Source organism: Diuraphis noxia, unplaced genomic scaffold (genome assembly GCF_037042655.1).
Source record: "Diuraphis noxia isolate RWA-SAM2 unplaced genomic scaffold, SU_Dnox_SAM2 contig0003, whole genome shotgun sequence".
In the NCBI taxonomy this organism is placed as follows: domain Eukaryota; kingdom Metazoa; phylum Arthropoda; class Insecta; order Hemiptera; family Aphididae; genus Diuraphis; species Diuraphis noxia.
Window position 1 is genome coordinate 57437393 of NW_028301713.1, and position 130916 is coordinate 57568308.

At 29.4% G+C, this 130916-nt stretch overlaps 8 protein-coding genes across 13 annotated transcripts; 3 read left to right on the top strand and 5 right to left on the bottom strand.

Annotated features, from left to right (window-relative positions):
- Window positions 1-2394: 2394 nt before the first annotated feature.
- On the bottom strand, window positions 2395-7612 carry CCT7 (chaperonin containing TCP1 subunit 7). Its single transcript, XM_015524677.2, has 7 exons — window positions 7452-7612; window positions 6300-6719; window positions 5981-6172; window positions 5251-5415; window positions 3447-3580; window positions 3073-3377; window positions 2395-2997 (listed from the first exon to the last, which is right to left on the bottom strand). Exons 1-7 carry the CDS (start codon window positions 7452-7454, stop codon window positions 2594-2596), a joined length of 1623 nt encoding a protein of 540 aa, XP_015380163.2. The 5' UTR covers window positions 7455-7612; the 3' UTR covers window positions 2395-2593.
- A 2657-nt stretch (window positions 7613-10269) lies between these two features.
- Window positions 10270-13061, bottom strand: mRpL13 (mitochondrial ribosomal protein L13). Its single transcript, XM_015509877.2, has 4 exons — window positions 12850-13061; window positions 12580-12703; window positions 11434-11588; window positions 10270-10585 (listed from the first exon to the last, which is right to left on the bottom strand). Exons 1-4 carry the CDS (start codon window positions 12871-12873, stop codon window positions 10346-10348), a joined length of 543 nt encoding a protein of 180 aa, XP_015365363.1. The 5' UTR covers window positions 12874-13061; the 3' UTR covers window positions 10270-10345.
- Window positions 13062-19109: 6048 nt separating this feature from the next.
- spen (spen family transcriptional repressor split ends) lies at window positions 19110-73987 on the bottom strand. 4 transcript variants are annotated; one of them, XM_015511388.2, is made up of 18 exons: window positions 73252-73987; window positions 45144-45392; window positions 33747-33935; window positions 31973-32155; window positions 31700-31870; window positions 31470-31615; window positions 31176-31401; window positions 30879-31005; window positions 30512-30814; window positions 23575-29749; window positions 23211-23503; window positions 22745-23130; window positions 21828-22581; window positions 21485-21704; window positions 21201-21421; window positions 20897-21088; window positions 20652-20810; window positions 19110-20560 (listed from the first exon to the last, which is right to left on the bottom strand). In XM_015511388.2, exons 1-18 carry the CDS (start codon window positions 73332-73334, stop codon window positions 20432-20434), a joined length of 10206 nt encoding a protein of 3401 aa, XP_015366874.2. In that variant the 5' UTR covers window positions 73335-73987; the 3' UTR covers window positions 19110-20431. The 4 variants fall into 4 exon arrangements, with proteins under 4 accessions (XP_015366874.2, XP_015366800.2, XP_089081108.1 ...); XM_015511314.2 differs by having other exon boundaries at window positions 31700-31879; window positions 73252-73986; XM_089224982.1 differs by lacking the exon at window positions 73252-73987 and adding an exon at window positions 45516-45532 and having other exon boundaries at window positions 31700-31879.
- Window positions 73988-90841: 16854 nt separating this feature from the next.
- On the bottom strand, window positions 90842-99972 carry Sfxn1-3 (Sideroflexin-1-3). Its single transcript, XM_015513991.2, has 9 exons — window positions 99807-99972; window positions 95554-95773; window positions 95304-95477; window positions 94349-94447; window positions 94150-94225; window positions 93399-93484; window positions 93201-93328; window positions 92877-93061; window positions 90842-91105 (listed from the first exon to the last, which is right to left on the bottom strand). Exons 2-9 carry the CDS (start codon window positions 95703-95705, stop codon window positions 91052-91054), a joined length of 954 nt encoding a protein of 317 aa, XP_015369477.1. The 5' UTR covers window positions 95706-95773; window positions 99807-99972; the 3' UTR covers window positions 90842-91051.
- A 1272-nt stretch (window positions 99973-101244) lies between these two features.
- On the top strand, window positions 101245-103209 carry Muted (biogenesis of lysosome-related organelles complex 1 subunit 5). Its single transcript, XM_015514210.2, has 4 exons — window positions 101245-101472; window positions 102400-102482; window positions 102566-102754; window positions 102822-103209. The coding sequence occupies exons 1-4, from the start codon at window positions 101454-101456 to the stop codon at window positions 102999-103001; spliced, it is 471 nt and encodes a 156-aa protein (XP_015369696.1). The 5' UTR covers window positions 101245-101453; the 3' UTR covers window positions 103002-103209.
- Window positions 103008-106558, top strand: LOC107165706 (uncharacterized). The gene is made up of 2 exons (XM_015514101.2): window positions 103008-103371; window positions 106197-106558. The coding sequence occupies exons 1-2, from the start codon at window positions 103008-103010 to the stop codon at window positions 106442-106444; spliced, it is 612 nt and encodes a 203-aa protein (XP_015369587.1). The 3' UTR covers window positions 106445-106558.
- A 2569-nt stretch (window positions 106559-109127) lies between these two features.
- On the top strand, window positions 109128-113766 carry LOC107174069 (protein cereblon-like). 2 transcript variants are annotated; one of them, XM_015524997.2, is made up of 12 exons: window positions 109128-109506; window positions 109575-109689; window positions 109779-109877; window positions 110412-110473; window positions 110572-110627; window positions 110828-111027; window positions 111096-111236; window positions 112278-112394; window positions 112467-112573; window positions 112827-112978; window positions 113036-113250; window positions 113327-113766. In XM_015524997.2, exons 2-12 carry the CDS (start codon window positions 109661-109663, stop codon window positions 113526-113528), a joined length of 1380 nt encoding a protein of 459 aa, XP_015380483.2. In that variant the 5' UTR covers window positions 109128-109506; window positions 109575-109660; the 3' UTR covers window positions 113529-113766. The 2 variants fall into 2 exon arrangements, with proteins under 2 accessions (XP_015380483.2, XP_015380406.2); XM_015524920.2 differs by having other exon boundaries at window positions 109594-109689.
- A 3069-nt stretch (window positions 113767-116835) lies between these two features.
- On the bottom strand, window positions 116836-129612 carry LOC107162223 (lipase 3-like). 2 transcript variants are annotated; one of them, XM_015509070.2, is made up of 8 exons: window positions 129410-129612; window positions 128261-128438; window positions 128062-128176; window positions 124488-124734; window positions 123649-123807; window positions 123048-123132; window positions 118674-118816; window positions 116836-117168 (listed from the first exon to the last, which is right to left on the bottom strand). In XM_015509070.2, exons 1-8 carry the CDS (start codon window positions 129503-129505, stop codon window positions 116974-116976), a joined length of 1218 nt encoding a protein of 405 aa, XP_015364556.1. In that variant the 5' UTR covers window positions 129506-129612; the 3' UTR covers window positions 116836-116973. The 2 variants fall into 2 exon arrangements, with proteins under 2 accessions (XP_015364556.1, XP_089078619.1); XM_089222493.1 differs by lacking the exon at window positions 129410-129612 and adding an exon at window positions 129243-129348.
- Between the last annotated feature and the right edge of the window lie 1304 nt (window positions 129613-130916).

Here is a 130916-nt window from a genome sequence, read left to right on the forward strand (position 1 = left end):
TATAATAGTTATAACCGTTTTTGGAAAATGACTTTTTATAATATAGGCATTCTGTGTTGATGTAAGACTCCCATAATTATTTAAAAACTACTTACGTTTTTGAAAACATTTTACAATTTTTTTATCACTATCATTTTTACACATTTTTTGCCAAAGACAACATGTATTTTAAATTCCTCATTACTAAAGCAGAATATTTGTTCTACTTGATCTGTGAAAGTCGAATTTTGGGCCATTATAGTTTATAAATCATAGGTAGGTATTTAATGATTTGATGTGCATATTGGAAATGATACATGGACACCGATAAAAACTTTTAAAACTTGTTAGCTAATAGTTATAACTTATAAGATATTATCAGACAAACTAATTGTCTGAAATTTTACTTTTATAGATCGAAATACTCCGGAAAATACTCTGCTTAGGAACATATAATGTAAATACTGTCAGATAGTAAAAAAATAAATTCATAATTTTAATCATAAACCTTATAAAAAGGACAGACTTAAACTAGTATAACATCTATGATTTTAACCCGTGGACTACTAATAACGGCTGATTATTATAAAAATAGGAGAATTGATACTCTTTTGCACGATCGACATTGCATTCCTGTATTTATACCATGAACTTATAAAATATAATATAATGTTGTGATGAAGGTGTAATAATACGCTGCTACCTATATATACGCTAACGTAAATCATATAAATATACAGCTAGGCGCGCCGCGTCGAATTTCTATCGATCAACTGAAAACTTGTTAATTTCAGCCCATTTGTCTAATAAATTAACTAAGCTATACACAGTTTCTACCTTTTCCTGGTCGACATTGGTGTACACTGGAAGTCGAAAAGTGTTTCTCTGGATTCCACTGGTAACAACGGCGAGCACACAGCCAACTACCGCCAGTGATCGAGCTATACCAAGGACACCATTACAAAGAAGTCGTATGTATCATCAAAACTTTTGCCGATCACCACTCCTCAAATACCTGCATCCACGCTACTCGTCACTCCAGCTGCAGTCCAGCCAAATTACCTACGCTCAATAAGCTTCATGACCTTCAAATTCTCGCCAAGCTCCCGTCCAACCACTACTCACCCTAAAACCCAGCCATCAACATAACAACGTGACTCGATCAGTAGATCGAGGACTTTACCACTCTGACCCAGAGCATCGTGTATAGAAAAACACAACCATCGGCCAAATCAAATACACCTATAAGTACCGGACAGCAACCAACGGGAACCGATTGCAAATCAGAGATTGCGAAGAACATCATAGCAGAACACACCGCACACGGAATCCAAAAACTATACGCCAATTCAATAATCAGTACCTGGTCAAGAAGCTCGTCCACATTCGCATAGAATCCTTTCTCGCTGGGCTAAGCTAAGAAACACAAAAATATTAAACATTTTCCATCAGAAAATATGCTAATGTTGAAAATGAGAGTACCAATTATTGCACCGAATGTTAATAACATCAGACAGAAAAAAACACCCGTCACATACCATTGAGAAAAGAATATATGTATCGCTAAAATAATGAAGAGAATGTATCTACAAAGCTAATTCATATTGTACCTACCTGGATAGAAAAGATGGTATAGTGTATCTATAAATCTATAATATAGAACAATATATTGTTTGTTGTAGTCCATCTAATAAAACGATATATAAGTCTAGAAGCTCATAACATCTTCTAATTACGAATAGTAATTGTAGGTTTTATTTTTATTTTGTGTGTGCCGGCCCAGCTAAGGCTTTTATCTAAATTAACTCCTAAGTATTTGGTTACATTTTGGATAGTAATTGGCAAATTATTGAGCAAAAGTTGTGGACATTCGTTTTTATTCAGAGAAAAATTTATTTGAACTGATTTGTTTTCGTTTATTTTAATTTTCCATTTTTGAACCCAATTGTAGATTAGATTTAAATGGTATTGTATATCGTGGGTGGCTATGTTTGGGTCTTAGTTTGATGCTAGTATAGCGTTATGCATATGTCGCTAGAGTTGTATGATTTGTTTTGGGGATATCTGATGTGTAGTTATTGTAGAGTATAGGTGATAAGTGACTTCCCTAGGGTATTCCTGCTTTGATTTTATGGAAGACAGAGTAAGAATTGTTATGTTTAACAATGAAATATCGGTATTCAAGATAAGATTTTAGAATGAGAAAATGTGGAGCCGGTAATAAATACATTTAAAAAAATACCCTTAGAAATAGCAACTTTAGATAACTATCAGGCTACCTATGCTTAAAATTATTTAGTGTACACAATTATAGATCATCAAAATCAAATTTAACACATCCATTACAGAAAATTAAAAATATCATCAATTAAAAGGAGCTTTTCTCAGGCAAAATAAAATAATTAAAACAATTACTTAATTAAAAATTGATTATTATTTTTTAGTACTTAACAATATTATAAATGAATGTTTGTGTAAGTTTAATATAAATAGAAAATCAAACAAGCATGGAGGAAAATTAGTTATCAGTGTGTAAGCATATGAAGTACAAAACTTATACAAAAAAAGTATTAATAATTATTATAAATTTAACTCTTGAATATACTTCAAATGGTTACATAGGTCTTCCACGTCCGCGTCCCTGTTGCTGTTCTTCACCACCACCAGACTTTGGATTTTTAATTGTTTGATCTACAGATAAAACTAAACAAGCAGCTTCAATAGCAGCTGCCAGAGCATTTTTTTTAATGATCACTGGCTCCCATACACAGTTTTCAAAATTATCTACGACATGTTCTCGATTGATATCCACACCAAATGCTTCACCTCCTTGAGCATGTTTTTGACGTAATTTGTTCAATATATTAGTAGCATCAAAACCAGCATTATCACACAATTGTCTTGGAATGATTTCCAATGATTTTGCTATAGCAGCTACGATCAATTGTTCTTTTCCAGCTATTGATCTAGAATAATCACGAAGTACTTTGCTTAATTCCATTTCAATAGCACCTCCACCTTTAAAAATTCAAGTAAAATTAATAAAAACTAGAATATACTCTGAATTAAAGAAATTATTCATTTATTTCTTACCAGCTACAATGGAGTCGTTTTTTACAGTTCTTCGGACAATCATAATAGCGTCATGTAAAGAACGTTCAGTTTCGTCTAATAAATGTTCACCACCACCACGTAGAATAATAGTACATGCTTTGGCATTAGGACATCCAGAGAATATATTGAATCTATCGCCTCCAATTTGCTTTTCTTCAAAAGACTCACATCTACCAAGTACAGAATCATTCAAGTCATATGTTGTAGCAACAATGACACCACCACATGCTTTCATTGTACGTTTTAAATCTTCATCAACAACACGACCAGCACAAAACATATCTCTAAAATAATAATTTAAAAAACAACCATTTATATAACACTGCATAGGAAAGTTGACAAATCCCGCATACCTGTCAGCAAAGTATTGAGTAGCAACATCGCCGATTGGCAGTTTGGACAATACTACTTGAGCTCCACTTTTATAGATATGTTCAAGTTTCTCATATAAAATATTCCATTCAGTATCAACAACTTTTTGAAATTCCTGTAATCATTAAACATACTTAAGATAAATCACTAAATGACAACACTGATACAGTCCACCACACTACTAACAAATGGCTCTTAGTATTCAGAGTTCAGAGCTAGAGGTAATGGTTTGTCCAAAAAACACATCACAATGTTTGATTTGAATCCATGAAAACTCTATGGTTTCAATACACCACTTCTAAACCACTACCCAGTTATCAGTTTATAATCTTGGTAACTCACATAAATCAATTCACAAATTGTATATTTGTGTGGTTAAAGAGTCAACAATATTTTAAACAATAGTATTAAAACATTTTAAGCATTTAGATAGCTTTAAAACATTTAACGAGAATATTATATAAAATTAATAGTTTAACCCTAAAATTCTTGTATTGTTTTAAAAAAAAACTCAAATGTCTGTCAAGATGTGATTTCTTCATACATACAAGATACAACAACAAAATATGTTGGTCTCTTATCTTTTATCCCTACCACACCTCTTCTAATGTGATTGATACTACAATAAAAATAATATAATTTATCTTTTCACATGTTAATAGTATATGTATAAAGAACAATTATTTTAATTGTATAGTTGTTGGAATATAATATAAATGGGAAATTATCAGTTCAGTATAAATCTTATGGTGGGGTAAGATGAATTTGGGCAATCACATAATCTTGGAAAAAAGCAAATCAAGTGCAAGGTCTGGACAACTGAGTAATGTATAATGGGCTGAATACTAACTAGTTGGCGAGGCCACTGCGATAGCTTCCAAACTCTAAATATGTCTATAACACACTTAAAAACTGAACTATTATAAAAACCCAACATACGAACAAAGATAATATTCATACCTTTAATTTTTATAAGAGGTCAAATTACTTTAATTTTTAAATTAACAGAGTTAAACAAGATTTGCAGAGCATAAATTTGTTATGTAATGCACTTATAAGACCTAGAAAACACATGCAGGTATGGTGTTCTCTTCAAGAATAAATCAGCTTCTTTCATACTAATATATTGTACTACAATTATTTTCTATTGCTAATGATAAGGTAATAATGTGAATAATAATAATGAATAATATGTCAGTAAATAATAATATTGTAGTATTTTACGAATACTACATATAAATTTTAAGTAGACCAAATGATTTTTAACTAAAAGTGATATCTAATAATTAGGAATCTTATATCTGTTTACAAATACCTCACTAATATAATCATTTTTGTAGGAACAATGAATTAACATAAAATGGCAATAAATATGTATGGCCTTTTAAAGAACTAAAAAACATTACCACATTCAGTATAGTACACTTCCCCACAAGACTTGACTGCTTATGGGTCACTAAAAAGTTATTTTCCTAGGCTAGTGCAAAATTCCAATTTGTTTCTAGCAATATAAAATAAGTTATTGTCATGCTATAACTTATAAGACAATCAGTATTCATGGTATCAATCAGTGGTAAGTATTCTAGGGTTAGATAAAATGTAATTTCAAAGATGAACACAACATAAATGGGAGTGGTATCCTCTTAAATAATACATAAAATTCCAAATTCAAGGTGATATTACATTTGATTATTTATAACAATTCAATCTCCAATTTAATTTACTTTCAAATCGTAGGATCTTAAAATAATAATATTAGTAAAATATGAAATATATTAAATTTACCTCAACAGTATTTACTCGCACTTCAGCATTAGAACGTTCAGCTTTCAATTCAAGCTCAATATTAAGTAATGCAATTTTTGGATTCTTATAATGTTTTGGCTGCATTTCAAAACCAGCATATGAAAATGTCTTCTTAAATGACACGCCAGTAATGAGTTGTGAATCCTGTTAACATGCATAAATAAATTAAAACAATAATAAATTGTGTATACAATTATTTTTCAACGAAAAGTTAAAAATTAATATAAACTAAAATAATCTTACGTCATAGTAATTTATTTTAAATATTAAGTTTATTGCAAAAAGATTATAGAGAAAAAATAAATAGTGCATTAAGATCATCTAAATAATTACCTATTTTTTTTGTAATAATTATTAATAAATGTGTAACATTGTAGTATTTCTTATTCAAGGTTTAGCCATTTATGACATTATGTCCTTTAACTACCTACCTACATTATTTTATAACATAAATTAACAAAATTAACCATCTAATGTTTTAGTTAATGGAGAAAAACAGTAACTTTATAAATCAAAACTTTACTTTTGACTGTGAAAAGTAATATAATTGATGTTATTTAATGTAAGATTATTAACTGAATACTGTAATTATTATTTTATTATTATATAATAAACAAGTAGCATTATTTTTAAATAATTTACCTAACATTGAACATTTCTTGAGCTAACATATTATTTTAATTGTATTAGCTTATGTTGAAAAAATTACCTGTAATCCACCACCTTGAACTTTTTTGATACCAATCATGTTTAATGGCAATAATTCATCTAATAATAATACTGCATCAACGGCAATCTTTGAAAAAAAATCTTTTTCTTGATGGATAAGCTTTGAATTAAGAGCAGTGGCAGCACACTTTTGAAGGAAAGTACGGTATTCTTCATCATTATTAAATTTCATCTGTAAAGATAATTATAGAATAAATAAATAAATTATAAAATATAAATAAAGACTTGATTAAGATTGTACACAATACAAATATTTATATACAAGTTATATATAATATACATGTATACCAGTTAATTACCTTATAAGCAATTTGATCAATTCTATCTTGTGCAATTTTTAAGCCTTTACGTAAAGCTTTAATGATAATTCTGGGATGAACTCCTTCTTCAACATAAGGTTTCACTTGTTTAAGAAACTCTCCTGCTAGTAAGACAACACTAGTGGTACCATCACCAACTTCAGCATCCTGTGATTTAGCAATATCAACAAGAATTTTTGCTGCTGGATGGATTATGTCCGATATTTTCATGATTGTAGCACCATCATTAGAAATAGTTGCTGTACCTCGACTATCCACTATCAACTTATCCATTCCACGTGGACCTAATGTAGTGCGAATAGCTTCAACAACTGCTTGACAAGCAGTGATATTAGATAATAGTTGAGATTTGCCTTGGCTATCTTCAGTTCCTTCTTTAAGCAATAAAATTGGGGGACGCTAGAAAAAAATTAAAAACATAAGTACCAACAAAATTGAAAGTATCATTCACAATAGATACCAATTTTACTTTCTAGAACGATAATTATGAATTTATATGTAAAAACAAGAATAATGGTATATTTTGTAAATAATTTCATTAAGGATCTATTTAATTTGATAGTTATAAGTACTCAAATATACCTACTGATTTCCCTATGTACCTACTGAGTACCTTATATAGCATAACTAACATTGAACAATAGATATTAAGGTATACGGATCACTGTTAAGAGTTTAAATATCTAATATCAAATTTTAATTGAAGAATGTTAATGAGAAGTCATCTAGTTTTAGATTTCATATGATAGTCAAATATTTCAGTTGTCACACAAAGCAGTTAAAGAATTTAAGCTTTGCTACACAGAAAAAAATGAGTAATTAAGATTAACTACAGGTTATTTGTACAAAAAACATTAATGAAAATTAGATATATGTTCAACCTATAATCCTTCAATAAATGTTAAATGGTAGATATTTTATTAGGAATTATCATTACGGGATGTTTTTTTCTATTTCAATTGAATTTCATTACAATTTCAATCAATATAAAGAAAAATATATCAAACGATCTTATATTTTGCACTCATGTGGTGAGAAAAATAGTATCAGGTCTATAATAGAAGACCTTTCATATATCATGTCATGAAATATTATTGTTTATTAAACGAATAATTATACAAGTACACTTACCATTTTGTGGAATTCTTAAACAATTTTAACACTTAAAAGGAAACAAATCGATAAAGTAAATAACACAATTCACAAACAGAGTTACTGATCAGTACAAAAACTTTGAGATTTGGGATTTAATTTTTTAATTTTTATAGTTTCTTACTAACCTATAATTTTGTATCCCAAATGCAAACTTCACACGACTGCAAAGAGGTTAGAGAACTGTTCGGTAAGGGTGGTATTAGTGATAACATCTACAATATTATACCAATTATGGTAACACGGCAAGTTAATATTATCAAAGAACAAAGTTCAAGGCACGGTCTTAGAAGACCGTGGTTGAAGGTGTACTTGCTTAAAATCACTAACCAGTAACAACTACGGTATCTTACCATAAAATATTAAATAGATAACATTTTTTAAATTGTAAAGATATTAAATAAACAATTAAAATAACTCTATAGTCTATACCTCTATACTAGTAATTCATGTGTAAATTAAAACATGACGATTCATATTTCGTTGTAATTCGTTAATGAATAATTTACAATAATTTTCAGTAGAATTTCTGTCCTTGCCTCAAAAAGCTAGAAAATTAAAAACAAGGATTCTCTTAAATAGTTCATATTGTAACTGAAAAATCTAAAAAGGATCACATAGTTTATTGATAGATTATATTTGATTCTGAACAAAGCGATGAATGTATTGATTTTACAATGATGTGTGTGTGTTGCTTTTTTGAATACCGTGAAAAATAACCCTAATTTTGGAAATTAATCTATATTTCATTGCGTAAAATAAATTACAAAATGTATAACATATTTATAATTGTAAAATACTTAAAAATATTAAATTTGGATTCAATCATCAATGATTTAGTATACCTGACACAGTCCTGCGTGTGTTAATTTCGCTGTAATCGGTACTGCTATCGTATATCTATATATTTTGCTGTGCATTTGTTTTAATTTCTGTTTAAATAGTTATGTTTTGTCTAAAAAATAAATTACGAAAATAAAAAACGAACTGTCGGCAGACCGAACAAAGCTTGCCCGGAAAAACGTTGGAAAATCCCAAACAAAATGCTCAAAATCGAAAACTGTTCAAAAAAGATTAAAAACCTTATATGAACGATTAAATACTAACCAAATTGGAGTGGATACATTTTTGAAAACAATTTACTTCGATTTAAGAAAACGTTTAAAAATAGGCTTTAATATAATATATATATATATATATATATATATATTTTTCACATATTATTATTATTATTTTAAATTATTATATTATTGAAATATTGTATTGCGTTACACATTTAATATTATATTATATATTTAAATATATATACTGAACACTTGTCATAACATAACCACTAAAATGTTTCTAATTTAATCTTTAATAATTTTGGGTGGTGGAGGGGGGGACCGGACTTCTTTGAGATATTTTTAAGCATGTTTAATTTTAGATTATTATTACTTATTAGTGTTTTATATTAATATCGATAAAAAAATTATCGCTCACTTAAAAAACTTAAAACCTTAATACCGCAGGGTTCCTCGTAAGTTGTTGTAAAAGAAAATTAAAAAAAAATTAAACGTAAATCCACAATAGTTTTTTTATGAGAGTCATCTAAATTTCAAATTGTGACAAAATACGTAAAAATCACATAAATTTGGAAATTACTTCAAGTTATAAAAAATAAAAAAATTTTTCTTTTTAAATTTAGGATTTGAAAATGTTAAGTAAGATTCCTCATAAGTTTTTCTATCGTAATCAATTCGAAAATGTCTACTGGAAAGTCAAATAAAATTATTGAAAGCGTTTGAAGTTCAAATTTTTACAACATTGGATAATCACATAAAACTATTTTCTTATTTTGCTATAATTTAAAAACGAATAACTGTTGATACTTGAAATTTAAACCAAATGTTTATTTTATCGTTTTCAATAGGTACCTTTTTACTTAAATACCGTATTTTCGAATACTTGACATTTTTTTTTTAACACCATGTCGGTACACAGATCTGAATACCAATGATAAGCACCTTTTTTTACTCAAAATTATTCAGAGCATTTTTTTTTCAAATTATGTATTTAAATTTTCAATCAATATTAGAATCAGTTTTAGGTTCCAAGTCATTAACATTATGTGTAAAAGACATTTATCATATTTAATAGAGAGAGGCTTAATTTTTTTAAGCATAACTACAAATTACAATATAGGTACATAATAATAGTTACCAGTAAATTTGTCAATCTCCACGCAACACCTCTCGCTAATCACTGACTCAATAACGAAATCCAACTTCCAATGACCAGTTCCACTTGTTAAGTCGTAAATGGTACAATAGTTTAACTGTGGCCACCGACCCCATTGTTCAATATCTCAAAATCCATCAATTCAGTAACTACAGACTAACACACGTCATAAACAAAACTTAATTCAGCCTTGAATAAGTGTTATTTAGTTACTAATTCTTCTGAATGTAAGCATACTAGTAGTATGAGTGAAATTACAATTATTATTAAGTACTTCAACAGTCTATACATACATCCACTCGTGTTCACCACGTTGGTCCTCTTTTTCCATTTTTTTTTTGTCTTAACTCAGAACATAAATATTATCAAAAAATAATTATGCTGTATAAATGGACAGTTCTGGCTGTGATGGTATAAAAAAAATAATAATATTGGGTTCTATTATTGGATAACCTGCCTCCTAATGTCATCATCATCTAATTAAGTTATTATGCCTTATTGTAATATTCTTTTTTTTTTTTTTTTAAATAATAAAAAAAAAATTATTGAGTAATGGTAAATAGGTAAACACGTAATAGTTAATTTTATCTTTACATTATATTATACTAATTATAATCTAATTTAAAATAATATTACAAAAGTAATATATAGATTTAATTTTTTGTTAAAATAAAATCTTCAGGATAATCTATAATCTTTGGGTATTTTTCAATTTCTTCTTTACTATAAGAACCCAGTGTTTTAGGTATAGATCTTAATGGTGGGATTTGGTTGGTAATATTCTCCATAACTTCTTCTGGTACGTTAGAGTCTGAGTAAATGTGTAAACGTTCCATAACTACTCTCCTGAATAAGTTTCCTTTCATATGATGATAAACAGCTTTTCTGAATATCTAGGAAACAAAAAAAAAAAGACGGTTATAAAAATTTTTACAGAACTTAAAAAAAGATTTATATAGATTTATACTGCTTTAAGATAAAATATTACAAAAAAGCTAATAAATATTTTATTTGAAACTTTTCTGTTAACACAGCTGCGGTAGCTAAGATATTTTGGTGATCACAACTACCATAAGAGTATCATGTGTCAGCATCATTAAATTTGTGAAGTCAAATTGGAAAACACATGTTGCATATTATGCAATTATCACATAACAATTATAGAAGAAAGGCAATCATACTCAAACCAGTTACCTGAATTAAAAGTTGGTAATTATTGACTAACCTAAACTATCTGCTTTATACGAAAAATTAGTTGTACCAGTTCAATTTATCTGCCAATGTAATTGGTTTGAGAAAAGTAATATACCAATTACTACAATTTTCTGATTATATTTTATTTGATATTAAAAATAATTCTTAGTTTTAAAAAAGTGGAAAAAAGTTTAAACAAATATGATAAATCTGTAATATATTAGAACAGTTATTTGAGAGACGTTTGTGTCATGTTAATTAAAAAAACTGTATTTTGGAGAAAAAGCCGGTCTAAGCAAAATTGTTGAAATAAACGAAAATGTGTGCAAGCGTAAAAATAATGTTGGAAGAATTCTTGTTTAAACATGAGGATAATTAAAAGACATATTATATAAAAGAAACAAAAAAAATATGTTTTATCGTAAAACAGTCACAAATAGGATAGCCTCAACTTAATAAAAAATAATATTAAATTCAATTAAATGAATATATAAAATCTTACAATAATTAAAAGCTATTAGTTTTGTAATAACTTTTATTATCATACCATAGTTGGATCTCTATCATGTAATTCCCAAGCTGGAGTCCACGTTGCTCCACCTGAATATCCTGTATGATGGAAATACACACGTCGACGCCATTCCTCGCCAGGAAATGCAATTTGTTTACTGTTTATAACTACAACGTGATCGCCACAATCAACTACAAGTAAAAATAATACATTTAATTATATAATTTATGTTTGGTTAATAATTTAAGTCTTATGAGGTATAGATATACTTATTAAATAAACAAAAAACCACTGGGTCAACGATAATATTTTACTAAAATAACTATTTATCAAAGTTGGTTTCATTCAATATAATATGATATATGGTAATATGTCCTGTTTCAATATTTCTATTTTTTTTTATAATTTATTAATATTTTCTTAAGCACTACAGTACATACAAAAATTATACGTAACAATACATAGAATCTGCCATTGAAACATAATGTTCTTTTGAGTAATCAATTCAATAAAAATATTTTAGATAATTTTATTTTTATAATTCTATACACATTAAAAATTACTTTATTTAAAAAAATAAAATAAACAGAAGAATAGAAGATGATTTCAACAAAATTAAATTATATATTTAAGCATTAAATTCAAATTATTCACCATGATTTATAATATAATAAAAAATAATTTATTAAATATTAAGAACGTATAGATTTTTTTAATTAATAAATATTTTGATATAGTAACAGTATATTATAAATTTATAAGTTAATGTATAATATGTTGTTATTATTAAATATTGGTATACAGGAACAGTATTAATTTAGTGCTACTATACACACAACAATTAAAACCTAAACACTCCTAAACTTGTTTTGTAAAACCATCTTGGGTAGGTCTCGCAGTTAAAACTAAATTGTTAAAAAACAAATGTACAACCAGTGAATATTATCAAGAATTGTCTATAGTCCACAGTTACTCATTGTGCAATATTTCAATACTTTAATAAAATTTAACTTAAAAAACCAAGCCTGGCGAACACATCTTGATAGTACCTTAATTTTTTTCATAAAAACCTTCATAAGAATTCATAAAAAAAATGAAAAACGCAATGAAGCTATAGTTATGCCTAGTATATCTAACATGTCTATCTTTTAGAATTTTAAAACATCACATATTAGTACTAACCTAAAGGATGATAAATTGGTTTAATGAGCCCTTTTAAATATTTTTCAATTGTTGGAGCACATTCCAAAGGATTTTGCCAAGCTGCGTCAAACAGATGCCAACAGCGAGCAAATGTGTTCCATTGCTGTAAAGATATACAAGAATTTCAAAATATAATATACAATACTACACATATAGTTATTTATAATCATCTATACACGCGCTACTTCATACTACATAGAGATGAATAGCATGATATAATTTTACCCACAACATATCAAAAGCACTCACTTTTACTCTCCCTAATTGTGACATTGAAATTTGTAAACAAAATATTTAATTTAATTTTAGATATAAAATATTATTTCAAACTTTTTCTTTTCTAGTTGTTAATGATATAAGATTTATTTTGTACTGAAATGAAATTATAAGTTGGAACATATCAAAACGTCATAAAAAACCACGAACTGAGATATCTTGGTTCGTGATAACAACTGAATAAATAATAGATAATACAGACCGTGCTACAGCTGAACATAGAGTAATATTACTCTATGCTACAGAATCACATAATATTCAAAGTATAAGTATGGTTTACACCATATCCATGGTTTTAATTGGTTTATACTGTGGTTATCGTACAAAGAGGAGATGACAACAGTGAGAAACAAGGTATCTGGTATAATTGACCATCTTTCAATTTTCTAATATTATATCTAAGATTTGATAATTTAATTCAAAATTTATCCTTACCATTGTTCCTCAATAGTAAGTTGTTCTTGTTATTAGCAATTTAAAAAAATAAGAGATTCGAAGGCACGATTTTTCATAATTATAAGTATTTAAAGCTCAAAATTTAACAAACTTCATCAAAATATTGAAAATTTGCAAATTACCTATTTTGTTGTTAAAATTTCTAAAATTTTCAGCTTTTATAACAATATAGGATTGAAAATTTAAAACGAGTTTTCTAATAAATAGTCCATACCTTAGGTCATATACAGTCACCTTAAAACCTCATAATTATTATTCTTATACCTAACATATAGACTGACTGACAGATCGTGTCTTCGCTCTGAATTGTTTTTCGTAAAAAATGATATAACATTGAATTCAAATTTAACACTTTCCGTTACAGTGACCCACATGACACCTAAATACCTAATGGACCTTTACTTATAAGCAGGGTTGGGCAAGATACACAAAAAGCAGTATCTCGATACTAGATACAAGATAGGTATACTTTGCTTTGGAGTATCGCGATACAAGACACTAGATACTTGGCTTTAGAGTACCGCGATACCATAGGCGTGCCCAGACTTTGACCGCAGGGGGCCCTTAAAAAGGTCCGAACTAAAGATTCTTGTGTGATGATAATTGATTAATTAATAAAATAATAACTTAATCACATTTATATTTTATTTACACTATTAGATTAAAACTGGCTTTACTTTTTTTTTGTAAAATCTAAAAATGTTCGCTGTCTAGTATAATTTACATATCTATGCATTTAATAAAGAAAAAGCCAGAGGCCGCAGGGGGGCCCACCCGTCGCCCCCTGCGCCCACGCCTATGCTCGATACTTGGCTTTGGAGTATCGCGATACTAAATACTCGATACATAAAAAAAAAATATATATATGTTTATTATTATGGGGATGACCACCTTCGTTAAATATGGCAAATAATGAAATAAAATAATAAAAATTGACACTTATTCAGTAATAATAAAACGAATCAATTACAATATAACGTAATCTCGTCGTCGTTAACGATGCAATAATAACCACAATACAATTACAGAACAATTAAATAATAATAATTATATCAATAATAATTCTACATTAAAAATTATATAAATACATAATAAAAATAATATTAGTAATAACATAATGCCTTAAATCCTAATATATAATAAATAATAGTTTATAATTTTATGATTTATCGGTACTGAAAAATAATTTTCAAGGGCAAGATACTAAAAAAGCAGTATCGAGATACTAGATACGAGATACTTTGCTTTGAAGTATCGCGGAATACAAGACACTCGATATTTCATATAATTGTATCGAGATACAAGATACAATTGTATCTAAGATACTTGTGTCGAAGATACTGCCCAGCCCTGCTTATAAGTTATGTAAAATAGGATTAAATAAAAAAATTCAAGACGCCATTAAATGTTTTTTGCAACCGGTCCATATAACAGCTGCCACTGCGGGCCAGGAGACTGTTAGAAGAGTTGTATAAGAGATTATGAAATTATCTACTATCTATATGGCAAACGACCATCGTCGTTATTCATTGGACACAATTAACGACTTTAATTATTTCAATCAGTCGTTAAGCAGTGCTTACCAATGATTTCGTTTTTTATACATTTTCTAGGTAATCCTTTAAGCAATGGCCATTGGGGATTGACTTTTGATTAATTTTTTCGTTTATTTTAATTTAAACAACAATACTTATTTCGTAGATCAAAATGTTCTGCAGTTACTATTTATGTTCCAGCTTCTTGTTTTCAGTATTATTTTTTTTCTTCTAAAAATATATTTGCCCTGTGTTCTCCTTCGAAATTTAATTTTTAAACTTATTCTTTTTCAACAAATTGTTTAAATGTTGAAAATTTAGTGCCTGGATTATTTTTATTTAAAAACAATTGCACCTGCTGGAGCAATCTAGGTAAAACAACTACAATTTTTAGTTTTCATTTATTAATCACTAGTTAATTTTATTTTTAAAACGTTTTTAAACATTGGCTAGGTATCTCAGAGACTAGTTTAAAGTAACACACTAATATGCACCATTGCACCTATTATATAGTATTATCTATAGTCTTTAGTGTCCTACTGTACGCATTTTCTAAATTTTTTTTCCTACTTGAAATGCATTTGACTGTGAGCACTCATGCTCGCCTCCTCGTTTTTTTTTCATTAATTTAATTCAAGATGATTTTTTTTTAAGAAACCTCTGAATATCGTTCTGTAAGAAGCTCACCAACTATATTGACTTATTCTATATTTTGTACTACAATATGTAGACTAATGGTAAAAAATAACTTCAATGTTTTTTTGTTTTGAAATTGGCTTTTTCAAATATCCCTTATAAGTTTTAACTTGTGCATATTTTAAGCTAGAAACTAGTTTGATACGAGTAATAATATGGATGAAAATATGAAACACAAAAAGCAAAAAGGTTCTATATATGTCTGAACAAACCTTAAAAATAAGATATTTTGACATAGAACATTTTTACTCTTAGCTCATGAATAGACTGCAGTCTTGATTACTATTTAAAGTATGTTTGCCTGCGGGATTTCATTCATTTATATAAATGTAGTCCAACATGCATTTTTAGCTGTACCTAATACCTGACTTCGCCTTTGAAAAACTGATAAAATTTAAAACATAGCGATACATAATATGGTATATCTTGGTTATAGTGTAACTCAGATCATGGGTGAACCTGCACCGTGGCCGTGAGTGGCCGGAGTTCTCTGCTTTGTGATCTATTTCAACCAAGATCGACAATTCGTCTGCGGTGGATTGGCTATTAAGTCTGACAAAAACGGTCAAGTAGTTTTTGGGTTTATAAACTACGAACGTAAATATTGTACTCTAATATTTTTTTCTGATATAATTTGAGACAATAAATTGCAGCGATTTAATACATATTTTTATTTCATCTGCCCGAGTAATCAATAGCAACTATTTATGTATAAAATAATAATAATTTCTACTAAAATTATATTCTATTATTTCTATTATCTGTGGCAATAATTTATAAACAAAAATAATTTCTATTTTCGTCGTAAATATCAAAACGGTGAGGTGTGGACATCTCTTGAAAATGCGAATTTAGTAAAATCCTTTCTTTGTATTCCCCTATATGGTGGTACAAATCGATTCCCCCTAATAATATCAAGTGCATCAAAATATTCCTCATTCAAAATTTCCCATTACAAATATCGTATGTTGAAAATATTCTCGTTAAAAATATCCCAATATTTAGAGAACTTTTATACAAAATATCCTCAGTAATATTATCCATTAAGACTTAAGAGGACGCTACACCTGCATATGTTGTCTCCGTCTTTCAAGTGCGTAACATAGCAAATTTTATGCTAAGCAGATCACGTTTAGCTCCGTTAGTTCAAAATTTAGAGTAAATTGACCTCTTACAAAAATTAAAGGTAACATTATTATTGAGGGCATCTCATAGGCTTTTTATTATATTTTAATTTTAAAGTGAGTTATGTGTATTTTAAAATTGTAAATTGTTTGTATATTTTAAAATACACATAACTCACTTTAAAATTAAAATATAATAAAAAGCCTACGAGATGCCCTCAATAATAATGTTACCTTTAATTTTTGTAAGAGGTCAATTTACTCTAAATTTTGAACTAACGGAGCTAAAAGTGATCTGCTGAGCATAAGATTTGCTACGTTACGCGTTTGTAAGACGAAGACAACATTGCGGGTGTAGCGTCCTCTTAATTCGTATATATATTTTTTAAATAATTTCATAAATTTTCATTGGATTGTTTTTGGCCATGTATAAGAATTAAATTCGAAATTTTTCGTTTTCGTTTTCACCGATAAGAAATGGCCAACACGCACTTAATGCCGTCACCTTAACGAAAATTTTAACGGTCAGTATTTGTCAACATATTTTAAAATTTTTATTATTTCAAAAAAATACAGTTATTCCGATTAAAATATAGTTCTAACAATAACTGATTAAGCAGCTTAATAATATACAGATAGCGAAAATGGGATAACGATAATAAATGACTATAAAAATAAATGAATTCTACATACTAAGTGTATTAACCTAGTTTACGAGAAGTTAAACAGTGGTTCTTAATTATGAACATTTTACTGTACTTACTATTTAAAAGGTATTGCGTGTAAATATTCATTTTCAAAAATCTGTTTTATGAATATTTCATTTAAAATAATAATGTAAATTTTAAGATAATACAGTAAGTTGAAATATACATTGCCAAAAACAGTACAAATTTATAGAAATTAAGGGATATTTTGTATTTAGGATACTTTTAATCGTGATATTTGTAACGGGGTATATTTTGATGCATGGAATATTTTGAGAGGGTGCACCGTACGAAGCTACCATGAAAAATTAAATTTCTAGGTATCATAATATTGAACAGTGCAGTAATAATGTATCTATTTTGCCTATACAATACGCCGGGTAACATTTTACGTTTGTGCGAAATAAGTAAAATCATTTTTGGAACGTAAATGAAACGATGATGGGCAATCCCCATGCAGTGGGCTAGATGGATTAACTATTATCTAAACCTCCCTAAAATTGTAAGAAGATAATGTTTTTTATATAAACCTCAATTGTGAATGTTGCTGCTATTATATTATGATACCTACTAATCAGCTGATGATTAGCTCTCACAGGAAACCTTTGATTATTAATAAACTACTAATTATTGTAAATATTTTTTTGGATTTAGGAATCTAGGGCTTACTGAATTCTGATATCTATGTGTCATGAAATTATTTTTTAGCACTACCACAGAATTATCGGAAACAAGCCCATAGTTTATTAATGTAGGTGTACTTAATAAAATAGTTCTTCATTTTCTTTCTTTTTTTGAACACCTATCCCATTGAAAATATCTGAGTAGGAAACTGCATAAAAATATTGTTGTAATATCTGTAATATAAATAAATTAGCTTAACGTCACAAATACACAACAAAAGTTATTGTTACTTTGTAATGATTGTTTTATAGATATTAAAATAATAACACTTAAATTTATTTCATTAAACGTAAAAATTAGATCTAATTTTTGATCAAAAGGAAACTTATGTCCAGATCATTGGACACAAATTAGGCATAAAGAAAATTGACCAATACAAAACTTGTTATCTGAGTAGGTATGTATATATACTTTGGATAGTTGAAGAGTAACTTGGTAATTTTTCGAAGTTACTTGTATCAATTTGGTATGTACACAATTATAAAACTGATTCACACATTTTTCAGGATTTAGCATGTATCCACTTTTCACTTACTAATAAACGAAAAGGGGAAATGCTTGTCTAGATTCAATATCCAAAGATTCTATAAATATAGGTACCATTGTAACAATATAGGACCTTATATAAAATAATGAAAAGTGTTACTTCAAACATCTGAATAAAAAGTTTATACTAGTAGCTTTGAATAATTAAATATTATTTAAAATTAAAAAGTAAAATAATCAAAACTATAAAAACTCACTTTCATATTTGTTAACGGGAAATAACAATGTATTTTTATTTATAGGTTAAATATACCATTATATACAAACAAGGTAGTAGTTATCAATTTGCAATATTTCTTCTAACAATATTTTGAATATTATATTACAAAAAAAAAACAGCAATAATATTCAAAGATAGTTTGAGACTTGTGTTTTTTTTTTTTTTTAGAAAAAACACTACATTACAAAAAAATTTGGATTTAAAAAATCAATGATAAGTACTTAACTATCATAAACTCATAACAAAACAAAAACTAAAAACAGTGTTTATTTTTCTAAACATTGTGTTTTCTTTATTATTCATTATTATTTAATATGCAATAATAATAACTAATAGAAATAAATTTAAAATACATACAGTATGCACTTGTTACATCAAAAAAAAAAAAAATTCTATAATACAATCAAATTATAACAGTGAACCTTAATGCAGAGATCACAGCCAAAGAACAAATTTTTTTCTTCTTTTTTTTCTTATTTTTATTTATTTTATAATTTTAACTGGGGAAGGGGTTCATATACAATGCAATTTTTAAGGTGAGTCTAAAATCTTAAAACAATATTCACACAAAAATAATATAAATAAAAATCATTAAAAAAAAAAATACTTAAAATATTCCTAATATTTAGGTTATATATTTATAAATACATAAATATATATACATGTATAGGTGTATATATAAATATATAGTTGTGCATATAAATGTATATATATATACATATATATGTAAAATGTATATATATATATATATATATACATATATATGTAAAATATATATATATATTATGTATATATCAATATTGACTGTTGTTAGAAATTAGTTGAGCAAAACACATTTAATAGTAGAATACTTTATGTACACTAGTGTTTGGGATTAATTTTTCGATTTATCATATTAATTAAATATATTAAATAATAATGTACTGTATAATATTTTCTTATTTTTATTTTTTTTTTCATTATTTTTTTTTTTTTTCAAGCATCTTTATATATTTATTTAAAATGTTAAGAATTGAAACTTACAAGAAACAATTTCCTACATAAGTACATAAAACATTTTACCAAATAATACTGTAAATTTTAAAATTATTCATTTAATTACAATAAACATGTATTAATTAACATTTGGCTGTTTAAATTATATTGACAATAAAAGTAAATATTTTAAGTCTACAGCTTATTACTACAAATAAATAATAAAAATAATAATAAAAAATTGAGATAAAAAAAAATTAGAATTTTTGAAAAATAAATAACAAAAATTTTTAAATAAAAAACAATTTTTTTCACTCCTAATTTGTACAGTGATTATTCGTCTTTACATTTTCTTAATTTAAATATGAAAACTTCTTAAATTATGGTAACCAATTTGAAATCATTAGCATTATATTCCAATAACAAATTGTTAATGCGTAAAAAAAAATAATAATAATAATAATAATTAATAATAATCGTAATAATAATAAAAACTGTTAACAATTACCATTAGGTTTATTTAATGAATTTTATCATTAACTATATAATATATATACTTTGTGCACCTAAAGTGCTAGAAGAAATATGAAATTTGTACTCATTATAGAATATTTACACGGTGGCTATGACAATAATTAGATGAGCCATAGATGCTATTTGCTTCACCATTGCAGGGTGAACTGTAGCTAGGACGCTATTTATATAATCACAAGGCGGGAACATGTGCACAATGTAGGCATTCTGAAACAAATGATAGAAAAGAATTTAGTTAAAATTGTTAGTTATTACTTATTTTATACTCATTTTTGTAATCATTTTAAAATTTAAATACCTGCGTGCTTCCAGGTGCAGTGATATTGATAATTCCTGCAGCTTGTTTTTGTTGTAAGTATGTTATAAAACCATTATGCAATGTGCAACTCTGTTGATTCCATTCTTCTTCACTCATACCAATTGGCACAGCAATTAACACACAACATTCATCTTCAATCTAAAAGAGATTGAATTCAGTGTTATTATTATTAAATTATTTAAGCATATATGTATAATATTTTTGAACAGGTTAACATTTCTTACCTGCATCTTGCGTGAAACGCCATCTAATTGCGTTTGTTCTAATCGCATACGTTGAGATAACTTCAGTTCACCATCAATATTACGCTGCAGTGAATGTTCAGCTACTGCTGCATTCCCAAACAAATAGTGCATTTCCACAAGCGCTTTATCATTCTTAAGTGCTAATGTTCCTTGCCAGTAAATAGGATAGTTCTAGAAAATAAAATATTATTATAGTTAATTAAAACTTATTAATGATGTTAAACTATCTAAAAACAGTAACATTAATCAAATATTATCTGAATGTTTTCAAAAAATTACATACCTTTAATATAGAATTGATGGGTCTATAACCATAGTTAATTGGTACAACTTGTCCATATGGAAGGCTACCAATTGGATGAGCAACTTGTTGTAAATTCATATATTGCTGGGTTCCACTAATATTATGTTGCAGTCTATCTGTAATACATTCATCGGGAAGCCTTTTGCGCAGTTCTAATGGTGGAATATTTTCTTCAATTTCTGGTACAACTTTTATGTTTCCTAAAAGATATATTATATTTTATTATCATTTTCAGAATAATATGAAATATATTTTAAACTTACTAGGTGGAATAAAGGCTCCCATTGAATCCCTGATGTAATGGGGATAAATAAGTTGTGGATGTAAGAAATGATGAGCTGGAACCATATTTATAGGAGCGGAGTCAATGCCTGCTTCAAATGACATTGGTTGGCCAGACAACACAAGTGGTGATGGACTCCTCATAACAATGCATCTTGAATTTTCCATTTTAGAAGGATCAAATCCTTTTGGACATATAATCTAAAAGAAAAAAAGAAATTGTATTTAAAATTAATAAAAGTAAATCACTACTTATATATGTACCTAATATAATATATAATATTATCATATATTTTGCATAAAAGAAAATAATATAGAACTTACATCAGGTACAGTTGATGAATTGTGTGCGGATGGGGTAGACTGACATGATGGGGGTACAACAGCTCTTGAAGGCGGACTCAACAATCCTCTTGACGGAGGGCTCAACACACTTCTTGATGGTGAGTTTAACACTCCTCTTAATGGAGGACTCATAACACTCGGGGTGTTTACTAACAATGGCTGTGAAGGTTGTGTTGTTGAAGGGGGGTGCAATACAGAATTCTGATTAACCGCTTCTATTGACTGTGATGTATATGCTTGTACAATGTGTCCTTTGGGTGATAATAATTTAGGTAATGGGGGAGTACGGCTAACGGCAGTTAAATGAGATTTCATTGGCGGTGGCATTGTAGAAATTGGAATAGTAGGTTTGCATATTGGTTGTTGACCAATTATATGATTAATTGGTTTATTCAAAACGTTTGGTTGTGTCTTAAGAAGTGGTGGTGAAGGAGACATGACGGCAGTTGACTTCACAATATTTGTGGGAGCTATCACAGAAGCTGTAATATTAGGCTTAACAAGTCCAATAGGTGCAGAGTTAGCAATTGTCATAACGCAAGGTGTCTTAGCCACATTGGACATTCCAGGGGTAACTGCATAAGTTGTAGTAGTTGCTGGAAGGATGTTATTTGGTGTAACAGCCAAAGCTGGAATAGTAGTACTATTTTTGGAAATGGCCATCGATGTAACAGGTACTTTATCAAGGCGAGCTCTCTTCTCAGGTGGTTCGTCTGACAATGATTTATTACTCCTATAACAATAAACATGTAATAAATAAAACATTTAAATATAAAAGTATTTTCATAAATTATTTGAAAAACAAATATAAAATTGTTCATTCTATATTAACTATAATATTATAAAGTAATATAAGCATATTTTATTTAAATTATTATTCAACTATTAACACTTACATATTATTATCTCCATCATCTATAGGCACATATTGTCCTTCTTCAGATTCTTGCATTGGAATAAGTAAGCCAGTAACAGGATCAATTAATGTGGTTGTCTCTGAGGTAGTTGAAGATGAAGAAGACGTTGATAACAAAGACACTGGATTTTTATCATCATCTTGATCATTAGACAATGGAGTTTCAATAATTTCTGGTTTGGATACTGGTTGTGGAGACTCAGCTTTTAATTTTTTCCCTATAATTTGTTTAGTTTTTCGTGGAGAAGTTTCTAAGCTAAGTAAAGGTATTGCTTGAGGCTTTGAACGTGTAGTGCGTCTAGTACATGGACCACGAGCAACTTCATCAATTGTTTCTTCTAAAGTACTTTTACTTCCATCTTTTTCCTAAACACAAATACACACAGGTATATTAATATTAATTATAACACAAAAATAACACTTATTAAATGAATAATAAAATTTACCTGAAGTCTTCTAGATTTTCTGGTCAATGGAGAGGTGCTTATTACCATAGCACCAGTCGGTGGAGATGATGAATTATTTGGGACAACACTTGTTACAGGAGGTTCTGGGGATTTGCTATACTTTTGCCCGACTTTTTCATCCTCATCCGTAAACTCATAAATGTCAGTTAAAGTATTTTGTGGAGTATTTGGTGTCACAATATTTTGCCGGGTTCTTCTTGGTGTCACTATAGTAGGAGCTCCCCGAGTTCCACGTCCTCTACCACCTCTTCGTCTGCCTCTAACTGAAGAATCTAATAAATTAATAAAACATTGATGTTAAAAGAAATTATTATATTACAAAAATGAAAAATTTTAATTTTACCTCGATCAACAGTTTTTGATGTATCTTTTATGAATTCGTCATCTTTCTTAATTCTAGCTGTATCCAATTCTTTGGGTTCACAGCTGCTTTCACCAGGACTAGCAAAAACTTCAGTTTTATCTTCGATTTTTGGTGTTAACGGGGCCACAACTAAATCTTCAGGCGACTCCATTTCAACTGTTTTGGATTTATTAACTTCTATTACATCTACTTTACAATCGGACCTGTTTTCATCTTTGTCTTTTGCAATCAGAGCCTTTTTCAAAGGCATCATTATAGGTTCTTTTGTCAAATTTAATGCAGTTTCACTAGCTTTAGCTCTCATTTTTTCATTTATCTGTTCAACAATACGTTCTAGGCCTTTCGCTTTTGGATGTTTAGGCATTGATTTATCTTCAGTTTCAACAGATGCAACAACTGGGTACAAAGATTCTTCATTTTGTACAACTGAAGATAAGATTTCTTTAGGCTCTAATTTTTCATCATGAATTATTGACTTTTTTGCAAACGTTATTGTGGCAGCTTGATTTGATGGCAATTCTTCAGAAAATTTTGGTTCATCGACAACCACTTCTTGTTCTACTATTTCTTCTGTTTTAGAATCAAAGTCAGGTTTTTTAATTTCAGGTAAAACAATTGGAGGTGAAACTATACAACTTTGAACAACTTGAGTATCTTTTGTGTGTTGTAAGACAGACGTTTGACTAAATTCTGGTTTAGGTAATGATATTGGTGCACATGATATAACAGACTTTTCTTGACAAATTACAGTTGGTGTTTGAGAAGTAGAAAATTTTACAACAGAAACATGATCTTCAGTCTTATCTTCAGGTTTTGAAATGCTTTCAACAATTATCTCTGGGATTTCTGGAGATGGTATTATGGGTGGTTTTACTTCTGTTAACGGTTTAGCATAACTAATATTTAATGATCTTATACTAGTTTGTTGAATGACCATTTGGGGTAATCTAAAGTTATGACTTAAAGGTGACTGCGGTTTTGTGTCTGAAGGTTCAGGTGTCGGCAATTCTTGTTGGAGTTCAGAAAATTTAGGTTTTTCTACTACAGACTTTGGATCCTCTTCTGTTTTATCAGATTCTTTTATTTTTTCAGCACTAACGACAGTTTCTTTTTTATCTGGTTTTGCGATTTCATCATCGGTTTTAGTTAAAGTAATTGTATTTTCAGAAGAATCTGGTATGTCATTCTTACATTCATCAATTATTGAATCTGTACTATCTTCATCATCTGTATCAATTCGAAGTTCACTATCTGACATTGGAGTGTCAGGTTTGGCAGATCTATCAGAGTAGGAAGAATCACAAAAATCTTGACCAAATGCTGCTTCAAGTAATGCTGCAACAGCTCCTTCAGTTTCTTCTTGAGAAATAACCGGAGTAGATTTTTCTTCAGGGGATGCCATTTCAACAGGATTAGCTTCTTCTATTAATGGCTCAGGTGTTTCAGAAATACTTTTTACAGCAGTCTCGTCATCCATGTGAGATCCAAAACCAATAATTTCTCTCTTAATAGGTTCAAATGTATTTATGGGTCTAAATAATAGTTCTTTTTTCTCATCTACTTTTCTAAACATTACTTCAGTCTTAACTGTATCGTCATCTCCTTTAAATATAGTAATTGTCTCATCTTCGGGACCTTTAGAGTCATCAAAATCAAAAAATGAAGAAAATACATCTCTATTTGGAGTAATTGTATTAACATTATTAGCGATGAATTCTTTTGGCTTCTTCTTTGATTCAATTATACTTTGAAGATTATCCATTACTTTTATTTCTTCATAATGTTTTGGTTCTCTTGGCACTTTTCTTTCTTCGTGTGCCGTATTTACTAATCTTTCGCTTTTCACTTCTTTTGGCACTTTTCTTTCTTCATGTGTTATATTTACTACTCTGTCACTTTTAACTTCTTTAGGTACTTTTCTTTCTTCATGTGTTATATTTACTAACCTTTCACTTTTTATTTCTTTTTTATCATTTTTCATTTCTTCTTTTCGTTCGTCTATAATTTCTATTTTTCGATCCTCTTTTCTTTCATCCTTACGTTCCTCTCTACGCTGTTCTTCTTTGCGATCTTCTTTTCGCTGTTCTTCTTTACGATCTTCCCTTCTTGGTTCATCTTTTCGATCTTCTTTTTTTGGTTCATCTTTTCGATCTTCCTTTTTAGGTTCATCTTTTCGATCTTCCTTTCTTGGTTCATCTTTTCGATCTTCTCTTAGTTCTTCTTTTCTATCATCTCTACGTTCTTCTTTACGATCTAGATGACATTCCCTTCGGTCTTCCCTGCGGTCATCTCTTCGTTCTTCTTTACGGTCATCTCTCCTTTCTTCTTTACGGTCATCCCTCCTTTCTTCTTTACGGTCATCTCTCCTTTCTTCTTTACGGTCTTCCCTTCGATCTTCTTTATTTCTTTCCTTATCCTTTTTCCGTTTCTTTTTCTTTCTAGCTATTTCATCCACATTATGTGACAGTGATTTTAATACATCTTTACCAAATTCATTGAACTTTTTAATTTCTAATTTTGGTTTATTTTCTTTACGTTCATGCTCTGTATCAGAATCGGTTCCAAAAACATCAGATACACTCCATTTGTTTACAATTGACTTTTCATTATCTTCATCTGTTAATGATCCGAAAATATCTTGCATTCGTTCATTTATATTAGATTTATGACTTATTGAATGTTTTTTCTTTTTCTCTTTGATTGGCCTATGATTATTATCTAAACCATTGATATCAATTGATTTTCTTGAATATTCACTTTTTTGTTTCTTTTGTTTCTTTTTCTTTTGGTGTCCATTAAATCCTTGAATACCATCATTTTGTATTCGATCAAAAGTAAATGAACTTTTCCGAACAAAATGATCATCACTATCACTACATTCAGATTGTATTCTAGATTTAAATTTGGATAATTGCTTGAACTTTTCATTTTCTGAAGAATCTGATACAACTCTAAGATTTTTTAATCTGTCATTTTCATAAGTATCAGATCCTCTTTGAGTTTTAACCTTATTACTTTCGTAAGAATCTGACACAGTTCGTTGAACTTTTGGTCTATCATTTTCTGATGAATCAGAAACAGGTCTTTGATTTTTTCGCCGGAAATAGTCATCATCGTCATCTGAGCTGGTAATGAGTAATTTAGATGAGCGTCGTAAACCGCGATCAGAATCTGAATCCCCATCATATGATGTAGATCTCTTTTTTTCTTCTCTTTTTGCTCTACTTTGCTTTAACTGACTAAATTTTTCTTTAAGTTTTTCTTGGCGTTTTTCTTCTTCTTGTTTTTGCATATTTTTGGTAGATCTGGCTTTTACTTTATCATACATTGAAACATAAGGTTCATCTAACACAACTTCAAATATAGAATGATTTTTTCTTCTTTCTCTAGCTTCTTCGTCTTCATCATCATCTTCTGATTCTGATTCATTTGGAGTTTTAATTACTTTTCTTTCTTCTTTTTTCTTATCCAACTTCTTTTCATGATGATCTTTTTTCTGTTCTTTGTTTTTACCATCTAAAATTTTTGATATGAATGATATATGTTTCTCATTAGTTTTCTTATGATTTTTATCTTTAGAATTTTTAGTATCTATTTTTGATCTTTTAGAATCATCAAGATTTTCTGAGCTATCACTCATTCTCCTTTTAGATGAACGCCCTGTAGAACTATTACTACTAATGCTGTTTCTATCCACTCGTTTGTCTTTTTTAGGATCTTTATCATCATTAAACTTTGCATCAAAATCAGGAGTGACTGTTTGATGTAATTTTTCTTCTTCTTTGCATTTATAATGTTCTTTTGATCTTTTACTACTGTTTTCGTGTTTATGCTTATTATTTTCATCTAAACTCTTTTTTCTTTCTTTGTGTTTAGGTTGATCCTTATCACGTTTGTCTTTCTTTTTCTCTTTTATTTTATCAACATCGTCCTTTTTATCAGTTTCTTTAACAAAATCTTTTTTCTTATCTTCTTTTTTAGTTTCTGATTTTTTGTCAAACTTGAGTACATCTTTTTTCTTTTCAACATCTTTTGTTTTACTGTTCATCAAAAGCTCTTCTTTTTTCTTGTTATTTATTCGGTTAATTTCAAACATATTAAACTCAAGTTCTTTACTTTTGCTGCTTTCACATTCTTTAGATTTAGAAACCAAGGCCTTTTTAGGTTCATGGTCTTTCTTGTCTTTGATTTTAGTGTGTTCAAAATCAATAGATTTCTTCCTTTCGTGTTCTTTCTTTTTTATTGATTCAATGTTAACTTCCTTCTTTTTTTCAGTATCTGAAAGCTTACTAACGGATTCATTCGAATTTGTTCTTTCAACTTTATTTCTAGTTTCTTCTGTTTCAGTCTTCCTATGCAAATTTTCAATAGAAGATAGTAGAATATTAGCGATAGTATTCTCATTGGTAATGAAGTCTATCTTATCTTCATCAATATTATTTATTGTTGGAGGTGGTTCAGGAGGTTTGATTTCTTCAGTTACTTGTTTTATTTCAACACGTTCTTCTCGTTTTGGGATTTCTTCAACTTTTTTATGTTCAGGAAGTTTTTTATGCTCAGTAAGTTTTTTAAGATCGTCAATATTTTTTTGTTTTTCTTGAACACTGACAAAGTATGGACTAGGATGAACTATGGTATCATTAGAACATTTTCGTTTTACAACAAATCCGTCTAAGAGTTTTTGTTTATTAATTTGTTCAATTTTTAACTTTTCTTCTTCTTCTTTTCTGAAGTCACTAAATCTTCGACGATCAAATGTATCAACTAACCTATAGGTTGGCTCATTATCTTTTCGGTCAAATGTATGCAACCAATTTTTGGTATACTCATCCCGAATTTTACTTCTATAAAATGCTTCAGGACCATCTTTTATTTCTGCATCTTTATGTATAGGATGTCGAGGATCCTTAGTATTAAGTATATCAGGAACATACCTATTATCGTTTATAGTACAGATATTTTGTTTTGTCAAAAACGATCCTCTTGAATCAGCTGATAATCTAGGATCAGCAACAGATAATCTCGGGTCAATTAATAACCTGGGATCAGTAGGTGGCAATCGAGGGTCTGATGGCGAAGTCCTGGAACTTTGTGTAATTATTATAGCCTGAGGATGACTTGGAAAAGAATATTGTGTTTTAACAGCTGCCGGAGAAGAAGCTGGGGGAGATTTAGATGAACCACTACTTGATGGCGTTAGTGGTGAAAATGAACCTAATTGTTGATGTCTGAAGTTTTGTAAATTAGGGCTTGTTCGAGATGGTACAAATTCTTTAGGTATATATTTATCAGAAAAATTTTCAAGTCTTTTAGTATCTTCATCAAAAACACTTGGTTTTGCAAGTACTGATTTAACAATATCTGAAGGTTCTAGTTTATCAACAGTATCTAACAACCTGTATCTTGAACGTAGACGAACTGAAGTATCAAGTTTTAGTACACTTGTTCTAGAGCCACTCCATTGTTCATATTTTTCATCAAGGCTTCTTAATCTCTCTTCAAGACCTGGTGCACCAGGATCGGAAGCTTGAGAATCATCAGAGTTTGATGATTGAGGTCTCCTAGGGGAGCTTAGAGGTGGGCTGAGCAGGGGATTAGAGACGTGCACAGCAAATCTGGGCAACGGCAACGAGATCGGTACATGAGATCTAGGAACTTGAGTCGGAGGTGTGAGACTCTCTGGGGGACGTTCATTACATAAAGGAGTGCCCGAGCGGCTTTTAACTTGCTGAGCTTTAGACGAATCATTCAGAAGTTCATCGCCAGAACTGTTGCAGTCCTCAAGCTGTTCCAGGAGAGAGACACGTTCCTTTTGCAAGTTATGCATATCTTGAGGGTTAGGAACAGAAATTGAACTACAACGTGGTTCATCAGGATTCCTTGGGTAACTTTTGTCACCAGCGGCACTACTACAAGAAGATGATGGAGTTTCAAAGCCTCGAATAGCAACACCATTGGTACTGCTAGGTGATAATTGTGCAGTACTATCGTGTTGTTGGCTGGTGGTAAACCTAGGACTAGATTCACTAGATGTCTTATCTAAGTGTTCATAGAATCCTTGTTGACACTCTCTTGATGCAAAATCAACTTGAAGTTTTCGACCTTTCATAATGGAACCACGCATTTGAGTAACAGCTAACTGTGCATGTGCAATCTAAAAATATTTAATAGATATTAGTTACTAATATTTTATGTTTGACACTTAATAAAGTAATAACATTTGTTTGAAGACAATTTAATTAATTGAAAATTTACATTTTTACTCTTTAAAAGAATACAATTTTGATAATTGTTTATTAAAATTACTCAAATCAGAAATAATTTATAATAATTTAACATAAAATATAAATAGTTTTTTTTATACCAGGATTGAAATATTTGAAAATTAAGGGGTGTAGCTAATAATTGAGTTTCAGAAATATTAGATACAAACAAGTTTTTTAAGCACATAGTCAGAGATTCCATCTAACAATGAATAAGAAAAAAATACTATATTATAAAATCCAAAATTTATCTTTATTTAAAAATGTTTTATATAAGTTTAATCACAAATTTTAAGTTCTATACATAATAATTTTCAATTTTTTCATTTTATTTCATTTAAAAAATTAAAACTTTTATAATTTTTAAAAATGTTATTGATAAAAATTAAATTATAAATGTATAATTAAATATGGAAAAATACTTTAACAAACTACCAAAGAACTGAATATCATATTATATGTATTAAAATTGTTCAAACAATGATTGTTATTTTCAAGATCAGTGAATAATCTAATACACATACTTAGCCTCCTAGTCTACTCTAGTCTACTATTATTTGAATGATAGAAAAGCCGAATACTAAATTTAGATTAAATCAAGTTTTTATTATTAATGAAAAATGTAAAAAAAATAATATCATAATAAAATTTACCTGTTGAAAAAACACCAAAGCATGTTCCCTTGTTCGGTCAATTACACAGTGAGTAACACTGCCAAACTGATTAAAATGAGAAGCCAAATATTTTTCACTGACAGATTCAGCAACACCGTCAATCCAAACACATGTAGTCGCTAGTGATTTTCCAAAACCTAAATTTATACGACTTCCTGCCAGAAATTCACCATCCATTGTACGCATAGCTTTTACAACACTGGATATATCAATGTACTGAACAAATGCATATGTGCCTGTTGTACTTCCATTGATGTTATTCCCCTTTTTAATATCAATTTCCTGCAATATTATTGTATTAAAAATTGTTCACTTATATTATTAAAAAATATATATATTCTCTTACAATAATTTCTCCAAATGTTTCAAAATTTTTCCTTAAATCAGCAGCTATTGTATTGCTGTTTAAGTTACCGATGAAGAGAGTTCTAGTTGCTTTTGAATGAAACTCATCCACATCTGTTTCGATCGGCCTTAAGTAAAATATTTAAAAATCAATTAATTTTACAGTAAGAATGTTATTTAAATATCATAGCCATTTTTTAATAAATATATTAATAGAATTAACCATAAAATCAAGCATTATAAACTAATGTCTAAAACAGAAATGAATAAGATATTATATTATAAATAAATACACTACCTGCTTTCATTGTCGTCCACATCTTTGTGTCCTTGGTATGAAGAAACTTCAATTTTAGAACCAAAAAATGACTTGTCGTGAGACACTTGCAAAGCTTTATCAACATCTTCAGTCTTTTTAAAGAACACCAAGGCGTACCTTTCGCACCCTTGGCCCACCACTTTAACACACGTCACTTTGCCGTGTCGTTTGTATTCATGATACAGACCATCTTTAAGACTGGTATCTACATAATTTTTTTAATTTTTATTACATTATGAACAAATTAATGTAATTAACTAATTATTAACTTACCACTAGATCTCAAAGGTAGATTTTTTATACAGATTGCATTATGCCTCTGTTGTTCAAGTGAAAGAGATGTTTGACTTTCTAAGTTTGGTGACTGTGCGCAAATGGTGTGGGACGGAACAGTACTGCTCTTCGAGCTACCATGAAGGCTAAAAAAAAATAATAATAATAAATGTAGGTAAAATATCAGTAAAAAATATATTGCATAGTTAAAATATAATAATCATTAATACCTATGATTTGAAGAAGACTTGTCGGATAACGCGGGACCTGGACTAGGGCTCCGTGGTAGCTGTGGAGTAGGGCTAGGTGATGAAGATGAACTACACGAACTACTTGCTCCTGAATGACTTGCAGCAGAACTGGAGCTCGAGGGTGAACCAGAACGATCCTCACTACAACCCCTAGACTCACTATTTAATTAATAATATAAATATTAGAAACAAAAATATATTTATTAAAAATATATCATAATAATTTAAAATAAATAATAATATTGAACATACCTAGGAGGTTTTAGGAGTTGTTTATTCCGGACGATTATTAAAGGTGTTTCCACCCGTCTATCTTCCGGGTATGTTAAGTCCGGTGAACTACAACTACTTAGGTGGTGATTGAACCTTGCAGGGTTGTTGGCTTCATAAGCCCAGCTACCTACTCGATGGTGACCTCTGCTAGAAGTAACAACGCTATAAAACAAACGAAAATATATTATCTTTCACCATTACAATATAGACCTGTTGCTAATGTTGCTATTTCACTATAAAAAAAATCTACCCACGAAACATGCATGGTTCACAGTTTTTATTGTGTATCATATTCACACGTTTATAAATCGTTTACAACCACATATATGTTGTATGCTTAAATAATAACAAAATGGAAATATTAAATAGGTGCACATACGATCACGAAATAATTTAAATATTTATAAATGTTTAAAATAGACGAATTTGAATGAAAATATCGGACTAATAGTCGAGAGTCGTTGCACGCACACACGACAACAGCGTTCAAAGAACCCCAGGGAACTGTTGGAATACTAATGGGGTTGCAAGAGCCAGGACTTTGCGCCCTTCCACCCCCACGCCCACTGTGCTCTATCGCTCGTGTCGTAAACACTAACAAATCAATACTGCTACACTACAGTGACAGTCGGCCGTCCATAAACGCTAGGAAAAATTGGATATCCACCATAATTATTGCATACGAAAATGACACTTGCATACTATTTCGATTATTGTTTATTATTTTAATATAGTTAAAAACGATAATATTTATATTAAACATTTATATATATTTATTTATTTAAGCATGCAATAAAAAATATTAGTTTTACTGAAAAATAAATGTAGTTTAATATAATATTTTTGTATTGTTATTTATACTGGTTGAAATCATTATGTTGTAAAATCGATACTAGAAATGATTCAACAAAATGTTCAAATAGTATAATATACAGCTTAACACAAAAAAAACTATCAGTAATTATTATCAAGCAATCATTTAAATAATTATAATTTAAGAACAATGTTACAGTATAAACACTAAAATAATACGAGTTAATGCAATCTGCATTTAAACCTAATTCATAACTTAAGTATCTATTTTCAAATAACATAATTTATAAAAATACTAATTTATCTAAATTGTACTGATTTAACGAAACCAACTCTCAACCTGGCATCTAAACGAGAATTTACAACAACTATAATATTAATAAATCACATACAATTTTATTTATATAATGAAGACACAATTAATTTAAAAAACAAAATAGCCACTCTTTAGGTTAGCAATATACGACACACGCTATGCTCGTATACTCGTGGTTCATAATTTATATAAATTAGGTGTTCCTTAATATTTACAAACTATACAAATATCCATGATTTATCCTTTGATAATATTTAATAATTTTCATATTGTAGTTATAAAATATTCTTTTTTCTATTTAGAATTTTACTCCATAAATATTTCATATTTGGTAAACCCTCAAACATAGCACAATAGACCGAAAACTATTTTCAAAATAAAGTCTTACTTTAAGAGGGCATGATGCCCACGTATGTTGTCTTGGCTTATACGTTAGGTATAATAGTGTTACCTTTTGTTAAACGCGGAATTGCAATATTTTTAATCAAAAACGTCCAAATATAATAACGAAAACATAGTCGAGATAACTCTCTTGTAAAAATTTAACACCTCACTATTAAGTCATATAACTAAAACTCGAGTACTCCTCTCTTCCCGAAGCTGATACACGAAAATGATAATTACCTTTCGTGTGGGTACGCCCTGAAAACGGTCCTCTCACGAGGTCGAGTTCGAAGCGGGTCTGGCGATCCTTGAATCGGCGATACAACGTGGTAGCCGGAGGCGGTCGGTCGTCCGCGGTAGCTAGCCTCTCGTTCACGATCGTAAAAATGACTAGAACGTTCAAAGCTGCTGAGTTCCTCTAAAGGAGACCTGTGAACAAAAAAGATAGAAGAACTCAAGTTATATGTACACCAGATACAACGGTTTTGACAAATATACAAATTTATTTTTTAAGGCAGTGAAAGTACCACTAGATAACTTTTGCATTTGGTAGGCTTGTTTAAGGATATTATTACCATGATAGGTAATAGGGATCAGTGGACGTTAATAAAATTTAAAAACATAATTGCACAAAAAGACGACCCTAGCTATATGTTTAGTCAGATGCTCTCTGATTTATCTCAGACACAACTATACTAATAAAGTAATATACTTAAAAAAAGATAGATTAAATCACAAAGCTGTGATATTATTATTTATTCTGTACACATAATGACCTAACCTAACGATTTACAAATAACGAATAGGTATATTATAATTTTTAAGTTATAACGCAGACAAATAGCACAGTAAGAAATTTAACTGCATGAATGCATGATTAAATGCAAGGTCAAGTTCATGTATCCTTTAAACTAATATAGAATGACACTACATTGTGATTTTTTAAAACTTCAAAACAAATTCATAACAGCTAATCGAAACACACGTATGATTACATTAAAGATATACGAATTAAAACTATTTAATAAAAATAAAACAATCTTTATTCATAAAATATATTAGGTATATGATAACAGAATTTAATATAAATAATTCTTAAAAATGTTCGTATTGATATAGATCATAGGGCGGAGCAATGGGCGTGGTTATCAGCTGCTGCACGCCCTAATCATTGATAAAAGGGCCGCTTTCAATTAGTTTTAAGGGCCACCGCTCATCAAATTAAAGCATTCTTGGGTAATTCGACAGTTTTTAGTAATTAATAGGAAGTATAAATAATATTATAACATACATAATATCACGAATATAAATGAATATAAGAAATAATACAATAGAATAGAATATTATCAGCGAAAAGGAGTTTGGAATTTGGATATCAAAAAAACATTAACATGAATTAGTTTAATGTAAATACAAGTTGTATCAAATTGTTTGATAAATGATTAAATGATACAACCAATACAAAACTAAAATATGGGAAAATAAAAACAGCCGGTGGTTAGCTAATTCAACAATACTTTATAGTTTTTACTATATTAGGTACCATAAATTACTTAATAATATATTATTATCTATGTAGATAGTGTTATTGAATACATAATATATCTATAAATCAAACCAGCACAAAAGTTATTTTTTAACATTGTAATTTTAAATATTGTTTCACATGATAATTCCATAAATTTAAGTCGATTAATAAATGAAAAAATATATAAAAAATTATAAAATAAATTAAGTGTTACAAAAATAATAGTATTTTGAAAAAATTCTCAAATCCGGGGTTGAAACAAGCAAGAAAGTTGTTTAACAACAATTTGTTTAAAAAATAAACATGAATTCAATCTATTTTCCTCTACAAATACGTAAATTTTCTAATAATTCTATCATATTTTCTAATATAAACTATAAATAGTCTATTACACCTACAGAACCCAGTATAAAGATTTTCCGTGTATAAATGCGTAGGATAGAAACAACACAAGGCGGTAAATCATCTTAATATAATTAAGTAGGGCTACGAATTTGTTATAATTAATTGAAAATAAATTTCACATATTTTTTTTAAATTTCAGTAGGTACCTGGCAAACTGTTTTTTCTTTATTATTTTTAACCACCTAAATAAATAAATAAAAATTATATGCTTTTAAACTTCACATAGACAAACATCTTTCTTTCCAGTAAAACAATACATTTTTAAATTTTGAGTTTTCATTCAATTTTTAAAAACGCTAAATACCCATAGTTATAATGTTAATATGTGATAAACATTAGTTATTTTGGATTTAATATCGATTTTCCAAGGTTTTATAGGTATTGAATTCACAAAAATCATGTTTCTAACTTGTATTTTCAATTTGAATGACAAGTGTTTTTCACATTTTCGTTTTCATAAATAATAGTGGGGTCATTTTTTGTTAATAATATATTAAGTTAGGAGTAGAAACAAAATGTGAACATTTTTAATATTTAAGGTAGCGTGAAGAAAAGTGGATGAGGACAAAATCTTACATGTTTAAAGGCCGATTAAGATTCTGCATACTCTGAACACAACTTTTATCTTTATGATACAGATCATAATTAACAAAAATAAATGAAACCGAATATTAAATAAAAGTATGGCACTTCAAAATACTAAATATCTAGGTGTCATATCATTATATTTACCTCCCAACTGAAAATAATAATGAATGGTTATTATTATACAAATCGCATCAACTGCAGAAACATTATCACGAACAATTTTAAGTCACTTGGTTGGGTAGTACTACTGGTGAGTGGTGGTACTACTACCTTCCATCTCTGTAATTTCCCAATATTTAAAAACTTATTAAAAAAATTACTATTATACAAACATTAATGTATATATACTGTATTTATTATTGCTTAATAATAATAAAAAATTACCAGGTTTAAGAGAGGAATTAACGAGTAACTACGACGTTGGAAACGGAATACAACATCATGACACGAATTGTCGTTGAGGAAACATTATAACATTAAGGACGAGGATAGCAAATTACTGGTGTTCTCTTACAATAAATAATATGTAATGGAGGTAAATTAAAAGTTTAAATATAATTATAAATGACAGCAAAAAATAATCCACAACAAACGTGAGCGGCCATAATGCACAACCTCGATTTGTATGATACATCAATAAGGAATCCGTCGATGTCTGTTGTGTCTCCGGTGTATCATGCACCCAAAGCACGTTATTGTGTTCAAGTAATTCGAGATAATCTAACATTATTTCAATACAATAAGGGGCAGGGCCAAAGAAAGACAATAATATGACATCGGTAAAATAATAATATCATCATAGTGTAGTGATATTTATTAAAAATCAGTAACCAAAACAAGTTGTGCGGGCAATCATACGGGGCCAAGCCAAGCTCATTTGATGCTTATACACCGAAACGGCAGGGCGTCTAATGTCTACCATAGAAATCATACGTCATGTCCGAGATGAGAGAAAAATTAAAAATATTATACAATTTGTGAAAAATACTTAATGTCTGCATAATAAATGGATAAGATTTTCTGTCTACATAAAAGAGTGGGTGTAATACTATAGGTTTAATAATATAATACACTGAGTAATGTAGGCATACGGGCTTGGTAAACTTTAAATTCAACAGTCACAAGACGAACAAAGAAAAAAAGGATTTTTTGGCGGAAAAAATAATGTTGACACATTATTTGTTCAAACCTAATGACAACTTCTAGTTTGCACAATATGCGTGCACCGTGCACACCCATTCAAAACGTATAGTTAAGACTCGAAATCATAATATTATAATTTATAGTAATAAACTAATAAGATTTAAATTGTAATTTATTAGTTAATTCAGGATCTAATGGTCGTATGAATGCAAATTAACGTGTATTCGATATAATTGTTGCATTAATTAGGTACATAATTGATAGGTATATCAAAATAAAAAACTTTGTTTTAACGATTAAAATAATAATTAATTTTTAAATCACATATACTTTTAACATTATTAGTTATCTATTCTAAACATACATTATTATTTTATAATATTATGTACTATTGAGCAGTAAGTTTATAAAATATATAAAATGCTTATAAAATTTTACATTATCATTAAGAATAAATTATAAAACTCAACGATATCAATATATTATGTAACTTATTCTATTAGTAGTACTTAAATTAGATTGATAATTTATGAAAATATTATGTATAAATAACATTAGTAATTCTAAATTTTAAATGATTAATTATCATATCAGAAAACCCAAACACGTATTATTCTATACATATTAATATTTATTATTATAATTATGGTTAATTTTGTAAATATTTTCAAAGTAAAAAATGGAGTATCAATATACTAAGTAAAAATTAATTTGGGTAGAATTAATTTTAGCTTATATTTAATTTATAAAATCTCAATATTATTAATTAATTAATTTGATATAACTACTTAATTGGTTCTTATACACTAATACGTTTATGATACTTTAATATTAATTAAACATTTTAATATTGTAGTATATTATTGTACTATAATCTTGTAATTTAATGGGGATAAAGTTAATTTTCTTATCCTAACTATTTCAACCAAGGATAAAAATGATTTTAATACACGAGTCTTAGTTGCCTAATTTTAGTATAAAATAGATAATTTTATATCTCATTTACGAACCAAATAGATTACGTTACAAATATCTATAGCACATTTCTTACAATTTACATACGTCATATATTGTACATAAATTAAAAATTAAATGTGAAATATTTAAGATAACCTTTAAGAAAATAACGATTGATAAATATGTATATGGATTCAATCATACCAAGATCCTCCTTTATTAAGTATTATGTATTATATAGGTAGCAACTACATATTATTTAGCAGTCATAAATTTCATAATTATATCATTAATAACTTGGAGATAAAAATCGTGTAGTTCTACATTACAAATAACAATTCTAATTTGGTATCGTACATAATAACATGTGTTTCAGGTGAATATAAACATTGACTATTTAGATCAATTGTAACAAGGTAAGCATCGTGAAATTATAATTTTTCAATTATCCAAAAGAAAATGGTTTGCCCTAATTTCAATACATATTATATAACTAGTGCCAAAAAAATATTAGCAATACGAGTGTCATACATGAAAAAATAAGACAATTAGAAATAACAAATCTATTAATAAAAATATTTGATGTGATACCTATTATATTATTTTTTATTACTTTTTATCACATTATAAATCTATTTATTTTTTTAAAGTTATATTTTTAAATATGTAATATCTATCATAGTAATCAAAAGACCTTATTTCAAAGCTCAACAACCTAATGAAATAATATATAAAAACAATTTAATGTTATGATTACAATATTACATAATGACATTATAAAATCATAGAAATCGTTTAGAATATATAAATATTATACAATAACTTTTAACGAAAACAACACAAATAATTTTCAGAATTTTACCTCTATTAGAATAATAATTTAAATCAAACAAATTATGTATGAGTATATAACATGATAAACCTGTCGCAGACACAAATATCATCAGATGGAACGCAATTTTGGAAAACTGTTCTATAAAATTTAATTGTTACACTAGATCAAACTCTGTAATAATTTAGGTTTGGAAACGACACATAAGGTTTAATAACCAGCTTGTTTACACAATTTAAAATATAATTTATAAAGCATAATCTACTAACGAATCATGTTTTCAAGTATTAAAGCTGTGATATTTTGTTTAGTAACAAAAACAATGCAATTAACTGTCGAAGAGTACTATAATTTTAACAATAAACTATTACAGTGCTACTACTTCAAAAACTACAACTAGTCCTAGTAGTACTACTACCACAACGACAATACCATTCTAGACAATACGCAGTTTTCTTTTTACATTTATCTGTATTTTTTTTTTTTTATTTAAATTTAAATTCGACAACGACGAAACATAAGACGTTAATTAGACCGCAGTAGTTACTCGGTACTGTAACATAGAACCGCACGAACAAAGAGCGAAAAAAATATTATTATACAGGTATCGTTTATTCGGGATCCAGAGAACTCGACGTCGGCAGCACAGACAAAAGCCGTTCGCCGTCCGGAATAATAAGAATAATAAGAGCCGAATCGGTGAGGAGAGGAGACGTGTTATTTTATACATGACGACGACGTTCGTCGCAACCGCGCATTGTATTCCATTATATAAATCGGTCAAACATAGTGGGAGACGAAAAGGAGGAGACAAGTAAGGGCGAGGCGTCATCGACGAATTTCCGCGGGGGAGAAGCATCGGCGGCAGCAGTTTCGCGGGCAACGAGTAATAAAAAACATTTTTAAAAAACACACAGCCGCCGCCGACACTGATTGCGGGCAACTCCAACGAGCCGCATCGACGGGTACGGAACCAGCGTCGGCAGCTTGCCCCCGCCGACGAAGGCTCGAGAGGTGAATGAATCTGGCAACAGTGGCAACGTTTGCGTCGCGGTGTTACCGCCGCCGCCGCCCGGTCACTTCGTAGTTCGTCAGCACTCAGCGTCAGCAGTCGCCGAGCCGCCGTCGTTCCGGAGGTACGCGCTTCGTCGCGCGCCGCTGCGGCAACTGACAAGTAACTCCTCAGTAACGTTACACACAGGACGAACGAACATTAAATCGTCTTCCCGCCATTTGCTCTACGGTATCATACCACATTACTGCGCGGATGTTTTTTTTTAATAATCGTCGTCGTTGGAGTTGTTGTTCCGTTGTTCTTCTTCGCCACTCTGATTTTGTACAGTCGTCGATCTGTCGATTTTTTTCTTAATATCGGAACGTGGACGCGCGCGCGCGCCTTCATCTCGCAAAACAAGAGGTGAAAGCGCTACGCAACGGCGGCGGTGGTATTGTGGTAACGTTGTTTTGCAATAGGGAAAGCTCTCCCGCGGGTTCACTGGACTCTTGTTCGCAAAACAAATAGACTGCCGATCGTAGTTCATCGAGATTTCGTTATTGTTGTTTGTTTTCTTTTTAATTTTTAATGCGTGTGGACAAGAATATCTCGAGTGTTTAATATCATATCAAGTTTTTCCGAGATTTTCACACTAGCCACCATTGTGCACACCGGAATTATCATAATTCATAATATTTGAGTTTTATTATGAACATTGTTATTATTTTTTTGTAAATAAGTATTTTCTAAAAATAAAACTGTTGGTCGAGAAAATGTTTATTACGAGATCAGACGAGTTTACCCGAAATACGCTTACTGTTCGTTCACGTTTAACGATATATCAGTTTATGGGAAAGAGGGTTGATTCGGAGACGTTTTACCAGAAAATATCAATTGGTATTAATAGATCCCATATTTTAATGTTCACCAATCAAAACGTAAATAAGTATAGCAAAATCGATAATATCTAAATAGATAATTAAACAAAAACATATAAACTAAAGATGTTGGCATTATGTGATAAAATTATAACATGCATAATAGTAGTATGAATATACTAATAAAGTAGCCAGTAGATGGTTGTTTTAAATGGTAATAATGTAATAGGTATCTTGCTAAATTTCAAATAACTTATATTATTTTTTATTTGAGCGGCATCCATAATTTCAGAATGCACTGAACACATTTTAATATTATTAGTTAACGCAAATTAATTAAAATAATCGTGTAATATAATAATATAATGAACAAGACAAAACACAAAAAATAGCTATTATGTTATAAGAGAAAATACAATTAATTATTTTGATTCATAACCCAACATTAATAAAAGCATCTAACAGGAGTAAACTAGTAGAATAGAGAAAAAAGTAATGATTGGAAAGATGTAATGGGCATAATGGCAGCAATGGAGATTCAGAACGGATAATAAAGTTACTAAAGAAAAATAAGAAAATAAGAATTTGATAGCAAATACTACTTTTGATGAATAATACAAATATAACTATAATTCACTGACACGAAAACGCACTATCGTCTATCGCACTTGACAATGATTAATATTTATCGTATAATATTTTGTTAATCATTTTTAAATACTTGAGGTTTTAGTCAATTTCTGTACAACTGAGATGCAGTGCACCATTACGTCTAGAAGCATAATTTATTCGTATGGCATCGGCACTCTTTTAAAATTTCAATAATCGTTAAATAAAACCAATTGAAGATGGGTGATATATTGTATTAGTACTTTATAGTTAGATATTTTAATACCAATGATTGTTTATCATGAATAAATTAGCAAGAAAATTATTGTTTTTACATCATGGATATAAATATAAAAACAATTTAAATTTTTTCATGATTGAACATCTTATAAATTGATAGTTTTTGAAACGTATACATTATTATGAAAAATAATTATGTTAAAATATTATACCTCGTTAAATAAAATTCTAATTATATCTAAATGGATTTATTAAAACAATAGTACGTTGATAATATTTTGTGTAATATTGAGAATGTAATAAAGTATATTATACCCAATATAATCAAACATAGTATTAATAAAGAAAAAAATATTTTACGTGAACGTCATTGGATCCATTAAAAATATTAAAGCTTGACACGAAAATAACAAGGTCATTATTATAATTTAAGCATAGCTATATCTTTTATGCATATGATAGTATCTTACTGTCTAATTAATTTATTGTAAGTACCCAACTAAAAATACAAATTTTATAATACTCACATTTTTCTATTTATTGAAATAAATTAAATGTTATCAATGAACTATAAAATATGAATAAAACAATATTTGTCAAATATAATAGAAACACCTGAAGCCAAAGCGGAATACAAAAATACAGCTACACAAGGACAAATAGTATAAACATAATAGCTAGGTATAGAAACTAAATATAATTTAATTTTAATACCTATATTGCGAATTAGTTTGGTAATCGCTAATTATACTGAGAACATGTCAACCATCTTCGCGCATTAAAATTATAATAATTAATTATTCAGTCAATAATATAATATATTACATAACTTTGAGAAAATCAATGTATTTATTTTTATTTTTAATATTGATTCAACAATTAATGGACATTATTATCACATTTAACTCAGATTTTACGTGACGAGAACCATTACATAAAGCACCCCCTTCATGTACAGAAGTTAAATATGTTTATGCATTTAAGAATATTTTGTCATAAGGAATAATATAATGAATGCCAAAAAAATAATCATATCGTAAAGTCGTTCACATAACAGATTTATAGGTATGGAATAAACAATGTTATCAAAACAAAATTTGATAATTTCCAAGATTGCAGAATATATCAATTGTTTGAAATAATTAAAATCATTTTGACTAGATCTGAATTTTAAATAACAGCCAGCAGCGACCACAACGTGTACACTTCTTAATGTATTTTATTAGATAATATACTAATCCACATATTCGTTAAAAACCCATGACCTTCAATTTCAGGTATTTAATATCATCAAGCAAATATAGTCTAAAATAATTGCATATAAAACGCAAAGATGTTACCATTGGGTAAATTTCTGAAATACATATACTGATTTATAAATACCAATTTAAAAAACCGAGTGCCAAAAATAAAAAATCATTAGGAAAACGAATTTGAAACCTTCTAGAAATAATAATAAATAGTAATAAACTAATAACTATGATGATTTAGAATACTCACGCATTGCACGTTTATGAACGAGAAAACATGTATTATTAATTATTACTATTTTATTTTTTCACTAAATTTTCGGCGCACACACAACTGAAACAACAACGACGATGAATGTGAAGCACAATATGATAATTATTAATAATAGTTTTCGTTTCCGCAAGCTCAGTGAGTAAATTGGTAAACGGGAGCTTACGATAACGTACTATAATAGAAACAACACACGCGTATTATAGTTACGGCGAGAATGGTAGTAGTTACGTCATAAACTCATAAAACTAAACATACATAATCATAATCTTATTATTAGTAATATAATAGTGACAAATGTTTTTATGCACTATCGATAATAATAATGATATTATAGTGAATTTCTTTCAAACCGACGATTGCGAATGGAGACATAATGATAATAATTATCGGGTCTATACAATTATTATAACTGTAAGGCTGACTTTACCGTCATAAATGTGTGTGTGTGTGTGCGTACTATTTATGCATTGTTTACACTTTAAACTGTTTTTATTGAATTTTATTTCATTACTAGCATATTATATCCTAAACATCTACATAAAATATATCATATTTTAAAAAGAAACAAATGATTTATGCTGTTTAAAATAATATACGTGATAAGCGCCCAATATGATGAGAAATGGGAAAACAGCCTCCGTAGATTTGCAATGGTTACAAATATACTAACATAAATTACGAATTAATGTTTTGTTTTTAAGACACGCCATAATGAAAGAACCTACTGAGCCAAATTGTACGTGGAAATGTATAGAATAAAACTTAGTAAAGGCCAGAAAAAAAATTAAGTTGTTTAAATGCAATAAAAAATAAAAATTATAATTATTTAATTTAAAGTAATAAGAAATGTGATTACTGATTATTATTATAATAGGCAATAAGGGTTGTTATTTGTTATTATAAAAAATTTTAATGCGTGTATTCATAAGATACTTCGGTACAAAGATTTAATACCTATCTTAATCTAGTATGTCAATAGACACCAACTAATCTTTTTTTGAAGGACCAAATAAGGAATCTTTTATTGGGCCATCAAAATTTCATACGATGGTAAAAACCATTAAACAAAAATAATAAACTACAACACCTGAACTTATAATATTATCGGTTTCAGCTTATTTTTTTCGACTGCAGGACAGATAAAATTTGTCCACGGTCCGCATTGGTGACCCCTGCCCTAAAGTTAAGTATTATGCAGTTAAAAATAAAAAATAAATTGTTTTACATTTTAAGATACTTATACACACTACCTAGATACATGAAATAAAATTAATTGGTCTACCTATTGTTATACCTAAATTTTTGACATATAGGTTCCTAGGTAAAATTTCAGTACAGTATTTACTATGCACATCAATTTTTTTATTTATATTATTTTTCTATTCGCCTAATTCTTCAGTTAAAATATGAATAATAGAGGCCAAAGCTAGTTTTACAACGACATTAATGGCTAATCCATAATAGTCAATCAAAATAACTTGTGTTAAAAAGCAACAAGGCGAAAACGAAGACATTTGAAGTGAGTTAATATGATTCACATAATATTATTATGTATTATTAAGAAAAACGACTCATGAAATAAATCAAAAATATGGGAAAATATAAAATATAACAAAAGAAAACATTATATATATATATAATTATAATCGATTCGATTTTAATTAGATAGGTGCCAGAGAGGTATACTGTCGGGCGGACGTCACATCTGGCGCAGTGTCAATTTTATTATACATTTACACAGCATATAAAGCTAGGCAATGTGCAAGTGTCCTCTCCAATACACGCACTCATTCACTCGCTCACTTTATCACTATAATCACCTATCTTCATCACTCGTTAGTGATGGACGAAAAATAGTTAACGATAAAATATATGATGTCATCTCGAATAAAAAATATACATCATCTAATAGACAACGGAATATAAAGACGAGACTCACCCGTGGATGTATGGCCTGGTGGGGGCCGGATACAGGTGTGGCGGCATGGTCGGGCTGGCCGACGGTATGGCGGCGGGCTCGTGGTACTCGGTGCTGAGAGACCTGTCGTCCAACTTTTGCTCGACGTTGTGAGCTTTCGAGGCGGACTTAATGTCCATGAACGACACGGTGGCGCACACGCCACTGGCACCCAAAACCACCTCTTCCTTCGATCTCGCCAGTATTTTAACGCTTTGCACGCGTCCATACCTGTGGCAAAAAACACGCGTCGATATTATTAACCATGTCCAAAACGAGCAACAAACGTCAGGACGACGACGAAGATAACACTTCTATATTATTTAATATTTGTATTGTATTTTAATTTTTTACATCGAAAATCAATAGCGGAAATGTAATTTTCTTTTTATGTATGATGAAAATACATTAAAACATTAAATGCATGATTTGTTATGACGTGGAATTACGAGCGGCGGCGAGTAGATGATGAACGGCGAATAACAACTACTACACTACTCGACTACCGGGCGGCGAACACAAGCGAGATGATGGTATTTTGCAGAGCGGAATCGGTCGGCCGGCCGGTCGGGCACGCGCAAAAACCCAGCGACACATTCACACACACAGGCGCGCGCGCGCGAGAGAGATAGAGAGAGAGAGAGAGAGCTGGACGACGACGGCGACAAGCGCGATTTAATGCACTCGACGAAACGCGCCGCCGCTCAAGTCGTGTTAGTAGTCACTCCGTCAATCAGTGTGGCGAATTTCCGGCGGAGGAGGATGTGCACGACAACGACGACAACTATACACATACACACCCCACGACAGCCTGCTCCAGGCTCTTCAAAACAATTATTATATTGATATATAAATTTCGGGTAAATATATAACTATAAGAGACACGGTGTGGTACCTACCCCGGAGGAAGTCAAAGGGGTAGCGGGAGAGAATAACCCCCCTGACCTGGAGAGAGGCTGTAGTATAAAAACCCCAAAAACACACGGTCGTCGCATCGCATCGATTTTAATCGAAATGACGCATGAGCGCGGGGCGTTTCTTATACCAAACGAGTGGAGTTTTTACTTTTTTTTATTTCCTCTTAGTTTTTCTCTCGCGAGCGACCAAAATATATTCGATTACTTAAAAATTATTGTAGGTCATAGGGAATATAAAATATTATTGTCTAATTTTTTTTTTCCTTTAAATGTTATTTACCGGTAGCTATTTCATTTCGCTACAGCGCATGCCACATACACACATACAGGAAAAACACTTTACGGCGTTTTTTACAATGTTTCTACGATAAAAATAATCAAATTTTAAAACTCAAATTCAACGACAATTAAATAAATGTGTTATAAAGAGAAAAATGAAAATCACATTTACGAGTCCAGGTTACACGCTATACGACATATAAACAAATGAGCAGGCTCGACGCGCGAATACGTTTAAAAAAAAAAACCTTGTAAAACAACGTTTTAATATTTATAAGCCGATCAAATTAAATAGGGTACTTCCTAGTTCATGTTTAACATTTTTCAAATATTTTCCTAACAGTGTGATATTGTAATAAGCTGTAGAACATAAACATTGTCAATAATGGTTTTACGACCAAACGAAATGTACTTATTTATATTCTCAAAATTATAATAAATATAAAATTAAGCGTCTTGCCCAGTAGGACTAACGTAACATAAATCAAGTGCATAATATAATAATCACAAATTAGTTTTTTTCTTCTATTTCTTACTAATTTTTCAATTATTAATCATTATAAATATACATTAAATAAGCTATGAAAACAATTTTATTTTTTTAAATAATTATTTAAGAAGTTATAATCTAGTTATAGATTATAGAAAATGTAACATTTTTATACGGTTATACCTGGATGATTTTGTTGGAATTTAGTAAGCATCTGCGACGCATATGGAGGGTAAGTAAACAGCTCCTAGCAAAAGTAAAAGTACTTTTACGACCGCCTCGTGGTTTTTACATGACCAAACTACGTCGACAAGAAAAGGTTTTCAGTTAACGACAATAGTTCTACAAACATTTTACACATCTTTTACATAATTTTCTCGTTTATTATTCTATAAATGGGTCCAAAAGATATATCGCTATTTTATTGTTTACTAAATTAAATTTTTTATATATAAACCGTTAATCTTCTTAATTTTCAACACTTGTTTTTAATCGTCCTTCAATAAATATTAATTAGAAAATATAACTTTTTATTTATATTAATATTGGTAGTAAAATGAAAACAGTTAATAAGCAAATATACCAAATTTAAATAAAAATAAATAGTACAAGCATTTATAACGTAAATATTACGTAAATGATTGAGTCGAATCGATGTCTACTAAGTTTTTGATCTAAGAACTGATAAAAATACAACAGAAGCGATAAGAAACACTATTAAGTAAACAAAAATAAAAACGTAAATTGGCTGTTGTTCTTAATCCTCCCTGACCTAAATTAGCTTGTTATGTTAGACTTCTAAGAACATTATAGCCAAGTTGAGAAGGTATGTATCAGTCCCTCGGCAACCCTCACATAAGATTCTTAATTGTATATAAATGGGTAAGATAATGATCATAGACTATTTTTATTACATTCTACGTATGCATGGCGTTCAAAAATAAAATATCCCAATTTAACTTTTTAATGAAACGATGTTAATAAATTGTTTTGTATAATTTTTGTAAGTTCGCATGAATAAAAAGGTAAACTTTTAGTAATAGCCAGATTTCAGTTTAGTCAAATTTACTTAGAGAAAATTAATCTTAGCAATAATATTTGTCATGCCTAGGCGCCTATAGCTTCGATACCTTAATTATTCTCAATTAATATTAATGACATATTCTCAAATAGAAAATAATAGTTTCTAGTTTTCCTAGTATGTTTAATAGGGTGACCATACGTCCTGTTTATAACGGGTTACCTCTTTCTGATTATCATGTTCCGCAGTCTTGACAAACATCAAAAAGGATGCTTTTTATCCCGTTTTAATCCCATTATCTTCATAGTATTACATAATTATGTGTAAAAAAATATATATTAAGCTTATTCAGCATTATTTAAAAAATAAAAATAAATTTAAAAATGATTGGGTTTATTTTTAAGTATCTATCTAAAACTATTAGTCCTGCTAATTTTTTCATAACACTAGTCGCCCTAAAGTATTAACATGTAAGAATATTTAAAAACTTAAGTACCAAGTCAACCATGTAATTTTCTGTCAATAAAATTGATACTCAGAGAATATATCTAATTAATTTTTGACAATCAAAAATATTGAGAAAATCAAGTTTTTTCAATCGAATTCAAATGATTCTAAGAAAATGAATGGAATTATTTATTATAAAGGTAATTTTGAGTATTCAGTAAATGAATGCAATAAAAATTTGACCATCTACAACTTGTAAGTATAAAAATACATGGATTAAGATTTAAATAGGTTCAGATGAAAAACAATTGGAAACGTTACATTACAGCACCTGACTAATTTAACATTAGTAATTAAATCAAGAATGTGGGATGAAATGTGATTACGACATTTTTAGTAGTTATTTAGAAATGGAAAAATTCAATAATCAAGAGTTAGTTTTGAACAACATTTTAGCAAATTTGGGGTAACAACCACAAATCATTTTTTTTTAATGCAAATATGTAATATGATTTAATATTACAAAAAAAAAATCATAATAATAATAATCATTTTTACATAGTTTATACGATATAACTAATTTTTTCATAAAACAATTAAGAAAAAAATTAGTTCAGCTTACCCTATAGCTAATAGAAAAACAAATTAAGCAATAGAAATATAGTATAGTAAAATATCTTTAGAAATATAGGCTAACGACTGCTCAAAATTGTTTTTGTATGCAATAGTATATCATTTAACACCATTATACCATTATATTCCAATGTATTGACCTACTCAATGACTATAAACACTAGGATCTGCTATACAGTAGTTTTAGCTATTGAGTTTATATATATATATATAATTGACATGTTGTTTCAATGAAAACATTCCCTATTTATTTTGTATTTCAGTATACGGTAGACTCTAACGCCTTATATAAATACACATTATTTAACTATTATTAAAATATTATATCAGCATTAAAAAGATATTTTTATAAATTGTATTCATAAATGTTTCTCTCTTTATATTTCCCCTACTACCACACTAACACAAAAATAATCTCTGCGCCATCACTCTCTACAATAACCAAAATATTTTGTTTATTAATAAATAAATATACCAAGTCAATAATAAAAAAATATTTTTGAAAATAGTTACAATATTAAACATTTAGCTAAATGTGTAAAACTATATTGGGATTGTGATTTTCACGAGATATCGAGATACAGTAAGAATACAGAGTGATATTTATCAGATATGATTTAAAATATATCACAAATTTCTGATCATTATAATGTATAGTAAAAATCTCCACATTGATAAAAATATTGTAATTATGTATAAAAAAGAAATATAAATACAAAACAATACCTAGTAATATGTTTGTACATGGTACATTGTACGGCATACGTCATAAATCATAATCTTCTTAAATCAATATTAAATAATATAATTTATCACGTTTCAAAATTTTTAGTGGTTTTAGATCGAATAAAAAGATTAAAACCTCAATAAAATTATTATTTGTTTAGCTAGACGTTTTTGCCTAACTACTATATTATTAAATCGGTAGAATTTTCTAACCTATTTTTTATCTATTTCACTGATGTCCAAATAAATATAATTTGGATTATTATCATTATTTCAGAACCTTATACTATTATGTAATAAATTTCAAATTGACTTTTTCTACAAATATTTGAATGTATTCCCATTTAACATTTCTACAAGGGGATTTTTTTCTACGATTATATTATTACAATTTCATATATTCATGTCTAAAATGAGAGAGTTAATGAAATATTCATTATTTTGGTACCATATTTATTAAAAGGACGGTAAACCTGCATGACGCGCAACATAGTAAACACCGTTTTTGCACTGATTATTTTTACTTCCTCTAAATTTGCTCTGTGACGTAACATTATTATTTTTATATAGCACTGATCAATAAAAATGTTAAATAATTAAATAAGCGGGTAAGTAAGCAGATGTAGCTCAACTGTACAATAGGTTACTGTACTGAGTGTACTGGATGGTATTAAATTTGAATTCAATGATATAATATCATGGTAGACGAAAAACGATTCTGATTAGAAACACGGTTTGTTAGTCTAGGATATTTTATACTTTATTAATTATATTGCTATTATTTCAAAAAAAAAATATATATATATGTATATACATAGATACATCTAAAATAAATTCCAAATTAATCAAATCAAATTCATTATGCACACGACTCACTCAGTCATTCATAGTAGGTATATAGAATATAAAGTACCCACGAATAATATTTTTAAATTACAATAACATAGCTAAAATTGTATTTTTTAGTTATTTAATATATAATTTAATCTAAATTTGAACTTAAAAATAACTATTAAAAGAAACTATGTTTGTATAGTTTTTAGATTTTTTTTGCTGTAGAATGAACTACTTATGTGGAACCTTGTTTTAAATTTTTAATTCTAAGCTATAAAAATTAACCGTTTAATACATTTTTAACAAAAAAAGGATTCATACATTTTTAATTAAATAAATTTTGTTAAATTTTGAATTTTAAAAGGTTATAAAAAAAAATAGAAAAGTTTTTGAGACCAATGAATAAAATTGCATTGACATTTATAGAATAAAAACTAAAAAAGCGGAAAATTTCAAATGTCTATAAATAACTTAAACGTGTGGTGTAAATTTAAAGTTCTATAGTTATTCGTTTTTGAATAACAACAAAATAATATATCAACGCAAGAGAAATTAAGTGATATCCAATGTTGTAATTCAAATGCTCATATAAGATTTAATTTGACTTTCCGATAGAAATTTTTTATCTTATAAGAGTAGACAAACTCATAACAAATCTTTTATTGAATTTTCAAACTTAGATTAAAAAAAAAAATTTATGAATTTTTAATTCAAAACAAAATAATATATACTATCCCTCATAAATTAAACCTACCTAACCTATCGAAAGAGAGAAATAAATAAAAGCAAGCTATGCGTGTCATTAATGGATGATTTATCTATGCAGTATACATGTTAATACATTACTGTAATTTAAGACTGTAGGTACTCAGAACACGCATTATACTTATTATTATGCCAACAGTATAGATTGTATATTTTCAAATAAAGAAAATAATAAATAAATATATTAAACATTTTCATGGTTTTTACGTTTTTTGTCAAAATTTGAACTTTCGACGCTTATTAAAAAAAAGTTGGTACTATGTATTTTTAATATTTTTAACTACCTATTATTGTAACAATAAATTAGGAGCCTTGTATTAAATTTTGAAGCTTTTTACCAAAAGAATTAAATTTTATTGTCATATATAAAAAACGGGTGTGGGTACCGCTCTGCTGTACATTAGGGGGTGGGGTGGACCTCTGACTATGGTAAGTTAAATTTGAATGCAATGATAAGTATCATTGTATACAAAAAACGATTCTGAACGGAGATGATTATTTGTCAGTCTAGGATATATTATATTTAAATATATTCTATTTTGAAACAAATATTTTATTTTTCAATTAGGATAGCATAGTGCATAAAGCATGGTTAATCCAATTTTCCAAAAACATTGCATGTAGTTATCATAATTCATAATACCTTGTATTATATCATAGATATACATATACCTGGTTTGAGGATAAATCGTTATCGTTACGCGATTTCATAAAAATTTAAAACTCAAACGCTCAAAAAATTTTTCTTACAATGACTTCAAATTTTCTTTATATCTATATGAAACAAAATTTATGGAAAACTTAGTGTTGAATTTTTTAACATTAATTATAAACACAAAAATTTTTTAGATTTTTTAACTTCAAAATTACTTGCAAATTTTCGCGTTTTCGACAGATTTCGTAAAAATTTGAACTATAAACGCTTATAAAAAAAATTGTAACTAACGATTTTTTATTTTTTTTAGCTACAATAAGAACAACTCAAAGGAACCTTGTATTAAATTTTCAATTTTTTTTGGTTATCCAAATTTTTTAACCGACACTTCAAAAAAAAATTCTCATAAAAATCGAAAATTTCAGTGGTCTATAAATAACTCAAAAACAGTCAAAATTGAACTGTATATAGATAACACTAACATAAACATATGGTGAAAATTTCAAGTATTTACAGTGATTAGTTTTTGAATTACAATCGTATAAAAAAATCGATTTGGTCGAAAACTGGTTTAGTATATAAATTCCCGTTTTACTGTCACTTTTTTCTTGTTTTTCTCGATTTTTTTGAAAACTGTAGGAAAATGTTAACTTTTTACCTCTACAATGCACCAAAGATATTCACATTTCCATCGGAAACCACCCCCCAAAGTTTGAAATTGAAGCATTATTTCCACTAGTTATGCTGTACACCGACACAAAAAAAACACACATTGTAAAATCAATACATTCATCACTCCATTCAGAATCTAAAAAAAAACTAAAGATTGAATATTTAAAATATCTATAAATAACTTAAAAAGATTTTAAATGCTAGTATAAACCTTCAGTAAAAATGTCATGTGTCTACGGTAATTTGTTTTAGATTTACACTTATATTTAAAACCGATTTTCTAAAAAAATTATTTAACGAAAAAATTCCAGTTATTCCTTAATATTATTTTTTGTTTTTCCCGGTGCTTTCGAAAACTACTTGAAATTTTAATTTGACCTCCTCAATGCAACAACTAAATTCACTTTCCAACCGGAAAAGCTACTAAAGTTGAAAATCAAAGCAATATTTCGATAACTTTTCGTGTACACACACACAAAAAAAAACTATATAAAAAACACGCATCATTGTAAAATCAATACATCGCTCCGCTCAGAATCTAAAATCTTATGTCCTCAAACTGATAACTAAAACTATATTTATGTCATCCAAATAATTAAAACGCTACGTCACAGATAAAAATCTTCTGTATACGTTGCGGAATTTTTGTAATTCGACTTTAAATACAGAGAGAATATAATACGCAAACGTCCACATAATTATTGTAAAATTGGGATTTTTAATCAAATAAGTTATATTAATTAAAAATCTTTTATATGTTAATTATTGAATTGTCTTATGCACGCAAAACATAATTTACGTATCATAACATTATATAATATATATATATATACCTTTTATTCATTTATGATTATCCATTATAGTATTATACGTCATACTGGTCAATAGTGATTTCTAGGTGCATGTTAAATCTTAAGTGCGAGTAATACATTCGGTTTTTTCGCGTATGTAAAAATAATAATACAAAAATTAGAGTTGTTTTCCCAGAGGGCATCATCTCGATTCTCGGGGGAAGAAATACGAGACCGTCTGAACGAACTTATGAAACCCCTTGACATCAGCTGTCACGTAAAGACAATCTACCAGTCACGCCTAAATAAATTAACATAAGAATAATAATTATAAAGAAATAGATGAATCCGGTTTTCTGAAGTTATTCGTTAACGTCACAATATAATATGTTAAATTTATAAATATAATAGTGTATACTAAGTGTTACATTATAATAACAGAGAATTACAATCTCTAGGTATTATATTATATTGACCTTAGGTCATAAAAATTGTTGGCTATTGGAACACATACATAAATAATAATATAATAAAATTTACATCTTCTCGCCGTTAATATTTCCGTCGGATCGACACGGAAAAAACTTAGCGCGTTTACATACGCACAAGGTGATACGTACACTACTACGTGTAAACGGTGATAATAATATTAAATAGCAAATTGAATAATCGAAAATTGAGGACAGAATACTTGTGACGATAGAGAAAATATTAACTACCTATAATATGACAATATAATATTATATAATATTAAAATATATTTCATATAACGATATATCTATATAAATAATTTTTACTAATAAATAAACTATACACAATTATAATGTATAACAGGCCGGATAAATATTTTATAAGTTCGTGCTATGCTGTAATTTCAGAACTGGGTAGACGATAATTTAATATATTATTATTATTGTTTTGAATTTTCGTATACATCTACGCAGTCTCGTGAGCCCAGGATACTGACGAACAACGCCACCGCGTTCCAGTCACGCAACGAAGGATCGGCCAGCCATGGAGCACGAAAAATCCTGCGATGACGACGGAATATAAAAAAACTCGACGTTCCCATTATGAAGCGATGAAAAAAATGAATAATCTTCAGAAAAATCGTCGAGAAAAAGAAAACTAAATATTCAGTCGGCTCGGTCGGCGGTTCGGATCCCGAGCATCACAAGCAGCCGGGCTCCCTACCTCCGCACACCGTACCACAACCACGGCGGCGGCCCGGCAGCGGAGTTCGCCCACCGACCTAACGATTCAAGCACGTCTCTGTGCGTGTGTGTCCAGGCTGGCCCCGCACGCCACGTTGCCAAACCATGCGTGCGCGCGCGCACGCACAGATACACCGCCGTACATTATAAAACTATGTGCTCCGGTGGCGGCCGGGCACGGCTTTCACATCGATACCAAACACCACCGCCGTCGTACCACACAACGACGACGACGACCGACCAATAACAACAACACTACTACTATCACAACCCTTGAAAGTCTCACAGTCATCAACACACGCACCCACCCACCCATTCAGCCCAAAAGTTATTCCGTTCGGATTTTATGTTATATTTACTAGTTTACTACTCCGATTGCAGACGTGCTTGCTTAACCAGTGTCTATTCTCGGTATCAAACGGGTTTTATGTGTTTATATTACAGCTCACATCGTTACCGCGGTAAAAATAAAAATAATATGATATCATTCATCGATAAATATATTCAAATTTTGTTCACGGTAATTGTAAGACCAGAAACAAATACTTACACGACGCATTTCGAGTGTGAAAATAGTATTAGGTTCCCAAACCATACTCATCATCCCTGACTGTGAATTGTTCGTTTTCAAAATGTGTTCGAAGATCGATTTTTAAAGAACAAGCAACACTGCACTGGCTATCACGCACGACACAACCGGTTTGACGGGATTTGTTAGATCTTTTCTTTACCGACCCCCATCGTATCCCTTAGCGACATACCACATTAGCCAATAAGGAAGACCCACTTCTCCCTCGTATTTCTCAAGAAAATGACCTATGCTGTACTCTGGTGTTTTTATGTAATACCTACTCCGAACACGACATCGCCGTCTCACGCACACGTTTATTTTAATCCAACAAATCGAACATTGGTGTTCGTTATTCTAGTGCACGTATAATATTGCATTGTGCTCGCTCGGGTAAAAGATGTTGCAAAATTTCACCTGAGCCAACACCGTTATTGCACGTGTGACATACATTCGTATTGGTTTCCTTCCACTGTGCCTGGTACATTTTCTTGATCACGCACACGCAACTACTGCAGTTATCGTACAAGATCAGGGAAGAGAACATTTTATCATATATTTTAATGGGATGAAAAATGATGATTGTATATATGCGTACCAAGAGTCGTGTCGTTACAATAAACGATCGTCGACGTTGTGTAGTAATGAAGTTCTATTACTACACAAACGAACGAAGAAAAAAATTAAAAGAGATGATGGTTGGGAAAAAAGAAAATGAATTGTTGTTAGAAAGAGAGAGAGAGAGAGATGAACTCTACAACTAGTAGTATAACAACAACTACTACTACTACCACCGGCTATGTGGACATTGTGTATGTGTGTGTGTGTGTGTGTGTGTGTGTGTGTGTGTGAAGAGCGTCATTGCGATGTTTGTGTGCATGTGTGTGCCGCTCCAGCAGCTTGGACGAAGGGAAAGAAAGAGAGAAACCGAGTACAACGACGACGACTACCACAGTAGTGCGGCGTTGCCATTTTGATATTTTGATCCGTGACGGTCGATCCTACGATACAAAAACACACGCTCGCTGCTATTATATTATTATTATTATATATAATAACTCGCTACTGCCGACACCTTCAACAACGTTCCTGCTGGGTTATTCACCCACAACTATTATTAATTTAGAACGAGAACGACAGATTATAAGGCTATATTCGCTATAACGTGTAATACATATATAAAATAAAAATGCTAGCCGAACAACCAACCGACAGAGCATTAAAAAAATATATAATAATCCAGAGGATTGAGAAACGCGTTCTCCTCCACGCCGCCGGGCAAGAGGGTGATTTTTTTCGCAATATAAATTTCGCCAAAGACAAAATGACTAAAAGACTAACACAACGTTACAATATACGTGTTATCACATCATTTTTTAGCACAACAACAACATACTTATTATTTCTGTTGGCACCGTAGCGCGTAGTAATAAAATAACCACGCCACCATCGATCTACAACAATCCCCAACACGAGTGTCGGAAAGAAGAACGACGGATAGCCGAAAGTAAATAGCGACGAGCGACGCCTAGGACGCCCACGACGACGTCGAAAACTTAATAATAATAACGTGACGAGCGCGCCAATACGAGACGGCGGCGGCGTTATGCGTACAGCATTTTCTCATTCCGTTAGCCGCGGCTGTCGATGCGGTATGTTCTTAAATCTCGAGCGCGCGCATAACAGTTTTCGGTTTATTACTGTTACATGTACATTGACCCACATTATAATAAGTGATTTTACCGCAATTCGTAATAATCTGTATAATGTAAATACAATAATATTAATAACTCATCCTACAAACGCGTTTAAACATCGTAGAAATAATATCACCATAATATTGAACCCGGTGTCACGCCACGCTCGCACAGAGACATGCCAATTAAACTCAATATTATAAATAACGTATCACCACGTTGGTGCGCGCCAAAAACCAACGACGAATTAATAGCGCGCGGCATACACAGCCACACGGGCAGCAATGATGTTTAGTAGGTGGTACTCGCGCTTTGTCCATTTCTTCGAAAACTCATTATCGACGTGCCTATTATATAGCACCAATATCCAAGGTAGTACCAATATCATACCACCGTCGCAGACTGGTGCTTTATAGAATTGTTGTTTTATATAATTTACAATAGCTGCTGCAGTTCACGTGTTGCACACAACTTGCGGTCCACAACAATATTGTTAAACATAGTGCACTACAGTATAAACTACGAAGGGAGCAGTGAAACACCAGAAATTCCGATAACGCTATCGCATTTTATTCCACTATATTGTGGGTTGGAGATAAAACATTATTATCGTTTACCGTTATCAATTATTTGTAAACATTGTCGAATCGACAAAAAAAATTTTACCGTTATAATAATATTTGAGGCTCGTAAAGCCATCATAGGTAGTTTGTGTGTATCGCCGTCAGGTGTCACGACACGACGACGATTGGGGGAACTGATTTTCCGGATTTATCAATATTTTATATTATAAATATTTTTTTCACCCGTCGTCAGACACGAAAAAGTTTTACCTGTCACACATCCAATATTATGGCGCAGCGGAGGCAACACATCGAATTGGGCGCGAACGTCATCGTTGCAGATTTGTATCGATTACGCTCAACCAAACGCGTATTTTTGAATATAACCCACCTAACTGCAGTGTTTTTTTTTTACATGCAGCACGAATTGCACGTTGTACATCATGACGTATCGTGTTCGGTACGCGTGAACCGTCTCGAAATAGTGCCCCGCATTAACCGCAAGAAAAATCACATATTATTTTGTTATATTACGTGTATTTGACGTCGTGGTGTGTGGTGACCGAAGAGAAAGTACGTCGTGTTACTTGGGAATATATTATTAATATAAAGGGGATTTGCGACGTTGTGGCGTACATGAAGCGTCTGAGTGGTGCGTATGTGAACGCGCGGCGCGTTTAAACCGTCGAACACATGCGCAATAATATCGCATCCTGATGGTTACGTAACGACGTGATTAATGCAGCCGCATACAGAATAATATTTGTCGAGTACAAACGTGAAAAATAAATAAAAAATATACAGAGTGATACACTCACCCCCATTGTTCCCTTTGCATAATGAATACATCCAAAATCTGATTTTGGAATATTTAAAGAGTGGTGTCATGTACCGGTGCGATACTAATAATAACTCTTTTGTTTCCAGTCAATTAAATAACATTTTCGAAAATTTTGATGTATCTGAATGGAAATCCGAAAGTGTAGGTAGTTTGTGAGTTGAGTGTAAAAATTCGATATTCAAATCTTAATAATTAAATTACAGTTTTATTTTACTTATTTTTAATTCCAAAACGTAAAGATTCCAGTTGCTTCGACGATCGATGAAATAGATAATGAATAAACAATACAGTTTTCGAACAATTTAATTTTTATCCCAAAAAATCACTATTATTGGTCATATTTTTTGAACACTGAAGGTAAGATTTGGGCAAAACTATGTTTTATAGATTAATTATAGACCTCTCGGTCATTTAGTTTGTATTTTTAAACCTTACATTTTACTGACTAAAATAACAACAACAATATGTATTGGCCATTGGGTATTATTTTATGATTCAAAATAAATAAATTAAAACGGCATAGTAATTATTCAGATTAAGTATCTAGGGGATATTTATTCGGGTAAACCAGCTGCTTCTATGACGGCCAGTTTGTTTTATTTTATATATAACAATAATTGTTTTCCGGTAGATTTTGGGTCAAAATTAGACGTTATTTAAACGTTTAGTTTAATTTCTATTTTGTCTTGTTCTTATTTTTTTACGCGGGTTGTTGTTTTCTCACCGGAAAACGACATCTGGTCGAATTCCAATTTCCTTGTCCATCAAATCCATCCGTTTCTGAAATAATGAGACGTAATAACCTTTCATTTTAGCGTTATTTTTGGAAACGCATATTTTTTTATTTTTTTTTATGACCGTTGGCAGTATCGTATAACAACATTTGAAGGCAGTTCAACGGTTACTATTGATTAGACAACAATGTATATATATTTGTACTTATAAGTTAAAACGTTAAAAGGAAACTTCAAGACACATAGGTAGTAATAACAAATTTTCTTTAGCTGCCATTGAGAGACGATAACAATTAACATTAGTATTTTTAGTTAGGTATACGTGTAATTTACAAAAAAATTATAAGACAACAGTTTACGCCACGTACGCAGGCACCAAACAAATCGAAACAATCGAATTCGAGTATTTGCTCTGTAGTTTTATTTATATCTCAATAACGTACTCGATGAGAGACCTTGATTCATAACGACACAAAATTATATAATTTAAGAACCCTAATAGAAACAGCCGTATTTTAATAAGATTAGTACACCACTCGAAACTCAAGAATAAGTGTTAGGTAATGTCTACAGATATTTGCAATACCAATATAATAAATAATTAACTATATTAAAAATTACATTAAATGCCTTTAATACCTAGATAAAAAAATAACATAGACGTAATACACGTTTAATACGCAGTACATTCGTTGTCAAATTATTTACGTACTATTGCGATTTGCTACCCTTCTCACATTTATCGTTCTACTACCATAAAATAAAATAACACTGTAATTTTCACCGTTTATCAACGCCGTCGTTGGTTTCTTGGAGGTCGAAAAAAAAATTAGAAAAAATAAAAGCAGCGTAAATAGCTAACACTACGAAGTAATAATTCATGACCGTAACAATAGTGAACACTGACTAATAATTGCTGTTTTTATTTGTTATATTTTGTTGGGCAAGATTTTAAAATACCTGCATAATAACGCACAGCGATGCGCACATAATACATTTTATGTAACTACATCAAACTTCCGATTAAATAAATAATTTATTATTATTAAACAACGTTTTTTTCCCGAATTTAACACTTTTAACACACTGTGACTATATTATATAAGCAATAGTCGATAATGAAAATATTCAGTTTCTTTTTCCAAATATATCAACACACGCAACACGCACGTATTAAAATTTTATACATTTTAAATTTCTATACTTCCAGTAATATGAGCGATTAACCCCAAGACCGTGATTGATTTTATTTTATTTTTGGTATAATTATCCAGACTATCCAGTACGATAAACAGTTAACACAACCCTAATAATAACGCGAAGAAAATAAACGAATGCAGATAACGGAATAAGTCGGCCACAAAAAAACTTTGACAAATCGCCCGAAAACCTTTCCTATAGAAAATCATGAGAAAGCCAAATGTATGGACTTGCATTGTCACCAAACGACCGTGATGTTGGTGACCTACTCTGCCGTGCTTGGCGGCGACAGAATTTCATTGAAATCGCGTACATCGTATTATTATATTCATTGTTTCGGGATCACATACAATTTACATATATAAACCGGGCTAGGCGGACGACATCGGTAGATTTTTTAAAGAATATTATTCATACAACGAGCGATACTGCACTGTGTAATCTCCGGCAGCTATTATACGTCAAACAAGTTCATTGCCCTGTCACATAATGAATCAAATTATGATGGTTTTAACCAACACAACTTTCTATGGCCCATTGCACATAATCCCAATAAAACTGCCCTATTTGATGTTTTGTTCCAATACAACCATTGATTTTGTTTCGTATTTTGAACGCGTATAACAAATAATGTAGGTAGAATAACAAAATTAAACATTACTTACATTTTATTTACGACATTCATTATTATAAAAATTAACAAGGCATTATCTTTGAAATTATTACAATATAATAGAATATTTTCCATAACCATACACAAATGCATTAGGTTAAATGACAAATAAATGAATAATAATACATTGTCAGTCACCCACACAGAAAGTCAGAAACATAACCAGTATGCCACTTATGAAAGATTTATTTTTTATACTACCTAATGCATCGTTTTGTAAATAAAAGTAATAATTGTCACAGTAGTAGAAGTTTCTCAAGGCATACTACCGACAATTCGAAAAAAATTTTGAACACGTTACCATAAAAAAATACACGTATATTTGAACCGGTTTAATTTATTTTTGAACCAGTTCGTGAATCAACCACTTATCGTGCAACTCGCGATTACGGTTGCAGCTTAATATCTACATTAAACTTCTAGAACACCTGTTAATGCTGAAAACCAAAAATAATGTTTGCTCTTCAGAAACCTATTATTATTATAAAATTTAAAAAAATATCCACAGATACTATAGAATATAGATGATATTATTTACAATGTTGCCGTTGGTCCGATAATAATAATGTAATAAATAATAATCGACAATTATCCTTCAATATAATTTCAGTTCAGCAATATAAATTACTTATACCTACAGCTATTCTATCATACCTTTAATTAAACATTCAAAATACCACGTGTAATAATGAAACATCGAAAAAAGATGAATTTTTTATATACACAGATACTAGTAAAATATATGTATATATGATCCAAAATTACAATATTATGATTTCTAGTATTTGTAATGAAATTTTATTATAGACATTTAATCATAAACTGTTCAAAAATACCGAAACCTGCAAGATCTTCAATAACCTTATCGCAATTAGCACACTAACCAGTGTCGCAATAAGTAAATTTTTCCACAGTGAAAACCTAAGCAATAAATTGTAAATAATAAGTCAATGTTTGTATCTAAACCTTTTTGCCTAAGTATAGTTGAAGTAAACCAAAAACCCAAGGATAGTTAAAGCTTAAAACCAAATAAAAAAAAATTCTGGTGTACCAATATTAAGAAAACAATTTTAACGATAACAACAAATTATTAGAAGCGATTATATAATATAGTGATGTCAATTAAACTAAAAAAAAGTATTATTTTAAATGTACTTATCCCTAATATCTTAATAACCCATCTATATTTTTTTTAACTTTAAAAATCATAGTTAGATAAGATACAAAATTTGAATTTATTAACATGAAATGAACATGTAAATTATATATTAAGCATAAAATATTAATACTTTCATATTACCTATGTATTTATTTGTATACCTAATAAATATTTTTTATTATTATATATTTATATCTACCAACACGAAATATAATTTATAAATACATAATATGAAGGTATTTTACACGGACTTTAAATGTTAATTTATATTTCAAAAAAGTACTGTAAATTTTCACTTCCTCAAATTCCATCAAATATTTTCTTTTTAGTGTTTTAGTGATACGGACCAACAATTAAAGAGGCGTACCTTTATTTTTCTGCGTCCCCGAGAAACACGTACCATCAGAAATCAGAATGGCTAATAATTAACAGAAAGCCGTGTACTACGTATAATATTTATAGTTTGGTAGGTATTTATAATCTAGATAAATTATATATTATATGTGTATTTTTTTAAATTAATTTATTAATTATTAATTATCAAAACTCAAAAGAATTTTTTCCAAATAATTGAGTAACTTTCTTAAAAAAAACACAAAACCTCAGTTGAAAAAATGAGTACCTACCACCCAAGTAAAAAAAAAAAAAAATATTAGTTTCATAAAAATCTAGATTCAATATAGAATTCTAATTCAAAAACAAACAACAATTATTTACAGTTTACGTAGATCACGTTGTCAGGATATTTTACAGAGCAAATGGATATTTAATATATTCAATTACACTGAACTTGATAAATAATATTAATTATTAATTAGTTATAAATTTATAATATATATTTTTATTTTGCTAAGTGTATTTGAAACTACATTACTACATAACCTATAAATTAATTTAGAATACATAAAGATATGTAAAAGTTATTAGAGAACATGACGTAGATATAGCAAAATATTATTGTTGATTTAAGATTGAACAGTAATGTATGGATAAGTGCTCCTTTAAAATATTTACAGTTGAACATTATACCAAATATACATAGTTTTTGCAGGGAATGAATAACAGTAGTTTACTCATTTGCTGAAATATAGAAAACATATTGAGTATCTCGATAACCCGTTTGCAAACATTATTTACAATTCGAAAAGGTCATTAACACTCAAAAATATTTTAATATAATACCTGTGTTTTCAATATTTTAAACCATTACTTTGGATCTGGCGAATTAGCAATTATATAATACCTAAGTGACCCAGTTTTAATCAAAGAAATAATTACAGTGAAATACAACTATAGTTATTAGTTATCAGAGAATTATATTCCTAACATTTTTTGATAAGATGTTAGAAATTTAACAAAAATTATATTACTTAACGAATAATATAATATATAAATTAATTTAGCAGATCAAAATCGATGAACTTAACGTAATTAAGCATATTATTATAAATTCAAAAATGTGATGTTGATATATTATGACAATAAATATAAAACATTTTGTACTTGTTTAACGTTTAAAATTTTTATGAACCTATAGTATTTAATTTTAGAAAAGAAAGTAATCAATATATTTTTTATATGTATTGACTTTGAATTTTGATTGGTGGTTAAAGGAACAGGTGCCTAAGTGATTTACGGGGTGATTTATTTATTATATATTAAGAGAGCGTTATGTATCCGTCTTATCTTATAAGTTATAACATATAAATAGGCTCGGAAGAATCCTTTATATTCTGATATTTATATTATTAGACTTAATTGACCTATTATAATTTTCATTAATTTTTAGCAAATAATTTACAAATATTAACAGTAATAAGGTATACCTTGTAACATGAAACATTACTCAGAAATATTGTAATAAAAAATGTATTATAACTATTTTGCAAACACAGTCAATTTAATGGGTTTTTTATTATTACCTTTATTTTTTTTTTTTTTTTTGAAATATACAATCTATAAAAAAATGCACGATAAACTTATAATCTAAGAATAGGTATAAACAATGAAAGGGGTTGTATAAGGAGTCGCCCATAGCGACACTTATTTGATAAATTATAATTTTATTTTTTTTTTGAATTTATCTAACTATAGCATTAAATATTAATATATTATTAAAAGGTATAGTGACACCACTTCCTTTTTAACCTACACCAAGGATTTCTTCATTCTTGGTTGTGCTAGGATGGAAAGATCTTTTATAAGAAAATTGGGATGAAATTGAAGTCACGTATAAAAAAAATGTGTGATCTTCATTAGTAGTTTTTATAATACAATTATTTTACTGTTGTAGTCATCAAAACGCTATATATTAAAACTTTTCGATTTTTAAGCAGTGCCTTAGAGCTATAATAGTATAGTCTATAAGTCTAAATAGGCTTAAGATTTTAATATTTAAATAAGTTATTTGATTTTCAGACAGATTCTATTATTTTTAGATTAAAGATGACGTATAGCATCATTCAGTCTTTTAATTTTACATCAGTTTCAAGTTAGTAAATTATCCAAATTGAGACTCGAGTACCAAACTGTATTAGATATAAGAATCTGAAAATTATTTAAGATACAGTTGATTATAATATAATCTATAGCATCGGTTTCCAATCTCTTGTGACACACCGAGCACCAATAATGTAAAAAAAAAACATTGAGACTCGCTAACTTAATATACAGGTATATAATATAAACACACACAAATTAGTCGATAGAAGAAATAAAGTCAATATAGATGACATGTTTAAAATTATATAAAAATCTCAATGTTCATTCTTATTAAAAATTTAAGACCCTTGACTAGTGTTTGCGGCCGAGCACCACATGACATTGCTCGCGGTACACAAGTGGGCCCCGGCCCATGGGTTGGGAACCACTGGCCTAAATGTACACCTTGTTTGAGTGGACGTGGAGTAGATTAATTTACTTTGATTTATTTTAATTCACCATTTGTTATACCACTCGGACATTGGATTAAAGATGGGATAAAGTTACAGGTTAAAATAAAACGAAATGATTACGTTGTCGTCGTCACAATCCGCTACAATAGTTTGCTACATAGTGGGATGATTATATAAATATAATTAATATTGAAAATGTATTAGGTATTGTTAGTTATAGGTACTCCAGATCAGACCAATTCTTAAAAGTAAAATTAGAATCTAACCGAAGTAAGATTACGAACAAGGTCAACTTCATAAGTATTATGAATGCAGTACACGAGAATACGTACAATACTTTCAAATCAAAAAAAAAAAAAAAAATGTAAAAATACACAAAAACACGTGATTTCTATAATCAATATATTAGCAAAAATGGAATATGGCAAAGTGTTTGTGTTAAAATGGTAAAAAAAATTGATAATTTTCTTACTCGACCTTCAACGTTTTAAACATCTTTTAAAAATATAATCTAGCTATTTGAATTTAAGCCCGAATTAAAATTTTAATAAATTGCATAAAAAATAAAAATAAGTAAAAAATAATTATTATTTAAGACTATTTCACACTTTTGTCAAATGTATTTATTACATTATGATATACACAGTTGATATAACTACTAATATTATTTTTAAGGTTTCTATTTTTATTCTTTCATCATAAAACTAACGGAAATACTTGAACAATTTCAACTTTGATAAGAAACTAAAAAAACACACCTAGAAAATACTTATAAGTTATAAAGTTATAATATACACAAATTTAGTGTTTAATGATTCGTTATTTTGTATCAAATACTCTGATGTATAGATGTTTTTAACAATGGCAGCAAAAAAAGCATATTTCACGTGCAAATCGGCTATCAACCCAGTATTTTGTGCGCAATAGAATGTCCTGCGATTTCACAAGGGGAAATACAAATAAATATACAAATGCAGACGGTACACGCGCCACAGGGGTTGGGTCGTCACTCCTACAATGGTTATATCATATAATATGTATTATATTTTACAAGGCCATATTTACCGAACGTAAATATATACACGACGTTGAATTTTCGCATCACGAAATGCGTGTGTTTAGATTGGAACGAGACCGAATAAACAACAACAACGGCGACAACACAAGCGAAATAAAAACTCATACCTAATATAATATTATTATTATATGGGAACCAACCGCAAAATCACAACAGTGTATCGCGAAATTCGTCTGCGGAACGACCGAAGGCTATACACGCGCATTCTTACGGAAATGTAAAATCATTCGATATTCATCGTATAACAATTGCCTGCATTCGTGTCGTCATTTGCGTGTACCAGTAAAGTAGGTATCTCACTAGTCGAAAATAATCATGCGGTTAATGAAAACCATAAAATGTATTTTATGATCCGTAATCTTATTTAATCGGATATTTATTTTATATTTTATTAATTTATTATACTAAAAACTGCTTATTTCATATACATTACATATTGATATCAAGAAAAGACTCATCAGTACACAATACACATGCCATGAATAGTATCGTAACATACCATATGGATGTGAAACACGGCCATACAGCAGGTCATAAACGATACCGAAAAGAAGAATTTATAAAAGCCTTTGAGAAGTGGTGTTTGAAATGCGTATGGAAAGGATAGAGAGAAAAACAAAAACTAAGAGGAATTTAGAACTGTAGAATAAAAATGTACTTATAGATGCCATTAAAACGAGGCGTTTGACTACATATTGTCCTAAGACACCTGGCAGTAGACTTGCATAATATAATATATATTATACATGGTAGATTGCCGGAAGGAGAGAATACTGCAGCAGGACACCCTCGAAACTCTTATATGAGATAAAATATTTAAAGTTATGCAACTATGCAAGAGTCAAAGCATTTAAGTAACTCAAAGTATATAGGCGAGCAATCGATCAGATTTGGATAGGATTGGAGTTTAAAACCTACAGGTTGAAAAAAAATAATATTTTTTGGTAGTATTAACATCATTATTATTATTATTTGAATAAACTAAACTATAACATTATATTGTTGGCCTGCATGGTGTCCAGGTCGCGCAGGCGCAGCAGTAAATGAAAGAGGGATTTAAAACACACAATACGTGACTATTACTATATACATATATATATTACATGAAGTCTCTCCGGGTATTTGTGCTGACGCAATATTAAATAGAGAACAGTCGCGAGGGGAATGTATTATTCTTTTATCTGCGTATAATAATATAATAGATGGGGTTGTCCCCCAAACGCTACCGCTCTGCTGCCGCGCCGCCGCTGGTAGAGGAGGCGCGAACACCACATTACACGTCCGTGCGTATAGGCACACGCACGCGCTTTATACCCGACAAATGTGCGCCCTTTTACGCAGCAATAGAAGCAGCTAGCAGCATTCTCTCTCTCGATCCTTCCCGACTCCCCTCACAACGACGCACAACATTCGGTTCGAGAAATCAATAGACGTTATCACTCGCCGTCGCCGTCGCCGCGCCACGTCGTTTCGACCTGTAAATTCCATGCCGTTCCGACACACGAGACGTGCAAATGCGACACAACAATCTCGCTTCTTATCCTCTATCCTATCATCACTATACACGATTCAATCACGTGTTTCTCTTCAAACAATAGTGCACATCAAATAATAACAATAATATTATAAAACGGCCGAACGGAATATTATGACGGGAGAAACTCACTCGTGTTGAGCTACAAATGCTACAATGCTACACAGTCAACATCGCGCGTTAGCAACGGATAAAGTCAATAAAAACGTACCCGGTGTCCCGGCGTACTGTTGTTTTATTACGAGGTTATATTATTATATAGTATACACTGAAATATTAATGTATTATTTTTTTTAACGAGTTGGGTCTTCGGACTGGCGTATAACAGTAGGTTAGGTTTTCATTTTCATATATTATAAAACAAAAACGACGGTTCTAAAAACCGGAAACAGACGGGAAAAAACGAGCGATGATGCACAAAAGACACGATACACATCACCTGCCCGAGAATAATATTATACTGTCTTATTATTAAATTAAAAAACATGCTAATAGGTCTGGAACAATTACCCCCCTGCAGTTATACTTAGGACGGACACTTTATACAAAAGAAAATTACCTCCTCTGTTTCATAAGTAGAGACACGCGGCATTATTCCGTCTGCCAGCCTTTATTTTCGTTCTCATCAACATTTTCACTGATATGAATAAAACTCAACTATTCTTAGTCTACTTTCATAATAGTCTTATTAATAAGACGATAATGACGTCAATACAACACAATTATTTGTGATTAGGTTTATTACTGATTAGTAATTAGGAACCCATCATAATTCTCCTATTAACCACCTCGTGGATAAGTGCATACTGGTATTTTTCATTAATATAATAATATCTGCTAACCTAACCTGCATAGATAGGCCGCAAGTCACTGCCGCGGTATATAATAATTCATAACCTCCGTCTTCAATGATCGTCTTGACCACGGGTAACTACAATAAAAAACAGACTAAGAAACAACGAATGAATCTGTCGCGTGTTTTTGTTTTCATTCCGGTATGAGGAGACAACCGTGGCCCTAGTCAGAGTAGTAGTATTTAATACGGTAAAAAATAAACCATTTATTCTTTTCAAAAACACAAAGTTAACACACCACAGTGTGTGTATGTGTGTGTAACTCGTATTTTTACCTACATTTTTGGCAACGATGTCATTGGCAAAGGGATACTGTGCCAGGTCGAGAGAACAAAAATTAATAACTACTCGTTAGCCGGACGCCCACCTTTGTTGCAGCCCGCGTCAACGCCACGGCCCGTTGGACGAGAACAATACTCATTACCCGCTAAAAAAATATGTAATATTATTATTGTTTTTCAGTACTAGCCGGTCGGTACGTCTAGGTATTTTTATCGAGAACGTTGCGCCGATTGTAGTAATATTTTTACAAATGACAAACATTGTCCTAAGTACAGATTGGAACGTTTTATTATTTTTTATTAAATATTATCAGGTGTAGGTGATACCTATTATTATGAATTATCATTTTTAAAGACCCGTAAGAGGGGGCGCCGGTCGGTCGTATTTCATAGGAACCGTCTGATTAGAAACATTTTCGATTGTTAAAATTCTAATAAGCTAGGCCCTGTGCTTAGCCCATGGACAGACCGGACGGTGTTTTAGCATTGAACACACGTTGAGTGTACGCCCGACGAATATACTATGATACCAGACATCGTCGAGAATACAACAAACGTCGAATAATAAATATAATACCTAAATAATAATATAATATTGTGATGATATTTATTTCGGGGATAAGAGACACGTACGTGTTTCACAATCGTCTTAACACACACACACACAAACACACAAACGCTCACACGTGATGATAATAATATTCGACTGTTCGGATACTTTGTTTTGGTTCTGACGGCACAAAAATAATGTAATATTATTTTCGATAGGAAAAAATAAATAAATCGTCTCGTTTTCTTCTCACATGCAGAAAAACACAAAACCTACAATACATTATTATTAATACTGGTTAGTTGGTGGATGGGTGGTTTAGTCATTTTTTACACGAACTACAGATTTTGTTACCTCATACCGTATCCCAAGAGCGAATTAATAAAATTTTCAACCGAAAATATCTGACTGATGAAGCGAAGAAGAGAGAGGAGAACCATTTGGCATTTCTAATCTACAAAATCAATTTTCGACAAGATTTCAAGCCAAGCAAACAGGTCGAAACCGCCGCGGTTTGAGCGCAAAAACGTTGTTAAAAGCACACACATTTAACGTCGTTCGTTCGTTTTTTTTTTTTTTTGGCTGCAGCTTTCATTTCGAAACTAAAATATATTTATGTTTTCATTGGGAAAGACTAATAATAATAAAAATAATTATTATAATAATAAAAGCATCGCGTTTCCGCAACGTCCTTGTCGGCAACGAATACACACGAAAGTACGAAACATAGTAAAATGAGTGCACGCACGCAATACCTTCGTCATATATCCAAACGGCGGCGCGTTTAAAATAATACGTAGTACATACGTCTGGCTAATAATAATTCGTTAATAGTAGGAGTCATGTGATGGCGCGGCGTCCGGCGCAGCCACTCGCCGACTCGCCTGACGGCAACAAACGCTTGCGCGCAGCACCGAACAAGTTAACCTCGCGCGCGATCGGACTACGGTCAACACTCAAGTACTCAACACAACACGCCGCTGTCGCACGCAGGGCCGTTTCGTCGTCAACGCCGACGACGACGATAATAATAATAATGAAAAACACATCCGAATTTTATGTAACAAAAAGTATAAAACATAATACATTGCAATAAAATAATATAGCGCAGAGAGAATGAGCCGCCCAAGACCCTACGGGTGGTTTCGTTTCCCGGGACGTTTGTGCGTGTTGTGGTGTTCCGGCGAAGGGACTAAAAATTATGTACCCCTCACGCGCGCATCCCCTCGTACCACCCGGAGAAAACGAGAGAAACGAGTCATGTTTTGTGTATAAACACAAAAGGGCCGAGAAAGAGAGAGGGAGAGTGCGCACACGCAACATTTCCTGAACTAGAGGCAGAGAATAAAACGTGTGCGTTTGATGCATGTCACACTAAAAAATATTTTCCGTGTTTGTTCGATGGGCGCGTAAGGAAAACGAATGAATGAGTGATCGATTGAGACTTGAATGAGTCGAGCGTGGCGATAGACGGAATAATATTATTTATATTTAGATTATTTACAATAACACAGAAAATATCTACATATTAGATTATAATACAGAACGTATGTAACGGGTAATTTTAATGCACTTCGATAATATCAATAAAATCAACAAACGTTATAGCCTTGTGCTTCGGCTAACGTGTGGGTCTTTCACATTAAACATGAAAAATCAACACTGATAATGTTATTATTAATGTTAGCTTATAGTTTGTCAGTAGTGAATGATGTTAAAAATTCTACTTATGTTCAATGAATGTCGATCTTCAAGTATTTTGTGCAATAATTCAAAGTATCATGCAATAATAAATTATAAAATATTGATGCTATATTTAAAATGGTTTAATAAATAATTTATAAAATAAGATACTCGAATTAATGTTGTATCTTGTAACTTATTATTTATGTTTGTATTATATTATTTTAGTTTTAAAGACATCCAAAAGTCCTAGGCTAATAACATTTTGTTATTTATTTGTTTATGCGTTAGAATTAACGCCAGTTGACTATTTTACAATATAACATTATATAAAATATACTTATTTTACCTAACGTAAATGCAAATATAAAATATAACAACAGTCTTATCTATATGCCTAGGTCTTAACTTAAAAAACTAAATATAATAAATAATAATCATTTTGAGTCATTTATAGGATGAAAAATCAAAAAAAAAAAAAAAAAAAAAAATGAGCACCTCCTCATTAAAGGTATTATTAAGTTCGCATAACACATCATTTTTGTGAGTGGGTCATGTTTTGTGCAGTTAGACTTATAGATAGCGGGATAAAAAGAACTTTGTGGCCTAATACAGCTAATACAACTAATGTTATCATTGGTCAACACATTAAAAAATATTTATAGCAACTAACGATAACATTTGGCTAATGCAGTATTATCCGGCTAATGTGTCAACATTATCCAGACGTTAAAATAATCTGTAACATCAAACATGTATATTTTATTGCACGTATAATTACGTAAGTACTGTATAATTATAGTACTATAGTACCTTTATTATATACATCCGTACGTGGATAGAAATACTAGCATGCACGTACACTCACTAGACAACTATTGCGGTATTTACTGTGGAAAACGGCGGCGACCTTGACATTTGAACGAGTTTTGTTGATTTTCAATAACAAAAAATTTACGTAAAAGTCCCCCCCCCCCCGGGAAAACAGTTCCCGCCCGTTCACACAGATGACCGATCGAACGGTATTCAAAATATCGGACGATGGTATAGTACCGATCGACTTCGACCGACAGTCAACGTCGTGGCGGAGAGGTGTCGACGAAAGCACTAAAGTAGTGACGATGGTTTTTGTTTTTGGCAAATACCATATTCAACGTCATCGGCGGGCAACGTGTGCAAAAGAGAAGTGGCACTCGTAACGTACGTAACAAATAGGATTTATTATCGTGTTTGAAAAATTCAAAATTAAATTCAAGACGAGTATTTATAATAATATTATTGTCGATTGATTTTTCTTTTAAATTGTCATTCGTGTAGTACTGTTGTTGTTATTGTTATTATTATCTTTACGCGGTGACCAGTTATTCATTTACGGATTGTATAATAGAATAATAATTTCAAATAATAAACGAGAACAAATTAAAGAAAAAAACTTATCGTTTCACAAATGCCAACCTTGAAATGGTTTATCAAATGGACACAATCGGGCCACTAACGTTTTCAGACCGAGTGCGAGACGACTGCATCGTACTCTATTCTATAATACAGAATTATAATACCGTGTCCGGAGACCCGACCGACTGCCTCCGCTGTTGCTATTATATTATAATACGTTGGATGGTTATACTATCATTATTATTGTTGTTGTTGTGTATGCACTTATTATATTACCAAATAGACGGTCGCATACACCCGAAAGCCACCTGAACAACAAAAGGTGAAATCCACAACAATATTCGATCACCAACCACTGCTCGTTCGCAGGTTAGGTTAAACCAACCGCTCGGGTAATAAATATACGACAAAGGCCGGATGCGCCACAGGAGCGAAGAGAACGATTTCGATTGCCCGCTGGAGCAAACACCCTTGTGAATTCAATAATAGTAACCACGTGACACACGACCCGGAAAACTCGGTGTCGTTGACCGTTGGAAGAAGTTGGGTAACCGGCACTCGTGTTGCTGCCGAGATGACCGCGTCACGAAAACGATGTTTGTCGCGATGTCGCGTGTACAAGCCGCACCTGATAACGCGCCTGACGTGCCACGAGGAAATGTTTACTCACCGGTAACCAGTAATTCCTTCTGGTTAGTGTGTGATGTTTGGGCGGGTAGCGCCCCGTCCGTACAAGTGTATAACAAACCTTATAAGACTTAACTCAAATGTTTGAGCCATATAATTGTTGTTGTTTTGTTGTTATTATGGTTATCAATAATATTACTACAATATTTACCTACCATTATCATTCCCACCAACCTGTACGTATCGATAAAAGTATCTAATGGCTAATATTATTATCATGAGGGTACACTGGGTACACACAACACGTCAACTCACCTCTTGAAGTGTTCGCGTATTTTCTCTTCGCGTATATTGTCCGGCAGGTTTCCGACCCAAAGATGGCGAGTCTCCCTAACCATTATGTCGCCAACTCTTCATCATTCGGGAACACGCCCAAACACACAGGTCGCGCACAACGATTCCACTGCGGTCCAACGGATTCCGGAATGAGAAAATCACACACTTGCTCACACGCACAAGCACGCCAGAGACGGCGGCGGCGGCGGAAACGAAAAACCGAGAGCTTTACGCAAACATCGCGGTCGAACCACACATACGCGCGCACCGCTACGACGACACGCTGTACGAAATCACACTCGCGCACTGTATTTCTCGCAACACACTCGAGACGAGACACTGGCCGTTTGTGCGAAGCAATGACTGTGACAATATGACGATTGTCGACGATAACCCGAACACAGAAAACACCGAACTAAACTGCACTGGGATATTAAATTATATTTTCACATCGGCACGTCCGTTTCGGGCGAATTTGAAAAAAGGAAAAAAAAATTAAATAAACAAAATAATATAAAAAACGCACACGCGGCGAACAACAATAAAATTACACGATCAAAATACGGATTTCGAACAACACACACCGGAGCTATATATTATTATTATTATATTTATGTACGATATATGCACATATTATATCGTTGAACGAGCCGAAACTGGTGTAGGATGAAATACGCAACACGCGTGCTCGTGTGTATCTCATCGGCGAATGCGGCCGTAAACGTAGGCACGTAGCTGCCACGGTTTGTTGACGGGTCCACTCCCCCACCAACCGTCACAGACGCCGCCGACGCCGCGGACGATGCCGCCGTGCGCCCCACTGTCGCGGTCGTGTGGTACGGTCGTTTGCCGCCGGGCGCTGACGTCACCGCGCGAACCCGTCGTCGACCGCCGCCGAATCGCTTGTTGGGTCGGCGGGCCGCGGGGGTGAGCCGACCCGCCGATCGAACACGCATCACGAAAACAACACACTCCTCCCACTTAACGACGCTCCGGGTCGGGCAAATCCATCGTAGCCGATCCGTGGGGTACGGGACCGTGTTCGGACACCGGTTTTTTGGACGTGACTCAATATCTACTAGGCCACCACATGGGTTTTTCTCGCTCGCTCCGCTCACGCTCCCGGGCCGACGTTCGGTCGGTCCGTCTCAGTCGCTCCACTCATAAGCGCATACGATGACAATAATAATAATAATAATAATAGCGACGTGTATAAAAGCGGCCGGTCTTCGTACTCTACCCCCGCCTCCACTAGTAGTACTTCCCAAACCGAACGGCCGCGGAAGCCACCACCGCCGCCGTTCTAACGATCGCGAGCTCGGGCCACCACTCGTCACGCCTAAAAAAGGACGCGAGGGGCGGGGACGGCGTCGAAGTGCGTTGCGCCGCCGGATGAGGCCGACGCTGCCGTCGTCTTCACCGGCCACGGCTCGTACTCGTAGTTCGTACTTGACGCGAACACTCCGTCGTCGTCCGTTGGGCGCCGGCACTCGACGTCTCAGTGACGGCGTTCCCGCACTCACACGCACAAACGTACGTTCCACGTACGCACGTCTTCACCGCCGTCGCCTTCTTCGTCCTACGACACAACAACGTTTGCGGTCACGCGCACGCACGTACGGGAGCGCGCTCGAACGCTCTGCCCGCGGTGCGCGCCGTTGTTATGTTGTTCTTGTTATGCGATTCGAGTCGAGTAGTCGACACCGACAACGGATTTTTCACACGCACCGGACGACAACATTACTACGGCGTTTTTTTTTCCTTTTAACTGTCCATGTTTTTTCGCATTCACATCATTGTAACATCCCAAAATGATTGTTTTTATATTTTCTCGTGTGTAATATTATTTAATATGTTATAACTTATAACAACATGTTTACAACTAAAATTATATCGTCCAATCGTGTCGTCGCCCGTTTTCAACACTCCGTCGTCCTCGTTCATGTCAACCACTATTATAGTATTATTTCTAATTTTTAAATACGGACTTGTACAACATTGATGGTGGTTTCCGCATGAATTTTAAGGGTGTCGAATAAAAACTACCCTCGTTTATCGATAATCTTCAACGTTACGACAATATGGCGTCGTGCACTTATCGTATCAGTGAAACAAACAAAACAGCGAAACTCCGATGTCGTGTGGTGTTGGCTCATTCTCACTTATTATTATTATTATTAATTTTTATTTAATATGAGGATCCAATGTTTGGGTTCGAGTTTTTGTGCGACAGGTTTTTTTCCCGAAGGCACCCCAAAATCGTGATCACCAGGACGCGGCGGCACATTCCAGCAGGTAAACCAAGAGGACAAACATTGTTTGAGGACTAAGGAGACAGCAAATGTTTTCGTGTCGGGTGTGTGGGCACGTGTATCGAGAAAAAAATGTATTATAATAATATTATGTTTGGGCACAGAGTGAGAGAGAGTGGCCTCGTAGTGAATACAACGCGATAATATACACTGAATATAATAATATGACATTATGACGTAGGTACCGCCTATGGCATTCAATGTTATAAGATGCGAAACAGACGAAAAGTTAATAATATATTTTTTTAAATCTGCTAATATTCGTCGTGTAGTTATGTAAATTTTAACGATGCCGGCTGCATTTCCGCCGCCATGACTCGTAAAGTGGTGTATTCGCATCGTTCGGAAAGACGTTTCGTGTTGGTAAGTAAATTATACACCGCAGTGTTCGGCGGGAGGAGTCTTACAAAAGAAATATATATATTTAATTTTCCGTTTTGGCAAATAATTATTAAAAATTGCAACGATGCGTGCACAGTGTTATCGTGGCTACATCTGTTTTTGCCGCATACCTACTATTATAACTTTTCCGCATCACAGAACAAAAACATAATATATAATAATAACAATATCTATATCGTCAGCGGTCACAGCTGTATCAAAACCCATGTTTGTCTTTTGATTTTTAAGTAATAACCATGGAATAGGATATTATCTTAGTCTGCGGAACTTAATAACTAATATTATTTAAAACTCGATATCCATCTGGTCATCCACAACAATTATTATTATATACCTGGACGCAGATAATGTTTAAGTGCCAAACGCTCGTACCAAAATAATTGAGGGCTAGCGAGGGTTTTGTTATGAAAACTACTCTGTGGTTATGGTGACCGACCGCTGATGATCACCAAGGCCTTAGCTTGATCTCTTGTTCAAACCACACCCTCCCCCCCCCCCACAACATGTTGCCACCCGAATATTTTGTTACCAGAAAAATCATGTCCATTTCTAGTGTTGACCACGAAATAATACCACATTCGCACGCCGATGTGTTTCAGAGATATTTACGATCTTCGTCATCGTAATTATTGTGTGTATTTACGACGTATACATTACAGTGACATACATGACTTGCCCACGCTATTACAGTTCTTCTAGTCGCGAGGAGAAATCGTCGTTTACAGTAACGTACGATTATTATTATTATACTTGTATAATAACGTCGAGTGTGTGTGTGTGCATGTTTTTTAGCATATAAAACATTTTATTAAATTAAATAAAAAGATAATGGTTATCGCAGTCGAGCTATGGACCGTTTCTCGTGGCGCTGACATGTATTGTATTATACACTATGATACACCTACAGCGTGAAAGTTGGCAGTTTCCATTCACGCTTTTTTAGCAAGGAAGATTTTGTTTATATACAAAATCGATTCGTTCAGCCGTAAACGTCAATGAAATCTACAACAACAATGTAATCAAATATTGTAACGCGTTAATAATTATTATTGTCACACCGACAACAGTGATGAACCGATGAATAATAATAATTATAAGACGATATATACGTGCATGCAGCCCATGCCTCCTAATAAGAATAATATTTTATTTAATGCACAGATAATTATAAATGGTACAACACTTTGATTCAACATAGGTATTTGTGTCGTTAACGTTATCATCGTTATGCACTAAATCCTTGACGATTGAGTACTTTGTAGTCGACCGATTGATATGCACTGTACTCACTGCAGTCTGCAATAACAAAAAAGTAATAAGTATACATATTATTATATACGCAAATAATTAAGTTATATAGGACTGCAGCTGATAATGAATGCTGAATGCACTACCTTGTTGGTTTCGAAAACTGTAAGTAGGTATATATTTTTATATTGTACGTACTTAGCATAAGACTTTTTTCATTCGAAATGGTTAGCGGTCACGCGAGTCGATCGATCTAACCACCGACTAAAAACTCTCGAGAAAAAGTATAAAACACACAAAGAATTGTGAAACCCGATTATTCAACATCAATAATATAACTTGATATACTTTGAGCTTAAACTGATATAAGCGTAACTATTCTGAATTCGTTGTTGACTAACTTATAGTATAGAGGTAGATAGATTGTCTAGGTGGCCGATAGGAGTTAATATCGTAATCGGGCTAATAAATATAAACAATATATTATCAACTGAAGTATAGCGTTTGATGTGAGTGTGTAGTACTGTACTGCCACTCTGGTGGTTTTAGTAATATTATAAATTACAGTACTTATTACGGATGTGCAACTCAAGTGTTCACGACAATAATAATTCACTAAATTTTACTGATAAATGATAAAATCGACGAACGTCATATGCTTCAGTTTAGTACCTACAATGGTTCCCAACCTCCACCACGGCGGCACATAATCATTAGTTATTACATAATTGAACTGTCTATTTTATTTTAATAAGTTATAACTTATAATAATAATAATACCTAACCACTAAAAGTCGACAGACGGCTAATGACAATTTCATCAATTTTACGTTTATTAAAAATATATTATTAAATCTTACAAATATGCATAGTGTGTAATAACTAATAATGTATGTTGTATTATAATATACACAATTATACATTAATTAAACAACACGCTATATATTATAACAGTATGATGTAAAATTGTATATGTAATAAACAATAATAATGCGACGACAATCTACATTGTAGATTCTTCAATAATATTAAGACTTCGTATTAATGTACGTATACTATTTATTCTAAAGATTGTAACCAAACGTACCTAAAATTAAGCTGTGACAAATAACAATTCATTGGCACCTAACCCTATATGTCCCTAGGTGTAGGCATGTAACGACCACTTACACATTATTAATTGTTGGTAAAAAATTACTAAAAAATATGGTACTTTTCGGTTATCGTACCCCAACGGTCGGCCGGCCGACTGCGGCGGCGGTCAGGATATACCGATTCCGCTATCGTACCCCATTATATTTATCTCAATGCTTCCATCATAAAAATATTTTTTATTTATAATAATTTTTTTGGCATTCATATTGCATTGGTATTAATACTTTATTATAATTTTTTTTGTATTGATGTTTTATTATACTTTATTATATTGGTATTCATATTTTATTATAATTTCTTTGTACTCATATAATTTCATATTATATTATTTTATTAAAATAAATTATATTTTTGGCAATTATTTATTTATTCGTATGGCAATGAAACTTGACAATATTGAGATAAATATAATGGGGTACGATAGCGGAATCGGTATATCCCGACCGTCGCCGCAGTCGGCCGGCCGACCGTTGGGGTACGATAACCGAAAAGTACCAAAAATATTTAGAATATATTCCGCTTAACTATAATACGTCCAATGATAGATGATATATAACAGATCAAATGATCTCCAGATGCAAATGGCTCGTGAATATTGTTGAAGGATTGAATAATGAGATGGGGAGGGGTGAAAAAAAGGTATAAAATAGATACGTCAATAATATGTAAAAAGTATTATAACATATTTATATTAATTATTAATCTTGTAACAATCTATATTAAAAGTTATGCATTATTACAAATAATATTATAAAATATTACATTTAGATATAGGTAATAGATCAAAAATGAATAACTCTATTTTTTTGGTTATGGTGAGGGTTGAACCCCCTAAAAACCCCCTTGCGCAAAAGCCTATCGTGAGCTACACAATATGATGATATGATAAATCACATAAATCGATTGTAAACAACACATAAAATTTAGTCTTAAGTCTTCTACGTAATGCAGTGTTGAAAAGGAGAACGGATTTTGAAACAATTTTTTTAGGAACAAAACTTGAAAATTTCTTTATTTAAGAGTAAAAAAAAAAGAAAATGAACCACTTCTTTATTTAAGGAACGTAAACGAAAGCCAAAATGTCTTTATATTTTAAAAACATATTATAATATTAAATTGTGATAATAGTTTTCTATGTTTTTACGCATTGTGAATGTATTTTTAATTAATCGTTGTCCATCCATATCATTATAAATTAAAAAAGTATTATTCTAAAACAGCAATTTTTTAATAACTTGGTTAAAAAACTTACGGAAACTACTAGTTCTTTTTAGAGAAACTGGATTTGAAGCGAGTTCCATCTTTGAATAAGGAACAAGGATCTGAAATATGAGTCCATATTTTAAGAAATAAACGGAGAACGGAACAAGATCTTTTAAAAAAGAACTTTCCTAATACTGAAGTCATATTGATTATTAAAACAAAAATTTTGTATAATAGTCATTTATTGTTTTATATTCATCAATCATCACGTATAGACTATGGATGAGTTGAAGTTAATAAACTTGATATATATATGGTGAAGTTAATGGCAATTAAATTATGTTTGTGTTAAATAAGCTTTAATACGATTAAATTATTGGACTGAGTTTCACTTGATTCTAATAAAATAAAAATATTTTTTATTTATTTTGTATACACAATAATTTTTGCCGGTGGGTGAAAATATTGTATAACAACTTAGATGCAGAAGCCGCACAACCATGTGGAAAATAGTGGCAATATATTCCTATTTATTTATTTAAAATCTAAACATTTAAATAATAAAATGTATTGAAAAAAATTAAGGTGGGAGGAGGGTGGGGGTAGAGAAAATTATTTAGTAACAATTTTTTTGAGTGACATAATCTGAGCTCAGCCCCCTGACTCATATAACCCTCGGGAAATTGGTAACACGTTTTGACGAATTAGAAACGACGAGGATTGCAAATATATAACCTGCAAGACTTTCGCCGCACTATACGAGAAAACGGTGCGTACGGTATATGGAGAAAAAGATGCCGCGACGAACGCGTTTTACTGAATTTCACTAACCGACAACAGAAATGATTGTGGTTACCAATTCGGTCGAGGTAACCACCATCCATAATATAATATAGGTTTACGTTACTCGCGAATCGATATAGCAATGAAATTGTCAGTAGGTCTGCAGTTGACTGCAGTCTTTTATATACAGCCTTTAGAACTATGATAGTCATCGTTTTTCTCCAATTATCAACGGTTTTTAGTGTTGAATAGGGGAACGATAACATCCTGTCGAACATATTATATAGTTCCACATACGTATTTTTGTGAGTTTCATCACTTCCTCTACGGTGAAAAGCGTCACCCGTTTCCCGAGGATTACAAGGTGAAGACGGTATGGAAATGATATTACGCTTAACGCTTATCATAAACTATATTTATAGTACCTATTTAATGTGTTCATTATTCACAGATTCATCGACCATCGTTTTATATTATAATATATTGTAGTATAATATATAGGCACCTATATAAACTAATCTTATTTTAAATGTATTACGCCATGTCCTACGTGAATCCGACGAGTGCGACTCGTGCGAACGAATCCTATTCTGACTATGCTGTTCTGTCGCAATGCGATGCGTCCGATGCGACAAAATACAAACTGTTTTGTTTTTCGTCGCGTAGGTCGGATTCACGTAGGACACGGCATTATACTATTTATACTTGTACATGATATTATGCCTAGTGTGTTTTACAAACCTAAATAAAACTATGATCCAAAAGCAAGTAGCCGTCATCATTGTTAAGTTCTGTCCACAGTATCCGTTTTCATAGGACCATCGGTGACCGTATAGGCAAAAAAACGAATACCCACATTCGACAACTGTTTTGAATGTGACACATTGAATACATTTATATGAATTTAAATAATCACATTGCCACATTGGACTCCTATATAACTCTATAGGGTTTGGTAATACGCGTCCGGTATATATGCAACAATCTGTTGATCCATCATTCGGAGAAAATATTTAATTAAAAATGGTTCTATTGACTTAAGGTAAGTATTATAGGTAGGTAGATTTAAAAGTTTTAATTTAAAAAATTTAAAAGTTCCAAAAACCCAAACAAAAATAAATTTATAATGTCATATAATATAATCAAAGCAAATACAAATAATAAGATCAATATAATATATTATTATAACATACTAGACTCCGTCTCCGCTCAGACGCTCAGAATCGTTTTTCGTATACAATGATATAATATCATTGGATTCAAATTTAATTTCATCCATTACAGTAACCCATTTGTAACCTACTGTTCAGCAGAGCGTCGAATTTACCGCTTTTTTTTAGTTTTATTTTAACTGCTTATCATCGTACCCAAATCATTTTTTCAATAAGCTACTGCAGTAAGCTACCTATATACGTATAAATAGGTATGAACAATTTTACAACAATATTATAAGCAACACAAAATGCTACCGTCCGTCGGTCAGCTAGTCAGTTAATATACCTATATGTATAGACTTCATTCAGTTCATTCTAAGTAATTTAAGTAGGTACCTTTATGGCTCAGTGATTCATTTAAACCACGCTAGGTATACATTTGCATACTGAAAATACAATATTATTGTGATTTAGCTCATTTCTTAAATTGGTCGGCTTGAAAAATGAATAAATTCTGGACGGCCTATACATAAAAATTTGCATAACAAAAACAAATGAAATGCCACTGATATGGCTATATTATGTATTTTTAATAAACAATAAATGACCGATCTTCGTTATCTTGGTAAAAGCAAAAAAGGACGTAGAGAAGAAATTTTTACTATAGAAAATTTATGGGCACTATTTAATAACTTGATTTAAATGCTTGCAGGAATTAATGATTTTTTTAAATTTATTGCAGCTAAAATTTCACGAATTACGGCCAAGTGCCTGTATTCAAACATTCGTCAAACAGCCCAAAATCAATTAGGATCTGTTATAATAACACGTCATAAACTCATACTAATAGGCGATACCTATATAAAAATGAAAAATATTGTTATTTTGGTTTGTCACATTTGGTTGGTACATAATATAGCGTATTAGCGATATCAAATTTAACGGACTACTCCATATGTATAAGTATTGGATTGTTAAAACAAATATTATTATTTATCAATATCAATTTTTTTGTTAATGATTTATTCTAAAAAGTAAAAACATTTGACACCCTTGAAATTAAATATATGATAATACTTACGCACTTTTTTTTAATTATCATAAGAATAGAACCATTCAAATATTTATTAATTATTAAACATACACGAATAACAATTAACATTAAATATGCGTCGTATCAATGCTATATATATAATCATTAATAATATCATCCATATATTGCGTAGATTTACTGCAGTGGACATAGTTAATAAATAAGTACTAAATTATATTATTATTTATTTCATTTATACCAATACAATTAATACTATTAATAATCTGGGTACGATTTTAGTTTTTCAGCGAATAGACTCAACCTAATCTAACCTAATGTACAGGAAATTTAAAACTATTCGATAATTATTATTTTTTTTGCCCTTGAATTATAATAACGCAATACAAGATATATATGTTTATTTTATAAATAATATGTCTATATGTTCGTAATCATATTGACGTTTACTACTGCACTGCGTAGTATAAAAATTTCTGTTACATTATTCTTATGAGGTTCAGATTATTCCATAACAAATTGTTAAATCTTAAGACCCACGTGGTACAGTGTACAGATACGAAAAACATTGATATTATTATATTAATAATTATAAATATAATATAATATTACCTCAACAGAATATGAAATTAACGTTTTATATTGTTTGTTGGATTATATATATCATATATATGTATAACACATCCCACTTTGATAGCATATATAATAGGAAAAGGAAAGGATTTCCTTTATTTTACTCAATGTCATATATAATATTAGAATATGAATATTGATATAATGATATATATATATAGTTACGTTATAATATAATATGCTGATGATATACATAATATGAATATCTATCCGTTAATAGTGAGTCACGATCAATCAGTGGAGGTTATCTGTTATTAATATACGTTAATTTAGTTATTAGTTAGTACCTATATTTCATGAATCATGAGTCTATCTGTACGCGTATTAAGTTCTTTATATGTATGTATATAAGGATTAGCCATTAGTTAAGCATCGAACACAATTATGTATAATATTTTATAATAAGAGATGATCTATTTAATGTAATAAGACTACGCTCATTATATTTTCAGAATATCTAATTCATAGAATTTTAAGTTAGATGTTAATTTAAGAATACCATTTTTGGGGTAAAATCGTATTTTTCACTACTTTTTATTGATTGTATATCGAGTAGTGAACCACAACTTGGTGGGATACCTAATATACCTGCAATACCCACTGCACTAATTTAAGCGTATTATTATACTCATATTATAAACTATTTTCTAGAATTCAATTTTTATACATCAAAGTACTCCAAGAAATATTTTGCTCTAGAATAATCTTGCGTTAAAAATGTGCGTTATCATAAAAAAAAATGTAAAAACGATAACGATAAAATAAATAAAAAATGTAATTAGTTATTTGAATAATGAGTGTCTGTTACGGCCGGGTTTACGCTAGAACGAACATTGTGGCCGAACATGTAGAATATTTTACCTATAGTCTGTACGTGTTTCTTAACAAAATGAATCACCTGGCAATTTTTCATATAATTTAGTAGGTGTTAATTTTTACATTAGTAAATTTACAAGAATAAATAATTGTTCATGTCGATATTTATTGCCACTTGCCATAAAAAAAATGGTTTATAATTTTACCATCGACACTTTATATGGATAGGCATACCTAAGTGGCTAAGTATAATATATTTGATTTGAAATATTAGAGTTATGATTTATTATTATGACTAAATTTTGATCAAATGGTCATATCATTATTACCTATTCCGAGATGAACGACAGCCATCATAGATCAGGATCGGTCAGAGTAGATGAGAAAATATTAAAGATGGTCACTACTGTTGAAATGTGTTTATGTACAATTAATAAATAATCAATACCAAGAAATAAAGTCTTTATTGAAAATTAAATTAAAAATTATTGAGTATGTATTAAAATATAATCAAGAAATGTAGTATAATAGTATTTGGTGCAAGTCTTGTATTATAATTATTGTAAAATGTAAACGAAATAATATAAACTGCCTGCAAAATCATTAAGTGTATAAAATACTCGAGGAGAAGCAAGAGTCATCGTGCAAATGCAATAATTACTGTTTATTATCGAAATTTAGAACTGTACAGTCGTACTGTGTATATTCTAATTCTATACTTCTATATTGTACACCAAATAGAGGAAATAAGTGTTATAGGTATTACTGCAACGGCCAATGACTTAGTCATGCCTAATTGAAGCAAATTAATTGGCAAAGCGAATGTCAAAACGAAAACACTGAAATAGGAACATATCTATTTTAATAACTTACTCACATATATATTTGTTCAATCATGGCATATAGGTCATAATGACGTAGGCCTATTGTCATATATATATATTTAAATACCTATTATAAACGACTGGAACTTGCTATACATAAGCCACTTACTGAGTTATACACTCAATGATCTATTCACTAAACTATTAACTATATTAACTATTTAACTGTACAGTAAATGTAGAAGACAATAAAATATAACGACATTGTGTCGTATACAGAGTGATTCACCAAACTTGTTCACCCCTTTTTAATCTTCAATAATTTAGTTATTCAAAATCTGATTTTTGAATTTTTTTTAAAGTATACTAAAAGATTGTATTTTCAAATTCTTGAGGTTACTTTTACTACTACTAACAAATGTCTTTTGAAGATTGATAATTTCTATTATTTTTAAATTAAATCATATCCTTTTCTATTTTTCATTATTCGGCAGATATTTTTTCTGGAAATTGTGACATACCAAAATCAAAATTAACTAAAGAATAAACTATAAATCGTCTGCTAAACAATTTACAGTAAAAAAGGAGAGATCTCTTGGAAAAAAAAACAGAAGCTTATATCGCCTTAAGCTCAGTACATCAGAACAAAAAATACCGACTTTTTAAAAATATCGTCTTTAAGTAGTAAATATAATAATATTTAAGATTTCCAAAAATCATAATTTTGTGAATGAATTTGGTTTTAAACGAACAAGTGGGGGTGAGCATCATCTCGGTGAATCACCCTGTATAATGTATATTCCGATCATTTATACACCATTCAACCATACCTATAATAATATTATACACTCGCTCTAACATAGGTAGATACAGGCGATACAGCTAGCAGGCAATGTAGATACTCAGTAAACGGCAATACGACACTAATGTTCAAAACTGTATGGCGGCGGCTTTGAAAAAAGGAAACATCTGCACACGAGGGGTGTTGGATTTGGCGGGAAACCGAAACTGGTACACTATAGTATAATGCAGCAGTATGCACAACGAAATACGCATGTTTCTAATTTATATTGCCCATTTGCCCACGTGTGTGGCCAAACCAATCTCTCTGTACGACGAACACACTCGTACACAATGTTAAATGCGTATATGTTTGTATTCTATAGTAACATAAAATGTGCATAACCTAACCCAAATAATATTATTATTATTTTCATTTTATTCACGGTACAGCGTTAGCCACTAGGTTATTAGCTTACAACAAAATAAATAAAATATTATTACATTGCACAGAGTCACAGAGATGACAAAAGTAGAAGCGGCGTGAAGTGAGAAAAAATAAATAAATTCTCGTATTGTTTAAATATAGTGCGGTGTGTTGCGTTTAAAAAAAAAAAAAAAAAATATCATATAATAATTTATGTACAAATCGTTTAATATAGCAAACACGTGGTCGAAAAGGTTCAGTTTGATATCTATATATTCTATATGTATAAATATGAAATTTCTACCCAGTATTTTGTATGAGCTATTATAGGTAAGTTTATTTTATTGATAAAATCTAAATGGTTAAACTCAGCAAAATTTAAATCTACAAAGGCCAGAGTCATCTATACTTACTTACATAGTTACATATATGTCATACACCCATTTACGAGTACATACCGCAGAACCCTATACTGATTATCGTATTATTGCGTCGATCATTTTTTATTATTGTGTACAATCGCGTCCAATACGTCAGCACCTACGAATTATTTTACATAACTCGTACATAGAATTTCGAAAAATATTTACTTTTATAGTTATGAATTAATGATCAATACATCGTTGTATAGTATATTAAAAGTAAAGAGGGTAAAAATAAATTAATCTTCAAAATATACAGGTAGGTACTTGAAAAACCGCGCTTAAAAAAATTAGTTCGGGAGGACGAAAATTATCCGAAAGTTAAATGTAGGGGATATCCACAAAATATTCATGAAACCGCAATGAATAACGACAAAGTCATGAGCGATCATAACACAATCATACTGAATCGGACTGGCTAAAAGTTAAAAAATGCAACAGGTGACCGATTTGTGTTCGAGAAAAATCAATTTTACAGCCAAAGGGTATAGTTTATTAACATCCTCTGCTTAAACCTTCTCTGCAGTAGTTGAGCAGAATCCCACATAACATTACAGAAGGTTTTGAAAACTCGCAAATTGCGAATTAACTTTAAAAATAATAATAACAGTTTCTACGCGCCTTACACACAAAAAAAAAACAAGATATTTATTAGTTATAACTATAGTCGTCGCATGGTTACCGTGCTGACAAAAAAAAAATCAAAACATTTATGGTTTTTCATTTTACTAAGACCACGGACAACGTTCCATAGGTACCTACATGCAACCACAGACACAAGTCGCAGTTATTGAACTTCGCGCCGATAACAAACGGATATAAAATATATAAAACTGCATCTACGCTCGGTTGGCGGTTTTCATATTATATTTCACATTTATTTTTTGTCACGCCAACCGCGTTTTTTTACACAGATGTTCCTACGCATTAAACGCATCACACAGCTATTGATAAATATACATTGTCATATGTACATTTTTATAAAGTTATATATCTTATTTATATAATTAGTCATTAGTCATTATAATTTATAGACACCTATATGTATTAAACTAATTTACGTCCGCAGAACTATATTATGTTATAGACAAATTATTTGTATGATCGTTGAGAATCAAAATTTCAGTAATATTTCAATAGCCATAATTGTATATTTCATATCTCTGCAGTCTATACACGCATCATAGAAATCTGAGATCAAATTAACCACTAAAATTGTCAAAATTATTCACATTTGAACGTTGTTTCTAAGCTAAGCCTTGTCTGCGTACCTATACGATTCTACAGTACAATACACACTCCTTAGTCTGGTGACTTAGACGGCTTAGTGTAACATTATGTATAAATATTATATGTAATTGTATATGTAATATGTATATATTACAAAATCTTACTAAAACTGCGAAAGCTCGAAAAGTGACTATATCTACTATACATTTATGATTTACGTATATACCTCCAATTTTTGAGGTCTAATTTTAATACCAAACATTTTTTTTTTCAACAACCCTAATTTACAAAATCTTTAAAATTGACTGATTGAAAATTTTTTTTTTCAACAACCCTAACTTACAAAATCTTTAAAATTGACTGATTGAAAATTTTTTTAAATTTTGATTTATAAAATTCATATATTCCACTAACTATTATCACATTTATTAACAGTGTATATAGGAACTAATGATTTTATAAAATCCCTTGTCATTTATATGATTTGTTTGAGAATATAAGCACTTGTCTTATTATGTAGTATGAATCATACTATATATACATATATACATACATATATTATGGAAATTGTTGTACTTATAATAAAGAAAACTTGGGATTTTTCATGTGTGTGAGCGCGGGGCCTAAATGAGAAGCCCATAGCACGGGGCCCGGGGCGTGGGCCCCGCTCGCCCTTGCCTAGGGACCGCCCTGAGTATGATACGGTTATTCGTAAATAAACGGATAGCATTTCTGAAAACCCTTTTTATTTTGTCTTAAATGTATCTTATCACTAGTTTGCTAAACATTTTTTTACTTACGATGGCAATAAAATTTAACAAAAAAAATGAATAAGTTTTTAATATTCATGGTAAATTGCGTACAAATTCAGCAAGAACTATGTTCAACGATATACCCTACTGATTGATTGCAACGCATCTTTCAAAAATATAATAGTATGCACTATGCAATATTAAATCCTTTATATGCAGAAAAAATACCCTGAATCAAATTCAAAGTTATGCATTAGAAATATTTTAAGTGTCACTTCTATCGTGAAACACGATGTTTATTGAAAATCACCTAAAAATGCAATATAGGTACATATAATAAATTATAATATTCTTTAAATCGTGTTGTTTTATTTAGGACAACCAAAGTCGGGTAGGTTGTTGTAAATATATACATATAGACTACATAATTTCCTGTTGGTAAATATTATCCTATTGTGCAATACGCAGTGAATAACAAAATATATGATTATATGTAAATTTAATTGTACCTGCTATGCTTGTACCTATATGGCTATATATGTACGTGTATGAAGTATGTAATAGATATATAAAGTTGTAATGAAGCACTTTTAGCGTTGTCGTATCGTTTTGAGTGTATATATTCGTTGGTGTGTCTTGAATACATTTGTTAATACAATAATACTTAATATTCTTTCATTGGCGCGAAAATAAAATTGGTTGTTCGCGATGTAAGGCATCGAGTGTAACAACCAACAAGTTACCCCTAACGAACATCACTCGATGTCATTGAATATTGCGGAGTACGTTTCAATGAATATACTTAAGTATAGTTTATGAACATAATATATAGATAATGTAGGGCGAGTGGACAACTTCCTAAACCAAAGTTAAAATGCATTAAAGTTGCTCAATTTTTAAACAGCGTTTAACAAATTCACTTGATTCGAAATATTATGCTGTAGCAGTATTCTATGTTTCAGGGCTCGGTTCTTCTAGCATATTTTGCTTATTTTTTTTGCTCAACATAAAATCTAGCAATTAGCAGAGTGCTATGGAGACTCATATCATGTTACAATGATCTTAAATATGAATTTTGAAAGTGCTTTTTTTTGTTTATTTCGATTGTTTTTAAACAAATTGCTTTTTTTTCAAGTTTTTCTGGATATTTTTGCTTTTTTGCATATTTCTGCTTAATTATGACACGTAAACTTAGAGGTTTTAGTTAGTTTATATTTTTTTTCATGGTAAAGCTAGAATAAAAAATATTTTTTCTACTTTGTATCATATTTCCTAGTAATAAACACCAGGGCCCGCATTTGTTTGCTTATCTACTAATCGGTCCGATCGTCTCAGGCTCTTTGCAATAGGTATATCATTTTTACTATAGGAAAAACTATTTATAATTCGATTTACTATTTACTTCTAGATAAAAATAAACATTATTTTTCGATCGAGATGTGATCAACACATTACACAATAAGCTGAATAAGCATTCAGTGATTCAGTCTACTTTAGGTCACGCCATCACGTTGTTGTGTTCGTTAAAACTCGTAGTTAGTGTCCGCATTTATTATTATTATTTTTATAATGTCAAAAAAGAAGTTAAAGAAATACGTATCTGACTTTTCAACCGATGGTCATGTTCTGTAAAATGTGTGAAATTAAAATTAAATTTGAAAAAAGTATAATGTATCACAGCACATTAAAACGGATAAGCACCAAAAAAATATTAAACGTAAAAATGATCAAGCTCAGAGAAAAGTCCAACAACTTTTAACCAATCAAAATTCAGCGAAATCAGAGTTTATTATGGATTTATGTCAAGCAATGGTGTTTGCGAACATTCCATCAAATAAGCTTTCTATAACAATGTATTTCGAACATATTTAGAGGTGTATACTGGTAAAAGTATTCCAATGAAAGCGACATTAAAAAAAGGTTATATTGACGATATTTTTAATTCTACTTTGGACAATATGAACATTTTTTTTTAATAAAATTAATCAATTTTTCTTTTGTTATTCTTAAAACAAAAATTTATTTATTTTTCATAAAATCTTTAAGAAGTACCTAACCTACTCAAAAAGATTTGATATTAATAACATATTTTTTTTTTATTTAAATTGTTAAAATAATGTAATAAAGAAAAATTGCATTTATAGTTTTTGTCGTGATTTTTTAAAATTTTAAGTGCTTATAATCATGTTTTTAAGTGCATTTTCAAGCCTTTATTTTGATGATTTTAAGTGTTATAAGTCCCGTACCCTGTAAATAAATAAATTATAAGTTATAACTTAAAATAGAAGTTATGATAATATATTATATTCGAAACAGTGAATAATAATATATAATATGAAACAATGAACCTTTGGTAATATACTAATATTGAATCAAATTATAATTTGTAATAAATTTATTAAATACAGTTTCGTCATCTTTTTATCTATTAATCATATTGTATATAGTATTATATTATATTGTTTATTTTATAATTAGCATAATAGAATTTAAGCGGGAACATTATAAATAATATACATTACATAGACATAGAATAATAATAAAAATAATTCCACACTTCATAAAATATTATAAATATATCTATATACTAGAGTCCTTTATTGTAGTATCCAATTTTTGAATTGAACTTTTCTGCTGATTTCTGTAACATTAAGATACATTTAAGATATGATTAAACATAAGAATAATGATTAATCAACATAAATTAATAAAATAATAATAATACAGATCATTTATCTATATCGTAACATCACGTCATCACATGTTGTAGAAAATGTGGATCATTGCCCATATGTGAAAAAATATGACCCATTATGTATATTATATATATAATTCGATATTGCATCAATGTACTATATACTTATAAATATTGCCTATTGTAATTGATAGGAAATTATTATAGTATGTATATTATGCCATATTGGTTACAGTCTTCCAAAGGTGAATACTTTTATTGCGAATAATATTAATAATTTAATTAATTATTAGTATTATTACGTATATTTACTAGCAAAGTAGCAACCATAGTAATCGCATATATAATAAATAATAATATATATTTTAATTTACTGTGATGTATCAATTTTAAATTTTTTAAATTTAATTTAATTTAAATGATTTAATTAATTAAATTAGGTAGTTTTTAAAATGTTTAACTAGATACATAAAAATATATTTTAAAAGCACACATAATAATAATATATACAGCAGATATACTCCACAATCCACTACTCCAACTCACCCAATAAAAGGAACACAATTTTTAAACATTTCAAATTGATCAGTGGAAATCTTGGTCTTCAAACACAAACATTGAGCAAAATACAACGTTCGTCATTCCCTTGAATGTGGTCTACGGTCTACTCATATCAACACACAACCCGCCAATCACTGTAAAAGTGTAAACACTCCACTGACAGCACTGTCATCAGCGATCTCTTCTTGGAAATATTGTCTCAATAATACTCCAGTACTACACTCATATTTACACCTTTTTCGAATTGCTACTAAATAACTAATGAAGAATTTTTTTAATTTCCAATTGACAGTAAATTATAAAAAGCTATTTTATGTATTTAGTGAAAATGTTATGTGTCTACCTAGTACCTACTTTAATTTCTTTTTGAATAACAACAGAATAACACAATCAATTTTGTTAAAAGCTGGTTAGCATAAATATTTTAGTTTTCAGATGATTTTTCAATTAATTCTAATTTTCTTGAAAACTGTTAGATATTTTTATAGAACTAACTATCATATATGCCTTGAACGGCTTGAACCATTACCTCCACATCACTCCATTAAAAGTATGCTCCAAAATAGATACAATCATAAAAACACACATGCATTACACGAATTTCCAATAAATTTCCTCCACAAAAAATCTAAAATACATAAAATGACTAATGTATTGACTATTACATATGATTTTTAAGTTTATTTACTTGTTATGTTATGTTCTTTGTTATGCTTTGTTCTTTTCTTTATTTCTTTTTTAGCTTTTTACTTATATACTGTACACTATTATATTATATTATTATTATATTTAAACAGGTTTTAGTTATAATTTTGACAACTATGTATTTAAGTATAGAACTCTGTGTCTCCTTCACAAGCTTTGCTTTTTGGAGTCATCATCATTTCAAACTTTCATATTGTTATATATTTTTATTTTTCTCTTTGTATATTTGTGAAATGAAATTGAAATAAAATTTATTTATTTATTTATTTTTATTTATTTTTAAGGTACCTATATATATTTTAAATATTTTTAATGGTTCATATTGATTTAACTATGTAGCTATGTAAAACATATTTATGCATGTATAGTCATATAAGTATATATAGTTACTTAAACTTTCCATAGGTATACATGGTATATATGATATTGGTACCTAATTTTAATTCATTACCTGTAATTCAGGTTCGAGTTTGTCAATTGATATCGACGATATTTGTGGATATAATGCACAGCACATAGGAGTAGCAAAAGTCAAAAAGACTCCACAAAATGCAATTTGTAAGGGCGCTGGTGCCCATTTCATATTTTTTAAAAGGCCTCTACGTTCTATTGCTTCCATTAATACTGGCGTAATTACTAAAAATCAAACAATTGATGTACTTTGCAAGTACCTATACGCACGTAAACGAATAATATTTAAAATAAATATGATCATACCTATTCATAGTTACACCCATTTATAATAAAAATGATAGAATTATGTAGTCATCCTTACCCATTCCCGGAGTGGACATTAAAACGCGACTTAATACCACAGCCAAAATACCTTGACGAGCCGCTGACTTGGATTCACCTAAAAGATTTTTATTTTCGTCGTACACTTCAATTCCATTTTCCAGCTCTCTAATTTAAAGATAAGTTAAAAATGTTTTTAATAAAATTAAAAACCAAATAATGATAGTAGTTTTAATACTTTATTCTCATTAGAGGTATGTTAATAAAATTGGCTGCAGCAACAGCTGCAAACGGTACAAAACGGCCAGCAACAGTTGGTAATCTCTATAAAGAAGTAAAAATTGAAAGTTATGATTATTAATTATTGCCTTTATTTTTTAACATAACTGTATAATTTAAATTTTTAATATTTACATTGACATCACACCAGTGATTCTTAGTTCCTATATATACAACATTTTAAATGATTACTACTATAATTTTAATTTTATATTATTATCATCGAGATGAAGCGTTTTGACAACAATATAAAACAGTTTTTAAATAAGGTTTCAATGGTAGGTATGGGTATATATATATATATATATATATTATTGTACTTATAACGAAAAATAAAATAATGACATTGAAATTATATCTATTTTATTTTATTTCTAAATTAGGAATCTTCTATAATCATATAATGTTTTATACAGTTAAGAGGAATATTTTAATTTGACACAAATATACTATAAATATTAAATTATTAGTTAAATTAATGTTGGATCTTAGATAAAATATTAAAAGAAGTAATTCGCTGTAATAATTACATTAGAATTAAATATTAGAATGCCGGATTACTTATTTAAGTAAATATTACTCATATGATTTTTATGTAAATAATCATTATATTTCTCTAAAGATAAAGTTCTTCCCGAACAAACATATCTAACCCCCCCTACCAAAAAAAAAAAAAAAAATATAAAACTTTGCATAAAAATCTTACTTACTTTAACCAATTTATTCAAACTGAGTGCTGTAACTAAAGCGCCACTTGTAGCTAATACGTAAGATTTAGCCACTTGACTTAAAATATAAAATAATATAAAGTTAGAAATTGCATTTGAATTTTGAAATGCTTTATGTGTTGTTAAAAATGTAAACACAATTATTAGAAAAATAGATTTTCAAATAAATTCTCATACATACTCAAGAGGCATAGGTGAGGTACCACTCCGATTAGTGTAGTTGACTAAAGCATTAAATGATTGATTGAACCATTGCCAAAAAATAACTGCTGGTGTGGTTCTATTTGAAAATAATAACAAAAATTAAAAATTATTAACATAAAAAAATTAACTTTAGATTTTAGATTTAAAAAAATATTAAATTGTATATTGGTTTAACAGTTGTACACAGAAAACTTTACTCATTGTAAGCAATGTTTAAATATAATATATTATTATCATAATTTCCATTTACAAATTAGTAATTACTTAAAATTATCAACAGTATAATAATTATTGATTACATGTCACTATTTATATACCTACCTACTCTGGATGATACGGTATTAGGCATTGTTTTAACATTTTCAATGTATAGGTGGATTCTGTTTTTCTCAATCTATATTTTCACAATAAAAACAACTGAATCACAAAATAAATGTATCGGAAGTCCTCTTTATTAATGCAAATTTCACCTATGCAAATTTAAGAGTGGAATAGGTATCAATCCGATTTTCGAAAATAATACTGCTTGGTTAAAGATTTAATAGAAAGTATTATTTTTAATTGTTTGTTTTTAATTCAAATAAATTACTAAATAACTAAATATTCATTGATAATTATGCCAATTTCATTGTAAATAATTTTATTTACTATATTTTTATATATTTTTTTTATTTTTATAAGAAATTTACAATCTGTTCTTACCTAGAACAATAAGCAAATGTGCATAGGGTATTTACATATGAATTTTTTGAGGGAAGAAGCCGCCCATTGGTGACACTTCCTATTTTGTGTTCTTAAATTTTAAGTTAAGCTAATTTTAATTTTGAGACAGAAGGTCATATTTTTATAGTAAAAAAACTAAAATTTTACTGAATATTATTATCATATAAATTATTAGAATATCTATCCAGATAAATTAAAAATGTACTCACTTGTAAAACGTAACCATACATCCAGTAATAAGCATATTCATAGGCACTTGAGCAGACATCCTCCCAAAAATTATCATTTTATCTCCTGTTTCAGGATGGAACGCTGAGTCAACTATGTCTTTAGCCTTGTAAACATCGTCTAATGTCAAGCCATCGGGTATATTGTCGCCTTTTCTAAATAAATAACATATCAACTTTATTATAACTGGATTATAAAGTACCTATTATTATATGTATATTGTATACTTACTTATAATTGTTGACGATTTCTTTGCATTTCTCCAATTCCGAATTTGACTTCAAAATATTTAATGGGTTGGTAGTAGTTAAAAAGTACTTAACTCGGCCCCAATACTGAGTCTGATCCCAACGGGGAACGTCCAAATTCACTCTTTCAGTCATGTTTATAATGTATTAACAAAGTTGTAATAACCCGTGTAATGCAATACACAAATTACTAATCGTCCAGACTACAAAAATTTAACACTGTAATTTAACATATGCGTATAACTACTAACTAGTTTAAGTAGGAAACATAATATTGTATTATCTCCGAACTATAGTTTTACACTATTATAGTATATTGAAGAGGTCAATAGATCATATATAATTTAATTATTATCGTATTTTGATTACAAGCTATGATCTTATTTAGCACTTTGTATAAGTACATATTAAGCACAATACTGTACACTTTTACAAAATCACCGTAAATAAAATGAAACAACTTCCTATAAACATATCCATTTAGCAACCAATTAAGTAAATGTAAACACGTGAATGTGTATAAATGTGCATGTATATAATTGTAGCTGATTATCTGAATAAAATACTAATTCCATATGACCACATACATCGATAATTTTCACATTTAAATATTGTAAATAATTTACTACAATTTTACTGTAATATCCAAAATTCAATTAAAGATTATATGGAAATTCGATTTGACAGTAAATAGTTCATTATTTGTTATAATATTATAAAGTTATAACCAATAGGCAATAGCACCGATTTTAAGTTTTTATTATTATTTCCAAATGTACCTAATTGTTCCTTCGAGGGTGTTATAATCAATAAATAAAAAATTAATTGCAACCCCTAGGAGTCACCAAAAACTTAGAAGTATCTTCAAATGTCACTATCAATAAATAAACCATTTAAACTAAAAAAAAACCATTTTAAGACACTAAGTTTTTTATTATTTGACGCACATTTTTAATTCCAGGGGTTATTTTTTGGTTTAGTTTGAATGAACAAAAGTTAGAATGTTATATTATATTTTACCTATTGTAAATTTATAAATTTACATCATGATATCATAGCGATTTAATTAAAACATAAATATGTTAGATGAAATAATAATGCAAATCTTTAATTATTTGTATATATGTAAGTATATATAATACAAATTATCATGTAATTTTATAAAGAACTAATACTTAAAGTTTTAAATTAAAATGTTATATATGATATATAGCCTTGTTTTGTTTTTTTTTTTTAATTAATAGAATCAAGTCCGCGGCTACTATGGACATTGGACGAACTTGCCTTGTTTTTGGTACGTGTATAATATACCTATATGGCTATCTACAAAAAAGTATTATTTTCAACAAATGAATAATAATAAATATTAGAAAAATTACAAATTAGTTGAAACGCCTTAAAAATAATTTTATAGGCAAATTAAGTTGCATGCCTTTGTCGATTATAACATTATAATATAGGCCAGATAAGCAGATATTAATAGAAATTAATAAATTTCTTTGGTTTCAAAATTGGCTCATGTTTTTTAAAATTTTTAAATAATCATCCACCACATTTCGTAAGTATAATTTCAAAATTTTCTTATCACTTTATTTTATACTATGTAATATGTATCTAGGTACTAAAGTCTAAAAATAATATTGTATATTATAGTTAATATAGTTTGTAAAATATGATTTATAAACAGCAATATAGCATACAATATGCACATTATAGTATTATACTAAAGTTGAATGTATACAGTATAATTATGTGCAATATAAATCAAACTTTATAAACAACATGAATATTTTTATCCAACACTTGTGTAGTATGAACTATATGTCTATATTAATTGTAATAATTTTTAAATTTTCCAGTCATTTCTGGCATAATAATTGTAAAATATAGTGAATAAACGTAATAATTTTTTAACAAGTGTTTTGATTCAAATTTCAAGAAACCTTTATAAAAATTACTAAAAACAACTATATCTTATATATTATAATAAATCTCGAGTATAGGTCATTAATTACAATAATTTAACTCAAATTTGATTCCAATGATAAATAATTTTATAATGAAAAACGATTCTCGCGCTGAGACCTAACTTTTAATGATATCTTGTATCTTCTATTTTTCTATTGTTATAATTTATAAAGTGTGTAACACTAATTTATATCAAAAAAATTACATACCCCAACCCGAGCCAATGTTAGTACTATATTTAAATATAATGGTCATTGGTATTTATCTTATAACATTTTCAGAGCTAATGGATAAATGATATTGATAAGTAAAATCAATAATCTCGTAAAATGTAAGGTATAAATGTATAATGTTAACATTATTAACTATCATAATTGTTAATTATAAGCCGGCATATATATATATTATATGATACGTGTAATCATGGTTATTTTTCTATTAAATGCGTATTTAATTATGTTAGAATCTACATTTCATAACTATGTACCTATAAAAAAAAAATTGTGTATATTTTATTATTTTCTAATAATGGTATTAAAAAAAACTTATGATGAATCATTTCTTAGATTTGCAAGTCTCAGAAGTCAACCTAAAAAGTTCTAAGTTAGTAAAAACAGAAGTTTTTTTCAGATGATAATATGTTTTTTATTGTAAAAATTATAAACTAATAACCGTAGAGACTTGAAATATTCATAAGATAGTCATCAAATATTCATATTAACATTTAAAAGATGTGAATACATGATTCAAGTTTCAAAATCTATATTTTTAATCACAATTATATTATTTTATTTTAATAGACAGGAGACAACTTTACACAATAACATATTCAAAACATTTAGATTAATGTTAGCGTTGTTAAACTGTAGCCTATATACCACGAACATAATATTATGCACATTTCACACCGTTATACTCAAGATACCGTTAAAACAAGGCTATAATATTGAGCATATAGATATACGCATATATATCAGAACGAGTATTATTATACATTTTGTTAATTAATCAAAACAATTATACTTATATAATATAATATTAATTATTTGTACACCGTGATATTGCGGAATGAATGAATGAAAGATGACGATCGATAAAGTATAATGTATATATTATATAATGTATGCAATACCTACGTATAATATAAAACAATAAAATATAAATACATTATTTACTATTATGATAATTAATAATTTAGTAAATGCAAAGTTTAAAAAAAAGTCAATTCAATCTATCAATTACCATATATCTAATAATAAATTCATTTACGAATATAGCATTATAATATAGTAACATTTCCTTAGAAATATAGAGGACAATCATTTGTTCTTCATATGCAATGATTAAATAGTTTATCATTGAATTTTAATTGTACATATAATGTATTACAGTGACTTAATATTAATGACAAAACTTTCAGACCTATACTATAAAGAAGAGTGACTTCCTCGATTGTTTATAGTACCAACTATGAACTAGGTCCAATCGCTTACAGTTTACCGCAGAAACCACACTCAAAGTTGAAAATTAAAGGATTTTTACTGCACCAACGTGGTGACCATAGTTATGACGTTATGAGTGTTATAACAAAAAATAAAATAAAATACACACTCGTCATTGTAAAACCAATGAACGTTGTTCAAATGAGAAGTTAAAATAAGAACCTAAGTAAAATAACGGTCGGTTTACATTGATTCTAACTGTACTACTGTACGAGTGCATCATATATAATATGTATTACATGTAGGTATAAAAAAATAATTTTAACAATTTAATCATAGATAATTGATTGAAGAACCACCACCATAACTATTTAAATAATTTAGTTAATTTTTATTTTGTGTTTTTGATCGTTAAGTCAGTATTTCATTTATTTGAATTTGAATTATTTTTCGTGATTGTCATGAGTAAGTTAATCAATAGGTAAGTAATATATTACGTCAGGTACATGAACTTACAAACTAAGATGAATTAAAATGTACTTATCAGTAAATACTCTTTATTCTTCTTTTATTGGCGCGTTTAATATTATGTAAGTAACTATTATAATTTCATAAATTTATGTTTTTAAACAGGTTACAGCGCATAAGTTACTACGTTTTACTTTAAAATGTATCTAAATACCCATTACCCGCTTATTAATCAAAAAAAAAAATAAATTTAATAAAATATTGTAGAAAGTAGAAAATAAATAGGTATATTATTTTTTAAATTCAATCTATATTTTGCAATAAAATGCTAACGTTTAACTAAATATTTTATACTCACTTAATATAGTACGCACTACGAAATGTATAAATGCACTGACCACTGACCAACGAATAACGACTAAAATATTGTCAAATATCAATTTCAAATAATATGATATCAACGGTATCGCTAATATTGAGATAAATACAATAAATAATTGGAATAAAAACCAGTCTAGCTGGGAAACGATTTAATTTAACTTATTCCTCAATTTATTATAGGTAGATTAGTTCATCTAACACCATACACGACGTCCTTGGGTTTTTAGGTACTGAGAGCATAATATTACTTTCTCTGGTTTGTCAAGTATGGTTATTTTTATACCACTCAAGATTGTATAGGTACTTCTTATTAACTTCATTAATTAAATAATTTATACTCACCAAATTATATTGTTTAATATTATCTTATACCTGTATATGTATTAGGTATATAACTTGGATAATTTTTTTTTAAATAATAAAAATTCAATTCTATGTCTAAACCTAGTGGTTAGTGGGATGATAAAATTAAATTTTCCTCAAATCAGTCATTGCTCATCACTCATAATTCATACTAAAATTTTGTTATTACAATAGTGCAGAATTAATATATTTGAACAAAAGAAAATATTTCATTTTCGTTTTAGAAACGGTTAAGCATTTACATAACAATTTTGAGGTAGAAAAAAGTTATTGACTGGAGAATACACATTAATTTAAACTGTAAACTACCTAGGTGGCCAGATACCAACCTACATGGCTATAATATCGATTACTATTACCTTAAATTATAAGAAATATAATATGTTCTATTTTACTACTGTCTATCTAAGCACTTATATTTATAAAACCGTTCATATAAATATAAGCTATCAAGTATTCAAAGCAAAAAGTATCAATCAATAGAAATATAAATGTTGACTGTTGCCCATAATTATTACTTAGGTTATAGACAAATTCAAATTCAAATTAGTTAAATCTACATTACCTAATACCTATTCCATTCTAAGTGTAAATTTTCTATTTGTGCTAGTTTAATGTAAATAAAACTTAATTAATATTTAATATTAACACAAAATGCCGCTGTATAATAATATAACCTGTGGTCATGGCCAGTAAATTTAGACGCAAGCATAGTTAAATTATATTTGTAGAGAATATAATATTATAGTAACTAGTAAGTACTACATAAGTACAATTTACTGTCTAATGCTGTTGACTGTTGTTCGGTGATACTTTTTGTACCATAAGGCATGATAGACTATTCTCAATCAGACAACCATAGACTTATAATATACAGCCGCGGCATAGACCAATAATAATAATAATTCAAGCATGATTTTATTTTTTATTTTATGAAAATATCAGACCAACATTATGGTTTTCAGGTTGGTCATATTGTTACTTATCAATATGTTATCTTACGAAATGTAGACGGCAATTAATGTCAATATTTCTTCTTCAATCAATTCTTCTATATATCAATTATAGTAATAGTCGAATATTTGAATACTTCTATTCTCTATGTAATATAAAAATTACTGTCGAGTGGTTCACTATATTTCTAGTATTGAAAGTACTTATTCTGTAAATTGTTATAAATTACACTTTTGTTTTTTTTTTGAAATTGTCATCATTGATTATTTGTTTTCTTTATCTATGTCGATGATTTCATTCATACTAAATGACTGATATTTTTAAAGGTAAGAAATGGGCGTTTTTTTTCGTTCTACTTATTCATGTTTTTACACATTTCATTTAGATATTAGGTTATTATTTTGTAATTCATTCATATTTACTATTTAGTTTAAAATTGTTTTTTTTTGAAAATATAATGTGGGAGCGTAAATTATTTATATATTTTTATATGTCCAACGTATTTTGTTAACCCAAAGAGCGCTCAAGCTCACAGTGCTAATAAATAAAATAATTTTATATTAATTATAAGTTATAAATTATTTATTTTATAAAAATTATTTATTTGAAAAGATTTTTTGCGTCTAGGTAATGGACACTAGTTTTACTATGTTGACCAATTCCTTAAATGTTCCATTTCTTGGGTATTTTCTAAAAATTTTGGAGCACCCTCAATAATGATTCAGATTTCTCATTATTTGTTTTATTAGAAGTTTTGTAAATGAATATATTGAAAAACTAGCTAAATTCAAAAATAATAAATTTAATGTTAAGCTAGATTTTAAAAGATAAAATAATATTTATTTTTAGTTATAAACTATAACATAACTTGCAAAAAAATGTATGAAATGTATAAAAATATGTTTAAATTATACATAACTTTATGTCACCCTTGATTCACACTGATCACTGTTGTAGAGATAAAAATAATGGTTTATATTTATTGCTGTTATAACTTTTAATTATTAAAATTGACCAAATATTTTATACAATGCTCAGTTAACCAAATACCTATAAACTAGTTCACTTGTTTTTTTTAAACAAGTGTGTATTTTCTGTTCTCTGGTAGATACTGAATTGATTAATTTATGTGATGTCTAGACAGATTTTATTAAAAAGGAAACCCTTTTAAATACCCACAAATGTATTATTAAAAAGAAAACAACAACTATATTCCTTGTTTTTAGATTTTAATCTGTGATTTTTGGTTTTAGATTTGAGCGATATTTGGGATAGGCTTTTTAGCCACCGTCCTTTTTTACAAGGAGAAATTAAGTATTTTTTATCAGAATTTGATGTAAGACTAATTAATTTGTAGATTACCTATATTATATTATATTGATAAATAATAAAATAAAATTCATAAAAAATTAATTCCAGAAAAAATCATATAGAGCTGATGAAGAAAATTTAAAAAAAATCAGTGAACTCGTTAATGATTTAAAAGAAAATAAAATTGAAAGATTTTTGAAATCAAGTGGTGAAAATTTATTTTCATTAAATTCCGCCATTACTGAAGCTTTGAATTTGAGTCAATCAATTTTGGATCAAGAAAATAACATTATTTCAGTAAGTTTGCTTGACAATAATTGTAAGCATAAAAAATACTTAATATGTTTGGTTTGAATACTTTTAGGAAGAAGACTTGAAAACTAAAGAAGAATTTCATGAAAGACGCCAAAGAGAATTGGAAACATTTAAGACTGATCTAAAAACTAGATATGAAAGTATAGATAAAGATATTGAAGATAAGGTAGAAGCAATTAAAATTCATTTTGAAGAAGACATAAATAAACTTATCGCTGACAACCAGTAAAAAAATATGGATTATAAAATTAAAATTAAAACTGATCCCCAGTTTTTGGATTTGTTTGAGAAAATTGAAAAGTCCAAGGTTGATATTCCCGCTCATATCATTGAATGTTTTTCTGTTAAAATGTTAGATCTAGAAGCTTTCAAGTGGTTTAGTGAAAATTTGAAAAAAATTGATGGTCCTCCTTTACACACATTAATCACTGAAGAAAGTATAGTTTTACCTAGTCCGCCAATTATCGAGTCAAGTCCAGAGTACAAAGAAAAAATTAGAAAATTGGAACAACGTCTAAAGAATAAAGAATATGATGCTATGACAAAAAATGTAGATTTCCGAAGAGTTAAACTACCCGAAGACACAATTTCTTATCAAAGTGAGACTGTTTAATATTATAATTAATTCAAATTTTGATTTTCCTTTTTGTGCTCCTTCTAAAAATTATTAAACTTACAATATCTCAAAAACTTGATTTTCACTCAGTAGGTTATAATATATTGAATGAATACACAAATATTTAATTAACTATCAACTTTATAAAGAGTCTGCTAGACTGTAGTCCATATGATAAAAAATCTGTACTTTCCTGTTATTCGAGACTACGGGTATTATCGCGACTACCACCCAAGACTACCTCCAGTATCGCGACTACCGCTGTTTTTATGCAAAACATCACAATCCTGTTATCTAATAGTACCTTATTTTTATTTTTATTAAGAGAATGTCGTACATGCAAGGGCGATCTTAATTAATTTTTTTTTAATCTGTAGGTATTGAGGAGATGTCCACATTCGAATTGTATTTATATATAAAGAAAAAGAAAATATTAAAATCATTTGTAATATATTTTTCACGGCGCACGCTAGAGATGCTACAGCCAGATTAGTCAGACTTGGCGTAAATGTAAAAATTATAAATACAAAAATAAAATAATTAAAAATTATGGCCACGTATTCAAATTATTAATATTAGTAAAAAAAAAAAGAAATAATATTAATGTTGTCACCAAACATGATCAAAAATGGTAAAATGATATTATATAATATTAAATATTAAATGTAAAAATAATAAATCCACAAATAAAATAGTAAAGAATGATGGACACACATACAAATTAATAAATCGAATTATTAAATTAATAAATTTCAATAAAAAAAACTCATTATTTTATATTTATATAATGTATTTGCGACGCTAAAACGCAGTCTATGGATATCATTCAGCTAATTGTGATAGTCGCAATAACAGAGGTAGTCTTGGGTGGTAGTTGCGAAAATAGCTGTAGTCTCGTATAACAGGAAAGTACCATTTTGGTAGTCTTAGATAACAGGATTGTGATGTTGTCAAAAAATAAAGTAGTCTCACATAACAGGAAAGTACCAAAAAATCTATTGTTACTTAGGCAACATTTTATTCAATTAAACCATATTTAAATGTATGTATAAATACAAGAAATTGTATTTCATAACCTTGACAGCGTTTTGAAATTTGATATATTTTGTAAAAACAGTTTTTAATTTTATATGAGTGTCTAAACTTTGATCAATTCCTGTTTCAATCATTGCTGATGTATGGGCGTTTCTTATTTTTATTATACTCAATGACAATAGTCATAAGTGGGTTAATCTGTCAGTGGTTATTTTGAATTATAATATTGACATCTAAGTTTTGTAAATAATATCATATTTTTTTCCATACAAAAATTAGTTAATAAGTAAAATATATTGAAAGTCAAGTAGTTTGTATACTGCTAGTTTCTGATTCTTAACCTATAATATTGTAAGAAAGTTATCTAATATGGTACTTTTTAGTTATTATACTCTAAAATACTGATCCGTTATTGTACTCTGTGCTGAATGTTAAAAACATTTTGTGACAAAATAATAATATAACTATACAGGACTAACATCCATTTAAGGGCGTACTCTAACTATTTCAAAAAGCATTAACTTTTTTTGAATTTTTGTTTTATTTTAACATTTAGGTTTATGTTTTTCTAAAATCATGTAACATTTAAATTTTTTTCGCCCTTATATTTATTGGTGAGACTACTATCAACTTTTGATTTTCAAATGGTAACATATAATTAAAATATCACAAATTAATAAAACCATTTTTTTTATGAATTTACGTGTTCACATTTTTATTTTTTTTTGTTTGATTTGTTAGATACAGCTCCTCAAAGTATTGGTGGTTTTTACAATTTTTCCAATAATTGTAAAGACCAGGAGCTAGGATAAATTCAATATCACTGAATCCAAGGTAACAATTATTGGAAAAATAGTAAAAACCACCAATACTTTGAGGAGCTGTATCTAACAAATCAAACAAAAAAAAATAAAAATGTGAACACGTAAATTCATAAAAAAAATAGTAAAAACCACCAATACTTTGAGGAGCTGTATCTCACAAACCAATCAATGTAAAATAAAAGTTTTAACATGTAAATTCATGAAAAAAATGGTTTTATTAATTCCTGATGTTTTAATTATATGTTACCTTTTGAAAATCAAAAGTTGATAGTAATTTCACCAATAAATATAAAGGGTTAAAAAAAACATAGGTAATCCTATAAGTTAAAAAAAAAAAAGTTAATACTTTTCGAGATAATTAGTGTACTCACTTAAATGGATCACCCTGTATAAGTATTAAATGTAATATAACATACAAATATATAAAATACAATTTATTTTTTATAAAATATGATATATTTATGAAGGAGGCATGAATTTAACAATGTCGCTAATAATTTGAGTAAATAAACAGATATATTTTGATTTTTTTGTCGCCAAATACATTCACTCATTGACCATTGACTGATTGGTTCCTGGATGTCTTTTATTTCTTACTTAATTCAGTAGTACAATAACGGAATCAGTATTTCTTGTCCGCCATCGATTGAAGTATGATAACCAAAAAGCACCTATTATACTTTAAAAATGTTTAAGCAATATTATTTTAGTATAGTTAGATTATCTGTAGTAGCTTATAAATTTTTCGTATAAATTAGATTAGTTAAAATAATAAACATTTTACAAATTGTCTACTAAATAATTTTCCTTATATGTCCCACTATGATAAAAAATAGGTTAGGAGCATAAAAAGGAATAATCAATACCATGTATTGTGCAATCTGTATTATTAAAACACTGACCTAAAGCAATAATATATAATGTAAAATTAATCATTTGAATGTTTCAGTTAAACAAATCAATAGGCAGTTGATAGCAGTTCTCCAATTTGTGATTTCTACAGCTGCTGGTTTTTTATTTGGGTTTTTGGGTATTGAGTTGATGCTAAGTACAACTTTTGATTTGGGTTTTAAGTTATTGTTGGGAATCATATTTGCTCTAATTATAGCATTAGCCGAAATTTACTTTTTAGCCAAAAAATTATCTGAAGACTTTGAGCCATTAGATACAACTGGCGGAAAAGTTCATCAAGATTAATCTTGTTGTTAATTTATCTTACTATTTCTATTTGCCTTAAATTATAAATATTATAAAAAGTATGTTTAAATTTAAAACTATTAAATAAAAATTGTTTATATTTTTATCTATTCATTTGTGTTTGCAAAATATATAAAACATAACTTTATTTTATAAAAAGATTATTGGTTTTAATATTTAGATTATTTAAATACTGATTTATATATGTTTTTATGGATCTAAACGTCATGCAGAAATTTAAATATACTTGTGAAGTTTGCAGATTTGATCAATGATAGTTTTACATGTTGAATATAATATCCAGGGTCGTAACTACCTGGAGGGTTTAGGGGTTTCCACACCCCCTTCCCTTTAACAAAGAATAAAATGTACAAATGTCTATTATATTTTAAAATTTAAAATTTAATTTTTTAAATCCTTTTTTTTAACTGAATAAAATATACTTAATATAATACGGTAAATGTATAGGATAGTGTCAAAGGTGTATTGATAGTGCCAGTAGTGCATCGTGATAATTTATTGCTAAGAGTTTAAGTAATAAAACAAAATAGAGATAGGTAAATTAATTCCAATTATTGAATGCATTCAGGGTCGGAGCCAAGTAGGGTCAGGTGTTTGTGACACCCCGCCATTGGATAATCGTCATGAAAGTTGGCACTTTCGGCAAACGAAATTTTTTAGACATAATAACCTATTTTTTAATTTAGTATTTACATAGAATTTTTTTTATGATCTGTTTCAAAAAAGAACCATAAGAACAACAGAGGTAATAGATAGACATAGAAAAATAAAACATATTTTAAAGACATGGATATTGAATTATAAAATAAAAATAGTTCCGATATCAGTTGGCAATTGGCAATTGATGATTGATATGAATAAAATATGTACATTTAGAAGAGTCCATGTCTATTTTTAAAATTGTTTGTATAAACCACGGACTAAGATATATCTTAGTCCGTGGTATAAACTAATAAACATTTTCCCGTATCCCGTACATCCATCTATTACACACCAATCGTAACTATCTATAGTATTTACTCGTAACTATCGTCTGTGTGTGAATAGGTTCTAGGTATTGAAGTAATATAATATAGATTAGCAATCACAAAATGTATTATTATTATAATTTTCACTTTTAAGTGTTAATTACTATTTATAATGGAAATAAAAGGAAAATAATTAAGAGGACGCCTCACGTAGGTACGTGTTGTCTCCGTTGTACAAATTCGTAGCATATCAAATTTTACGATAGATCAATTTTTCAAGAAATCTCATTAGTTGTGTGGGATGAGGGTAATCGGAAAAAAATCCCCGGTAAATAATATAATATTAGTTAGTTAATCAATAAAAAAATATATATATATATATATATATATAATTAGGCACCTATACTAAAATTATAGTCAGATTCGGTTCAGTCAGTTCGTTTTCGTATATTAATAGACACAGCTGTCAAAAAGTCTCCAATGCTTAATTTATCTTCACTCTGTCTTATAACTAACTCTTTCAAGCGAATATTTATTGTTTGATTTTGTCCTCTTTTTGTACGTCTTGGTTCACCTTAAACATCCAATGCTAACTGCTCGATCGGCGTCAATTTCGTTTTTAATTTTCCTAATAAGTTTTCATATTGTAGGATGTTTTTGACCAACTAGTTTGGAAACAGTCATATTTATGTTTTTATTCATACGTGTTCTTATTTATACATTTATATTTTATTATTTTATATTTTTTTCATACTTAGTACAACTTTGAATTTACCTATTAATTAACCTATTTACCGGCGATTTTTTTTCTGGGGATTTTTATTCCGGGATTCACTAATTACCTACTAGTATCTAATACGAAATTATCGTAATAACTAATATTATGTTCTACCTACATATTATCGCTGTAATTACTAATTGTACGGCGTTGCATCAGCCTCTATTTCTTAATCTATACATTTACAATTTATTAAAATTGACACAAATCTAAAAACACGTTTACTAAAATTTAACCGATTTTGATTCAAAACTGGTAAAATGCAAAAAAATCACAAACAACTAAACCCCAAAATATGCAAAATAAATAGCAAATTTGAAAATAAAACGCCATCACATAATAACATGTAACAACAAGTGATGACAATAAATTAACAACAATTTTTTAGTAATTATAATTAATATAACTTTTTTTTTCATTTTTTACACTCCAGCCGATGAGCAAGAAATTAAAAATATTATTACGAATTTTACACAATCATGAATAATATATTTTTATATTTTTTTTTATATAAAATAGCAATAAAATATAAATGAATAGAAAATAGGTATACCTGGTTAAGTTTTTAAGATAATACAAAATGTTTCATTTTTATTATTTGTCTTACTTGAAATAGGTATTTAACTAAACATCTTGGTGGATAGTGAAATTGCATAAGAATTAAATTAATTTACTATTTGCCTAGGAATTTAGTAAAATTAAAAATAATAAAATGCCCGACTTGACTAAAATTATTGTATAAACGATGTTACGACTCACGGACTTGGTAATTTATTACGGTTGGGTCCGCAGGCCAGTGTTGCCACTGAAACCAATATATAACATTTCACCATAATAATGATTCATTGGTGTGCATCATGTTTATTTATCATAATATATAAATATATATATATAATATCTTGTAATGCAGACTGTCTAACTACAACTTACTGTATGTCTTCATGTCTAAATTATATTATGCCTTTATAATAATATTGTTAGAATAATAGAATTTAATTTATGTCGATTGTTGTTAATTTAATTAATATTTCGTATTCTCATTAGTCATTAGTGGTTTTTAAATAACAACGATTAATGACATAATGTTATTTGAATGATATTTTCACGTCGATAGATACTCAATAGGTCCCTGTTAACGTTTTAATAATTCCGAGTCCAGGCGCTAGACAGTCAGTGCCTTACAATAGTTTCTTTTCGTTGTTATCGAACAAGCGAACAGCGAACGTTGTGAATATGAATTCCCGGAACAACTCACGTCTCATTTCTAACAGCTTACCCAACTCCGAAAATAGCGAGTGAGTGTTAATTTAATATAATATTTTATAGTTAGGGCCGAGTGGTCAAATTTCCTATTGTACCTAAGAGTTTATTTTTATTTTTAGTGATGATGGTTTATTTGTACGGAATGATAATATAAGTGCTTCGGTCCTCCAAAACCTCTCAAGAATCATGATGCTCCAGTCTGATGATAGCAACGAGTAAATGTTTATTTAATATTTTTTTTAGCTATGGATTGAGTACTTGAGTGATCAAATTTCCTATTGTAAGAGCTTCTATTTGTTTATAGTGGTCATCTTGAGCAACCGAACCAATCGAACAATGTGAATGAACCTAACCCTTTGAACATCCCAAATGTCCAAAACATTGAATCTGATGATGACGACAAGTGAGGGTTAATTTAATATATTTTGTAGTTATGGATCAAGTTTAATAAATTGGCTACTTATTACCTATAAAATCAATAGTGATTCATTCAATGGTGAAACAAACATAGTCTTTAAAAAGCAGTAATAGAAGTAGATACCTACTTGTGTTTATTTTAAATTGTTGGTGAGTCAATTCTAGGTTGCTTAAGAATTATTTTAGATTTTTCTAGCTACTGAGTTCATTTAAGGACTGTAAGCATTGTGCGTAGTCGAGTAAAACTATTTTCAGAGTTATTGTTTAGACAGACCTTTATGAAATCAATTGTTCCCCCTCAAAACATTATTTTTAAGTAAGTGAGCCAGAATGGCCAAACCCTGAATACACTTGTCACTTAAGGTTTAACTTGCTAATCTCTTGACTAATATAATTTAATAAATTGTGATATTTTCAATCTCTGTATAAATGTATGCTAAAAATATTATTTTAGAAACATTTTTATAACATCAAAGATGAATAATAATTGTATTTAATTTAATTTAAATTTTTTTTCTAGTTTTGAGAATCAAGGATTTATACTTGAATATCTTGAAAGACGTTTTCAAGATACAGTTATCCGTAAGTATAAAATATATTTGTTCTGATATTTTTGAACATAATTTTACATTTTAACATCTTGAATATATAAATTGATCCATATTTCTTATTATATTTAGCCCCATTACCTTTTATTGAAACACCGTATGACCAAAGTTTAACTGCAGCTCATCAGGTAATTATATTTTCATTGTCTATCAGTAAAACCTAAGGATTAAAAAAAAAAAATCATGTTGTTAATTAATTTTATTAATTCAGTAACATTAAATTTAAATATCTTAATGAACAATCTAATATTATGCATTTGTTTATTATATAATAATTTGTAAAAATATCCAGTTGAACATTTTTATAATTGATTGTGTATTCTTTTAGTATTTGGGAGATGGACTTCAAGAAGCTTCTGGACGCACAATATATGAAGAAGGCGTTGTTCATTCTTTACCAATTATTTTTTTAAAGTTAAATTTAATGCCTGGACAAATTCTGCCAATTATAGCTCAATCTTCAGATATTAAACTTATATTAAAATATGCAATAACTCGTAATCGTGCATTTGGAGTTTGCTACAAACTGTAAAACATATATAATTAGTTATTCACTTATAAATAATAATAATATAAGATCATTATTTTTTTATTAGTAATAAAAATAAGCGAACATTTGGTACAATCGCTGAAGTTTTTGAACACTCCGTTGTAATCGAATATTCTATATCTTTTCAAATTAAAGCTATGGGCCATCAGCGCTTTGAAGTCTTGGAAATTAATCAATTTCCTGAAAGGTAACTAACGGTTTTTGATTATTTAAAAAAAAACTATTCTATTTGCATATGTTATGTAATTTTTTTATAAACTACTACTACTACTAGGTATTATAAAATATATTTATATAGACTTTAAAATTATTTTAGTAGAGATATTTAAATAGTATAAATAGATATGAGAGTATATTATATATTGTTTACTCAGTTAAGTAATTTCTAAAATTATGTTACTAGTCAATGGCTACCATTACAGTTAAACTTAAATTATTATTCTTTATAGGTAATGGATATTGTTAATTGTTTAGTACATTATCTCCAGTCCAAAATATTATAGTTATGAAACATTTAAATACTAAAATTGATATAATTTAAAAATAAACAAATGAGACTGAGATCATTAATTTTCAATTTTCAATTAATTAACAATTAACAGTTTCTATAATTTTTTTTAATATATCTATCTATTTTGATATATATAAAAAAAAAATGGGACAGAGACTAAAACTGTCTAGCACAAAACACAACTACAGAAATCAATTGACTACTATAAAAGAATTTATTTTTATTTGAGTCAGATTATCAATGTGGTTCTTCTTCTTCGACAACTTAACGGGCCATTGAGGAGCTGCGCTGCCACTAGTAAGCCTTTCCATTTTTTCTGTCCAAAGTCCAGTATAACATTCTTCTACTACTGCTTCCTCTTTTTTCACTAACTCACCTAATTCATTCTTTAAAATCCTAGTCTGCGGTTTATATCCCCGTTTAATGTTGGCAGTGTTGTTAAAGAATCTTTTGGGGTTATTTTAACTTTCTTCAATTTCCTCAACCTTTATTTTTTCTGTCAGTATTTTTTCACATCTTAGTACTTAACTGGTTTCTTTTTTAAAGTTTTTTTTCACAATTTAGGGTTGTTAGCCCTACGATCAACTTCCCATACCTTGGGAAGAGAGGAACTTAGGGCCCCAGGTTCGCCATACCTGTAACACTAAGTGTCCCCCTGGGGATATCAATTTGGTTATTAAATATAATTAATAATTATCATTTTTCATTTTTTTCTAGTCATGAACAATCGCTTGCTTTGGCTAAAATCAAAATCATACCAGATATTACACTTACACATCCATATAATACATTGTGTTTACATCCAAAGAAACGTAATACGAGCCATGGTCAAATGTAATACATTTTAACAATGTCCAATAAAATTTAATAATTAAAAATTAACATTATATTATTTAATATGCATAGGTGCCGTAAAAGAGACATGTGGCAAACTCAGTGGCCAGATTGGGTTTATAAACAGTTTGATGTTAATGAACTGGCTTCTCGCCTTTCCAAGAAAGTAAAAATGTTGTGTAAGGTTAAATGATTGAATATTTTTTTAGTGTGTTAATATTCTATAATATATATTATAATTAATTATAAGTAATAGTGTTAAAATACATTTTACAATAATTATTTGCTTATATTTAAAAAGCATGAAATGTGAATTGAATTATATTGCATGTAAATTACATTTAAACTTGTTATGTCATGTACCATAGAAAAAAGTTTGATCAAATTTTTAAATGATATTCAACCATTTTTGTGTTTTGTTATACTTTAAAGATAAAGATGTAAAGATCTCAGATGACCCGTATTTGTTGTCATTCCAAGTGACAAGACTTGGTATATTTAATCAAGAACAAGTAAGCGAGTTGCTTGGTATCGAATCAACAAACCTTCGACTTCAATATGAATTACAGTACTGGAATAAAATTGTGAGAAATTTAAAGAAATTAAAGTAACTACAATGTCTTATCACTTTTTCATTATAGCAATCAATGCAAAAATTCATGTGTGCTCGATCAGGGTGTAACATCTCATTATGCAACATGACTAATGTATTTCCGATGTCTCCTGAAGGACCCCAGGGTACTTTTTGTAACTCTTGGGGGCAAATCCATAACTTAATTACAGTTACTGACCTTGATGATGATGTAAATGTGATAGCAGTAGGAAATCCATCAACTGAATGCTGCTGGTTCCCTGGGTATAATATAACATTTTTATTTTTTTTATTAGATAATAATCATTACTCATTGTTATAATAACTGGTTTTTCTGCAGGTATAATTGGACAATAATTTTATGTCCGAATTGTCAAAGCCATTTGGGCTGGAGATATAAGGCTAATAATATTTTGAAACTAACACCAAAATATTTTTATGGATTATCTATTAGTGCCATAACATTTATTAAAGACTACTTACGTCCAGACAGAGAAAGACTCGAGGAAGTCAATGATGGAGAAATGTTAGTGACATTTTAAGAAATCTTTTAAATTTTCTTTTTATATCTTGTACAAAGTATTTAACTGAACCACAAATATATATCATGTTTGCTGCTTAACATACATTTAAAATTTAATTCAAGAATTTTCAGTTTGTTTTGTAAAGAAAAAAATAGTTATAGTTTCTATTTTACTCATTCATTGAATCTAGTTAGTGTTTGTGAAAAAAATACTTTAAAAAAAAAATAGAAAACTAATAAAAATAAAATTTTCTCTATGCATAGCATTATTATTTATTATCCATTAAACATTTTTACTGTCTTAATTGTATTATTTATAGCCATAAGTACTTTTGCGTAATAAAATCCCTTAAAATATACCGGTTTATGAATTTATTGATAATATGGAATTTTTTTCCCCTCGTGTATTTTGTATTTAAAAAGTAAAAAATCAAAAATTGGGTTTAAATTTTTAGCAATACAGATAGTAACCTCAAAGAAAAATTAATTTACATGCAGTTTAGTCAAGTAGGTATTCTAACAGTGTATCATCAGATAGGCAATCCACCTGCAGTAACTTGCAAACACGACAATATCTGTAATAAGTGCAACCTATATAGTATATATAGGCATTAATATCAACTACGCCTATTAAGAAAGATCAAACTTGTTATAGCATGTAATTTTCTGAAACATTTTAATTTTAATAAATAAAAATAAAAATAAAAGATAATTTAATTATTATCCTTTCAATAATCACGGAGTTAATTTAATTAATACTCTCATTCAAATATCTTAATTATTTTCTATCGTACCAAATAAAGCAGTGTAGTGTGCACCACAGGATGAAATTTCCAAGCACATCTATAGCATTGGAGTTTTAAATTGCTATACATATACCTGTATCAGGTATGAATCAATAATCTATGAGATTATTAAATTAAAATAATTCAATAAAAACACAATGATTGTACATAAATAATAAAATAGTTAAACATTTACAACAAAATATTGTGAATAATAATAAAACCAGTATCTAGGCATTGGCAAGGTGGGCGGTGGCCAAGGGCGCAGTTTAAAATGATCACATTAGGGGTGCAATTTTTATATCATATAAATGCTAAAACTTCTTTATAAATTTATAACATTGGTTGCCAAGGGCGCACATAAAGCTAGTTACGGCACTGCATACAGTTCTAAAACTTTCTGGCGATATAAATAGAAAAATATCTTAGGCTTGATTTTTATTAAATGCTTAATCTACCTATGTAGCTAGATTTATTATTATTATTATTGTCTTTCAGAACTGAAATAAGCTTGTGTAATGTATGTTTGTATTAACTATTAAGTCTAAAAACAGAATAATATTGAGCAATTCGTCTCAATCATCATGGGTGTTGGGATTTAAACCACCCCCCCCCCTCTAATAAAAAATTCCAATTGGTTGTAGGTTAGGTTATACATTTTGGTATAACTCTAAACAAATTACCGTAGGTATATAACATTTTCACTGAATGTTTATATTGATATTTTCAATACTTGATAATATTTTCAAATATTTTTAAGTTATTAATAGACATTTTAAATTTTAAATTTTTTTTTATAAATGTCAATGAAATTTTATTCGTTTGATAAAAGAAGCTTAAAATTTTTATAAAGGCTCCTAAAATATTGTTACAATGACAGTTATAAAATATTAAAAATACGTTATCTGAAAGTTCGAACTTTAACAAAATATGTAAACATCGCAAAAATTTGCAATTTATTTTGAATTATAAATTCATAAAAATGTATCTTTTTAAATTAAAAAGATATTTTTGTTATTCAAAAACGAATAATTCTAGACACTTGAAATTTGTACCATATGTTTATTTTATCAATTCCTATACTTGATACAATTTTTAAAATATTTCAAAAATTTTTTTTGAACATTTGAAATTTTCCATTTTTTTAGTTTTTATTCTATATATGTCAATAATATTTTACTCATCGGGTCAAAAAACTTGAAATTTTAATAAAAGGTTCCCTATAAGTTTAGGGACGAAGTTTAACCGGAGCCGGTAGGTGAAGGGAGCTACTATACACTTATTTTACTTATGTTATTTTAACAGTTGTGATTACAATATAAACAACAATAATTTAGGAAAATCGGATTTGAAATTTAAGATTGTCATCGGGGAAAAATAAAATCTAAAACCGTTTTACGCGCGGCAGTAGTGTACAGTAGTGTTGCGCGCATGCGAGTATAAACATAAGATCGCAAATTTTGAGGGGCTATAACTTCCAAAATAATTGTCTCCGTGCAAAAATTCAAACAGTTTCGAAATCAGCGTTGAAAAACACGTCTTTTTTTAAAAAAAAATCGAAATTCGTGAGGTGCGTGGTAAAGTGCATTTGTTCCTTTTTTTTTTGAAATAATAACAATATAATTATTATAGAACCAAATTATAAAATATTCTTGACTATCAAACCGTCTCCGCTCAGAATCGTTTTTCATATATAATGATATATCATTGAATTCAAATTGAATAGGTACCATCCATTAAAGTAGGTAACTTACTTGTAACCTACAGTACAGCAGAGTGACATCCTCTTACCCACTTTTTTTATAATTTACGAGTATATCATATGAATACAATCAGAATTATTTATTTTAAATTGTTTTTGTTTTTTCATTTATATTTAAAAATTAAAACGTTCACTGCCGATCACCAATTGCCAATATCTAGATTATCACATAGTTGACACTCGCCATCTTGTTGATTGTTGACGCTATCTATAGTTTGATCCATCCATGTTTATGCATTCATTGTTATTTTTATTTCTTCTTATTCCTATGATATTGATATAAAATTATTCCTTATTATCTGTAGATTAATTGTACAGTCGGTTTTATGTTACGGCAGTTTAATTAAAAAATTACCTGTGTACAAGTGTACAACTACCTACCTGTCCTACCTACTGAAATATATTTATATATTTTTTTTAATTGTATAAATAATATTAATGTATTATGCAATATAATATATGGACTAAGTAAAAGGGGTTCCTCATAAGTTATTAAAAGTGTAATTTAAAAAAATAGTGAGTACATTTACAGAAGACAATATGATCGCCAAAAGTAAGAATTTTGTCAAAATTATGAAAAATTATTATAAATATTCAATTTTTCAATACTTCATTGTATTAGGTAATAGGTTTAGGTATGACGTATGAACATGGTTTAATATATTATACTGAATATTCAGAATATTTATATTTATATTTACCTGTATATTTTAAACAATGATCTATATAAGGGTATGATTCAATAATAAAATTATAATTTAAGAGGTTATAGAAATAAATTATGTTCTATAATTAAACTTTGGTATAATTCAATATTATCAATAAAAATACATTGATTGCACAAATATAATGTTTTAAAACTGTACAAAATATATTATAATAGTTAAAAGTTTACAACAACAAAATGTTGTCGGTACCTAATAATAATAATAATAACCGTACTGCCGATGGCTTGGTGTGATTCTAAATTGTCTGGCGATATTAATAACCGAATCAAAAACTAGTGTTTTAGCATTTGAATTAAATGCATAATCTATATGGCCAAATTTATTATGTGGAATCATTATTGATTGGTAAACGTTTGGCAGAACCGAGATCAGCTTGTGTATAGTCTATAGAAACAGAATAATATAAAACAATTAGACTTAATAATAGATTTAGTTTCTTTTAGACAATATATAGTTAAAAAAAAAAATCCATTATAAATTATTTACACAGGTTTGGTTATTTTCAGCTAGGATTTCAATAACTGAATCAATTTTTTTGTTCAATAGGATATACCTACTGGAATGTCTGGCATAATAATATGAAATTAATTTCAATTTCCAATAAATTGTCAAGATTACGATCACTTGGACACGTAAATAGGCAACTAACGGACGTACATTTCGCCAGCTCCCCAAATATGATTTTTGAATTTTTTTTTTTTTGCTAACCTTATAGTGTGCCATTAGTGTGAATTTGTGCGATACTGGCGATACTGCCATACTGGTTTAACTGTAAATTAATATATATATATATATATAAGGGGGCTGGATAAATGTTCCCCAGCCCACCAACATAGAAACATTTTAATTTCTTAATTTTTCTTTTGCCAAACATTAGTGTGAAATTGTGCAACTGCAATGAGAATTTGTGTGACAACCCTTATACTCGGAAAAATCATTTTTCGTTTTTCACATTACCCCAACTCCCCATCCTAGTAAAAATTGTATTTTTCTTTTGCCAAACATTAGTGTGATTTGTGCGACAACAGTCAGAATTTGTGCAGCACCCGTTATATACTCTGAAAAATCGTTTTTTCATTTTTTTCGTATTTCCACAGCCCCCCCCCCCTATCATAGAAAAATTGTATTTTTCAAATTTTTCTTTTGCCAACAATTAGTGTGAATTTGTTGAAATATAAAAAATTTCAATTATCGACCCATAATCATTAAAAAAAGCATGAGGGCTACGACATAAAGATACGCATGAGATACACTCTGAATATGTCAAGACGTTATTGATACAATTTTTTCTATGACGGGGGGCTGGGGAAAAAAGATTTATGAAATTCTAGTAGTTTATTTTTTAGAATTTTTCTAAAATTCAATATTTTTTTGGTTAAATTAATTTGGAACGTAATAAACTTTTTTAAAAATATGATTTTTGAGAATTTGCTGCTAACATGAGTATATTTCTTAAATGCTTTACTTATCATATAATATCAACAATTTTTATCATATGATTAATTAACATAATTTTTTTTTCAGGTCTTTCTGTTACACTCTGTATGGCTGTATACTATATATAAAAATGCTATGGGGGTTGCCTTTATTTTCACTCCCCCCTTTGAACATCATGTATAACCACCACTGCAGGAACCTATAAAGATGCTTTTTTTCCAATATCTACCTATTACCTTTCGGCTATCTCATCTAAATCTAATTCAAGAGTTGGACAGTATAGAGCACTGGTCTTCACCAGAAAAATAGCGAGTATGGCGATATTAGTTATATTATTTTAATATGTTATTAATGTATAATGTTCATCAAATTTGGCGTTAAGCTGGTCGTCATAAAATTATGGAATTTATAAAATGCAAATATCAATATAAAATATAGAATAGTCGACTTACGCCACTGTCAACGACCCTGTCATTCTTGCTGTAGTACAATACAACGGGTGACGTGACTTTTCGTAGATCGTATTCCGGTGGTTTGATTTGTCCATATTTTTCCAAATTCTTACTACGTCCTAAATCGTAATGTTGAAATTTATCTGTGAAATCGCATTGTTATATAGTTAATATACCACTTCTATTATACCAGTTAAGTGTAGTTAATGATAGTGATAGAGATACACATAGGCACAAATAGACAAATTATTTTGGGGGAATTAAAGCTCCTCCTATAATATTTTCTAAAAATTATATATTCTCAGTACTAATTAATGACTTTTGAACTGGGGGACTTGGCAAAAATATGGGGGGAGTAAGTCCCCCCAAGCCCCCACCTATTTGCGCCAATGGAGACACAGTAGTGTTAAACATAATATATTGATACAATAGGTAATATTGTATTTTATTATCATGTCCCACATACTACGAGAATTACGACTTCATTTTCTGGTATAGTAAGGACATTGTACGATTTGTACGTGAATACCAATATCCATAGGCGCAATTTCAATAAAAAAACTAAGAGTGTTTAAACTATGCATTTTCTCATTTTAGTAGTTTTTTGTAAGGAGAAGTTTTTGATGCATAAACACGAATATTATTTAAGGCCTTAAGGGTACTAAATTTAAAATTGTGGGCACTAATTCCCCCCCCCCCCCCCCCAAAGATCCTTGACCTATTTGCACCTATGCCAATATCATATATAGATACCGGTTCATGTGGGTTTCAAAAAAGATGTAATAAATGTTATGCATTTTTATAAATTAGTATTTTTACAGTAGAAATCATGTATGTACAATAAAACCAGTACATATATCTGGTTATATTGTATTATATTGATTTGGACTTTGGGTATACTAAATATTTACACGCCTTTAAAAGTTTAGTGGCATGCATAAAGTATAAATTAAAAATTAAACGTCACTGTACAGCACTTTCATTATTTGATTATATGTCACTGTTCCTTTGAATGGCTTTGATGTATGACGTTGACGTAAGTACTCAAACAAGAGTGTCATTTAAATTTATTTAAAAAATAATATACCGAAATATAATATGTGTCGGAATCATTCATTAGTTTAGTTTACTATGGTAAATACAATAAAATGTGGTTACTTAGGAATTTTAGAGAAAGAAGTATAAATTTAAATTGTAAAATTTAAATGGAAATTACGAAATCAAACTTGGACCGGTAATTTATCAAGTTGTGAGAAAACCTGCAGGTTCTTATTATTCTAGTTATTTAATGAAGAATCAATCATTATTAAATGTGTTCCACAATGTGTTTCATAATTTTTTTTTTTGCTTTTGAAATTTGTGTCAAACTTGGGGCAATAAAACAATATTATTACATAGAATTTAATTTTCCACTGTTCAAGGCCATCATTGTAGGGCAAAATAATATTTTATTATAGGTAGGTAATTCGTATACAAAACAACAAAACGTACCTACTTATTTTAATAAAGAATCTCAGCAGTGGCGTCAATTCAGTTTTTATTAGACTAGGGCAAACACTCACTGATTTGCCGACTCAAAATGTTTTTCACACAGATTTACATAAAATAAAATCCATAGTAAATGAGGGAGGGGGGGGGGGGTAAATTTTCAGGTATTTGAACATCATATACCAGATTTTAAAGTATTATAAATATAAACATTTTTGTGACATATTTAATAGAATGACGAATGGTACAATTATTGAGAAATGTGAAAATAAATAAAAAATAGGTTATACCTAGCATTGATTATAATAAAATTAAAATAATACTAATACATTTTTTAATAATTTATTCTATAATAAATGGTTAAAGGTTAAAAATATTTACAGTCATAGCTAAATGCCCAACACTATGATAAAATATGCCTATGTTGGCATTCTCAATATCTTAATTAATAATATAATAATAAAAAAATTTTATTTTTAGATTCTGAACAGAGTAATGAATTTATTGATTTTACAATGATGTATGTTTTTTAAAATTTATTGAAATTACCATGATGTGTGTTTTTTTTTTGTATCTGTCATCACGTTTTGGGGCAGTAAAAATGCTTCGATTTTTGACTACAGTACCTCGTTCGATCAGAAAGTGAATCTAGTTGGTACTTTTGGGGAAAATTCTTAATACTTTTCTATATAATCGAGAAAAACAAACTAAAAATTAAGGGAAAAACGGGAAATTTTACGCACACTCATTTTTCGATAAAATCGATTTTGGTTTTTGATGTAACTTTAAAACAAATGACCATATATACATGAAATTTTCACCGATGTTTGTATAAGTATATTCTATCCACCATGCAATTTTCAAAAATTTTCGACTAAAGTTGAACTATTCATAGGCATTTGAAATTTTCGATCATTATTAGTTTTTAAAAAATTAATATCGATCAAAATTTATTTGTTAGGCAGAAAAGCTTGAAAATTTAATACAAGGCTCTTAACATATTGTTACAGTAGCAGTTGAAAAATAAAATAAATTCATAGCCACAAAATTTTTTTATAAGCCTTCAAAGTTTGAATTTTGACAAAATACGTAAAAATCACAAAAATTCACAAAATATTTTAAGCTAGAAATTCATAAAAAAATTTCTTTTTAAATCTAAGATTTGAAAATTTAATACAAGATTCCTTAAAAAATTTTCAATCTTTATCACAAATAAAAAGTCCACCGTAAATTCAAATTAAATTTTTATGAGCATTTGAAATTTAAATTTTTACAACATTGGATTTTCACTTTTAGCGATTTCTTTATTTTGGTGTAACTCTAAAACAAATGACCGCAGATACTTGAAATTTTCACTGATTGTTTATATAGGCATTTTCTATATTTGATAAAATTATAATTGATCAAAATATTTAGATTTGTTTTGAGCTGTTTACTGACATTTTAATTTTTCAACTTTTTTAGTTTTTTTTTCTATAAATATCGATAAAAATGTATGTGTTCGGTAGAAAAGCTTGAAAATTTAATACAAGGCTTTTAACACATTGTAACAATAGCAGTTAAAAAATATTAAAAATACATTGGCACGATTTTTTTTTATAAGCATTTAAAATTCATATTTTGACTAAATACGTAAAAATTACGGCAATGTTCAAATTATCTAAGATAGAAATTCATAAAAGTTTTTCTTTTTAATTCTAAGATTTGAAAATTTAATACAAGATTCCTAACATATTTTTACAATTGCAGTTGAAAAATAAAAGAAAACATAGTTACATATTTTTTTTATAAGCATTCAAATTTTGAATTTTGACAACATGTGTAAAAATCACGAAAATTCGCAAATTATTTTAAACTAGAAATTCATAAAAAATTTTCTTTTTAAATCTAAGATTTGAAAATTTTTAATAATCTATAATATATTCTAGACAGATAAACCGTCTTCGATCAGAATCGTTTTTCGTATACAATGATATATAAAATCATTGGATTCAAATTTAACTCCATCCATTACAGTAACCCACTTTCAACCTACTGTACAGCAGAGTGACATCCACGACTTACCCGCCTTTTTTTGTTTTTTTTTTTTTTGTGTCTGTGTACAGCATAACTAGTCGAAATAATGCTTCAATTTCAAACTTTGGGGTGTGGTTACCGATGGAAAAATGAATATCCTTGGTGCATTATAGAGGTCAAAAGTAAACATTTTCCAACAATTTTCAAAAAAATCGAGAAAAACAAAAAAAAAAAATGACAGAAAAACGGGAATTTTTACGCAAAACCAGTTTTCGACCAAATCGATTTTTTTTTTATATGGTTGTAATTCAAAAACTAATCACTATAAATACTTGAAATTTTCACCAAATGTTTAAAATATAATAATTCTTGCTTGAACAAAGTAGGTACGTACTTTGCAGAGCGCCAACTGCCAGAGTCTAGTGTCTAAATGCGTGAGCGCCAAGTACCAACTGTCCCACTTGGACAAGGCGGCTGTTCTGTTATCAGTAATATTATAATTGATAAAATAATTATTAATTTATTTATTAATCAAAATAACAATATTATATGATTGAATGATTCATTACAATGGCCTTAACGAGCTAAATATAAAACTTCGTATAATTTTTAAATGTGCCGACTTAAAGTTGTTGTAAATGTTAGACTAGGGCAAATGCCCAAGTTGCCTCCCCCCCAAATGACGCCACTGAATCTCAGAACTAGGCAACCTCTTTTTTGGTGAAAATATTTGAATTATGAAAATACTAACTATTAAATGTTATAACAGTTGCCGCAATAGTTTACCTACAGTTTAACGTTGTTTACGCGAAAAATATAATTGAATAATACATTATACCTAGGATTGTCATACAATAATAATATACTCACTGGCTTTGATCATTTGAAGCAAATGGTCTATACTGTTCAGCGATACGCCCGCCCTCGAGTAAGTCAATTTGAAATCTAGATCCATCTAAAATTACATAAAACTATAATGTATAAATTAATCTAGAAAGTTTAGATAATGATCGGTTAATACCACACTAATAATGGTGAATAAGTTACTATAGTCTTGCTAAGTAGGTAGTTTACCCACTGCAATAAATGCTAAATTAAATCAATTGCATGTTTTATGTATTAGGTGTATAGTGTATTATGTATATTATTTAGGTGCCTAATAATGTAATAGATATCATCGTATATGTTACGGCTATACTTTGTGATCCGTTTAAATGTCTTTACAAATAAAGTTCTAACTTTTCAAAACTATTAGGTATTATAATAACAAATTTTGATGTTTCCAACAAAAAATGATAATTTTTACTATTTTTTATAGTAATAAGAATAACAGTCTTTTCTGAGAAGTAATTATTTTGACTTATTCTACTTGATTTTAACTACGTATATCGTCTAAATAATATACAAGTACATAATAACACAAAGAGTTGGTGTGTCACCCGCAAAATTTTACGGCTTTTGAAATACTTACAGTAGAGTTTCCAGAAGTGTCGAATCCGAAAAATTCAGACAACAAAGTTATACAAGCCTTTAAGAAAATTGATTTTTTATTGCAGAACAGCGATATAGAGTTCATTGACCAATGGTTCCTTGAAAATAATTCGTGATTCTTGATGTTCCGTGATATTGCCTGCAACAGTGGCGTGTACTAAAATTATTACTTTATTATTCAAACTTTTAAAACGTCAGTTTATGGTCGTGTGGTATTACTGTAGAGTATACCTTCTGACTTAATAATTTTCCGTTATTTTTTAAACTGTCATAAAAAATAAACACCTATTGTACAAACATTAATATAATATAAACCGTAATTGTGCTTGTTAATAATTTAAAAAAATACTTTTGAAACCTCAGTTTAATATTATCATCAGGGCGATGACATATCAAACTTATAAAGTCGTCGATTGTAATGAAATATTAGTAATTGGTATAGATTTAACATTAGATGAATATAATTTTATACGTAGCATAGTCATATGTTATATTATAGTCATATTATATTACAAGTTAGATTAATGTATTATTATAATTATATTAAAAATATTATTAAACGACAATTCAGCTAATAAAATGAGTTCATATCCATGGTTAGAACCATTGGCTTTCCTTAGGATAAATTCTTGGGGGGGGGGGGGGAGGGATGTGGTAAAATTGTAAAAATCAGTTATACAAAAGACATTTTATATATCAGTGTGCCTTCAACAAAGTATTATCTGAGTGTTAAAGAATCACCACTGTGTCTAATATGCCACTAGAGAAGTGGAGAGTCAGAGACGCAGATAAAAATGGACACAAATTAAAATTACTAACCAAGTAAAAGTCTCCAAATTGTACGCTTATTCGTAACAGAAGAGATTTGATGTTGGTGAATGCCAAGAACGGAGCTAGATGATAGCTAACGATTATCTTTTGATTGTACTCGGGTCTTTCTGACGCGGTGGCCAGCAAAATGGCACTGCTCAAAGAGTACGTCACTACGTACATTTTATCGTACTCGGTATTGTTGCATATGTAATCCATCATAGCTGGCACATCATAATACGCCCATTCGTCAATGCTGCAAAAAAAAAAAAAATTATATTATTATAATTAGCATGTAGAGACCTACATTCGAATCGCTATAAGACGAAAACTATATTAACCTAAAATATGTTTTTTTGCCCTTTGAATTAGTGTTCATCATAAATTATTTGTGCAGAGGTATGCTCTATATGCAACTCGGAAAATAAATAAATCGAATATATTTATATCCACCTCGAAATTCGATTTATTGAATATGATTTGTATATTACACTCGTATTATTGATTTTATACAATTTTAGATATCACATTAATGTAAATATATTCGATTTGTTTATTTTTCGTGTTGCATATAAAACTTACCTCTGCAGTATGCAGATATAATTTATGATGAACAATCGAACTCGGGTTAAAGATTGGTTTTAGGGCAGGTTACGTCGTATTACGTCAGCACAGATCGCGGTGATAGTCTATTAAGGATTATTTCTCAAGATGTTTAACCAATAAATACAGGAATCGTGTGGGTGCAGTACTGTAGTGCTGTAATGTGCAATGCCCGATTATATGTGTTAAAGTTATAATATAATTTAAGTATTTAAGTATTGACATTGGATTTTAAAGTATCGTATCCAAAAAAGTAAAACACTAGAAATATAATATTCATGAGTCGTATCATCAAAAAAAAGCAAAAATTATAGTATATAAATGTTTTAAATCCTTGTGTATATTATACATTTATACTATAATATAATTAAGTATATAAATAAGAAACGAGTATATGGCTATATTAAATACAATTAACTTGATAGATACCTACACTATACAGAAACTAGTTTTATGCATTACACAGGCATTGAATTAATTTTTTTTAACCAATACTTATTTCATTGCATACTATATACACATTATACTCAGAATAATGTGAATAGATATTAGGTACAACGGCCAACTGCTGCCGTGGGTGCTGTTGATGAACTATAATACGCAAAATATTTCATTAAAATACTCATTATCATTTTACGCAAGTTATTCAATTTTTAACATAAAATTTAAGGAACAGATCGTTTGAAGGATTGATTCGAGGGAAATCCAATTGTTGATGCAGATGGTATTCCGGGGTCCTTTATCCGTGAACACTATAATGATACGTATTATACATACCTAAATATAATTATATGTTATGTAACCTTCCACAGTCTGATGGTTTATAATCATATTAAACATAATCGTTGATTATTGTTCATATCGTGGCTGTCGGATGATGTATGGATATTGGATGTACCTAACCATATAGAGAGTAAAATGTATACCACTAATTAACCATAACGGCAAAGAGTGCTGCACGATTGTGTACGTACAGTCCGCAGAAAATTATATAGCATTCTGATGGGTACACAACAGTGCGATGACCACTATAATATATTATAACCACGGTGTGTCGGTATATGACGGTACAATGTATGGTCGAATGTCGGTATAGCTCTTATAACTGTTGCCCGGCAAACATTCCGAAGATACTTGTAACGGTTTATCTGAGATAAACCGCAATCATCAATCTGAGAACTGGTTTTTTGCAAAAAAAGACACATGCCCAGGTTGCCTGGCTACGTGTTTAGCACTTAGACTTGCATGCCATATCAACAGGCATTAGCTATATTATTATTAGCACAAAGTTATATGTGAGGCTCAGATTTTTATATAAATGCATATTCTTCTACAATTGAGCTAGAATAATTCTAGTCTGTATAGAGTCTATGGAAAAATTTTTTTTTGCGAATTTTTGGCATATTTGAATGAAAATGCATATTAATTGCATATTTCTATAAAATTGCATAAAATTTGCATTTAAAAAAAATAGTTGATACATTTTTTTATATTTGCCTAGGTAAGGTGAGTTTGATGCCGAAATAAAAGTTATTTTAAGTACTAATTGGGGAATTGCAATCGCCAATTTTCATCGACAGTCAACATCAATTCTGTAAATCTGTGTTATACTGTTATCTACACTTTAAATATACGCAATGCACGGCTTGTATATTTCAATTAGTCAGTGACGGTAATTTGTTAGAGTAATTTATCCACCGCAGTGTTTTTTCATATAAAAAAAATAATAATATTTTGTCTACTTTAGTGACAAATTTTTATTTTTCTCTAAGAAAATACCAAAAGTAAAGAAAAATCATTACTACGTGAGAGATTAACTAGGTGTTTTTCAAAATATAAATCTATGCTACGTGACAATCGTAGAAATTTTTCGAATATGAAAATATAAAATCACATTTTGTAACTTCATAACTCGTTCCAAAATTAATATTATATTTTTATCTTTATGAGTTTTGTATTTATTTAATTTAGGTATAGGTTTAATAGTATGTGCATATAGTGGCGGCTCGTGAACCGTATGATGGGTGAGGCAGATATTTTCAAAATGTTGACACACCATAGGGCAATAGGGCAATGGGAAATAATTTCCCACCAAAAAAATTAAAATCTTGAAGGTTCTGTTATAATAATTCATCCACGATTTTAAATATTATTTTTATTTTTTTTATCAGTATAATAATATATGTATAATAACATTAATAACAAAAAGATTTTGTATTTTAAAATGTATAATATATTATTGAGTGTTTTAATATTCTTGAAGTCGATTGGAAATAACAATAATTATAGAATATGTCCCTCCTTTTTCTTTATAATACTTAGGTGAGGCTGAGCCTCACTTGCCTCCCTAGACGAGCCGCTACTGTGTACATATTTTTTAAGCACACGTATACTGATTTTTAAATTGTATTTTTTCACAAAATATATTTTATAATTCAGTTTTTTTTAAATGTTTTTATGCATATTTTCTGCAAATTTTTGAATTTTTGAGTGCATAAATATGTGCATATTTAACATTAGTTTATGCATAAAAATCCGGGCCCTATAGTTATATTTATATACAGTTGAAATCTGCAACAGAGTTTAGTACAATATAGTCAACCCGTGGAGAGCACAAAATAATAAAAATAATCAAAAAACTTTTTGAGCTTTTTAGCCAGCAAGCTTGAGTTCCGAGTTAGGTATAAATCTAAATAAACAAAGAACGAAAATACAATATAATAAACCGATTTTACGATTAATAATAATTGTTATGATATCTTTTCAAATAAATCATTTAAAATTGGCAAACTACTCAACAATATCAATTGCACGTAGCATATACACTATATATTATACAGTCAACACAATTAAATATAGGTACGTGTAGGGGTGTGAATCGAATACAAGTTATGCTAAATTATTTAACTTCCTTTAAGAACATGTTTTCGTTATTTGTAATTGCTAATTATATTGATTATATAATATATTTATGATTTACCTGAATTTCCAATACTCTGGATCTGATACATTGAGGTGTGTGTGTTTCTTAGAATATATATTCCCTCTAAAATCACCCAACCAGACATCGTAACCACTGTTTATTAAAATTGACGCTACGAAAACCGAAACAGAACAATTTTAGTTTTTTTTACAAAACACAATATTATCAGACTGGCTATATATCTAGTGTAACCTACGTAAATCATGATATCTGTCTCTTAGTAACCATTGGTCGGATGCTCCCATAAGTGCGTGGAGAAGTAAAAATGGTGGGCCGCCTTGGCCTTTGATGTGAAATAAATTAATAATATATCCATCTTCGGTTATTACTGAATTCTTGCTATAATGATGACCATGGTTTTCAATGAGTTGACCCTACAAAAAAATTACTTACGATAGTATTGTACTTTTGTTTATAGATTCCTGTTGTATTACCTATATTTATATAATAATCTAATAATGTACTTTTATATAGAACACAGTGGCAAAACCAAGATTTTTCTATGGGGGGGAGGGGCTGATAATTTGGTAACCCAGAGTTGGTTTAACTAGTGTTTCTAGATTTTGAACTAATAGAGGAATGTTAAATTTGAAAAGAGGTGTTTTTTGTCTGGACTCAATTTTGAGAACCGAAAATTATTTCAATTGAGGTTGGTTATTTCTTTTTTAAATTTAAAATTTGATATAGTTTTTACTTTTTTTTGGTGGGGGAGGGTTACATTTTATATAGTGAAAAAAGCCATTATGTGGATGAACACCACTGATTAATATCATGCATGTTATGTTATGTTTTTGGAAAACATTTGTTTAATCTATGGCTAACCATAAGAAATATCAAAAAATTATCATTAAATATTCTTAGAAGTAAAGGTTGATACATCTTCTCCACTCTGCAAAATCATTTTTCGTATGTAAGTATAAAGATTTATTTTATTCATTTCGTTAATCTAGTTTAACTACCCACTTAATAACGAGGTATTACCAACTTCTACTGTTCTACTGATTGCTATACATCAAAATGAGCTTTTCAAAATTTAGTTTAAATTTATTTAACATGATTAAAAATCATTAAACTTGGCAAAATTAAATATGATATATTCAAAAAATTTTGGTTCACTCCACTCGTCTAAATAGTAAATTTAAAATGTTTAATTATAAATTATAATTCATTCAACCTACTCGTTCAAAGTTCGGTTTTTATGTATTGAAATTCCCGGAAAATATCTATCTTCGGGATGAGTAATTTAAAATACCTATAAGTACCTACTCTGGTTGTCTAGAAATGGTAAAAAATTTTAAAAACGATATCGATAAAAAAAATATGGTAAAAACGTATTGACACTCACTGTACTCGGACTACCGGTGGCTGATCCTCGAACAATCAATGAGTAAAATGTCAAAATACCCGCGACGACCGCACCGGCCGACGGACATGGCACCATGGCACGTGCTACGCTAACGCGGGTAGCAAACGTACTCGGATGGAAACACTACACTAGTATAACTGGACAGACTCAAGGCGGCATTATTCAACTGAGTGATCGTAATAATGTTAACAGAAGCGATTTGCACAAGCGAATCATAGATCATGTTAAGTTGTTAGGTCTAAATGCTTTCAATGGTGGGGTATAGATTCGAATTCATCGTTCACAACCATAATATATTTATAGCCCCTTCCATCACGAGTGAATGTTGTGAATTCTCTAAAAACCTTTTGATTTCTTCTCACATTATAATATGATTGTTTTTGTTTTAATTATTATAGTTACCGACAAGCATAATATTCATATAATCGTTTATTACCTACTTGCGATTTTTTGATCATAATCAGTGCTTGAATTGCGACAAAAAATAGAAGGAGAGTGTAAAATTGTAAAAAAAATTCACGAACTTTAACATGCAAATGTCTTATTGATTAGGATATAAATATGTATTTATTAATATTTATCCTTAACATTTAAAAACAAAAAATTTTCTTAAAAAGAGGCACACTACCTCTCCTCTAAGTTCAAACACTGATTACAAAAATATTATGAAATTATATATACTTTCATTAACCGGTTAACAAAATTATATTACCTATACTGTAATTGCATTAAAATTTAAAATTATTATTAGGTATACTATAGGTCATTATTCGTTACATATATATATATATATTAATATACATACTGGTCGATATCATGATTCATATTTCATGTTTGATTATTTTTTTATAACTTTTAATTTGTTAATGTTAAACAACCAACATAATTTGGGTAGTCAAATCAAAAGTGAGATTTTTTTTATAAATTTAAGATAAAATTTGTCTAAAAATTAATTTAATACCCATTTTAAAAGGTTTGTGATAAAAGAATTGGATAAAAATCTCAATCCGACAATTCTGAAAAACGTAATACTATGTGAGTTATAGAATGTATCCAATCAAAAGAATGCTACCAAACACGAAGCAAAGCCATTATACAATAAAATAAAATAATTTGAATTTGTGCGAATTCGCCAAACAACCGGTTTACTCTAGGCCGGTCAAAGCCAGGTACATATTTTATACGTATCTGACCTGACCTTCGATAACCACGAGACTGCGTAAGAGTGACGTTACAGTGGTGAATCTAGTGTTCGATTTTTGTTTTTTATTTTTTGCATTACAAGAATTATTAAGACCAGAGCTGAACTTGGCCGTTGTGCTACTATTCTACAGCACAATGGGCCGCGGTATTGTAAATATATATTTAAATCAATTCGATTATAATACAATTATAAGGGCTTATTACTAGTTAAACTTAGTAGCACCATAGAATAAATTATGTTTTAAATATATATATATTAAAATATATTATGTAAATAATACTA

Bases quoted from the DNA above. Each gene is read 5' to 3' on its own strand.
- CCT7 (XM_015524677.2), bottom strand. The intron at 3,581-5,250 runs GTAAATTTAATA...TAATGATTACAG, and splicing joins TGCGAGTAAATACTGTTGAG to GAATTTCAAAAAGTTGTTGA. The intron at 2,998-3,072 runs GTAAGAAATAAA...GAATTTTTAAAG, and splicing joins AAACGACTCCATTGTAGCTG to GTGGAGGTGCTATTGAAATG.
- mRpL13 (XM_015509877.2), bottom strand. From the start codon at position 12,873: ATGTCACAATTAGGGAGAGTAAAA. The intron at 12,704-12,849 runs GTGAGTGCTTTT...ATATCTTTACAG, and splicing joins CACAATTAGGGAGAGTAAAA to CAATGGAACACATTTGCTCG. The intron at 10,586-11,433 runs GTATGATAATAA...TTTGTTTCCTAG, and splicing joins ATGATAGAGATCCAACTATG to ATATTCAGAAAAGCTGTTTA.
- spen (XM_015511314.2), bottom strand. From the start codon at position 73,334: ATGGTTAGGGAGACTCGCCATCTTTGGGTCGGAAACCTGCCGGACAAT. The intron at 30,815-30,878 runs GTAAGAGAATAT...ATAATATTGCAG, and splicing joins AAACATTTGGAGAAATTATT to GAAATTGATATTAAAAAGGG. The intron at 23,504-23,574 runs GTAAAATTAAAA...TTAATTTATTAG, and splicing joins ATCAAAAACTGTTGATCGAG to ATTCTTCAGTTAGAGGCAGA.
- Sfxn1-3 (XM_015513991.2), bottom strand. From the start codon at position 95,705: ATGACTGAAAGAGTGAATTTGGACGTTCCCCGTTGGGATCAGACTCAG. The intron at 95,478-95,553 runs GTAAGTATACAA...TTATTTATTTAG, and splicing joins GAAATCGTCAACAATTATAA to AAAAGGCGACAATATACCCG. The intron at 93,329-93,398 runs GTATTAAAACTA...TCTTTAAATTAG, and splicing joins ATACCTCTAATGAGAATAAA to AGAGCTGGAAAATGGAATTG.
- Muted (XM_015514210.2), top strand. The intron at 102,483-102,565 runs GTAAGACTAATT...AATTAATTCCAG, and splicing joins ATTTTTTATCAGAATTTGAT to AAAAAATCATATAGAGCTGA. The intron at 102,755-102,821 runs GTAAGTTTGCTT...GAATACTTTTAG, and splicing joins AAGAAAATAACATTATTTCA to GAAGAAGACTTGAAAACTAA.
- LOC107165706 (XM_015514101.2), top strand. From the start codon at position 103,008: ATGGATTATAAAATTAAAATTAAAACTGATCCCCAGTTTTTGGATTTG. The intron at 103,372-106,196 runs GTGAGACTGTTT...TGAATGTTTCAG, and splicing joins AGACACAATTTCTTATCAAA to TTAAACAAATCAATAGGCAG.
- LOC107174069 (XM_015524920.2), top strand. From the start codon at position 109,445: ATGAATTCCCGGAACAACTCACGTCTCATTTCTAACAGCTTACCCAAC. The intron at 110,474-110,571 runs GTAAGTATAAAA...TATTATATTTAG, and splicing joins TTTTCAAGATACAGTTATCC to CCCCATTACCTTTTATTGAA. The intron at 111,028-111,095 runs GTAAAACATATA...TTTTTTTATTAG, and splicing joins TTTGGAGTTTGCTACAAACT to TAATAAAAATAAGCGAACAT.
- LOC107162223 (XM_015509070.2), bottom strand. From the start codon at position 129,505: ATGGTGCCATGTCCGTCGGCCGGTGCGGTCGTCGCGGGTATTTTGACA. The intron at 124,735-128,061 runs GTAAATCATAAA...TTTTTTTTGCAG, and splicing joins CCAGAGTATTGGAAATTCAG to CATTGACGAATGGGCGTATT. The intron at 123,808-124,487 runs GTTAGTAATTTT...CCACTGTTGCAG, and splicing joins AATTTGGAGACTTTTACTTG to GCAATATCACGGAACATCAA.